The sequence below is a fragment of the Watersipora subatra genome, chromosome 1, assembly GCF_963576615.1.
Source record: "Watersipora subatra chromosome 1, tzWatSuba1.1, whole genome shotgun sequence".
Classification (NCBI taxonomy): Eukaryota; Metazoa; Bryozoa; class Gymnolaemata; order Cheilostomatida; family Watersiporidae; genus Watersipora; species Watersipora subatra.
Genome location: NC_088708.1, coordinates 43,940,921 through 44,085,099, shown reverse-complemented (window position 1 = coordinate 44,085,099; position 144,179 = coordinate 43,940,921). Strand labels below are relative to the sequence as shown.

Below are 144,179 nucleotides of genomic sequence, written 5' to 3'. Positions count from 1 at the left end.
TTTGGAACATTCCTAGTCTGTTTGCCAAATGTTTAGGCAGCCAGTTGGTGAATAAAAGACAAACCATTTTTGGCATGATTGTGGTGCGCCGTACACTTAAAGGTTTACTTGCAACAAAATTCACATTACAGTTATTTGATATCAAAAGATTCACCATGTCTTACTCTGTTGTGTTGAAAGTGCCAAATATGTGGAAATGTGATTACAAGCTCTTAAAAGCTAAAAAATGAACAGTTAATCGCATCCACACGAGACTGCCGCAGTTTGGATTCTCTTTCCAAAACGGCTCAAATGTGACGTAGTTGTAGTAGATGCTTTCTGTTTACACTTTCCTGCAACCTTACTCGTCAAAATATTTTCACAAATATACTTTACGCATTCAATAAAACTATGTCTATTGTTCTTACGCATCTGTTTTATCGTCATTGTAATGTTGTCACTACTTACTTTTAGCAGTGATATCTTATAACTTAACGTAAAAATTCATTTAATTTTTTAGCCTTACCTCGAAGGAGTACATATCATTGTCTGACAATCATGACGAGCCTGTTGGTCACCTGTGATAATCGAAAAGTGCTGCAAAAATTATTTGCGAAGTATTGGGTCACATGATCAGATTACGACTTGCCGATTAGACCAAACCGAAACAAAACTGTAAAGTAGCGAGCATCTATACTTGATACGGGGTCTTCGGTAAAACCCGAAGTGTTTGTCATAAACTAGTACTACGATAAGTTTTATATTGAGCTTTGTATTGGCCTTTCAATTCATGTGAGAACATACGTAACAAGACGATAACCAAATTTCGTGGCTACGTCATCGAAATAAAGAGATTCTAATCTACGGCCCGCTTTTCGTTTTTGAGCTTTTAAGAGCTTGTAATCAGCTTTCCACATATTTTGCACCTACAACACAACAGAGTAAGACATGGTGAATCTTTTGATACCAAATAATTGTAATTGGTATTATAATTGAATTGCAAACCCTAGGAAACTAATAATATACGGTTTAGCTAAGGGTCTGAGGTGACTAATTTAGCAGATTATTTTAGAGCTGAAGAAATCAATTTAGTAGATTATTTCCTGTTAGTTTCAAAAATGCATTTATTAAAGCTTGTATAGCCTTGTGACAAGTATTAAATTACCAGAAATAGAAATTTGTAATTAAGGGATTTCCAGATCAACAATATCATGAGTCAGATCACAACACAATATCATGTAAAAACGACTATTTCAGGTACATTATACTGCATTAAGCCTTTCTCTGAAAAAGATGAACACAACAAAGAAAAGACTTGTTATATTGGTCAAGTAAACAAATATTGGAAAAATAATCATTTAACACATGTAAATGTAATTTTGTACCTACATGTAATTTTTATGTTCATCAAATTTCATCCGCCTGCATCTTCTACCTCTGGATGTTATAAAGAGTGCAAACAAATATAAGTAACATTTACTACAAGTCAAAATACGTGAAATGAGAGCTCAGGCAATCTTAGGTATTTGTTTTTGTTGTTCGTCTGATGATGATCTTCCCATCATTGCTACGTGAAGCGAGAAGAAAACTTTTGACCTCCTTTTGGCATTTTACTAGAAGCTTGAATGCGAACTAATTCAGGATTTCATCATTAAGATTCCGAATTTATGGAATAACATAATGCAAATGATTCTTAATTCCCTGTTGAGAGGCTTCAAAGTTACGTAATTGCATAACTTCATGATAAACGTTATATTATGGCTGGAACCGATGCAAGACTTACATACATGCTTCAGGCTGAGGTAGATAATATCTAAAATATCATTCACCTCTTTTGAGCAGTTCATAAAAATTTATTGCCATCGTACATTTTACCTTGTTCAAAAGTTTTTTATTTCTTTCAAACATATTTTGTACAAATTTTTAAATTACAGTTATACTTTTGCGTGTAAATTGCCAATTTTACGGAAATATTAAACAAGAAACATTTTTCAACATAGTATGCGCAAAAAGGTTAAATGCTGCTCTATTCTGGCAATTTTAGTATTTAGTTTTTATACTTTATTCAAAATAATTAAAAGTTTTTAGTCTGATTAAGAATAAGTACATGAAAGTGATTTTAAAACTGCAAATAATTAGTTACTGTCTTTTATATGAGTTTAATTTTAGAATAATTCCTAATATTTTTACTTATCTGTTGGTTTTTATTCATTCACACCTGGAAGTTTTATTACTGATGCTGTCAATACTCGTGTAGATTCACCTGAGTATTGGCAGCACCAGTCGTTACTCTGCCAGTGGAGGAAGTGACAAAACAACACATATGCTCCCTGCAGGTTTCCAAATTTATTAGATGGAAATATAGAGAAGCTAGAAAGGCTACAAAGACGTTGTGTTAAAATGAAGATGCCTCATAAGGAGAATCATAAGCATTGGTTGGAGGCCCTTGGGCTCCAATCGATTGGACTCCATGATTTTTCATTATTGTTCAATATATGCTGTCTAACGTACTCTTACAGCCTATTCCTTACACTCAACCACCCGCTTCAAAGCTACACCCCTGTATATTCAACAACCCACTTCATAACTATACCCCTGTATATCCAACAACCCACTTCATAACTACACCCCTGTATATCCAACCACCCACTTCATAACTATACTCCTGTATATCCAACAACCCATTTCATAACTACACCCCTGTATATCCAACAACCCACTTCATAGCTACACCCCTGAATATTTAACAACTCACTTCATAACTATACCCCTGTATATCCAAAAACCCACTTCATAACTACACCCTGTATATCCAACCACTCACTTCATAGCTACACCCCACAGACAAAAACCGTTGAACACACCAGACAAACAACTTGCATGTCTTGTAACTAAAACATACTTGTGACAAGAAAGTTTTTTTTAAATACTTTTGAATTCCTACATTATTATTTTATCTCCTTTATTAATTTTATTTTATAGTTTTCTACGCGACCTAAGTTGCTTTTGTCAGTATTGACCAATGAAATACAGTCAAGATCAAATCAAAATCTGCCCTTTTAGTCACTCTGCAAGTAGAGTAATCGCTCAACTGTAGGGAGTATTGATTTTAATATTTTTATTAACTATAATTTCATAATTACTAGTAAAGTTATATTATGCCAAGTTGAATTTTAAATTATTTTTTTGATTTTTTTAAAAACATCAAAGCAATGTCAGAAATTGCTATTCAATGCTTTCTACATAAGACTCCGTTGTACTTGTATGCAAATTGTTCATCGTTGATGAACGTCGAATACTGTAGCCTAAAGATTGTTATGATAAAAAGACAATCAAACAATCAGGTAACAGAGTAAGCGAACTTCAAAATAATTGTAAAGATGAGTCATCCGCATGTAACATTATGTTCAAAATGGAAACTAAAAGTTACATTGCGGTAAATGGAAACGGACCACTTTTGTTTTACAGTATCACTGCTAGGTATTCCGCTTATTAAAATCTGTTACGGTACCTGCATGAGACTAATAAAAGAGTTTAGTTTAGACTGAATTTGATACGGCCTAAAAGAAATGAGAAGAAAATGTTGAAGAAAGAGACAAAGATTTTCAAAAGATCATCTTAAGGAAAGAGGAGTACTTGATGAGGTATGTTTGGTTTTGCCAGAGCTTTAGGAAGATGCTGTAATACATTACCCTACATTTATATATAGAACTACCTACTCATTACAAAAGCAACTTCAAACAGCACCTGTTCTACCCATCAAACCAACCTGATGGATGAAATAGTGTTGTCTTACGCCTTCCACCTTGACTTGCTTTGTCGATTCCAATTAGCAATGCTCTTTTTCACCCAGTTTATAGGGATAGTGTAATTGAATGTGATAAGAATATGCTTTAAGCTGTTCTATGATCTTCTTGTTATTTTGCACCAATAGACTGTGAGTCTCAAGTTTCTTAAACTGGTAATATAGGCTGTGCTTAGGGTAATATATGGTGTACTTAGGGTAATATAGGGTGTACTTAGGGTAATATAGGGTGTGCTTAGGGTAATATATGGTGTACTTAGGGTAATATAGGGTGTACTTAGGGTAATATAGGGTGTACTTAGGGTAATATAGGGTGTACTTAGGGTAATATAGGGTGTACTTAGGGTAATATAGGGTGTGCTTAGGGTAATATAGGGTGTACTTAGGGTAATATAGGGTGAAGTCTTTATTTCACGCTGAAATATTTTAGCAAGTTAGTTAAGTAACTAGTATTACACTAGCTGTATTTGCATGATTTACAGTCATAATTCAAGATTGTCACAACTGTTGCATTATCAGGCATACACCTATGCAGTGCATAATCGTCTCTATACTGTTAGTTTTGTACTTATTTTAGTTGGGGCTGTCATTGGTAAAAGAGTTATTTTACTCAAGTCGGTATTGTGTTTCATATGTAATATAGTATATTATATTGCCTTGGAGTGATACAATGTTTAAACTTGTACTATGTATAGATAGCACAACTCTCATGTGTTAGCAGTATAGCATAGATGGCACAAATAACACAGACATAGCGCAGGCACAGCACAGACATAGTCGCGGTGCATATGGTACAGACATAGAGACTCACTCGTCACATTACCCAACTTTTGCTTTTCTCATATTTGCTTGTAATTTGATTTCACATTTTATATTGATGAAGTGTGCATGATAAATAATTTGATTGAATGAATATGCTTGCCTTTAATTTAAAAAAACATTTACAAAATCAGATTTTTCCATGTCTAATGTTACCATGTTATCTAAGGTAGGCTAACTGCTGTAGTAGTGTGCTACAGCATAGTTCTTCAGGCATCCACATCTAGTTTAAGTAGTTCAGACAATATGAAAGTTGGTCCAAACTAGCAATATATTCAGCGTTACAGAGATTAAGAAATTTTAGACTTTTGCTAGCCTACTTTTGGACAGACATATAAGGCAGTAGTTAAACCATGGACAGTACGAGAATATGTGTATCATCTGAATATATAAACAGTAGTAGTATATAACGATAGTTGAAAACCTATAATGTCTACGCACACACGCACACACGCACACACGCACACACGCACACACGCACACACACACAAACACATACACATACACACACGCATGCACACACGCACACATACACACGCACACACACATGAACACACATGAACGCACACATGAACGCATAGATGAACACACACATGAACACATGCATGCACGCAGATGAACACACGCACACACACACACACACGCACACATGAACACACACACAAGTACATACATGAAAACATGATAGTGGGATTCATTAATACATATAGTTGTGGTTCAATTCTAGATGCTGGTTAAAGTATTGCACAAAGGTGTTTGCAGTATTTTAGCAAAAACCCAAATAGACGGCAGCCATATGTCAAATATATACTCTAAACAGCAGCCGTATGTCAAATATATACTCTAAAGGCAGCCATATTTCAAATATATACTCTAAACGGCAGCCGTATGTCAAATATATACTCTAAACAGCAGCCGTATGTCAAATATATACTCTAAAGGCAGCCATATTTCAAATATATACTCTAAACGGCAGCCATATGTCAAATACATACTCTAAACGGCAGCCATATGTCAAATATATACTCTAAACGGCAGCCATATGTCAAATATATATTTTAAACGGCAGCCATATGTCAAATATATACTCTAAACGACAGCTGTATGTCAAATACATACTCTAAACGGCAGCTGTATGTCAAATATACACTCTAAAAAGAACAAATGACGGAATATAATGATTAGCTACTTGAAGCGATTTGTTTAAAACCACATGCCAGTTTTCTGAGACAAATTGTTAGGTGTGGTTAATATCTGCACCTGATAAAAACAAGAGCTTGTGACTATTTTCATGAAAAAAAATTTTGCTTGCATGCATGGCATTATTGTACTACCTGGTTGGTAGAAGCTGCTACCAACTTTGTTTACCTGGTGCCAACCATTATAGTTTTTCATTTAAAAATACTATGTGACTAACATCAACTATTACTCCAGGAAGCTTAGGAATTATTCACACAAAATAGGTGATTCAATGATTAATTCTTATTACTGATCAATTAAAACTGTCTCTGAGTGAGTGGTCTTGAAAAGGGCCACACAAGTAGAGAAAGCAAGAAAAATGAAGGGAGCAATGGAGAGACAAGGGAAGGTAATTACTAGGAGATAAAAATTCTTGAAGCACGTTACAAAAAGGAAGGAAGAGTAGTGGATGCTAGCTGCTAACATCTCAACTTGATTTGTGGTCACTTTGCCTAGGAAGTAAATAAAGTTGTGACGCTAAAAGGCTGCTGGATGGAAACTCAGTGCATCACTTCTTACACGTGGGTATCTATGAACTGCTGTCAGCATTGATGGCAGCAGAGCCTTCAAAAGACGAGTAGTTGCCTGTGTGGGAAATCGTAGTAGGAAGGATAGCGAAAGACCAAGGGTGCCTCATTAACGTTTGAGAATGTCGGCTGATTTGCACCCTGGTGCAAATTTAAAAAGCCATTATTGCACTAATTGGCTAAAGATTTGTAATGCTAGTCGGACAGAAAACTGGTCCAAAATCACACGCATCTCTAAAGTGGTCAGTTTGTTAGTTTTACTGGACTGCTTGGAGACATAAAGTACATGTAATTCAAATTGCTGTTTGGCCACTTCCAACTAAAGTTAAAGTTTTTAGTTGAGAAACTGTAATTCCACTAAAAACAGTTCTAAAGAATATTACTCCTTAGAAGAGTCTCGACCCTCAGTGACAGCTCAACAAAACTCAGCAAGAAATTTGTTTGTTTGTTGCTAAGTAACCAGAGCTTCACAAACTACAAAACTGCTTAGGCAAGACGTGTTTATGCAAATAAATTTTTAAGGCAAAAAGCTCTGCACGATTCTATTCTATTAGCTGTAATTCAGAGTTGCGTTCCCTTCATTTCAGATGAAACCACTTTTTGCTAGGAATGGGAAGGTATTCTACTGAACAATGAGAACTATGCATAGCTTGAAATGATCAAAATATTTTAATATTTTACCTGATTACACAAGCATGACTGCTGAAAAGAACGGTGATGATGCTGACTGCCACCTTGCAAGCAAAGATTCCACGTTCTCAGCAAATCTTCTTTCTAGGCATGGCCCAACGTTTAGGAGAAAACTGGTAGAGCATCTAAAACCTGCCTTGCATTACAGTGCGACACCTGGGTAAGAGTTACAAAATATTTGTACTTGAAATGACGGCAGCTATTATTACTACTATTGTTATCGGTTTTATCCCAGCTTAAGCTGGTTTTATTTCCTGTCATCGACTTTGTTTTACTAGGTTGGGATGAGTTGGACCTTCCTGAGAATGCCAGCTAACGAGATTTTTTTTCCGGAAACACAGTTTTCCACAGCCGTTTGACTGATTTCGTAGTGAGCTCAGTCATATCTAAAAACCGAAAGGTTGTCATATAATGGAATACTACTAGAAAAAAATTTTGTGAGTTTGTGCTGTTCCTAAAAGTGCTGATTTTTTTTATTGTTTCAAAGGACGTGACTTAGAGTTCCGAAGGCTTCAATGATTATTGGTATCACTTTTTTTTTCTTACAGAACACAATCTTCCAAGTTCAAATCCCAATTTTTCGTACTTCGCTATTTTATTTTCTTTTTTGAGTAATGTCAATAATCTGACATTCTTTCGTTTCGTTGTCCACCAGTACGATTACCAAGACCAGTACCAGTATTATTATTATCATTATTATTATTGTCCATGTAGATTACTGATAAGTGACGGGTTGGAAATGTTGTTGTAAAATGCTCATTGCAATAGCCTGCCATAATAATGTTTGACAACACTTTCCTCATAATACCTTTACTTTTTGCAAGTACAATATTTAGTATTTCTGTCCAAGTCGATACCGGTATTGTCTCTGTTCCACTTCATACTTTGGCTATCTGTAGTTTTAGCTTTGATGCCTCATTTCAGTACATCCTATCACCACAAGAGCAATCAGCCCTTGATAATTTGGTTTGCTCTCTTTTTTCAAATTTCGTACATCTATTGCTGGTACTTCTGTATTTGTGTGACTTACTTTTTATAGGTTTTGTGACTTTGGCATGCCATGTTCCTGATTTGACTGAACCTTTGGTTTATGTGTTCCAACATCAAATCTAGATGTCTAGCAATCGTTTCCTTTTTTATCGCATAGTTAAAATCTTAGCATAATTTTATCATGTCATGTTTCATAACCAAGCCCAGTTCTCAGTCTATTTTTTATGATGCGGGTTGTCTTATAAGTTATAAAAGCACTGACCAAGATCTACACTAAATAGAAGAAGAAAGCTTTTCCACACATCCCGGTATATATACTTGGGGTGCCCATAAGCCACGAAGGCTACAGAATTCTATAGGTTCGTTTTATAGGCGTGGCCTCCTAATGCCGATCTGTCATCCTTAGCTCTAGTTCCTACACAAGGCATAGGGCACAAGGGTTCGCGAGAGATTTCTGCATATTTGGCAATAAAAATCTCCAGCGCATTGTAAGATCTTTTTTTAGATTTTCATTTGCTGCTGGTTTCAAACTTCCATCATTCAGGAGCAACACACCTTCTGACAACTTCCACAGTCACACATATCAGTTTCAATATCCATACCCTTATTCTTTTTCTAGGCCTTGATCTTTGCTATCCTTACATCTGTTCCTGCAGTTGCATATCCTAACATCTGTTCCTGCAGTTGCTGGTTACATTCTTCAGATTAAGTTTTCATGTTTGAGTCACTCATGTCTCCATCATCAAAACTTTTGTAAAATAACTCTGTACTTGTTTGAATCTATACTGCATAATCCTAGTCAAGTCTCCTTTTATCTGACCAGTACTTTGATGCTTTACTATACAGTATGTCCTTCCATGTTCCTATCAGCTTTTTCCTTTTTAGATGAATTCCATATTTGTCTTCATTAAAGATGCTATAATTCTTTAAAACTGACAGTGTTTCTGATCACTTTTATTTAAATGAATCAAACGTGTAATGCTTCATAGAAGTTTAAAAATGAAATATTGCGCAATTGCTCGATGTATCTATAGATTTGACAATTTTATTTTATATAATGCTATAGTAATATAAGAATACTGTTATAAATAGTAACAATGAATTATGAACATACATGTAGTTCAAGTCACCAAATATATTTAAAAGGTGGCTATGAATCCTATGGTAAAAATGTGTGAAGCCATACCTAAAAATCTAGAACAGCCAGTATTAGATAAGTACCCTGAAGGTCTCTCCCAACAAAGCACACAAAATAACTACATGTATACGCAAAATAATTGGAAAACCTAGACGGAACATCATGATTGGTGCATCGTGGGTCGAATACTAACATCGCTAGTTTGAATCCCATATGAAGTAATCTTATTCCAATCTTCAATCGATGAATGATGGACAGAGGGATAAGCAGTAACGGCTCTTAAAACAGTAAAGATCCTATGAGATTGCCGGCCGCAATAGCCAGTCAAACATAATATTGTAAGGGACGCCGTCTGACCAGCAGTTTGGACGAATACTCGGCATTCCAGCCGGCCTCAGCCTTACCCGGCTGGCAAGGAGAGGGTTTGACTCAACCAGGCCAAGAGAGAGAAAGAGCTCGTCTTAGCCAGACTGAGAGGAGGAGACCAGCCTGGCCAAAAGACCGACCAGACGCCGGCTAGCTCTAAGTAGATTGGCTAGCTTGCAGCAAAAGTAGGACAGAGCCTCCAATATATAAAGGCGCTCTGAGCACGAAAATGTCTCAATGCATACAGTTGTGTGTGACACGTTGCATACCATTATCTGTAATAATATGTTGCACAAATATATTTAATCTTACTACAACAAGTGGCTGGTCTTAAGTAGAGCGGTAAAGAGTTTCTGGTGATCCTTTACCACACTCTATTATTACTAGGAGTATTTCAGCTGTATCAACCAGCAGTCGCTGTCTGGTTATTGCTGATGGTTAGTTCACTATATACATGTACTGCAAATTTGCATGCTTTAGCTATAGTGAAATTTCACCTCAATTTTTACTAAAAGGCTTAAAGTCATAGATGAGTAGTCAGTCTATTCTTCTTCATTAGCCTGCGTGTCATCAGGGTTATTAATCTTTATTACCCGCCATATTAACCATTCTTCTGCTATTTTCTCTTTTTTAGTTATTTTTCACTTATTAATGCTTTTTTTAGTTATTTTTCACTTATTAATGCTTTTTTTACGTATTTTTCAAGTTTGATTCATTAAATTGCAAAATGACATTTTTCTTCAGCGTAGTTGCTATTGCTTTGCTCATAACTTGATTTCCATTGTTTTTTGTGTGTTTTTGTTCATTTTACTTCATTTAAACAATTGTTTATCTAAACAAAGGTTTTGCTGCAATCTGCTAACTCTCAAATCACAGGTGTTCTCTTAGTCATTCTAGCAAAAAGTAGCGGAAGTGCTGGCACATCGCACAGCTTTGTAAATTAAATTGAAATATTACAAAACTTACATGATAGTTTTTCTCCGTTTGAATAAGATACAAGTCTGTCTAACTACAGCGGTTAAAATCTAGTAATGTAAAATCTGTATCGCACAAGATTTGATCTTGTAACCTCCCATTCACAAGACAAAAAGTCAATCCACATAGCTTCAGGGGATGCAATGGATTCACTGGGCGATATGGCTCATTATCTTAGTTAAAATACACATAGCATGCGCATTATCTGGGTTATTATACGGTTGTTAAATCGATTGAATGAGACCTTATCCTAATAGCCTGCTCCTCGATTTAACAAATTACAAAAGAACTCAAAAAGGACAAAACTGAATGGCCAACAGTCTTCTCAAATAATTATTACAACACAATTTGTGCTTTTAAAAACATTGTCACATGCTAGAGATTATGAGTTTATTTCTCTAGCAAGGATGAAAAAACAGAGCTTCTCAATTAAAGTGCTGATGCCAATGCTAACCTAGATTAAAGGACATGTCATAATTTTTAGTACCACCAAGTACATCTCAAAGGATATTGTACAAGGCGGAGGCATGCTCATGGATAAGATCATGTCAACAGACCCCTACACCATTGTAGACGTTACTGCTTGGACAACGCAACACCATGTAAGATATTTTTTTGCACTCCTTTCACGACCATTAAGATTTCAGCTAGGCTACATCTAATAAAAAAATCTATAAAACAAAAAATATTTTGCTGTAGCCAGGTTCCTTAGTGCAGAGCCATAATCATACACATGCTAAGAATGCCTATGAAGGATATTGTTTTAGAACTTGATGACAGCCCCTTTGGACATTACTCTTTTTATGTATCTTGTTTGCTGTTCAAATGCCATTGTTTAGCCATCTAATAGAGTCTTTCGTGCTCACATTGATTAATGCTTTTATATGGCTTATAGTGTACAAGAGCACTGCGCATGTACTTCAAAAATGTACTCCTGTGTACTCCTTGCTACTGTCCTATGATCATATTATAATGTACCTGATCTTGTTGTACTCTATTTGATTAACATGATGACCCTGTTGGTGAGACAGGCAGCAGAGAGGAGGCAGTTTCTACTAACACTAGCTCTCTCTAGCCTATTCCTAATCTCACCCTGCCAGCTGAGTTAGGTTTGTGCTCCCTCATCCATGTAATAAGCGTTGTGTTGCTAGACAGGCTAGGATGTAGATTGTAGAGTATCGGGTTTATTACTAAAGCTAGTCAAAACATCTAAGCTTGCACACTTTTCTTGACCAGGACTACAACTAGCTGGCGGTCAAGGTCAAGACATGTATAACTCTGTTAACAGTAGAAGCTAGCCAAGCTCTAGGTAGAGGTGTAACCTTTATTAGTTGCCTACCCTTGCTGATGCAAATCAGAAAGTCAAGATGACTTGCATATTACATACTACATATGTGCTACAAATAGAATCAATGCCTCAGGAAAAGGCACACCAAATAAATTGTAGTTTCATACCGTGAGGTGCAAATAGCCTGAGTTGTGTATTCAAAGTTGTCTCCTCCTAGAGATAGTTGATACATTCAGAAGGCTACATATATGAGCGGAGAGTTTGTTTATAGAATTGGACACCTTTGAACGTTTTTTATTATTGGTGAAATATATTCCTTTATTATAATATTGTATAACTATCAATAAAATATCATTATAAATTATTTATACATGTATAGTCCAGTCAATATGTTGCAATATTACATTTCCATGCGACTGCATCATGAGTTGATGCTAATAATTTAAACAAGTGTTGTTGCAACTATCTTTCACCAGCAGTAGCCTGGCAATGCATGGAATCTCTTTCTTTGTCAATCAGATAGCCCGTAGGTTAACCTGTTCTTGACAAACTGCTGTTTTTGCGAAGTTGTCCCCCCGTCGAGCGGGCGAGCAACGTAACAGTGTTGTGTTGCTCACCCGCTTGACGAGGGGACAACTCCGCAAAAACAACAGTTTGTCAAGACAGGCTACCCGTAGGTGGGGGTTAAAGAGACTCAGGGGCGGATCTAGGAAAAAAGTGTGTAGTGCAAAATTTGTGTAATATATCTAGAGTGGGAGGGGGTGCGCGGGGCGACCCCCTTACCTGGCCCCGCGCTAACGGAAATTTTTGAAATTTAGGTTTCTTAGAATGAAGGAGAGGTGTGTTTGAGCCCAAAAAAGTGTAATCATTTATTTGCAGCAAACAACAAGTTTAGAGGTAAAAATTGACATTAGATATGATTAATTAAATTGGTGTTTTATAATGTTTCTTATACAATGTATATCAAGATTACATGTAAACAAAAAGTTAACAAACATTTGTGCAATAAAATAAAATCAAGACAAAATCAATCACCAAACCTCAACAGCCATTTGGTTTGGCTGTGCAGAAATTAGCCATCATTTCTGCAAACTACCATAAAAAAATGTTTCGTAGTATTAGCTACATAACGATGCTATTATAAAACAGACATATTAGGGCATACTTTTTTGAATTGTTGTGTTGTCGTCGAAAAAAATGATCCAAAGTTCATTTTTGACCTATCTTTGAGACATTTTGCTTTTAAATTTGCTTGTAGTACTTCTTTCGAAAAAGTTGTGGCTCAATTGGGGATGTTTATTGGGACCACTCTCATTTGTTTATAAGCTAAACAAATTCAGGTCAATGTTATTAAAACTGGTTCGTTATAACGAGCTCTACTAGGCCGTTTTTGTTCATTTCCTCCCAAAGCAAGTTCTCAGTGAAATGAATTGTAATTTACTCAATTCTTGATGGATTTTAAATCTTCTTGTTTTAATTTTTTTGCCATATTTATGGTGGTGCATTTGCACTATATGCACCACAGTAAATCCGTTCCTGAGACTGGTTCTCAGAAACGAGATGAAGTTTTGAAACCAAATGCTCTGAGAGACTTAATGGAAGGTACAGATCATATGTGTGTAGGAAGTTTGGATGAAACTGACTAAAAACGTAGAAACATATAGCGTTTGCACAGACTAACAGACACACACAATGACAAATAGAGTTACGAATATAGAGATAGAATTGTAACAGCCCTGAATAAGAATGTTCTGGAAACTATTAATAAGCTACTTTAAATCAATCTATTAAAGTTTTTACTCAAGTTTTCAGAAATGCAAATTGTTGGAATCAACAGTTCTGCAGACTACCACAGCCAGTACTGTTGGTCTTAAAGTGCAAGAGCTGAATCTGGAGGTATTAAAAATATCTTTTTGATGCAGTCAGACTTAAGAGTAAAATATATTCAGAAAGTTTTGTATCCAGTCAGTAGACAGATTAAATAGCTAAAACTGTTTGAAAGTGTTTAAATTGAGCCTAGCTATTCATACTCAGTAGCTATAAACAAAAATAAATAATTTCTATTAGAACAAAGTAAAAAAGAAAATAATAAATTATTTAATAAATAATAATGAGATTATATCATATTATTTGCAGATTCGTTTGGGTGTAACAAAGCTCGACAGACGCAAGAATCGAACAGTCATCAAGCACAAATCCAAAAAGTTTTTAGAACAGGATTTGATTGATTTTGCTTATTTCATTCTCAATAATAAAGTATTCTGGGCTTTCACCATTGTTGCTGGTCTTACGAACATTGTCTCTCAGGTCTGCTGGGACACCAACTTCAATGTAAGTACATCTAGAACTTCATGTGCTTGTATAACACTGTATACAAATTTAGCTTATGCGTGACTGTTATATGCTTTTATTGTAACACATAGATATGTATGAATGGTATATAATTTTGTGCAACAACTTATAGCTTATAATTATGTTATATGCTTTATGTTTGTATGAAGACGAAGAACATAGCAATGTGATGCAAATGCAAGCAAGTTCTGATAAATGTTTTATAACCCTGCAGTGTTATTTGACATGATAAAAATATCAAGTATTATAGAAAAGTAAAATACGGCTAAATGTCAGTTTTGCATGTTTTCAACAAATCTACTTTTTGTAGAATTATTTGAGATGACAGGTTTAACTGAAAATCTATTAAAGAAATTTGCATTTATTAAATTATTTCATCCAATAAGGCTGCCGATTCAAATTATTCTCAACTTTTTAAAAACTGATTAATCTTTTTTATGCAAAATTTTGTCAATATAAACCTGCCACAATTACCGAGAATATATTTCTGGAACAAGCAGCTTTACGCAAGAACTTACCTTCTTTTTATCACTTTCATCAGCATGCATTCACAGTCAAACCACGACATATGTTAATACAGTCAAACCTCTGCATATGTCAGTACAGTCAAACCTCGACATATGTTAGTACAGTCAAACCTCTGCATATGTCAGTACAGTCAAGCCTTGACATATGTTAGCACAGTCAAACCTCTACATATGTTTGCACAGTCAAACCTCTACATATGTTAGCACAGTCAAACCTCTACATATGTTAGCACAGTCAAACTTCTGCATATGTCAGTACAGTCAAACCTCTACATATGTTAGTACAGTCAAACCTCCAGATCACATTGTTCAGTTTCATTAACCTTTTCACTTTACTTACAATATTATATTATGTTGTATTATCTTGTATGGTATTATATTATTTGTATTATATTTTATGGTATTTTATATTTTATCGCTTTTATGTTATACCATAGTACATTATAATAGTTATGCTCTATCATATTACACTTTATGAGGGTAGTGGAATTATGATGTTATTGAATCATTGTTAGTATTATTATTAATATTATTATTATTAATATACAGGCATTTGTTACTGACATCACAAATGACAATCATGCACTAGCCAGTTTCTACGCTATCATCTTCATGGACCACTTTGTTTTTTTCGTCTTCCTATCAGAAGTTGTCCTTTCGTGTTACTTTGACTGGAAAAACTACTTCAAGTCTTACAACTTTTGGGTAACAGTTGTGGCACTTTTGAGCATAGGTAAGTCATTCTTTGCTCTACTTTTATAATTTCAACACATGGCCTCATTTAAATACTTGCGCATACATTTGGTGGCTGCAAAGAGAAATATTTGCAATAATAAAGCTAAACCAGAGCTTTTTTCATTACTAGCAAGCTTGCAAATTTAGACAAAGACTGATTTTGACTTTGCTAACTGTGTATAACGAAATTTCTATGAGAGTTGACTTTGATAATTGATTATTGTACATATAACTAGTTCTCATTTTACTATGAATATTGCAATTGTCGAAAATTGACAATACACTTCATTTTATTACATGTATTATCGGCTGTAGTTTTTCTTTCACTGGTTCCATTAGAGCATAAGTTGAATATTTCAAATTTATAGGAATTTCTGATCACGTAGCAGCATACCTTTTAAAATTCTTAGTTTCTCGACTGGCACAGAAATGGCTGCTATATTTAGCTTTAAATGCCTTCAAAAAATTTCATTTTTCTGCGAAGGATATAGAATTTCCACCAATTTTCAACCAATATTTTCTACCTCATCATCTTTCAAAATAATACGTCATAAATGCTCTAGATCCAGTTGTTTTACACTAATTTTGCACAGACAAAAGTCGAACATAATAGCTTCATTTAATAAGACACGGTAATTTGCTGGCTCGGTTGAAAGTCTCGTTTAACTCGAAAGTTTATTTATTTATTTTATGTTCATTTTCAATCAGATACAAAGTATTGATACTGGTAGCCATTTCCTGAACATCATATACTTGAATGTTTCAGATAAATTTTAACTTCCGTTCATAGATCCATAGACCCGTTCATAGACCCATACATTCGATGCTCCTATAGCATAAATTCCAGTTAAAATTTTGAATTTGTATAAACTTTTGGCTAACGTATAAATTTCAATATACAGTAATCAAGTTGGTGTAAATTTACAAATTTAATTTGAATAGACAAGAATCTCATAGTTAGCCCTGATTATATTAGTTTCTTTTCAGCACATTTGGGAAAGAATACGACATATAGCGGTATCTTTATTATATGTACATGTATCCTTATTTAATTTGAGTCTTTGAACATATGCTTGTGCTGATATATAATTACAATTCCTGGGTTATAAACTACACCTATTTGTCAATTTTAATAGGTTACTAGCCAAATGCCCGCCGTTGCGCGAGTAATAAAAAACAGCTTATGAACAGCGGCAGGTGATGGAGTTGCCTGCCACTTGCTATTAGCCTAGCGTATTTCCAATAGCTATCTTGAGTAAGCAAGTATCCGTATTGCTAAACTTACCAATAAGAGCCACGAGAGAAAGCTTTAGTGATGTTGCGCGTAAAGTAGAGTCGCTATGAGTATGTTAACTCAGATAACGACTCATATCGTCTAATGAATCCATTGCATCTCGCGTAGCTCAATAAGTTAGCTTATCACCTGCTGAATAGGAGGTTCAGAAATTAAACCTTCTGCAATAAGAAATTGTCATTGCTAGATACTAATGGCTATAGCTAAACAGACCAAACTACAGACGGACGGCAAACTTTAGGATTTAAATATATATATTACAAATACAAATGTGCTGATTATCATATTATAATATGATTGTAATGATATATACCGGTATATATACACTGTATATATCATTACAATTCGCAGGTTATTAGTTTTTTGTTAACAAAAAACTATATTGTTGGTTTTTAGCTGTATAAAACAGAACTAAGTTTGGAACCAATAATGGTTAAAGAGTAATATGTCTAGCTGTTAGTGCCGAAACTGTTAACTATTCCCACAGCTGACCAAAGCAGGTACATGCAGTCTCATTGCCGTGTATTGCAGGCTATATGGCTACTCTGTTGCTGTATAACGGCGTCTTTTGGCTAGATGTTCATGGAGACCACCAAGATATCAGCATCTGGAGTCTTAAATCCCAGCAACAAGTTATTGTATTGTGCCAGTCTTGCCGTCTCATTCTGTGCTCAAGGTGTGTAATTAAAAAGGGCTCTGTAGTTAAGACTGTACAAGTGTAAGCTGTTTTAAAGATCAGATCTACAACTTACTTGTTGTATACCACATTGTTTTGGTTGGCAGCTTTGTTTAGGCTTCCGAATAATGAAGGTTCATGGCAATGTGGGCCTGTGTCACTGAAGACTGAGAGTATAACACTTATTGGGGAAGGATAAGTGGGCTATCCATGTCCAGCAATCCCTAGTGATCTATGGCAGGCTATTAATTACATACTTTTATATTATTTGTATTATTTTATGTTAAATTATATTACTGTATATCCCATTACATAGCATTACACTGTCTCGCATCATATCGAACCGCTTCACATCACTAAGCCTCGCATTGTATTCTACTAGAAACATTGGAAACCTTCGGAAAAAATGAAAACATTTCAAAATTCATAATAAAGAGTTAAATAAAATGAAAGATCTCCCAAACATTATTTCTGTTTAGACAAACTCTCTACATTTAATTAAGCACAATGGTTAGTAGAAAACTTATGCAATCCGAGTCACTCGTAGGGAAAAATTGAGAAAGTGAAGCCTTCTTAATACCATATCTCTGAGATTAAATCAGTGCTTTATTTTGTTTAAATATTTCTGTAAAACAGCTGTCAAAGTAATTTACCTAAACTTGTTTTAAAATCGATTTTAACAAGCTCAGTTTCAGACAATCTGAAACTAAAATTATCTAGTACTTTCTATGCGTCACAGTTGAAGCATACATGCACCGATACCGTGTGCGGTTATAAGCGCCCCACGCGAGCGGATAACCGATCTAGCTAAGGACTGCAAAAGATGTCATAAGGTTCTCTTGTTTATTTTACAGGATCATGCTTATGTTCAAGCAATCAGAAATTGTCTTGTTGGCAGTAATTCAATCGTTGCCAAGTTTAATATATGTCAGCATTATGATGGCCCTAACCGCCATTCTCTACTGGTATGTTGGCATCAACTTCTTCCTAGAAAAGGAGAAGAAATATTATAAAATCTTTACTCGGTGAGTTAAATCCTACCCTTGCTATTGTTATCACTGTTTATGTTGATCTTTGATCATCTCATTTGATCACACAAATAAATCATGCTTATTTGCATATAGTAACCCACAAGTGTTACAACATCCTAGCATAGCTATCGCAGGTAAGCAGCTTGTCTCACACCATTTGAGTTCAAAGTTCAAACTCCTTTTTTTTCAAACCATCCTGCAATATCCATTTTTTGATAATCTACTCTAAATGCCTTAAAAAGTAGCAGGCTTTAAGTGAAGTCACCATTTTCTCTTTCTCTCTTTTCACCACTTTCGAATGACCACACCTGTTTGTATTATTTGTATATCAGCTTGCGCAAGATGGTAAACATTAGACATTCATCTATAATTGTGTAACTATAGACCAGTCTGTACTAATAGAAGCTTATTGTGTAACTCAGCATAGACTAACGTTATGTTAATCATGTCACTAATTATGTATGGACAGATGTTAGAGTTGTTTTTATTAACTTTAAAAAGAGTAGACAACTTAGTCTTAGTTTATTTACATAATAATAGAAAGTAATTAGTTTTAGTAAAACTTGCCTAATTGTTAGTAAAACCTGTCTACGTCTGCTTAATACAAATATTGTAGATTTCTGCAGCGTCAGACATCCCCAAATTGGTATTGTTGAGCGTTAGAGCTGTTCCACCAACAGAGACTGGTTGTGACACTTCGTGATACCATATATGTCTCTATCTAATTTATATATAGGTATAGATTACATAGATATATCTAGGAACATATTTATATAATATATAAATATGTTCCTAGATATATATATAGATATATATAATATATATATCTATATATATATTCTTAGATATATATCTATATATATATAGATATATATCTAAGAATGATAAAGTTCCTGCATACGTACATGTATATAGATATACCTACCGGTATATCTATATATAGGTATATTTAGGTACATATAGCATTGACATACATGTAGGTACATCTAATAAATAAGAAATTCCTAATCTTTACAATCATTATGTTTCTTTCCTCTATTTTATTATTTATCAATCATTAATTAATATTGATTATTGATGTTCTCTATATTGCTTATCAGACTCTAGCTGGCTGACTGTGTGTCTGAGCACTTGAATGCCTTTCCTGTCACATCTGATAGCCTTTGAGGGTTGGAGCACCAACCAGGTTCACATGTCAAGCCTTTAGACTACTCGATCACTCAAGCACACTCATGTATAATTAATAACTGTAGAAACAGGGTGTCTCATACACATTACATACGATATGACTGTATCAACTGATCATATGATAAAAATTAGAGTGTCTCATACACACTGAGCTGATCAAATATTATTAAATTGTGTCCAGACAAGTTGCGCAAATGTGAAGGCACTAGACTTAAATTTTTCTTCAATATATATGTTCTATCCAGCAATATATTAAACATTGTATACAAGTATATCTGGAGGCTACAGTTTCTGAATTTTTGGTTATCAGACAGTCAGAGTAACAGTTTTGTTGTTAGTGTAATACCTATATTGCTATGTGATATATGCTATATCGTTCCCCTCATATGTCAGGTATACAGAGTATGACCTGAGTGATGGCGGATCTTTTGCTATATTTCTCTTCAAACTCTTCACATTTGATCACTTCCTGGATGATCTAAAGGAAGCTACTGTCCTCCATGGGGTATGGTATAAGATAGCAGTGATAACTGTTGTTCATATGATATGGTAGGAGCACAACATAGTCTGTAGTAATAGTTGTTCATATGGTATGGTATTTGTACAAAATGGTCTACAGTAATAGCGGTTGTTTGTGCGGTATAATATGAGTAAAACAAAATCTGTAGTCATTGCTACTGTTCATATGATATGAGTACAACATAGTCAGTACTAGTAACTAGTTCCTATGTAGTGTAGTCTGAGCATAAAATAGTCTGTAGTAATGAATGTTTGTCTTGTAATATGATGTGGTAGTGGCATAGTTAAGGATATACAAATAAGCTATATGATATATTGTCTAAAGATTCTGTCATGGAATATTTTTATTTGGTACATCTTTTAGCATGTACATTTAAAAATGAGTTATAAAATAATATTCAATATAGTAATTAGTTTTATTTTTAGTTGATTAAGTCACATGATCACTATGACATAGCAGTTTTATATACACTTAATTGACTACAGCGGCGATTCAAATTAACATTATTTTGTTATTCTTAGCCTTTTTTGCACAGAAGAAATACAAATTATCTCTGCTGTTCAGTGTCTGGTTTTTACAGGCCTGGTCTTCCCTGTACATTATATCCTGGATGATCACATCTAACTACATATTTGCTAACCTTTTTGCCGCTGTTCTGATCAACAAGTTTGGGGTAAGTAGTGTTGGTTGTTATATGCGTTTGGCTGAATAATATAAAGTACATAGTAGTTGAGTGCAATCATTGCTAGCTGAACAGCGGTGATATAGTAGTGTTCCTAATATCTGTGTTCAAGTACCAAACTGTGCAATCTTTTTTATGATGACGCTTTTATCCTGGCCTCGAACAGATGAACAAACAGACATGGTTTTCGTTATGGTAAAAATTATAGTTATTAAAGCTATTACCAATATTATTACTAGAAATTCACCTGTCATACAGCCCAAAACCAAAGTGATAATGGAAAAAGAAAGAGTGCTGCCGGTTGAGAAATACAATATTAGCAGTCAAATGGCATTGCAGTGCAATAGGAGAACTGCAATGGTAGCTGCAATGGTAGCTGTAATGTACTGGGTGTTATTATGTACAATAAACAACAATAATGAAAGGAAAGGATTATATGTTTATATCTCTCACTGCAATAGGAGAAATGCAATATTAGAAGTAAAATGACAAGCCGCTGTGTAATATACACATGCAGGCTGGAGGGGGCTGTATATCATTGGTCATAGCAACCAATATCAAAAAGTTGTGATATTTATCTAGGTTTCTGTATTTATATCTAAAAAATTATGCTGAATTTAAAAATCTAAACAGATTTTAGCTGATCATCACAGAAATAGATTTATATCTATAAGAAAATGTAGGGCTATTACTTAATTTTGCAGATATTAAAAACGGCTTGGCAGTACCGCAATATTGGGCACAGCCGCAGTATCATCAACAAAATCTTTAGAAACATAATAACAGTAACATATTCCACACCATCGGTCACTATATACTTCGATCTTTGTAAATTCGAATGATTATTCTTATAAATAAATTTTATAATGATCTTATAAAATCGAATAATTATTCTTACAATTAAATATTGTAATAATCTTACAAGAATCGTTAAAAAAATATCATCGTTATTTCCTTATACTTTCACAGCTTTGGACATCAGTTGAAATACCAAAGTACTCATTATAAGTGTCCAAAATGTCAGAGTCCGGTAGAATCGGCAAGAAAGAAAAGACTACTTTTCAGTACTTCTACATTAATTACAGAAACCTTCGGCAATTAGACAATGCCATAGACTCGTGAAATGTGCACGTTTTTTCCGTGAAATGCGCACGATCTAATGGTTCTGTCGCACAGCCTTATCGGCATTTCGTTGGCCGGTCTTCATTTTGATTTAAAAAGGTTTGTCAAGTTTTAATGGCGATTTTAGGCCAAATTAATCTGCCTATTTATGTATAATCCGATCAGATGGGTTAGTTTGAGGATATTGCGTCAACTTTTCAAATACTTGGTAATATATTTAAATAGGTTTATATGTGTTTTGTATCATTATTATACTTAAACGACTCTACACAAAAATGGTTACATTTTTTGATGGGATTTCAGTACAAGGGTTTGGTAACGGCCGTTGACGAATAATTTTTCGAGAGTTGTGTGCGCATATGCATTTATCATAAAGCTTCCAAACAATCGCTTCGTTCGTGTTTGGTCGTGGGATTAATATTCCTACTGTAGCTGCGCAGGTATAGCTAAAGACATATTTATAATTCTATGATTATAATTTAGTAACAAGCGAAAACGTGTTAGTGCTCTTTAAAGTTTCGATAATTGCAATTACTACATTAGATGACTTCAACTCCAGACTGTTGAATTGCTGATGTCAAATTTATCGCAGAAAATACTTTACAGTTTATTAAGCTATTTTAAGAATCTTATCCTAGCGTAGAAAAGTAACAGTAGCAGCACTACTAAACGGCCCTAATAATGATTATATTTACAAATGCAATTACGTGTCTAGCAGGGCAAACTTTTCACTTTACCTTACAGATCTTCCCAAGTCTTAAAACATAAGGTACTTATAAAGTATTATGTCATATTATGATATTGTGATATTATCATATTACATTTTATTCCATGACACTGTTATCTAATATTGTTTTATATTTTATTACATTATATTTTGTTGCAGCTTACTGTATTACATTATTATGTATTACATAATATATTATTATGTAATACATGATATATTATTGTGTAATATATTACACTACAAGAATATAATACATAATAATATTGCATAACATTATGTTGTACTATATTATATTGTTCGGTTACAAACTACTTTATTGCAGGCAGTCAGAAAGAGACTGACTGAACAATATCAGAGGATGCAAGAAATTAACATGAAAGTAGAGAATCTCAAAAGGTATGGAGATCAGCTCCGAACTACTGGAAATGAGCTGAAGAGATCGAGAGCTTTTGATGTACGCCGTTCATTAAAACCAAGAGAAGTTAGAGGTCAGCAAAAATGTTTCCTATATTATAATATATCTTTGTATATCTAAAATACCTGTTTTGTTGATTATAACTTTATTATTTCAGTTTTTCCCACACCTATATAAAGTAGTTTATTGCATTCAGTGTGTCCATAGTTTTATGTAATTAATCTATTTTAATGCTATCTGCAGTTGCTTGTAGTGCTTATCATTAAATTTGTTATAATGTTGTAAATAATATTCTGCATTATTTATTGAGGAGTCAGTGTAAGTTTGTGTACTTTTGAATAAATTAAACAAATTACAGTTTTTTATACACAAATCTTTGCTCCAACTTGTGATGGTTTTAACATGTACTGTAATCAAGCGTGTAAGGTATCTGTTTGTAACTATGCATGACTGTTGTATCCTTCTAATGTAAGTGCAATTATGTTCTAAGCTCAATAGCTTGTGCAGTTTTACAGTGGGTTGAAGCTAAACAAAACAATTACTTCATTGTTGAAGTAATTGTTTTGTTTAGCTGGCAAATGAGGCAAGGTGTGTTTGCAATGAAGCAGCTACACTCAGCTACTAAATAGAATATCTACGAGGTGGCATATACATTCTTAGTTTTTAGAACATCTATCAGTCTATGGTACTAGACTTACTTTAGAATATTTTATAAAGATGCCTGTTTCATTACAGAAGAAGATGCTCTGTCTGACCACGGATCTGCTGTCTTGCACACCATAGACAAACTTGGATCAGACCAAGACATACCATATGAAATGCGCTCAAAGATGAGGGTGAATGTTTTATATCATTAATTTAGTGGATGTTCATTCAGATACATTCATATCTCATATACATGTATCTATATATATCTCAGTGTTTGCCATTTTGTTAAACCCTCTGTCCAGTTATAGCAATCAAAATCTAGCGAGGAAAATTTTGAAAATATTATTGAATCATAAAAATAGAGTATTATATATAATATAATATAATATTTTCATTCAAGGACATTCAAGTGCTCAGACACACTGTTGGCCAACTAGAGTTTGATAAGCAATATAGAGAACATTAATATTAATGAATTAATGATAAATAACAAAATAGAGGAAAGAATCATAATGATTGTAAAAGATTAGGTATTTCTTATTTATTAGATGTACCTATGTCAATGCTATATGTACCTAGATATACCTATATATAGATATAGGTATATCTACATATGTTCCGAGATACGTATATCTACGTAATCTATACCTATATACAGATTAGATAAAGCCATATATGGTATCGTTAAGTGTCACAGGCTGTCTCTGTTGGTCGAGCAGCTACGAACAGAGATATTATATTATTAATATTATATTATATATTAATATTATATTCATCATGAAAATGTTATTGGATTTTGGCAGCGAAGTTAATCATTAAGCTACATGGAATACAATGGTACAATTAAAATGCAGCAATGATGAAAAATCACAGAGGATTCGATCTCGAAACCTTCAGTTCTGGGGGTGTCAATTAGCTCATTCATTAGACTATGGCATTCATCTGATGATACCGATTAATAATGGCAAGGGTATTCATTACATCTGTTAAAATACGAATAACGACGTTGCATACCACATAATGGTTGGCCACTGGCTTCACTAGGTGAATGCCTAAAATTGCACGGTTAATAAAAACAGTTGCAGGTAATGTAATGCAACTCCTAGCCGCTCCTATAACGTATACCTCCTATATCTTATACCTCCTATATCTTATACCTCCTATAACGTATACCTCCTATAACGTATACCTCCTATAACGTATACCTCTTATAACATATACCTCCTATAACGTGTACCTCCTATAACGTATACCTCCTATAACGTATACCTCCAATAACGTATACCTCCTATAACGTATACCTCCTATAACGTAAACCTCCTATAACATATACCTCCTATAACGTATACCTCCTATAACATATACCCCCTATAACGTATACCTCCTTTAACTTATACCTCCTATAACGTAAACCTCCTATAACATATACCTCCTATAACGTATACCTCCTATAACGTATACCCCCTATAACGTATACCTCCTTTAACTTATACCTCCTATAACGTATACCTCCTATAACGTATACCTCCTATAACGTATACCTCCTATAACGTGTACCTCCTATAACGTATACCTCCTATAACGTATACCTCCAATAACGTATACCTCCTATAACGTATACCTCCTATAACGTAAACCTCCTATAACATATACCTCCTATAACGTATACCTCCTATAACGTATACCCCCTATAACGTATACCTCCTTTAACTTATAACTCCTATAACGTATACCTCCTATAACGTGTACCTCCTATAACATATACCTCCTATAACGTATACCTCCTATAACGTATACCTCCTATAACTTATACCTCCTATAACTTAAATTCTAGATAATCTAAAAAATTTGTGTGAAGATTTTGCTTGGTACTACATAAAAAATTCCATGTAACATAGTGTTGAGTCGCGTTAGTTTTCAAATTCGATTGGAATGCTAATCTATCTTGCCGCACTTGCGAAAGAAAAACCAATGTATGTATAGCGTTATATCTATGATGTATAAAGCTTCCATGAAATTCTAGTTTGTCATGATAGATCGTCAGATGTGTCGACAAAGCGGAGAATAGGTAGCTGGGCAATTGTTCATAAATACTTGAAGGCAATCGATTGGTGCAGGTGTTGCATCATCGGTCCACCACGAGTTAGAGTATCGTCGAAAGTAATCTTTTATCCTAACCTTGAACCCTGGACACAGATAGACGAGGAACAGGTAGTACCGCTTTTTTATAGTAAAAATATTTTGTCGTTTCGCCTTATTGAAAATGTATAAAATATTTGTTGTTAGTTTTACTTTGCAGAATAGACTTTTCGTTGAAAAAAATAACATATAATGCATGTAAATATATAATGTATTATATGTATATATAATACAAATAATGTATTATATGTATATATACATATAATACATATAATGTATTATATGTATATATAATACATTATACGTGTACATGTAAGCCGTATACATATAATGAAAAAGTACCCTTACGTACATAAGAAAAATTGTAATGCAAACACGCCCTGGTGAAATCTAACAAAATTTTATATACCAGTAACTGCTGTAAATATTAAAAATTAGGAACAAAATAGTATGTTAACCTTAAAATTATAGTTACCTACAGTAACTCTATTGTATTTAGTGTATTTAGTGGTTATGATCTATGATAGAGTGTAGCACTATAATGTACTATAGGGAGTTCTTGCCTTTAAGACAGACGTACGCATAACATAAACTTTGAATTCACCTCAAATAAGTTTAGCTTACTAAACACACACACTTAAAGCTAAGCTTTAGTATGTATTTTTTACTAGTTTACGGAATTTCAACTTTTCATTACTAAAATTTTATGACTTATTAGTTTCTGTCTTCGCTTTTACTATAACCTTTAGCGGATCTGATTAAAACATTGTTCAACCTAATTTGGCAAGAAAACCTGAACGATGCTGTTTTCGTAATGTGGTGGATTTTTGTTATCAGGTTAATGAAAGTTGTCTAACCACTACACCTTTGGTATGAAGAGATCGCAGCTGCAACTTTGCTGCTGGTTTTAAAGGAAAAATATTGCCATTTTACACACGCGAATTGTTGAACTCGGAGAGAAATCAGTCATCGTGTCTCTTTCAGGCGTTGTGGAAATATTTTGGGCAACACTATTTTGGCACCTTCGTAATTTTGACGTACATAATAAGCACACTGACTGTCAAATTTTAACTCGGGTGAAAAATTTGTTGCATTTTTATGGTGAAAAAAGATTTGTACAGTGAGTTGAAAAAATCATCATGTTCCACTGTGAAAGGTGAAAAAGTTGTATATCATGATAATCGTATCCTGTGGGTGCACTGTATAATATACTAGCCGAATGCCTGCGTTGCACAGGTATTAAAATTCAGCTTATAAACAGTGGCAGGTAATGTAGTTGTCTGTCGCTATGCGTATTTTACTCTAGATAATCCCTCATATTGCCCAATGAATCCATCGCATCTTGTGTAGCTTAATGGGTCAGCTTTTTGCATTGTGAATGGGAGATTCCAAGATCAAATCTTCTGTGATGTGGATTTTTCATTGCTAGATTTTACTCGCTATACAAACACCAAATGGTGACAGACGACAACAAACTTAGAGATTTATATATATAAATACATATATAGTTATGCATTAAATATATTTGTTTTCAGTTATAGTACAATTTGACATATGTTTTAGCAAATCGTTTTTATCCTTGTTAAGTTGTAATATGTAATCTCTCTGTACTGTAAGAGCCTAACCACGCCCATCTCAGATTTGAAGAAGGCAATTGAAAGCAATTGCGCATCCTTGATGCACATGAAAGCCTGTCTTTGAGTTTTTAATCAGATAAACGGATACACATTTATATGGGAAAAAAGTTGTGAAAGTGTCAATAGAGCCCAGCACTGCTTGGACCTTTTTCACGTTAAATAAGCCGTAGATAAAAAGTGTAGCTCTGCAGTCTGCTTTTAAAACTCCCCCCTCAAGCGAAAATTTGTAACATCATGGAACATTACTCTAATAATAATAAAGATTGTAACGCGCATCAAAATGGAGATGGAATTAGTAGTTTGAAAGCTGTTAGCATCCTACTCTAGATATCATAAACTCAAGTCCTGTACATAGCAATCTTTTATAAAGCCCTTTCATTGCCACCTGTTGCCACCTGCCACCTGTTGCATCTTCAGTGCAACGGTATCAAGCAAGGTTACAAGATGATCTGAATTTTATAAGTAAATAGATTAAACATTATATTTGCAAAAATGCTTAAAATTAGGGTTCACAGATATGTTAGAGAGCTGGTAGTGGTATTTATGCATTGGTGTTTTATTCAACTCGTAAAGATAACTTTAAAAAAATAAAAACTATAGAAAAACGCTTCTTCCATTTTTCTCAAACTATTTTAGTATACAGTTTTTGTGGTTAGAGCTAGTAGATTTAATACTGAGCATTATATGCTTGCAGCAAACCATCCTGTTTATGTCTAGTACACAACATTGTATTTAAAGCCATGATGTTGAGGTAACTTTTGTCTATCTATCACTTTGGCAAACCATTATTTTCTTTTGATTTAGTTTTCAGCTTACTGGTGCCGATAACAAGCTGATAGCTTTGTAAACTGATTTGGAAACAAGTTTGGTCAATAAAATCTCAGTTTACGATTGTATAATACAGGTGTTAGTTTAGTAGAGAAGGAATGAAGGCCGGGTACTGACAAGTTTTGAGTCGTATTGATCAGCTCATTTATATTTGACATCTTAAAAGGCTTTACACAAGTTTTCTCTTGAGCATTAATTTTTTTAGGTTCATAATCCACCTGTATTTGACATCAAAACATATTTACAATCTTGGCCCATCAAAACAGCAGACATTAAGCTAACCGTTGAACCCAATACACCAGCTGATTCAAAACTGAACAAAAAGACACGTCGATTTAGTATCGATTCCAATGACTCATCTAGAGGAAAGCCTGTCAAACAGAGTGCCAACACCAACAGAAACGCTAAAGAGTCGAAAAATGTGGGTAAGTTGAGCTCAGCTGACTAGCTTGTTAGAGTTATTTGCTCCTGTACACTCAGAGGCAAATATACTTGCTAACTGCAACCAGCAAATGATGCTAAGGTGTTACTAACCACTCAAAATGACGTCTCTTGGGAGATTTTATACACCCAAGCAGATCTCTGTTTGTTGTTGATGAAGTATAAATTTAAAAGCTCTAGTTTGAGTAAATTATCAACTGGCAAAATCAGACATCATTTCTGACCCTGCCAACGAGTGAGCCTTGAACCTCAGCCAGCTGTATGCAAGCTATGGGTTATTACTTCTTAGATACAACTGCTAAAATGAAAAAACTTCTCTACAAAGGCATGGTAATGGAGTGTGCGTAGTAGAACAAATACAAATTAGATGCAAGATTGAAAACTCTGTGTTAACCAAATCTAATTACTATGGAATTGTATGAAAGATGTAGGTTTGGCTAGAAAGCAATTTTGAGGCTGAGATGCTAGATATTATACTAAAGCATGAAGGTGAAAGCATTGGTTTGTCATTGTAGTAACTCGGCTTGCAGACAGACGAGACTCGGCAAAGGTTAAAAAGCACAGCAGCAAAAAATACAAGCGTAAGTTGGCATGTATCAAGATCTCAGGCGAATATAGAAATATCAAGTTTGTGCAGCTTTTGCGCTAAATTTAAACTTAAGAACACATGTGAATATTGCAGCCATTATATTATTATTCTTGTTCAGATTCATACTTTTATTGTGTTGCATTGATCTAATAATATTAAGCCTGGCGTTGCCCTGCAATTCTTTCATTATTAATCAGATAGCTAGCAGGGTACATGTAGCTAGCAGGGTACATGTAGCTCATAGCGTACGTGTAGCTCACAGCATCAGTGTAGCTCACAGCATTCGTGTAGCTCGCAGTGTACGTGTAGCTCTCAGCATACGTGTAGCTCGCAGCATACGTGTAGCTTGCAGCATACGTGTAGCTCACAGTGTACGTGTAGCTCGCAGCGTACGTGTAGCTCGCAGCATACGTGTAGGTCGCAGCGTATGTGTAGCTCGCAGTGCACGTGTAGCTCGCAGCACACGTGTAGCTTGCAAAATACGTGTAGCTCTCATCATACGTGTAGCTTGCAGCATATGTGTAGCTTGCAGCATACGTGTAGCTCGCAGCATACGTGTAGGTCACAGCGTATGTGTAGCTTGCAGTGTACGTGTAACTCGCAGCATATGTGTAGCTTGCAAAATACGGGTAGCTCACAGCATACGTGTAGCTTGCAGCATTCGTGTAGCTCGCAGCATACGTGTAGCTCGCAGCATACGTGTAGCTCGCAGCGTACATGTAGCTCACAGCATACGTGTAGGTCGCAGCGTACGTGTAGCTCGCAGCGTACGTGTAGCTCACAGCGTACGTGTAGCTCGCAGCGTACGTGTAGCTCGCAGCGTACGTGTAGCTCGCAGCATATGTGTAGCTCGCAGTGTACATGTAGCTCACAGTGTATGTGTAGCTCTCAGCATACGTGTTGCTCGCAGCATACGTATAGCTCGCAGCATAGGTGTAGCTCGCAGCGTAGCTGTGTAGTTTGCTGCACATATGCTAAATTACTGCACTGCTTTTACAACAACCATATCTGAATATGGTGATTGAGGGTGATTGTTCTTAACGCATGCGAAAGCACATTTTTGAGTTTCTAATCAGATGGCTGTTAAACGTCTGGAACCAGACGAGGTTTTGAAACCAAATATTTTGGTGACCAGGTGGAAAGTATGGAGCAGATGTGTGTGAAGTTTGGACAAAATCGAGCAAAAAATGTGGAACTGCACAGTATTTATGCAGACTACAAGACCCAATCATAAAGTGTGGTTTATTAGTAAAGATTGCCCATCAATGTGAACATTGTTAAAGGAAAACTAGCAGGAAAACTAAGCGGTTTTATATTGTTATGTTACTAGCTAAATACCCTGCATTGCACAGATAATAAAAATGGTTTCAAACATTACATTACTTTACCTGCTATGCGCATTATATTTACACTACATTACCTAAAACTGCTTATAAGCTGTTTTTATTATCTGCGCAACACCGGGCATTCATTTAGTGATGCCAGCTGGTAATCATTACGTGTGACGATACGTTGTTATGCATATTTTAACTAATGTCATGAATATTTTCGCAAATATTGATTATTATGATCAGTTGAACTCTGCAGTCAAATAAATAAGCTTGACACCTTCAAAACTGGTAGTTGTAAGATCAAGTCTTCTACAAAGTGAGTTTTTCATTATCAAAACTTTATTGCTATAGCTGGACAGATGGGCAGACACTGAGACTTATATATATAGATACATGTCAAAAGTATATTTACCTTAATAGTTGTTTCTTTTGGTCTGCTAATGGCGTGATAGTACATACTTGGAAACACTGTGGACTGAGTTTTCCTCTCGCTATACGATAATTAGTTCATATTTGGATTATTTATATATGATTATTACATCTAGGTGACAGCGTTGTTTAATAGATTACTTTTCACCTTACAGCTAGTGGAAGAACAAAACAACATATGCATACATACGTACGTACATACATACGTATGTACGTACATACATACGTACAAACATGCAGCAGTAAATATCTGTAGCATATTGACCAAACAACCCCAATCTGTTGCTATACACGCCACTTTGCTACTCATTTATTTTGTGACTAATATTCTATAGACGTGTTTTAGAGTCCATTAAGAGTTACTCTGGTCGCAAGGGCAAACTGAGCCAAGCACTTCCAGTAAGTCTTTTCCTTGACATTTATGTTTGTTTGATTATTTTTTTCATTCCTATAAGTTATACTGCAAACAGTTCAATATTATTGTTCTCGCAGAGTTGTCCTTCTCGTTTATATATACGGTATATGCAAAAAACAGCTACACCTATTTAAATGCAATCATATGGTTAATAGGCTATGCTTTTGCACCACACTTTTTTTAAAAAGGTGATAATGTAGGCTGGTATTCAGGGTTTTGTGCATTGCCATTTTATCGCAGTCTGGTAAAGAAGCCATATAACTTGTGATTCTTCCTTCTCTGTAAAATAGCATCCCATACAAAATGATGCTATTCACTACAGTTTTAATAGTATATTTTTAATTTTCAATGGTTTTTGTTAGCAAATAAGTTAAATATCTGCTTATTATTTTATTTATAAAACATGAGTGTAAAATTTTATCGATGGGATTTTATTTTAGAAGATCAAGTTGGCTGAATCTGCAGCAAACCTGAATGCAGGTAAAATTTGTAATTGAGCAATCAAACATACAAGCCTACTTGCTAGTATATTTTAGTATGACCGTATCTAAAGTTCTTTACTGTTTCACACAACAATTGTAGATTTAACAAATTAAGCAAACAAACCTTGAATACTTTGAAGACAATAATCTGATATTTCTTATGCATTATAGCAAAAGGCACATATTAAAGCTAGAGTTACTAAGTAAAACCAGATTAAAATTTGTGGTTTTAATCATTGTAGTAGCCAAAAACCTGCAAGATTCATCCAGATTAAACAAAAGGTACATCTCAAAATATGTAGGTATCTGCTTTTTACTTTTTTGTTTGACAAGGCAACCATGAAATTTTTACTCTAAGGAAATTTTTCTATAATTTATAAACCCAAAATAGACCAAAATTTTTCATATGAAAACAAGTTTTGTATTTTAACAGTACAAACAATAAACAGTAAAAAACGTAAACAAAAAACAACTTTTACTTTTGAAAAATAAAATATCAAGTAGGTGGCGAGACCACGCATTAGGCAAAATATGATAGTAGTCATCTTTTCAAGGAGTGGGACAACTCCTTTACTGCTGCATAAATTTATGTGAAGGCATCTGTTGAGATACATGAAAACAAAGAAATCAATTATTTTATTATTGAAAAGCTAAAGGCCATATTTTGATCATTTGTTAAAGCTTTTTGGTACTTATGCTTTTTCTAGCTATAAAGCTAACCAATTGTTATATAAATGAAATCATTCTGTACTCATCAGTCTGATCTCAAGTTACGAATAAACTACTACTGTTATTCAAACACTGGAAGAACTAAGTATTTCAAACCTTTAAAATAACCACACTATAAACTTCAATTTATTGAGAAACATAGCAGCATCTTTCCAAAACATAATATTTACAAAAAGTATTACTTTTGTGGTACTGTTTTTGCTAGCATTTGCCAAAACAAGTTTACTTAAGCTATACATGGAATGCATTTTAAATTTTCTGTGAAACTTTTTATGGTTTCCTATACATGCCAGTTTCTCAGTTTTTCAATTAGCCTCTAACAGCAGCAACTATGTTTGTATACAAATGGGTAGCATAGGATTCCATATTAAATATATCGCTTCCCTCATGGATAACATCTTGTGTTATTCATTTATAGCAGTTTAAATATTTTTAGAATTCAAGCGATCCCTCAAAGAATTTCATAACTCACTGACAATTCCATTACCGGGAGTTGCTCCAACAATAGAAGGTAACACTAACAGTATTTGACAAAATGAGTCTAAGCTCCTAGAATACAAACTCTTCAGTTGTTTGATAAATCTGAGAAAATATTTTTAGTGAATTAAATAGATTATACGATTAGCTTGTGCACCTTTGCATCCATCTGTTTAGGCACATGTTTGTCCCGCTATTGGTGTTGGCACAACAACCGCACTAACTAATAAAAAGCAGAGAGTGATGCCAGTAGTTTTAATCTTTTGTCAACGAGATATGACAAATCAAAGATATGGGCCCCATGTTTTCTGGGCAGTAGTTGTCTGCTCATGCATACTAACAATAACTCATCACATACTCTTCCTTATATCTACAGCCATTGTCTAGTGATTTATTAGTTATAGCTATGCAAGCAGAAAAACAATGTCTAGTACTTCAGATTTGGTATTCACCTTAAGTTTGTGAACAGGTTCATGATATCTGCAAAAGTCCTAACTGCTGATACTTTTCATGGAGAACCATTTCTTGCAGATAAGTTAGTTGATGATGTCAAGTTCAACTGTTGATCTACTGATTAAGTAGTTACACCGAATAGTAAATGTTTGCTTTGAGGAACATTAATTTGAATGTTAGACAAGTTTCTGCCTTATTTCTATATCTTACATACGTACATAATAGATATAACGATGTTATTCTAGTTCATCAAACCCAATGATCGAGCCTTGTTAGCAGTTTTTTGAAAGTGACGCTAGTTGTGTTCTATCTAAAGCTGTAGCTCTATTATCTGATAATTTATCCTAAGTTAATTATGATTCGTCTTCTCTCAAAAGTCAGTCTGGCCTGAGCTATAGTTTCTATAACAACTATTCAACTGAAACTAGCCGATGGGGAGTACAAATGCGATATAAAATGCCCTGTCTAAAAACAGGGCTTTTATCTTGAAAAGAAATTTGTGGAAAAGCTGTGCTTTCATAACAGACTGCAAGCTCAATGTCAGAAAGCCTGCTACCAGCATCCAGATTCAGAGAGACTGGTTTTAAACTTTGCTATAATGAGAGCCATGCCATCTGTTTGAAACCACATTTGGAGGTTTGGAGAAAAAAATGCATCATACAGGATTGCCCGACACTCTTACACCTTGGCTAATCATCCACCTTCAAGCACATTAGCATAGTTGCAATAGTTCCCATCATTCTTACTCTTTGCGCTTTATCGGCACAACTAATGATATTCTACGGCACCCGAGACTGACAGGGTGCCGTGGAATATCATCTTATACCTTCTTGTATAAGTTTATACAAGAAGGCCGAGAAGTCAATCATGAATAAATCAAATTGTCACCATTGGCTTATTTATCGTTATCTATATCTAAACATATATATCTCAAAGTCTGTAGTTCAGTTTGTCCGGTTATAGCTATTAAAATATTGGAATAAAGAATCTGTATTGCAGAAGATTTCATCTCGGAGCCTCACATTCGCCAAACAAATGCCTTACCAATTTAGCTAAGCAAGATTAATGGATTCTTTGGGCGATATATGTCTCTATGCGGGTGAAAATCCGCTACCGCTCTCCGTTACGGCGCAATGTCATTCTGTGTATTAGTAAGAGCCATAGATAACTAGCTTACTTAAATTAGCCATTGGCAATTTGCCAGGCTGATGGCAAGTGGCAAACAACTACATTATAAGCTGGTTTTTAATAGTCATGCAATGTCGGGAATTCCGCAGTCTCTCTTAAAACTTGTTTATTCTTGGAGGCCATTTGAGATATGGTTGGTAGCTAGTGATAATTTGTTATATTTATACTGAAGAGAGCGAGTAGGTTTAAAAAAAGAATACAAAGAAAACTAAAAGAATAAAAAGCATATGACTTCATACTTGCTATTTACAGCCAGTTAAACAGTTAGAAGCCATAATGAACTTTCAACTTACTGGAAGTTACCATTCTAACTGTCTATTATATGTAGTTGCTAAACTACTGGCTCTTAGTGACTAACAATATTTGGCGTCTATATTCATGTTCGTACTAGCCGATTGCCCAGTGTTGCGCTGGTATCAAAAACAGCTTATAAACAGTGGCAGGTAATGTAGTTGCCATTGGCTAATTTGAGTAAGCTAGTATCCATGTTGCTAAACAAACTAATATGAACCATGAGAGTAAGTTTTAGTGACGTTGCAAGTAACGCAGAGCTGCTATGCATATCTTAATCCAGATAATGACTATCTGCCTAATGAATTCATGGTATCCCATGTAGCTTAATATGGGTAAGTTTGGTGCCTTGTGACTGGGAGTTTTTGAGATCAAATCATATGCAATACGGATTGTAATCGCTGTAACTGGACATGGGGTGTACAAAAGAAACTAACACAGATTTATATACATGCATTCAATACGATTGAACCAATACCAGATATCAGAGTTGTCAACTCCTATACCAGTATGACAATAATGTAAATGAACATACTATTGCTTGTCTTAGGGAACTATCAATTGGTTAGACATTCACTCTTCCAATTTATAAAAAGGTTCTATTACTTCTAATCTTTTTAAGTTCTTCAACAGGGCTGGCTAGAAGGAACAAAGGTTCAATGCAAAGTTACTTAGAGCTGGTAAGTTAGTATTACTTTCTTAACAAACAACCAGCATCTTGTTCGCAGCTTGACATGATCAGCAAATAACTTGAAAAGTTTGTGTTTTTCTTTTAGCTTGATAATTCGCAGTTCTCTGATTTGGCACTTGACTTGAAAAACCTTGGTATGTATATAGCCATGATGGTATATACTCAGTTAAGTGTGTATGTGGATAGTTATTTTGGTATGTAGACAGCCATGATGTTATATAGGTAACCATGTAGACATGTATGTAACCATATTGGTAGGTGGTGACATGGAGCTCAGTCATGTTGGTATGTGGCCCGCTATGTTTGTGTAGAAAGTCAAACTGGTATATAAACAGATATGCTGCATATAGACAGATGCACCAGCACATAGAGAGTCAGCAGATAGCTATTTGGATATGCAAGTAGTCAGGCTACTATTTAGACAATAATGTAATTCATGTAAACAGTGATGTTGATATGCAGCCATCCATGTTAGTATATCTACAGCTCAGGTTTATATGTTCGCAGCCACGTTGGCACATGAACAGCTATTTTACCATGTTCAGATTTATGTTCTTGGGTTGGTTTGTAATCTATTTGCTGGTATACCGACAGCCATGTCTGTGTACAGCCATATTTTCACATACACGGCAAGTAAGGCGAGTGAATACCAGGGTGTTACTGTAAGGATTTGTGAATAGGAAAGTTCATTTAGCCATGCTTGTATGTATCCGTTGGTTTGAATCTATTCACTTTGGTGTGTGTGTTCAACCAGATTTGCACATAAGTAACCATGCAGTCATATAACCAATCATATGAGCATATATACAGCTATATTAGGATAAAAACAGTCGTATCCTTATACGTGTACAGTCAAACATGGATAACTCAAACTTCACGGGACCGAGCGAAAGTGTTCGAGTGATCAGAGCATTCATGTTATCAGAGCACTGTCACAAGTCAATGTATTTATTTATTTATTAGTAAATATATGTACATAAACTACATATAAAAACTATAATATAAATCAAAAGCATAAAAGGCTTGTTTCAAATTAAATGCCTCTAATGTAAAGTTTAAAAGATATTCATAAAAAAGTATAGAGATTTTTTTATCACTTGAGATTGGTTTGTTGTTTGAGGTGATGTTATTGCCGGGACGTTTTTTGTATTAAAATCGGCAAAACTTGATTGCTGTTGAAATGCTCAGAAGAAAAGACATCTTTTTTCTCTGAGCATTTTAACCAAGATCAATTTTGCCAATTTTTCTTGAAGTTTATGCGAAGGTTACCTCACTTTTCCTTGCTTCCGAAGGGCCATTGCTAAGCGGATGTTTGGTAAAAATCAAATTTCACCAAACCTTTAGAAAAGTCGTTGACAACAATATTTTGCCGATGATGGTAATAACGAAGCCTATGAACTACGAAAAGTTGAGATTTACTTCTATGGCTTGGAATAAAGGGATTTTCTAAAGCGATAGCAACCGTTTCGGTAGTCGTTGGGCAAAAAACTGTTCGAGTTAACAGAGTTGAGGTCGAGTTATCCAAAGCAAACCGTTCGAGTTAACCATGTGTTCGAGCTATCCGAGGGTGAGTTATCCAAGTTTGACTGTATATGCAGTTATATTAAGACATATGCAAATTCTATTATGTTTTCTTCAAATCCAAGATCAAATGCTGACTGTTTTTAGGCTATGAGAATTCTTCAATGGAAAATTTGTCAGTTGGAGAACCTGACACAATTAGAAATTCACTGGCAATTGATAAAGAAAGATTTCAAACGATGTTGTTGGCAATAGAAGCTCTCAAACAATCAGATGTGACAGCGATTTGGGCGAAAGACACATTATTTGAGTAAGGATATGCTCTACTAACAGTGAACTATTAGCAACTACTAGTCTGATGCTCACTGATTCTAACCTTTAGTCTATATATAAACTTTTTAGTCCTTCCAATACGCTGTCTAGTCAACTAGAGTGTGTTAGCAAGATGGCATACTTATGTTAAATACATGTATGTTATTCCAAATATAAGGAGTTGATAAATTGAAGTAAGTTTACATATGTCAATGAATTCTTCTTCATTATATACATGTATGTTCGTCAAATATTGCAGATTTTTCCGAGCATTGGAGCAGTTGTTTGAGAACATTCAGGAGAGACAAAAACTCTTGATGCTAGCCAGTCAAGCATTGCTGAACCTGGTGGATGATAATCCTGTGGTAGCTCAAGAGGGTCTCCAAAACCTTTAGAAAAAAGTAGATTTTCCATGCAACTATTGTACTGAACAATACTTACATGTACCTCTAAAAAGTTGTATAAACTAACCTGAAGGACTGTTGAGATTAACAAGCTCTGCGTAGACTCCTTTATTTATCACTAACTTTGAAATTGTGTCTCATAGTTTATTAACTAATGACTTGGGATAATACTGCCTCAATCTACTAAATACAACATCTTTTCATAAAGCTATTAACCGAGTTTTTTAGAGTTTACTAATAGGAACTCATGATATTACTGACAGCATCTCACAGGTCTATCAACAAAGTCTTACAAAAGAGGCTTGGAAAGACTCATAGAGTTAACAAACTTATTAAGCTACTAACAGAAAGAAGCTTCTAAAGAAGCTAAAGAAGCTTCCAAGAGGCTGCCATAAAGTAACTGGCACCATCTAATAAATTTGTCAACAGCATTTTGTAGAGCTACTGGCAGCTTCACATAGATTTACAAACAGTCTCTTTCAGTTACCAATGAGGTTTCGCAAAGTCACCAGTATGATCTAATAGAAGTATGTGTGGAGTTCTATAGAGTTATTAGCAAAGACTCCTACAGTTATCAATAAAGTCACTTAGAGTTACTGAGAGAAGCTCAAGATATCTGACAGAACTAAAGTTAAAGCTTCAATCTAAAATGTCGCAACAATTCACACTCAGGTGTAGTTTTCTGTTTGCTTCAGCTGGCATGCACCTTTTTATGAAGTTCTCTCAGTTCTTAAATGGTTATTCAATAAAATATGATTGATGCAAAAGTATTTTGAACAGACACTAAAAGCTTTGACATATACATGTAGCTGTCAGAATACGTCACTTGTTTGTATCACCGCCAAACATTTAACTGTGTAACCACCACTTTAGCATGTTCCAGGTATCTGGGCTAGCCCGTATACCTACAAAAGTTATAGATTGACTAACCTTTCACAATTGTCATGTAAGATGTCATTATAATTGAGAGTGATAAGGCTATACAGTGTAATATAACTGATAAAATGGTTTTTTAAATGAGATTGTGATATTGTACAGCCTTAGTGGAATGTAAAATGTGACCTGCTTACAAACTATATAAGCTAAGTTTTTATAATATTTAAAGCATAGTTTACTCTAGTCTACATAGAATGCTTAAACCAGAAAAACTCATTAACATTAACCAATCTACACAAGATGTACATGATATATTGTCATGTTTTCTAAATGTTTACACACCTACCTCAGCATGTTAGCAAGATAATACTAAGCACTGTGTACTTTACTCACTTATAAGTAAAAAGCTTACTGAAACCACATTAAACACTCTACCTGATGTTTTTGGAATGGATGTGCTACAGAATAATTAACTAAATAATAGAGTAGACCACCATAGAAACCATAGATCTAAACCTCTTAATTTATCAGCGCTTGTCCTAAAGTGGTGATGTTAACGCTTTAAAATAACCTAGACTGTTTGACAGTGTTTTACTATATAACCATAAGTGTTTATTCAGCTTTCAGCTTTTTAGCATTGTGAAACATTCAGAATATTCTGCAGCAGCATTTAAACAGTAATGGGGAGGACAACTCCACATATATCACATAAGCTTATGGATCATGCCGGTCTGATTTTTATTAAGGGATGAGTTAGTTTAAAATGCAATGTATTTTAAACTAAAATTAGCAACAGCCTGTTATATAGGCTTTGCAGCAGAATATTTAAAGTTGTAGAGCTCTTCAGAAAACTTTGTGCTTGTTAACTTGTTGAGGCATTTATGGTTTTAGAACAAAAGCTTTTTGAGACAAAAAGTTACAAAGCCATAATGACGAAAGTGCTTGCTTTTTTTATCAGCTTCAGCAAAAAATATATCATTGCACGCAATAAATTTGAATTATTTGAACTAAAACTTATGATTCTGTTAAACGCTAATTTTCTCATAAAAATCTTTAACTCTTTGTAGTTTTGGCATGATGCCGCTAAAACAATTTTTATGCATAACCTGCAAGATTGTCTGGCATTTGAAGTTTGCTTGTTTCCAACATGTTTGATTCTCATAAAATAACTTTAATTAGTACACTTAACATTTTATATTCTGATAGATTGTGTAGTGTGCTTTGCCAAATGAACTTCTCTTGTAATTCAGTATTCATGTTTGAACGCTCTCTAATGACACATCAATATGACATTGAGACAAATCTATCTATAAATTCTTTAGCAGCTTTCTTTTTTGTAAACCTTTCTTTTCTTTCTTTACTTTATTGACTTGAATTCCATGAGCGGAATATGTACAGTTTTGTGAGTCTGATTTAATTTATAAACAGACAATATACATCAGTTTAAGCCACAATGGAGAAGATGTTTAGTTAGCATCAGGACTTAGCATGCTGTCCTAAAAAATGACACACAAACTTTCATTCATGTTGCTCACTTTTGCCATATACCTTGCTGAACAAAAAGAAGCATCACATCTGTTTCAACTCTGTGATGCAATTGGGCTAGGAAATTGTCTCTGTGATAGGCAAAAGGCTACAACTATTGAAGTTGCTACTGTACATTATAAAACTAAGTGTAAACTATACATTCAAAAACTAAGGTAGCTCCTAATGGCTGCATGGAAGAGTGTATCATTGAGAAGTTTATAAAACTAACAGAAGTTTAACCCAAATATTCTTCATTTACCAAGTTAGTGGTCAGTTAGCAGACAATAAAGCAGAGTGTCTTCAACATGTGCTTTAGTATTTATTACAAGTAATTATTAGTTCAAAAAATTGTTCTGTCACAGATACGCCTACAATAAGTGACCAAATTACTGAATAATAGCTTGATGCCTTATTGGGTCATTTTATAGCAGAACTCATATTTACTGTGATAAATAATCCTTTCTTAACTGTATAATCAGCTGTTGTGTACTAAAACTAAAAAGTCTGTTATTTATTTGACCATATTTACAGTCATGTCAAAATGTCTGCTATACAACTTACGCATTATACAAAATATTTATAGAGTATATGAGTTTTGATGTCGGTGATTTTGCCGAGTTGTGCGCTCTTTCCATTTGAAACTCGCGCTAATGGCGTTAGCCTCGAGGTTCTCGAAGTGCACGGCTGCGTAGACATAGATTTTGTGGGCCACTTTGTTACAGGTTGTGTCAAGGATAAAAGGAAATGGGCGTTCAATGATCAATACGCACGCGCTAACGCTATCCGGAAGTTTAAGGAAGGTGGATTTTGTATAATTTGTACACATTAAAAAGTTTGATCATAACATTTTAAGGTAAAGCGTGCGTGCTTATGTTTTGTAATGTATAATGACAAATTTATATTGTCATTATACAAATTAGATATTGTTGCAAATTTTCTTTTCTATCCTCATATTATCTCATATAATTAATGTGTTGGGGTTAGTCTTCTTAGGGGTTTTCCGCAGGGATGATGTCAAAAAGGTTATCGGCGTAATACTTTACAAACTCAAAAAATACTGTTCCACTACGAAGTTAATATTTTAAATGCTGACCTCTTTGTTCAGCTTGAATAATCTGGTGTTTGTTTCTTTTTATACACACACAGTGCCGGAGTCTGCAACGCGTTCGTTCGTTATCTTTATTTTTATATTTACGGGAGCTGAATGGCAAACCTAGCAATGGTGATACGGTTTACTTATTCTTTTTGCAAAAATATATTGTTGAAATGCTAAAATTGAAGCCTTTAAAACATCATATCCGGATGTTTGTTTATTGAGTTAAGAAAATGTGAAATGGTCAATGCAAATCATCGAGACAGTCTTGTAGCAAATGCTGATCATCAAACACGCTACACCACCTTCTGTGTAAACCAAGTTAGTAAATACTTTACATTTTTTTTAATTTTGTCAAATTGATGGAGAAAATAATTGTAATTCAATAAGTATTGGTCAACCAATAAGGAAATCTGTTTGGCTTGTACAACATCCAACCCATTTTATTTTATTTGAGCTTTTGAGAATTTCTTTAAAGTTCCGTTACCTTTGGGACGAAAAAAGATTGGCAAATATTTCTCAAAAACATTTGAAGCCTGGCGTGACCTATTAACTGGACATAGGCTACTAAGATATAATTCATGTTCAATCATGGCAACATTTTCTTATTCATTAGATTTCCTACCACACTTGTATTTATTTAAGCATCTTTCATTTTTCTTGATATTATAAGTTAGTTTAAATCAAAAGGCAAGTTTTTGGCAAGATTTTATATTTGAAACGCAAAGGCTCAAATGCACATTTTGCCAGTTTTGACTTTTGCTCACCTTCATGATAATTATGAGTGTTATAGCTGCAGCCAGTATCAGTGCTAGTGAAATCATAAAACTATCATCCTGAATATTCCTAGCAATTTGCTTGTTTGAATCTGTTTAAACATTCTTTTGACGTTTCTTTGAACTTGTGAACTTGAATTACATTGATCGAATAAAGTAGTCTAACACAATCAAAGCATCTCATTTTAGAAGTTTACCTCTACGTTTTAATCACAAGGTCCGGATGGATGCTTAGTTTGTGATGTCATCAACTAAATGTGTTACTATGAAAGTCTGCATTATTTTAAGTAAAGCAGTGATTATGTGCCTTTTTATTCAACCAACTAAAACAAATACAGAAAAATCTCAAGATTTTAATGTTTTTAAACTAAAAAGCTTTTGAGGGGCCTATCTTTCACATAGGGTAGCATACTTTCAGAATTAAAATTGGTCAATAGCGTTACCCGTTTGATTTATCGATAAGATTGATGAGACCTTTGTTCTAGTGACTGATCATCTCATGGGCTCTATTATATTGCAATCCACTACAGTCAAACCTTGATGTACAAAGTCTGTGTCTACGTCTTTGTTTGTTTGTTGAACACATACTTTTATTAAAATACATTGATAAATACTTTAGCTAACAACAAGCCCATTATATAAAAAGAGTTTTATTAGTAATTTAACACCATAAAGAAAAGAGAATCAAAGTTTAGGCTTGGTAATGCTTAGGTTCAGAGCTAGAAGGATGACAAAGATGCCTTATTTAACTTACTCTAACGTGTGAACTAGGTAAAGTCTAATGTCACACTTAGCCAGTTATATTTTTATTACTTTGTTCTTTTTACTTATAACTTTTAATTTTCATCATCTTTATTTTACTTACAAAGCAGAAACTCTAAATGTGGTATGTTGGAAATTGCTTTTGACCATTTGACAAATATTCCTTCAAGTTTGAGATCGTTTATCGAAAAGATTTTTGACAAGCTAGTCATAAGTTTCGGTTTGACTGTACAATATAGCCATTAGAAATCCTAGCAATAATTTGAGTTCTTGAAAACACCACATATTACAAATTTAGTTACTGTAAAACCTCTATTTGAATGCTGTGGCGTTGTATTTTTCAACCTTTCCCTTATAGTGGCGTTTTATTAGATCTACAAATATGCTGATGTTACAAGGTACTGTATGATCGACAAGATGCTGTATTTTTCGATTAGCTCGTCAGAATTTTGAGAAGATAAATTGAACCCTTTCTGAGCGAAGCGATGTTAATGTCGCCTATACTTTGCACTCTCCTTTGGACGGAGCGACATTAATGCCACTGTTTTCAGCATTTTTACTGAACTATTTTGCATATAAATCGTTTCTCATACACATATATCAGATTGAGCTAAACATGGAACTACTTTGAGTAAAGTATATGAGCCGGATACAGTTATTAATTGTTTTGATGGTGTCGTGCAGTTTTGAGGATTGTGACAATCGATCTTCTCAGGTATACCGTCAGTAAAACCATGGCAACGACTACAGCCACAACAAAAGAGTTAATTATTATGGATGTAGCTGAGTCATTAGACCATATATCCCCGCATGTAAGCCGATTCTAAAAGGCAAAATATTTTACAAAACTTAGAGATTTGATTGAACTCTGATTAAAAGCAAACACAATGACATTATGCTAGCTTAATATTAACAACTACTACTCAAAACTTTATTAACTCAACTTTATCAATAACAGTAAAACAATAACAATGGTTACCAGATATTTAACATTGGGGCATATAGGTCGTCATAACATTTCAGCAAATTAATTAGCATAAAATTGTACATCATCTGATGCCATAAAAAGGCCACATGTGCTGCAGAATCAGTTCTGACACTTGTTATCTTCATATTATCGTGGTTGACAAGTTGAGTATGTTCCGATTCATACGAGTTTACTACTATTACTATAGCTAACGACATTACTATTACTGTTAAAAATAAATACGCCTTGTCACTACTACTTTTGCCCAATATATGATCATGGGAACTCTACTGATCTACACTTTGTGAAACCGACGTAGCTGTAATGCTTCTGATCATCCCGAAGAACGAATGGCTATGAAACCGGGCTTTTGAAAACGCAACTGTGGTCAACATGAAATGCAAATATGTTTTCCATTGGCTCAATGCAACTGGATAATTGTTTTTTTTATTAGGCGAAGACACGATACGCTAGTTATACAACTACTCGTCAATCGGAAACATTTTGTAGTAAGCTTGCAAAAGCCATGCTCTATTTCTGCAACATTTTGCTTTGATAGTCACGTATGGCGTGTTACGATTTATAGGGTTGGTTTGTATGCGAGTTTTTATCAATTGCCCAATTTCAGGGTTGATTTTCAAGGGTTAGCTCATAAGCGAGATAGGCTTTTATGAGGGGATATGCAGTAGTACCATTATATGGACGTTTTCTACTGATCATTTTCTATTAAGAGTTCATACAGGTCAAAGAATGTCAAAGTGGTCAACAAATAGAGGTGGCATTAAATTAAAGGGTGGCGCTGTATTTTTCAAACCTTCTCCTGTAGTGGCATTCTATTAGAGGTGATGTTCAAATAAAGGTGGTGTTCAAATAGAGGTTTTTCAGCATATCACAAATATACTGTAAATATACTATATACATACCATAATGCAATATACTAACTGTAATCTTTTTTTAAGCTCGTTGGATACCAAATTTATCACCAAATTTTGGTGATAATTTACTGAATTTTGGCACCAAATTTATTTTTGGAGAAATATTTTAAATATGCGTACTGGTTCTCAAATAGATAATGTATGTATTGCTGCTGAAAAAGTCAATACAGTCAAACATGGATAACTCGTCCACGGATAGCTCGAACACATGGTTAATTCGAACATTTCCTTTGGTCCGTTCCCACGTAATGATAAATTGCTATAGATAACTCGAACTCAACACTGTTAATTCGAACTGTTTTTTTGCCCAACAGCTACCGAAACGGTTGTTTTCGCTTTAGAAAATCACTTTATTCAAAGCCATAGAGGTAAACTTCATCTTTTCGTAATTCATAAGCGTCGTTATTACCACCATCGGCAAAATATTTTTGTCAACGACTTTTCTAAATGTTTGGTGAAATTTGATTTATACTGCGATACGATGAATAGCACGGGTTAGCCGGGTCACGCGCGCAAGAATTTTCGCCGCGCACATACAAAACAAAAACAGCATGTTGTTTTGTATGTGCGTGGCGAAAATCCTTGAAGGCGTAACTCGGCTAGCCCGTGATGAATAGTTTTCCGACGTTTATTCCGTGTTGAATCAACGTCGGAATGTTGAATGTTTAAAACGTCTTAAAAATGTTGTAATTAAACGTATACGTTGTCTGAGCTACAAAAAACTATTCATCGTTTGACCTAAACACAGAATACGTGTGTACATTCAATAAGTATCTATTAAAAAAGCGTGAGTGATATAGAATGTACCGTAAAACCTCGTAAAACTTCTAATTGAACTGCCTCGGAGTGTTGCTCTTAACGAATCCTAGGTAAAGTAAGGTAATCTTTGCATAAACTTCAAGAAAAAACGGCAAAATTGATCGTGGGTAAAACCCCAAAAGAAAAAAATTGTCTTTTCTTTTGAGTATTTCAACAACGATCAAGTTTTGCCAATGTCAATCTGAAAAACGTCCTGGCAATAACATCACCTCAAACAAACCAATCTCAAGTGATAGAAAAATCTCTATACTTTTTCATGAAAACGTTTTAAACTTTACATTAGAAGCATTTAATTTGAAACAAGCCATTTGTGCTTTTGATTTATATTATAGTTTGTATATGTACATGTATCTACTAATAAATAAGTAAATATATGGACTTGTGACAGTGCTCTGATAACTTGAATGCTCTGATAATTCGAACACTTTTGCTCGGTCCCTTGAAGTTCGAGTTATCCATGTTTGACTGTAATTAACTACTCAGCAAGCTAGCATGATTATCAACAGGAGATTAACCTAGTTTAACTTCCCAAAAATGACAAATGGTGTCGCAATTATAAAAACTTATTGTACGTTTTATAAGAATGATAAAAACCAACACATCTAAAGCCGCTTTATATTAAAACAGAACTTATTTCTGACAATAATAAATAATTTCAATAGGATTTACACAATTCAGTTATCAAATAGATTCAAATAGCGGTTTCACTTTCACTTCGTTGGACTTTTCTGCTTTTTAACACGGAGTTTCGGGTTATTAGGAATCGTTAAAACTAATAGGAATATTTTGTAAGAAGCTTGAATTATGAGCAACTAGCATACACATTTGAGTGTCTCTATTTACAGCGACCTCCAATCAAATTTGAGCTACTTTGGTGGAAACGATCATATGCCTGATCCGAAGAGATCGCGAAGCTTTTGATGATGGACCAGGAGTCCGGAGAGATCGTTGTGAAGAACAACCAAGACATTGTGTGCTATTTTATCACGAAACACTCATGGCGTGGCAAGTGAGTTATTTTTTGCATACATCCTTGTTTTTTGACCTAGCTAACCGCTTGGATAATGTTACCATTGCCTGCTTGGTCATTTGTAGTTGCTCATTTAGATTGGCTTTCTTGTTTGTTTTCAATGTCATTTGTCACGCTTAATGACTTTGTTTTCTGTATGTAATATCACTGCGCCTTCTTTTTTTACATCTCTTCAGGGTGTTACATCTCTTCAGGGTGTTACATGTCTTCAGGGTGTTACGTTGATTTAACGCTCCCATATGTCAGTGTACTTTTCTAGCTAATAGAAGATATTAATGGTTTTACAAGCTAGCTGTAAGCTATATTAGGTGATTATAGTAGGATTGACAAAGGCAATGCGAATCCTAATGCACTTCGGAGGAAGTTATTGATTTCTATGGTTACATTCGCTAACATTATTGTCATAGTTAGAACCGACATCTAGACTCTACATGTGCATTAGATCAATTGATATCAAGTGAGTTTTATGGCACTCGCGATCTAACAGCAGTAGTTGTAGCTATACTCGCTCAAACTTTGTTTTTTTTTTGTAAAATCTAAAACAATCATCCAGAGTACATAGTGCCATATGTTAGACCCCCTGATAGTCTGTATTAACTAACCATGGTATGGCTATAACACGTAGGAGAATAGTAATATCTAATAGTCTGTTGATAATTGGCTACTTATATAAACTGATCTGTTTTTGGGTCTGCAGAATAGTTTTCCTCGGTTTCTAAAGGTAATGTCACAGTCGTGGTTGGGGTGCCAAGAAGAGTCTCTCAATCTTGTTTTATAGATACAAGAGAGTATTTTCTGTTGGGACAGCAGCTATCACTACCTACAACCCTTCGTCACTTGAAATCACCAACCAGGTAATGCTTGTATATTAATTTAATAGGTCTTAAATGAATTGTTGTTAAATCGTGGTATACTTCTACCTTGAAATTTAGCTAATACAGAGGACCATCCCGTTCAGTTGGTTATTGTTCATCAGCCATTTTATTGTAAACATGACTATTCACTCTTAATTTTAAAAATGACCCTGGTGTGACAGGAAACAGGCCAGACATCAAAAGAGTGCATTGGAAAGCTAACAGTTATTGTTCTGTTAGGTTTTTCCTTTAGAAGTCTCTGTTATAGTTCTTTTATTAGGAAGACTATCAACTGTTTAAGATTTGGTTATGCTGTCTTTTAAATTGGGTTGTTAGACTGCTAATGGCAGTGAGAGTTGTGAAGCTAGAGAGTTTGCAAATTAGCAACTTTTATGTCAGCGGTTTAATACTCATAAAAATTGTCTGGTCAGAAGAAATGATTTTTTGGTACAGTAATAGTACCTAATCAGTATGATATGACATCATTGCACCGTGTAAAGGCTCTGTTTGAATTTCATATGGGTGGGTAGTTTAAACTTTTCAAGTCCATCAACTCGCCACCCATAGTTCTTTATTAAGGAAAACTCTAATGTGATTGTTCAGCACACAACCCTTTAATCGCTCTAGTCAAATTCTGCCGTCGTCAGCAGTAATTTACTGCCCCTAAATGAGTACATTTTACTTATTGTTATAGAACTTTTTGCAACATGAAGCCCATCGCTTTCATCACAGACATCGCTGCCTGTTATCTTTGGTAAAATCAATCGTTATGAAGCGTGTTCGTTAGGGTATACCGCTATTAAACCTCTGTTTCTGGTTTTATGGTGTGTAATGGTTTTAACTGTGTCTGCTTTAGTTTTACTGTAAATTTTATCTATTGTAGTAAATGTATTAAAACATTTGTGTACAACTGTCAAAACTATATCATTCAGAGCCTGTGCAATAAGCTTACATAACAAGTTTCTCGTAATTGCTTCTACGATTTTACACTGTCAACAGGTGAACATTTCTGCTAGCTTGAGAGCAGCTAGTCAGCTATAAACAGCAGTCACATGTCCCTTTGATTTGCAGTGGCCTTACAGCGAGTTTGTTAAAATTGAACCAAATGTGAAGGCTCCAGCAAACAATGAGTTCCTTATAACAATGAAGAAAGGAAAGAAAACAGATACAATGAAGTTTTCTACTGACCACAGAGCTGATATACTCTCAGAAGCTTTGGTAAGTTTTGGTATGGAATCATTGTTTTTAGTATCAAATTGTTAGTTTTTTCCAAAGTAGTCTTATTTTGACTAATTGAGGCCAAGCAGCTCAACAAATCAACATCGCTGCTTATATACGCAGCAGGAAGTAAAGCAGGCCTAAGAAGATTCCTCTAGTTCACCTTAAATATGCAAATTGGGTTTATAATTCTTCGATGTAGTCGTTGAGCTACCTGTCTGTAACATCTGAGGATTCAATCATGGTTTGATAGTAACGAAACATTAGGTTTTTTGTGTTTTCTGTTTGTTAGCCATGATAGAATCCTCTGATTGTTGGTAAGCTTGAGGTTATGACCTTTGACATATATTTTATCTGGGGTTAATATAATCAGACCCAGTCACTAAGTCATACCGAGTTAATCCTGTGTGATATTCGCATGGAATGCTGAGACCATCGTATGTTGGAGGAATGACTTATGAGAATACCATGTATTCTGTTTTAAAATTGTTTCAGAGCCAAAAACAATGCTAAATACTTCAAGTTATTTTGTATGGCAGTAAAACATACCTTATGTAAAAAGCTGGTGTAAAAACAAATTGAAAAGAGTTTGTATTGTTACTTTAACACAGAGACACTGGAGTGGAAGTGTAGGCTATGCAATGCTTAGTTTCAGCACGGAGTACATTATAGTCATAAGCAGTGAAGCTTACTCTAGCTCACACTAAATATAACTTAATTTGACTTTTTATTGTAGTTTTTTAGTGTTTTTGTGTATTACTTTTTTTAGTTTTGTGCTTTTTTTACAAAACTATAATATTTTGAAAATTTTAGGATATCATATGCTAGAAATATTTTGGTACATGTATGTCAAGACAAATATTTGTTCAAATTTTACATTGTACGGTATGTCGAAAAATGTCCCAAGTAGTGATCAGTTGTTGAGGTTTGAATGTGTTGTGTTAAAATAAGTTAGATTTGTCTGTTTGTTCTGTTTGTTCAATGTCGAGTCTACCTAGTCAGCTGTCAAATCATTCGCAGCTGCCTGGTTTGTTTGCTTTTGAGTATAATGACTTGTTATCTCATCTAAGGCTATTTCCTTATTTGCTATTGTGAGATTTATTAAAGTGAGAAGGCATCTCGTGTGTCACATGGATATGAGTTTGTTTGTTATGCTGGCTGATTCACATTGTTTTAAATTGTTGTGAAAAGTATTGGGGTATTTGAAACAATGTATAACAGCAGACGTCGTTGTCACGAATATTCCACACAGTAAGTAGTGACTAATGAGATACATTTTAAATTCCTCACAAAACTATCCTAGGTCAGTGAACAATGACAACTTATCAACAGTGCAAACACTTTATCTTCATTTATCAGCTGTTTATCTGTGAATCACTTCAACACTCTGTCCAGTACTAATACAGTTACAAGGATGTCAGCAAACTTCATTAAATATCTAACCTTGTCAATGAAAATGGCAGAACTGATACAGACATTTCCGCAGCAACGTGTACATAATAGAACTGGAGATCCCAAAACTCCAACCAAATTATGGTGACAAATAGCGGCATAATACTAGCTCATCATGACCATTGATTATTAGCCAATCACAAGCTTCTCTAAAGTATTTTTCTATTTCAGAGGTTTCAAGACAGATTTGCTATCAAGCCGGCAGCTGGCATGGTAAGCATTCTTAGTTAACCCAGATTTATCTCTTACTGTTGTTGCCCAGCCATTCATCTTTTTTTCTGGTGGTGACCTGTCATGTGGGTGTAGTGAGTAGTCAGTCAAACATCATCCTATTTGTTTCAGAGGTTTCAAGCATCCAAGTACCACTGGTCTGAGGCTAAGGTACCCGTGTCTCTCTGCGTGAACGCTTGCTCACTCGATCAGAGGGACAGCGGAGGACGACTCCTCTGTTCATATGACTACAAGGATTTTGAGGGGCTAGTCGTAGTATGTACCTTTCGCTGTCTCACATTATGCTGGATGCAGTCTTTAATGTTCATTCTTACAGAAAGCTTGTCGTATGTTCCAAGAAGTCAGACCATTTTAGCTTGAAGTGTGTTAGCCATTTCTGTTATCTTATAAATCGCTGATAGAGAGCTCTGAGCGCTGTAATTCTTAGTACAGTTATTTTTTTACGAGCAAATTATATTACTGGGTATTGTCTGTTCTACATTAATATTACATCTTGGATGGTGGTATCACACTGGTGCATGGTAGCATCACACTGATGCATGGTAGTATCACACTGGTACATGGCAGTGACACACTGGTACATGGCAGTGACACACTGGTACTTGACAGTATCACACTGGTACATGATAGTATCACACTGGTACATGATAGTATCACACTGGTACATGGCAGTATCACACTGGTACATGATAGTACCACACTGGTACATGATAGTATCACACTGGTACATGATAGTATCACACTGGTACATAGCAGTATCACACTGGTACATGACAGTATCACACTGGTACATGACAGTATCACACTGGTACATGACTGTATCACACTGGTACATGATAGTATCACACTGGTACATGGCAGTATCACACTGGTACATGGCAGTATCACACTGGTACATGATAGTATCACACTGGTACATGGCAGTATCACACTGGTACATGATAGTATCACGCTGGTACATGATAGTATCACGCTGGTATGTGATAGTATCACACTGGTACATGGCAGTATCACACTGGTACATGACAGTATCACACTGGTACATGATAGTATCACACTGGTACATGATAGTATCACACTGGTACATGGCAGTATCACACTGGTACATGATAGTATCACACTGGTACATGGCAGTATCACACTGGTACATGATATTATCACGCTGGTACATGATAGTATCACGCTGGTACATGATAGTATCACGCTGGTACATAGCAGTATCACACTGGTACATGGCAGTATCACACTGGTACATGGCAGTATCACACTGGTACATGGCAGTATCACACTGGTACATGACAGTATCACACTGGAAGGTTTATTGCAGATCATTTGTTCCAGTCCATATATTCCCTTCCAGTATTTATACTACAGTTGATAAGATTATCTTATGTTGGATTATAGATTGCAGATACTGTTAGTTATGGGGAGCTGCTCTTACACTGTCCTCTCACTCTATCCTCACTGTCTTCTTACACCATCCTGTTTTTAGTTAACGAGAATGCTTGCATTGAGCATTTGCATTCAGCACTCGCATTGAGCATTTGCATTGAGCACTCGCGTTGAGCACTCGCATCTGCAATTCGTCACTGTTTTAGGTATCGGATTTTCCAGGCGGAGTTTGTGTCATTCATGGAGGCTTCAACAGACTGGTAAGTACAGTAATCAAAATAAAAGGACAATAACTACATTAAACTATTATGACCATTGCATTGCAAAACTCTACCAACTGCATGGAGATTCGAAAATGCAGTTGGAGTCTGTAAAAAGGAGAGTTTATCTATTACTGGTACGTTTCGTAACTTCCATTGTTAGCAATTTGATCTGAGTTATGGTTTAGTTGTGCCAGTTGTTTTCAATGAGTGATTTTTTGACAATTGATACATGATTGCTTCAAAGTTGTACAGTTGACTGATACTTGTATTGCTACCAGTGAGAATTGACATGATAGTAAGAGAAGAAAACTCTCAAGATGTTTGCATCAACTTATCGTTCTATGACAATTTAATACTATGACACTCTGACACTATTACACTCTGATACTATGACACTCTGATACTATGACACTCTGATATTCTGACACTCTGATATTCTGACACTCTGATACTTTGACACTCTGATACTATGACACTTTGATACTATGATACTCTGACACTCTGATACTCTGACACTATGATACTATGATACTCTGGCACTGTGATACTCTGACACTCTGATACTATGACACTCTGATACTATGACACTCTGATACTATGACACTCTGATACTATGACACTCTGATACTATGACACTTTGATACTATGATACTCTGACACTCTGATGCTCTGATACTCTGACACTATGATACTATGATACTCTGGCACTGTGATACTCTGACACTATGTCACTCTGACTCTGTCACTATGACACTCTGATACTATGACACTCTGATACTATGACACTCTGATACTATGACACTCTGATACTATGACACTCTGATACTATGACACTCTGATACTATGATACTCTGACACTCTGATACTCTGACACTCTGATACTCTGACACTCTGATACTATGATACTCTGGCACTGTGATACTCTGACACTATGTCACTCTGACTCTGTCACTATGACACTCTGATACTATGACACTCTGATACTATGACACTCTGATACTATGACACTCTGATATTATGGCGCCTAACAACTCTTGTAGGTTTTATTATTAACTTGAAATAATTTGCTTGTAGAATACATAATTTTTTGGCACATCTGTACAAATATTTGCACCTTGTTTCATCTTACATTTTCTTGAGCCTTTGCTATGATTTCTTAGTATTACTTATGTAACGAACTTGAATTGTCTGTCATATTCAGATTTTATATTGTGTTTGTCTTTCATTGCTGATCATATGATGTCATGATTGCAGCATTTCAAAGGTTTAAGCTACTGTTAACATATATGTATTCAGCATTGCTCGAATATAGCAGTGTACAAATAACGTGACAGGAGATATTGAGTTTTAGCATAAATCTAAAGTTGAAAAAATTTATTGATTTAAATTTTTAATTTAATTCACATGAGTAACTCAAAGATTGGTTACAATGGTTAACACTTTTTTGACAGTTCCATAAACAGATAACGCTGTAAAACGTGAGAGTTGTGATGTGATGTAATAATAGCAGCGATATCACAGATTAGATATAATTAGTTCTTGTGTTTGTGAGTGAAGTCGACTTGCTTTTTAGATTAGCTCAACTTGGGCTTTGCTCTACTAGCAACCCTTAGTAACACTGCAGGGATACATTTAGATTTGGCACAATCACACAATCATATAATAGATTACCATTATCCTACTTGTTGGATCTGATTCCTTAACATCAGTCTTCTGATGGCAAGAAGTTCTGAAGGCAAGATTCTACAACATTCTGAAGTCAAGCTAGTGTCAATATTATCAAGAGTTTTTATAACGGTAAGGTACCCGGCTCATGCCCATTTATGTTTACAGCACTTGTTTCAACTGCAAGAACGCGATCAACTGATCAAGAGTGTAATGGAGGCAGCTGCTACCAATATTGGCATCTCTATTCGACAGCGCAAGGAGCCAATAACATTTGAGCAGTTTCAAAACAACAGACTAGGCAAATATAGGTAAGAAATAAAACTCTCTGGTTGTTTTCTGCGACCCTGTGTTCCCTGTCAGCACCAAAGCAGAATGAAATGTCACGCTTGAAGCAAATTATTCTTTCGCTATGGAAAGCCTTTATGAAGGCTCGCATATATCATTCATTCTGCCGGAAAGACTTCATAATGGCTCGCCTTAGTATCTATACACAAACGTTGATCACGACTCATTGATTAAACAGATCTACCTAAAATTATACTAAAATAAAATTAGGGCATAGGTTTATCGTTTTGCCAAAAAATGAATTCAGAAATTCAGAATTCGCAGCATAATATCGCGGTTTCTAAATTTTTTTTTGTTAAAGATGAACGAAATGAAAAATTATAAACAGTGACCCGAATGTGTTTCTGCTAGTTAAATTCTTCAACATTGGGTCTCAGACATCAACTATTTTTGATATAAGAAAATGGGCTCTGCATTTTGGCCAATTTGCGAAAATAATAGAGTTTTTCTTTTGCAACTGGTTTCACTAAAGTATAATAATATTAAACTTGTTTGTTGTGTTAAACTCTTATATTTCATTTTTTTAAACTTATATTAAACTTCTGTTGAATACTTACCCCTACTGTTAAATACTTACCTCTACTGTTAAGTACTTACATGTTACTTACCTTTACCTTACCTCTACTTTTAATACTTATCTTTTCTGTTAAATACTTACCTTTCCTTTTTAATACTCACCTCTCCTATTTAATACTTACCTCTTTTGTAGAATACTTATCTTTACTGTTGAATACTTGCCTCTCCTGTCGATCACTTACTTTTACTTTCGAATAGTTGCGGTACCTCTGCTTAGTACTTCTCTCATGCCGAACATTTACTTTCAAATGATTCTTTCGAATAAAAATACATATATTGTTATCAGAATATCGTTGCAGATGCGAGATACTTTTTTTCCTCAAGATACTTGAAATTGACAAATTATGGCTATGAAAAATATTAACAAGGTACATGCAGGTCCTAAATACATTGACAAACATTTTTGGAGTTTCTAAGCCTCTTTCTGTCTCTAACACAGCCTGTTACCTCTGCCAAAATACAGCCTGTTACCTCTGCCAAATGCCTCTACCAGCTAATGTTAACGTGTTCATTGGAACATCTTTTACACAATATTTACCCAAAGGATTGTTCAGGCAGACCTAAAGAGGTCGAGTTTACATTATGTGAATTCACCTCGCAGATTGTAATTTCATTATAAAGAATAGGATTGTGCTGTGAAATGTTGTCTAACATGTTTGTAGCATGTAGCATGTTTTGTAGGCATCAAGACGTGTCTAGGGAAACCCAGCCAGTGTGCTAGAGGGATTTTAAAAAGCTCTAAATGTTATGTGAACTGCTACATACAGCCAGTAGCTGACTAACCCTGCTATTTGTTGTTACAGCACAGATGAAGCTGTCACATCATATGCCGAATTTAACGTACACAAACATTGTCAGAGGCATCTAGACCCGGTCAGACGACTCCTTTGTCTCACGGAAACTTGCGTTTTAGAGAGAGATCCTGCTACATATCATATAGCTACGCTCAAACCCTTAAGTGAGGTACTGCAAAATCTTTGCAAATATGTTGGTTTTTTGTTGCGTGCGATTCTCTGTCCATGCGTCGGCCTATTGTTCTAGTGTTAATGTTTGCTTCTTAATTTGAACATCAAAAGTTGCTTTTTGCTAGACCTTAGCCAAGTCAAGGATGGGCAGTGTTTATATATTACTTTACAATTAGTTTTGTTGTTAAATACAAAGTTATTCGAGAATATTTTTTTAATTTTCATAATAAAATGATGTCATTTGCTTCTACTTTAAAAAAAATTATTTGCTGGCTTCACATCCTCAAATTTTAGTAGCTAGTTTTTGTTAATTGTCCTTTTTTTAAATAAGGCGGCATAAAGATTGATTATAACATTTGGTGTGTACACATCTACATTTCTACTGTCTACTATAGTGTAAGGTTAGGGTACTCACTATAAATTGTGGGTAGAGCGTCTACTTTTGATTTAATCTGCTTCACTTCTCCACACTGCTTCTGTTTCTATTACCCCTGCGTCACCGAATGCTCTTCACAAGATATGGTCTCTTTCCATGACACGACATATAGTCTTAACCCACACTAGATCAACCACAAATACTATCTATGTATATCTCTCTTATCTATGTTTTAGGCGACTGTGTTTGATAATACCATAATAGCCACTAGCCAGGCAAACCAAAAGTGTCCTGTTTCTAAACTAATTGTTATTAATACTGCAAAGGGATTTTTTCTAACTAATAAAGTGCACTATTTGTTCCTGGGTAATGCTAGCTGCGCAATTCTTAAAATAGGTAATAAAACAATAAATATAATACATGTACTTCTCTTTATTCTTGTTCTACTCTTACATAGTTAATTTTTTTATGTAGTTCTATAAGGACCACATTTGTAATAGTTGTTCAGATATACAACTGTAAGTGTACAGCTGTCAGTTTGTTCAGATATTTTAAAAGCATAGGACGATAAGCTGCTGTATATGAAATATCTTGTGACAACTCTAATTGGAAGTCCAGTTCAGCAAGTGATGAAAGATGAAGTGAAACGAATGGTCTTTCTTCTTTGTAGATTTTCTCCATTATCCGAAATGAGGACAATCCACAGATGTTCAGTATAGAATATGTTAAAGGGGCTATTAGAACTTACACAAGCACAGAGAGAGACTCTCTCATAGCATCAGTTCTTGACGGCGTCAGGGCCTCAGGCAATAGAGATGTCTATGTCAAGATGGCATTTACTGATAGAGGGAAGCGACTTGGTATGGCGAGGCATACTTGTACACCCATGTATTCTGTCAGATACTCTCTTCAGAAACCTCTCTATGTACCATGTCCCGTGAGGACGTTGGGGATCATGGTTCTCTACCACTTCTTATCCCTTCCCTTGTTTTTTCCAACAATGCTTTCTCTGATACCTCTTCTCTCTCCTTTACTTCCTCCCTCTTCCTCTCTTTGTGGTATTTGAGCCACCACCCATTTGCTTAGGCTTCCCCAGTAGGTCAGCCGCTGTCTTCCCTTGCTTCGTTTTCAATCAATTCTTCCTGTTACCGTCAAGTTTTATCAGATACTCTGTCCAGAAGTCTAGTCTATTCGATATATGGATGCTTCGTAACAACAGTTCATCGCATGCAGATACATGAGACGATTTCTCATATTCGTAAATGCAATATTTTTACAAGTGAATTTACGAATCCTTGTTTAGCAGTCTTGTGACCATATATTGTGTATTACTTGGAGTTGTTTTCTCATAGGTCCCTTTACAAAGGCTGTCGATGAGGAAGTAGAAAGTCAGCATCTGAGATTCATCCAGGCACCTCCAAGCAACATGGACTTCGCAACTGCTGTTGTTCGCTTCAACTGCAATGTGTCATACAGCGGACTCGTTCACGCTGTCACCGCTGATGTTAGTATTTGCTAGTATTTTTTTTAATGTACCATTCCATCTCTTACTTACAGACTGAACCCAAATTGCTAGTTTTTCTAGATTGCTAGTCTGAAATTATGCCTTTTAATTGTGTACAGGACTATGTTACGTTTTGTTAGGTAGTTATGCTGCAGCTATGTGTGACTGTGTCAGGCTCTAGTTGACACTGAAATAGGCTCTTGATGTGCCACCCAGCAGAGCGCTGCTGTACTTAAACTTACAATAGGGAAGTCTGCTGCCAGCACCATAAACACTTAGTGAACAGGTTACAGCAAGTTTAAGTAGCAGATCAGCGGGTTTTAGATACATCATGAATAATGTTCCATTGCTAGCTCCCAAAATATATAATCGGGAGTTAGTTTTTCTTTCATTCTTTCAAACATTAGGAAAAGCGAAGACAACTCTTTGTATTGTGTTTTCTTGATTTTATGTAAACGAATATTCACAAAATTTGTTTCTGATAATTCAATGCATAAGTCATTCATTTCTCTGGCACTATTATAGCATTACTGCTCATCCAAAATGCAACGAATACTTTAAATATCGTAAGGGTTTTAGGTCTATGATCTGTTTAGACAAACACAATATTCTATGGTTCATCGCCAGATGTTTCATTCCTTGTTATCCTTCATAGGGTTTCTTTTCTGAGAACAAAGAGAAACTGATCAATGGTACTCTAGCAGCACTTATAGCTAAGGAGGGGAACCAGGCAACCATCCCTAATAGCGAGCTCGAGATGCAGTTCCACGCTCTACGTCGCCTCGTCGCTTCTAAGGCTGGCTACGCAGCCTTCACCAAGCTGGCTGGGTAGAGTACTTCACGTATTCTTCGACCTCTGTGTACTCTTTGGTGCTTTTAAAGTTCAAAAATATTGAGCCTGTTGTTGATAAATAAGAGCCAGAGCTGATGTTAGACCCGCTTAGTGGTGTCAGTTAGACTTATCATATCAAGTGACACTAATAAACCATGAAAACCATTATTTTATCATTATAAGAGCCGTGTTGTTTGTTCGAAGCTACGCTAAGAGCAGTAGAAAAAGATTGCTCTGCACGGTAATCTACCCCGGATATTTGGATTCTCAGCTAAATGTGATACCTTCTACACCACTCGACCTCCTTTCTACTAAAAGAATAATTATGCACATATTTATTATTTCTCATGGCACAGGGGACTGCAAGGGCACTAGTAACTAATAATGCAGGGGATAATGTTAAAAACTTATTAATCTGATGCTCTATGTTGTTGGGTTTCACTAGTATTGATTTAGCGAGTCATGATCTCTCTGTTGTCATAGCAGTACAAATTATATCTATCTTGTGGATACGCTACCTAGCGTGTTTATTAACATTATCACATGAAGTGTTGCACCTAAGGGTTTTCATTCATTACTAGTACCCTGACATGATTGTTGCTGTGAGGAATTGTCAGATGGGTCAATAAAGTGCTGACAATTATATGCATGATAATTCAAACATGATTGGCAAACATGACATGATTGGCATAGTTGTTAGAGTGTCGGCCTTCCGTGCTGCAATTGGTAAGTTCAAATCCCATTTGATTCAATTTTTTTCCGTACATCGAAACCGTGGCTCTGGGCGGACTCAGTTCTCATTATAGTAAAGATTACCTGCTTTGCCAAAATTACTTGCAAGAGAATATCTCATAACTGGGGTCACGAACTCCAGTAAAATGATGATGCTCTGTTATTGCAGCAAATACTTGTAATTTTCAATTCACTTAGTCAGAGTTTGTCTACCAAGTCGAGGGTTTAGCATAAAATCATATTAGCTGTTTGTAATTTGCATGAATTATTTCAAGTACTGTTGAACAGTTTCACTCCATTTTCAAGTCGTACTTCGGTTGGCGGAGGAAGTTTAAATCATTCTGCGATGTCATGTGACTTCATATAAACCTCGACTCGTATATCCGTTTTTATAAATCTAGCTCGTTGCAGGATGAGAGAAAAACTAGGACTGAAGGTTGTTAAAGCCCTGAAGAGAGAGAATGATGCCGTCACACATGCTGCCATAGATATGCTCAATGCACTCCTTGTTCCCATGCACGACAACTATGAACTGCGACAAGAACAGCTCAACAAATCATCTCTCCTCGCTTCAGAAAAGTTCCTGGCCAACCTCCTTAGCAAGTTCACCACTAATGCTGTAAGTCTTTGATGTAGATATTCTCTGTAGGTCTTTGCGGTAGGGCTTCATCGAAGTTCTTTGCTGTAGATCCTCATCGAAGTTCTTTGCTGTAGATCCTCATCGAAGTTCTTTGCTGTAGGCCTTTTCCTAGTTTTCTCGGGTTATTCATATTGAATGTGTGTTAACTGTAATCTCAGTTGTACTTATTGTATTCTAGAAGTCTAAAGAACTTATGGTGGCAGTTTGCTGCGTAGGTTTGCTTGTTTAAGGTCATCTATTTAACAATAAAAAAGATCAGCCAATGTCTGAACATTGTCAGTGGTGGAGCATAGAAGGCGGAGCCCTTATTATGACATCACACCTCTGTTAGCTTTTCAATTATCAGTGTTGAAAATACCATGTGATGTAATAGATTCACCAGCAGAGCCTTACATTATTTGTCCTTACTGTTTAGTTGTTCTTAGGTGTAAAATATATTATCAATGGTTCCACAACGCTATTACAATTAATCGTTTCTGTAAAATTGACCATGGTATTAGCCCTGGATTGTTCTTAAAGATGAGTGAATAGTCATGTGATGTCACGAAAAACTTCTTTTGTACGACTCTGGTTGTAGTTACGCGGTACGGGTGCCCTTATTATCAGTGCGATGCTCGACTTCATGACATTCTCTATATGCGCCCCGTACAGCGAAACAACGGATGGCAAGTACTTTGATAACTTTCTTACAATGATAGCGGATCAGGGTCGACCTCTTTTTAAACTCTTTCAGGTAAGATCTCTTCAGCCGCCCTTTCTTTTCCTTTTCTACTTTTATTACTTTCCTTTGGAGTTTATTTGTTGTTGTTTCTAATCCATGGCTTAGAATATGGTATTGAGCTACTAAAGGTTGTCTGATTTTCTTGAAACTTCAGTATGTATTGGAAATCACTCATTCTTCATCTCACTTTCCTGTCTTTTTGTGTACCATACAGTACAATTCTTACTTTGGATGGCTGATTTTAGGTTTGCTTAAAGGGTAAGACTAGTGGGATAAGTTGACCATATCTGTAATTATTTAAACACATTTTAATTGAAGCATTTAGCTTGCCATCTTAGTATAGGGCATCTTATTTCTCATCTAGTAAGTTTCTATTTTACCTCATAAAGCATTCTCTTGCCTTTTCTAATGTCTACAGGCTTTTGGATTAACTATTAACTAATTAACAAACCAAAAATTAGGTAAAAAAAGTTGAAAATCATCTTGTTTTGTTTCCCAAATTTGAAACAACAGTTTTAAATGTCTCTCCATTACTTAACAGCATCGCTGCATTGTAACCGCTAAATATTTGTAACAGCTCATTTGCAAATTACCTCAGTAATTCCCCAAAGTTAACTGTTGATTCCTTGATCACGGTGTTCTTAAAAATTATGTTAACTCTATTTTTCATAAAGTATTTTTTTTAGAAAACTGGTTATTCTTGTTTCTTGAGTGGATTAGGAGTGCATTACGAACAGTCGTTCATAATGACCTATAAAATAAATTATTCCTCCTTATTTCAGAAAATGAGCAGATAACAATTCATATTATGTAATAACATATTTGTTGTTCTCTGAACTCATCTGATTGTTTGTTCAACTCATAATTCTCCAAATTATTTAGTTTAAAAATGCCATGGACAGATCATAACTTCACGTAATAAGAACAGGGAGACAAGTTGTGATTTTTTTGGTAGCACCCATCCATGGCAATAGTCAAGGGCGCTGGTCTTGTCATGAAGGCAATCATAGAAGAAGGTGACGCTGAAATTGCTGCCAAAATGCAGGATCTGGCTTTAGCAGAAGGCGCTCTCCCTCGTCACCTTCTTACCTCCATGTTCACAAATAGTTCGGATAGCAGAGCTCTAACCAACAGGCAGTTGAGTCGGCATCTGGTCGGTCTCTGGGTTACAGGTCACCCAACAGCCATGGCCTTGCTCAAACGCTGCATGGTGAGTAGATGTGACACCCATTCATTTCCGACTATCTTATTAATATTGTGTGTGAATTTGGTTTATATCACCTACTAACTTTGTCACTTCTAGTAGGTAGAGTTTAAAGGGAATTTTGCTTATGTCACCTGCTAGCTCTGTCACTTTTATGGGTAGAGTTGAAAGGAAATTTTGTTTGTCGCCTGCTAGCTCTGTCACTTCCAGTAGGCAGAGTTAAAAGAGAATTTTGTTTAAATCACTTACTAGCTTTGTCACTTCTAGTTAGTAAAGTTGATATTAAGATTGGGTCATTTGCTAACATGTTATTTGCAGGAACTGTCAGTGTCAAATCTGTCAGTGTCACTTGTCAAAAATGTCATTAGCATTGATGAGTGTCAGTTCTACTAATTTGTTTGCTTTAGCCAAGTGGTCTCCTGACCTATCTCGAGTCAGACGATGAAGTACCTGAGAAGGAAAAGGATAGAATGCATATCAGAGACAATGTCCAGCTTGCTACAGACGCCTTTAACAAGGGCAGAAAGAACCCACAGTGGAGGCTTATAGAGAAACAGCTGGAGAATGTGCTGGTCCACTGGAGAGCTAGGATTGGTATGGAGAAGAAACAGGTTCGGTTCGTTTGTCATTTTTTGAGTTATTGTGTGCTCGGCAATTTTATGTCCTAAACTTTTATTTTGGTGCAACAGTAAAGATCAAGCCTCTGCTGTTATACGCCTCGTGTGGGACCCGGCAGCTATTTTGCTGCATAGGAAAATGCACAACATAAAGCCACGTTTGTCGATGTCAAAATGTTAGGAACTCAGTCTTAAGGCGTGACTGCATATGCTGATATTTTCTTTAAAACAAGCAATAAATTGAATAATATAATTTTATTTTCAACAGAGCTAGCTAGGTTTGTTAACATGTGTTATACTAACTTGACACAAACAAGTGTCTTACCTTGACTGAAGTCATTAACGTAAATTCCATCAGACTTTGGCTTATCCTTCTCCAAAGAAAGAGGACATTGTCAGCTGTACTAAATTTGCTTATCAACTTTTAAGAAGTGTTTGCACCCAAGTTAAGTTAGCCTAGCCTCCAAAAATGTTGACTCTGCCGGGTGCCGCATCCTGACAGTATGGCTGTTTTATTAGCCAGTATACGTAATCACCCTGCAAACAGTATAACTTAAAAATGTAAAAATGTATACTAAATTCCACACAAGTGTTGGTGTACAGTGTTGTTCTTTTGTATAGTGTTGGTGTGGAGTTTAGCAAATCTAGCCAGGCCTTCAATATGGTTAAAAGTTAGATGTCAATAAGTTTTATCTGACATCGTTAAGAAAGTGACATATTTTATAATTGATGAAAGATAAATGACTTTGTGCAAGACTATCAGAGAGACATCAGTTTATTGATCAAACCTTAATGGAGATCTATTGTAGTAGTTAATGTATTATTTTAGTTTAGGTTTATCTGTTGATGGATGATCCTATCAAGATGCGAGCTAAAAAATGCTCATGAACAAAACTTTAAAATACTAGAACCTTACAGACATTACTACAATAGACTTGCATATCTTCAGGCGTGTAGACTAACGTCGTTACACTGGAAGTGTGTTTACACAGGATGATTTGTCGGAATTGTGTTTCCAATGAGAGCGTTGGACTGGCTTCTAGTCTGTTTACGATTTGAAATATGTTTTCGCGAAGACTTTACAGCAAATCAACTCAAACTCAGATTATACAACATTGGTCATTTATTTAGCCCATAAAATATTATATTGATACCTCTTCCATTTGCTTGTATTTTGTGCGCTGTTAATATTTCGAGATATGATTGGTCAATTCCATATTGTACTCTGTCAATGGTGGCCATCAAAAACAGACAAATATAATATGTAGCATTTAACCGATCTTCTGGCGACTGGGACAAAGCCATTTTCACAGCCATTTCTCGTTTTGCATCAGACACACACTGTCAACGTGGAAGCACCTCCTACAAATCGTAGGAGGTGATAAACTTGAAGGAGAAGACGAACTTGAGGAGAGCATGTGACTCATATCACGCTATGTTGTCATTTGTAGAAGGATGAAAAGCCTGTTGTTTTGAGAAAACGACGACAGCGTATCAAGAGCGATGCCAATTGGCCTCTTTTCTACTACCACTTTGCGAAAGACCATGCTAAACCCAATCTTCTCTGGAACTACAAGGTAGCATAGAATACCTTCCATATACCCTTCTGAATATATGTGCAGAGTGAGCTCTATCATATGAATGTTGAATAGCTGGTGTTATTCAGTAGATAAACTCCTGCCAGATGTAAAGCTAGATCAGCCTTAATATGTCTCCTATGTTCATGCAGACTAGAGAGGAACTCAAGGAGTGCTTAGAAGCTGAAATAAGAGCATTCAATGTAGACCGAGAACTAACAGCCACGATGACCATTGCCTGGAACCATCAGGAGTTTGAGGTGCCGTACCATTGCCTCGCTGACGAGATAAAAATTGGTAAAAGGCTAGAGGTTTATAACCTCAATGTTTGGCATTCGTAAAAGGTATCTTTCTCTGCTATGATCAGTGTTGGTCGAATGACACCCTCCTTGTCATATTTTTATTATGCAGAAAAACTTGTCTGCCCTAAAACAAAGCACATGCAAACTTTTCAGGACAGATTTGGATGGCTTCATATAAATGAATTTTCTGACCTCATTTTTAGAATAATACTTTCTTGCACCTTAAAAATTAACCAAACTTCAAACTGCTTTCATAATAAAGAGATCATTTCTTTCTCCCTCTCTATATCCTTCCTACACTCTGTCTCATCTCACAGTAAGGAAGGAGATCTCTTTCTCTCTCTATATCCTTCCTACACTCTGTCTCATCTTACAGTAAGGAAGGAGATTTCCTTTGTTCATTTATATGTCATCCTCCGTACACTCTGCGCATCTCATTCACCTCTCATTACTTCACTCTATTAGGTGAAGCCAATGTTGTTTTATTGCTCATGACTTTTTCTATGTAACTTTCTTGTAGGTGAATACTATTTGAGACTTCTGCTAGAAGAAGACGACTCTGAAAGTTCGGAGGAGACATCAGCTATCAGGCGTTCATATGAGTTTTTTAATGACCTTTACCACAGATTCCTGCTCACACCAAAGATCGAAATGAAATGCATGTGCATACAGGCTATGACTATTGTTTACGGCCGATGTTTTGAAGAAATTGGTGCGTTCAATGACACCAAATACATCATGGGCATGCTTGAGCGGGTGAGTTACTTGGGGTGTCATATATGAGTCTAGCATAGGAGACATGTGTGAGCAGGTCTTTTGGAATGTTGGTTAGTTGCAACCTCACAGAAGTTACATGCATTGGCTGGTCTGTGGGAACGTCAATCGTTTGCGTTCTAGCATAGAAGACATGCGCGAGCAGGTTTATAGGTGTCTCATGCAATAGCATTCTAGCATAGGGGACACGTGTGTGTTTGTGTGTGTGTTGTAGGGCTGTAGGGGTGCCAATCGGGAGGCAGCCTAGCTTAGATGAAATTTTTCAGCAGGTCTATAGATAGCGGCTAGTACTGATAAGTTTATAAACAGATATTGTCTTTGAGATTGATTGTTAGTTCATTAGCTGCCAGTTGTTATACTTGCTTTTGGTTTTTACGTAAGTGTCTATGTTAGTCTCTTATGGATTGTTTCATGGCTGTCCGTAATCTATGTATGTGGAGTCCAATATCATATCAACTTCATCTTGTCATTCAGCTGTATCATATTCCCATATATCCTCATGTACAAGCTGATTCTAAAACACAGAAATCTTTTACAAACCTCAAAGGTCTAGCTTATATGGGCGTAACTCTGACTGAAAGCAAACAAGATATTATGCTAGCTTAATTTTAACAATTACAACTCAGACCATTGTTAACTCAACTTTATTATTAGACTAGGTGAATGCCAGGCACTTCACGGGTGTTAAAAACAGCTTATAAACGGTGGCAGGTAGTGTAGTTGCCTGCCATTTGCCAATAGCTTTGCACATTACCAATGACTAATTGGAGTACGCCAGTATCCTTATAGCTTAACTTACTAATAAGAGCCGTGAGAGCAAGCTTAGAGCATTGCGTAATTCAGAGTGCTATGCATAAAGACATAAAGACTCATATCGCTTAATGAATCATTGCATCTTGCGTAGTTCAACTGGTAAGGATATTGCCTGGTTATAGGGAGGTTCTGAGATCAAATTCAGCATGAACTGAATCTTTCATTTCCAGTTTTAATAACTATATGTTGACACACTGATCTACAGACTGAGATTTATATATATATATGTATATAGAAGTAACACATACCGATAATGGTTACCATTATAATTTTTCACCGCCAAATAAATTTTTATGGAGACAAATATTCGGTAAACCAAGTGTTTGACATTGGCACATGTAAATTATAAAATTTGACCAAATTTGTGAAACCTACGTAGCTGTAATGCTTCTGCTAATCGCGAAGATCAAATAGCTTCAAAAATGTGCGTTTGAAAAGCGAAACTAAGATCAGTATGAGATGCAAACGAGTTTTTCATTGGCTCAACACAAAAAGGTTTTTTCTTACATAAAGTGGAGACTTGGTTGGCTAATTATACAACTGCTCACCATCGGAAACGTTTTGTATTAAGCCTGCAAAAACTGTTCCATTCCCACAACCTTAGATGCGTACGGAGCATTATGATTTATAGGGTCGGCTTATATGCGAGTTCTTATAAATTCCTTGATTTCGAGGCTGTTTTTCTGGAGTTGGCTTATATGTGTGGATATACAGTATGGATATACACTGACTTATCCTCTATACCTCATCCTGAATTTCTTACATTTCAGAGCACAGACAAACTAGAGAGGGATCGCTTACTCCAGTTTTTGAACCGGCTCATCCAGAATAAGGTACATTGTGGCCTCTATGATTTCTGCTGTTGTATAATGTCTCATGTCTATGTCACTTTTTTTGTGCCATATTCCCTCTGGTATATTTCCTGCTATAGATATTGGTTGAGAAGCATATCAAGTTATTGTTGAAACTGGTTGACCACAGGAAATATTCTCTCAACTTGTAGAAGAATGTCAAGGAGCTATTGGATGCCAACGGAGTAAGGGTGCTTGTTGACCTACTTCCCATGGCGCACCTGCACACTACGCGTGCCACCGTTCCCCTTCAGACCAACGTAATAGAGGCATCTGCTGATATGAAAAGAGAGAGTGAAAAGGAGTGGTACTATGGCAACAGAGACAAGGAGAGGCTCGGACCTTTTGGCTTTGATGAGGTACACAGTCTATTTACTTGCTATTGTTGTGACAGTCTTTGCTGTGAACTGTGGTTTGTGTAACTTTTCATTAAGAGGTGATGTTAAAACATTTCTCTATATTTCTAATCCATCAACATATCAGCAATGATTTAAACCCTGTCTCTCCAGTGTCTTTCAATTCTCACAATCCTTGGAATTGTCTTCTTTTACTTTTGCATCAAGCCATTCGTTCTAACTTCAAACCGTTCTACTTAGCATTAACCACTACAACATAGCTTCAAACCCATCTCTCCAGCACCGAACAATTCCACCTGGCACCAAACACCTCTACACCAAGGCTGTTTATCTAACATTAAACCTGTCTACTTAGTGCCAAGTGTTTGACTTACTTCACAAGCACTTTTGTTCCATGATGCCATCTCTTATTTATAAAAGCATGCCATAATTAAAGGCATTCCCTCCCCCTTTTTCTATCACTACACCACTGTCTCTCTGTTACTAATTACTAGCACCACTACGTTGGTAATTGTACGAGTCTTCCTCATCTGATATCTTTAAGGTCTGCTTCTGGTTGCCTTTTGGTAAAGAGTATCTCAGTGCAATTTTCGCTGTGCCCAGATTAAGGAGCTTTACCAAGACGGTGGCTCAATACACGCAAAGACACGCTGTTGGGCACAGGGGATGGATGGCTGGAGACCCATGTACACGATTCCCCAGCTCAAATGGTGTCTGCTTGCCACCTCCCAGTCAGTGATGAACGAGACAGATCTCTCTATACTTATTCTTAACATGTTAAATAGGTGGGTAACTCTATGTACATACCTATCACATTAACTAGGTTACTAACTTTATTTACTGTAAAACTTCTAATTGAATGCCTCCTCTATTCCACCGCCACTGTGGCAATCTTTGGTCTTTATGAGCCCATAATATCAATTGATCAGTAAAAAAAGTGTCCACAAAATCGTATTAATAACGAATCATAACATCAATAACAATTAATTCTTTTGTTGTTCAACTCCAAAGCTTTTAATTTTTTTCTGTTTAAACTTTGAAAGCATTACCATAAAAATAATTAATAACTGTCTCAAGCTAATGGCAATTCCTTGTTTAACGTGGTTTTAATACTTTGAAGTACATGTATATAAAAAACGGTTTACATTTACGCTGGCAGATGAATGACTAGTTTCAGGGTCAAGGTTGCGTTTAGCGAGCAAAACCTTTGCGCACTGCATTTGTGCTAACTGCAACCGTTTTGCTCTGCCAATAAATTTTTGGACGCTAATGTCGTCTAGTTCAGCAGTGGAAATGGAGAGTTGAGGTCAGAAAACATTGCGGAAGGTATCGGACAACTAAGAGATGTTTGTTTCATCGAAAGCAACAATTGGAACGCGGCTATCTGAGCAAATGATGTAAATATTTTTGTTTTAAAAACATTAATTTTTGTTTCTGCGTGAATGAAAATTGAGTGATCAACAAATTGCAAAGCAGTACACACGCTATAATATGATGACAAGTTATTTGCAAGCAATAGATATCAACCAGTAGCGATATTTTTCGGTTTTTCGATGCATATTCATTAAGAGATCTTTGACAAGTTGGAGGTATGTTAGCAGATTTATTGCATCCAAAAGGTTTAATATCGCTCTACCGGAAAGAGAGGGAAGATATAGGCGACATCCGTTTCGCCCATAAAAGGGCTAAATTTATCTTGCCAAAATTCTCATGAGTCATTTAAAAAATACAACACCAGCCTCTATTTGAACGCCACTTTCAATTGACTACCACTATAGAAGAAGAGTTAAAAATAGAGCACCATGGCGGTCAATTGGAGGCTATACAGTATTTGCCGGTGTTTTCACTCTTTGACCATAGGACAGAGTGCATAAGTTCTGGTCATACATAATTTGAGTGTTTGTTGGTCTGTCATCCGTATGTTCAGTTATAGAGTGAAAGTTGTAAGAACGAAAAACTGCTTCACACTGGAATTGAACACACGGAATTACCGGTTTTGCTTGCAGGCGCTATGCCACGAACTCCTTGCTGTACAATGGAATAATTGTTTAGTTACTAGCACGCTTGAAGATCATGATTGTGTGAGAGATCATGACGTGTAACAATTATTAGTACAATTATTCAAAGCCTTACGAAGGTGGCTGAATGGCTCAGTAGTAGTGCGCTTGTTATCACACATGTGCATCTTCCGAACATACTGGTTCAATTTCTGTTAGGCGCAATCATTTTTTAATGCCTAGACAAAAGGACGAACACGGTTCTCATTTCAGTAAAGATTTAGACTAGCTCAAGTTTATCAAATTTATAGGGTAAAGAAACTTAGCCAATTAAAAATAAATTTTGTATAGAAAAACTTTTTTATTACACGCACGTCAGGCATTTTGGGTAGATGTTTCTAGAATCGTATATTTTGTTAAGCTGTGATAACTTTATTAATCCATGTATTATGCCATTAATACATATGTTAAACGACAGTACAACAATTAAAACAAACTTTGCTCTTCTATTCAATGTTTCGGCATATCTGTTGTAATCATGGGGTTATATGTTACTGTAGATGGATGATAATCATACTGTAGATGGATGATAATACTGGTTATGTTAGTCTACTGTTACAGATGCATGGTAGTACTGACTATGTTATGCTAGTCTATTGTAGATTTATGGTAGTAGTGACTATGCTATGCTAGTCTATTGTAGATTTATGGTAGTACTGACTATGTTATGCTAGTCTATTGTAGATTTATGGTGGTAGTGACTACCGTACTTTTTGGACTATTAGCCGCTACTTTTTTTCTGATTTGAGCCATGCGGCTTATATAAGGGTGCGGCTATTCTGTGGCTTTTTCTTTGACCGCTAGGGCGCATTAACCAGAATCTCCGGTTAGTGCGCCTTTAGCGGTGAAAGAAAATACGAAGCAATGCCTAACGGTACTGTTCCGTTAGGCGCTAGATTAAAAAGCGTTGGTTAATACGAAACAGTGCCTAACGCGGCACTGTTCCGTTTTAAACAGGAAAGTTGCTGCCACGTTAAAAAGTACCGTCCTGAGTTCTGCGGCCTATACAAAGGTGCGACCTATGTATTGTTTTATTATTGTTTTTTGGAAAATAAAGCAGATGCGACTTATATATATATGCTGTTTATTGTCCGAAAAGTGCGGTACATATCATGAGAAAAGGGTTTTGTGTAATTGAAATAAATTAAGAGAGAAAATAAAAACCACTGTAAAGGTTATGTTATGTTAGTCTACTGTAGATGCATGGTAGTAGTGACTATGTTATGTTAGTCTACAGTAGATGCGTGGTAGTATTGACTATGTTAGTCTACTGTAGATGTATGGTAGTAGTGACTATGTTATGTTAGTCCGCTGTAGATGCATGGTAGTCGGAACTATATTATGTTAGTCTACTGTAGATGCATGGTAGTAGTGACTATGTTATGTTAGTCTCCTGTAGATGTATGGTGGCAGTAGTCTGTTATGTGTTTTAGGATTCTCGAATACTATCCAAGTAAGGACAGTGATGGAGCTGTCATCAGACCACTGCCTCGAGCTCAGAGGCTGCTCAGTGAACCAATTTGTTTACCACACATTGTTCAGGTTAGTTGTGACTGATTCCTCTCACCTTGCATGAACTTTAACAGATAATTAATAATTTCTCGCGATATTGCAATTCCATGAATAAAAAATGGATGCTGTTTGCCATGTTTTTACCTTAGTGGTGCTTCAGCAAAAAATTGCAAAAGGTTTTCAAATTGCTGTTGAATTTTGTACAATTAAGTCTGGTTATATTGAATTTCTTATACTGATGGAAAACATCACATAGTGGAGCAATTTTGAAGAACCTTGATTTATGATTGGTCATTCCATTAACTGCGAATGAACTGTAGGAATCTCTCCCTCATTTGTTTTGATTCACTTGCAAATTGTTAGCAGATAAGCAAACAAGTTCCTAGTGACATTTTGCACAGGAATCAAGTAATTCCTATCCATACAGGCTAAGTACCAGCTGATAATATGATTTTTTACAATTTACTATTTACTTACACTCAGCTGTCCCATCCATGAGTGTGTGCGGGCAAAATGACTCTCTGTAAAATTGTAACTGTGAAATGGTAATTTTACGAATGTCCAAATCAGTATGTCTGAAGATGACTGGTGTGTGCAGTTTGATTATAGGCAATTATTACATTTGTTGTATATATGTCATTTCTATTATTATATATTATTATTAGCTATACTGTCATATTATACTACTATCAGCTATATTATATTACTATTAGCTATACTGTCATGTTATACCACTATTAGCTATATTATATTACTATTAGCTATACTGTCTTATTATATTACTATCAGTTATATTAGATTACTATTAATTATATTATGCTATGTTATTGTATTATTAATTATATTTTTCTATCGTGTTGTTATTAGTTATATTGACAGTGCTTTCCATTTTATTAAAATAATTGTATGGTATGATGTGTAACTCATGGCCTTGATGCTGTTCATTTAACTGTACACCATGTATAGATGGATTAAATTTAGCCTAAACAAGTGGGTTGTACATACTTTCAATATTTTTACACAGCTGTTGGTGACCTTTGATCCGGTGATAGTGGAGAAGGTGGCCAAGATGCTCTATCTAATCATGCAGGACAACCCTGGTCTTTCAAGGCTATATCTAACGGGAACTTTCTTCTTCATTCTCATGTACACAGGCAGTAATGTGCTGCCGATAGCTCGTTTCCTCAAATACGCTCATATGAAACAAGCCTTCAGATCTGAAGAAAGCAACACTTCCGATATTATGCAGGTAGAGCAGCTTCTAGCTAAATACAGTCATACACACTTATTGTTGGGCGAAGGTGTCAGAAATTAGACTCAGGATAACATCAGATTTGGATGCATGGATGCTACTCTGTAGATGTCACTTGTATAGAGTTGTCATTTTGCAAGCGTCACTTTTATGCATTCGCCACACTGCAAATGTCATTTTTACGCAGTTGCCACTCTAAAAATGTCACTTTGCAAATGTCACTCTGAAAATGTCATTCTGCAGATGTCACTTGCATGCAGTTGTCACTCCATAGGTGTCACTTGTATGAAGTTGTCACCCTGTAAATGTCACTTGTATGCAGCTGTCAACATTACCTTTTTCATTGGTTAATTGTAGAGAAGCATACTCGGGCACATGCTCCCTGAGGCTATGATATGTTACCTTGAGCAGTATGAGCCGGAGAAATTTTCAGAAATATTCCTTGGAGAGTTTGACACTCCAGAGGCCATATGGAATGCTGAGATGAGGTGAGCTGAAGTTTTTCTGTTTTTTTTCTGGTTCTTTTCATGATCGCATTTGGTTACACTAGTTTATCCTGATAGCCTCAGGTGATATCTGATATTGATGAAGTCATTGTGAGCAATTTTACTTTAAAATGCTTATTACCTAATTAACTAATTAAGTAATACAAATTACTTAGCTAATTAATACTTTTTAACACTTTTTAATTTTAACAATATGCTCATATATTAGCTGAATTATACAGTAACTAAATAAGTAACATTAATCAATTAGAGGGTTGCCTCACATGCATGAATCTAATCGCACACAGAAAATAAAGTGACACGACTTCTTGGTCATTCAATACTGATGATAATTTGTTAAGTCCCATACGCAGCCTTAAAATTGAGACTAAACCAAATGAAGTTAATTCTGACAAAAATAATTCAATTTTAATATCAATTGTATCCTAAATAACTTCAACATAATCATGTCTGATTAAGGATATTGTGTTTACTTTAGGTATTGCCATTTTGCATTTTCAATCCCCAGGTTGTTAAATTAGAGCTGGCCATGTGAAACTCTGTAGCTTTTGCTCTAGTTAGAGTAAAATTCTTTGGTCTTTTACTGTGGCAATAAACCACTTTCAGTAAATTGAATAGCATCACTCTGTTGTTATTAGTCAAACAACACACTGTGGCAGTTGTGGTCAGACATATAGATGTATATGAGCTGATACAACATGCTTTATTACTGGGTAGCTTTTCAAGGGTCAGCTTCTATACAAGATCAGCTGAAACGCGAGTACATCTGCTCCCTAAGAAATTTAATTTAGACCTACTATTTATTCACTCTCCTTGTTCTCATAGTTTTGCTAATTTTTTGACCTTGTCCACTTATTTGTGGTCAAATGCTGAAAGCGTCCTTTACGCTATGTCCGATGCAACTCTCTCTTTGCGCAGGCGGCTGATGATAGAAAAGATCGCTTCACATCTCGGAGACTTTAGCCCGCGGCTACAGAGCAACACTAGAGCCATGTACCAGTACTGCCCTATCCCTGTCATAGTTTATCCAGCTCTCGAGCATGAGCTTTTCTGCGGGGTCTACTATCTCAAGCACCTTTGTAACACTGAGAAGTTCCCCGACTGGCCAATCAGAGAGCCTGTGAGTGCGAGATGTGATCTAACTAGTGTTTCGTCAAGTGAAGTTATAGATATTTGGATGAATATTTATCAGCTTTTCCTCAGCTTGTCCTTGTTGTTTAAAGGTTCAGCTGCTCAAACAAGTGCTGAAGGCTTGGAAAGAGGAAGTCGAGAAGAAACCTCCGGAGATGTCAACGGAAGAAGCGTACAAGACGCTTGGTTTGGCTACTGGGGCAGGAGGGTAAGGCGTTAGGAACACATACTTTTTGTTAGCACCTATGACTAGATCCATTGTTTTCAAGGAAAGTCCTTCCTATCGATAATCCTTTGGATTCTGATATGTTATCCTTTTAAGAGTTTTTAGTAGAACTGAATCATATCTTAAAGTTAAATGTAACTTTAATTAATTGTTTTACTAGAATTTTAAAACTTCAGAAGAGGGTATTCATAATCATATTTGTAAGTTTTTGGTGTGAAAAATGTTAATACTAACAAAGATGCTGAAGTGTTCCTTTGTATAAAATGAGTAACTGTTTGCAGCGAGTACAAAAATCCAGATTAAAAACTGCAATAAATCTTCAAATTTTTTTATAAACATACAGCCTATATGATCATGACTATTCCTTTTAAATGGTTAGCTAGGCTGTAAGATGCACATGTAGAAGAAACAGCTGCAACAGATATGTGGAATAGGAGTTGCCCTTTTTAGCTTGCCAATACATGGAGCTGGCAATCACTCATTTGCATCTCCTATATTAATTTTAGCTTATCTCACTAGTTGGGTTCAAAATTTGATAGTCTTCTCTTACAGTCACGAAGAAAGCAAAGTGCGAAAGGCATATTTCCGTATGGCCCAGAAGTACCATCCTGATAAGAACCCTGAAGGTCGGCCAATCTTCGAGAAAGCCAATAAAGCGTATGAGTTCCTCTGCACTCGTGACACGCTCAAGGATGGCCCTGACCCTCAGAATATTGTACTTATACTTAAGACTCAGAGCATCCTCTTTACAAGATACCAAGAAGGTAGGTTACTCACTCGCCCCTCTACAGACTTCATTATTTCAACCATAGCCTTTTTCTTCAAATTTGTCATCACACTATCTGTTCTTGATATTTTGAAAAATTAAAAATAGTCTCTACATTGCTGGAGCAAATCTTTCAATATTACAATAGAGCAATCGTCTAAAACTGATAACTGACTTCCTCAGTTATGCTGTTGAATAATGCTGGACAATTGTTGAGGTAGATACAGGACCTCCCCTTTGTTTATGTTCTATAACTACTAATAATATCACACTTTTAGATCGGGTTCTAATGTGTCGGCACAGTTTATTATTCAAGGTCTAATCTTACGCATGTTCCACCACATCGTTCCATGTTATTGTTATTATTAAGTTTGCTTTGTTTTGTGAGTGGCAGCAATTATTAATCCAGAAATGATCATGATTGGCGGAAACATTTAGGAATTTTTACAAGTGGGAAGACATATGTGTCATTAGTTGAGTATTTTTACAAGTGGGAAGACATATGTGTCATTAGTTGAGTATTTTTACAAGTGGGAAGACATATGTGTCATTAGTTGAGTATTTTTACAAGTGGGAAGACATATGTGTCATTAGTTGAGTATTTTTACAAGTGGGAAGACATATGTGTCATTAGTTGAGTATTTTTACAAGTGGGAAGACATATGTGTCATTAGTTGAGTATTTTTACAAGTGGGAAGACATATGTGTCATTAGTTGAGTATTTTTACATGTGGGAAGACATATGTGTCATTAGTTGAGTATTTTTACAAGTGGGAAGACATATGTGTCATTAGTTGAGTATTTTTACAAGTGGGAAGACATATGTGTCATTAGTTGAGTATTTTTACATGTGGGAAGACATATGTGTCATTAGTTGAGTATTTTTACAAGTGGGAAGACATATGTGTCATTAGTTGAGTATTTTTACAAGTGGGAAGACATATGTGTCATTAGTTGAGTATTTTTACATGTGGGAAGACATATGTGTCATTAGTTGAGTATTTTTACAAGTGGGAAGACATATGTGTCATTAGTTGAGTATTTTTACAAGTGGGAAGACATATGTGTCATTAGTTGAGTATTTTTACAAGTGGGAAGACATATGTGTCATTAGTTGAGTATTTTTACATGTGGGAAGACATATGTGTCATTAGTTGAGTATTTTTACAAGTGGGAAGACATATGTGTCATTAGTTGAGTATTTTTACATGTGGGAAGACATATGTGTCATTAGTTGAGTATTTTTACAAGTGGGAAGACATATGTGTCATTAGTTGAGTATTTTTACAAGTGGGAAGACATATGTGTCATTAGTTGAGTATTTTTACAAGTGGGAAGACATATGTGTCATTAGTTGAGTATTTTTACAAGTGGGAAGACATATGTGTCATTAGTTGAGTATTTTTACAAGTGGGAAGACATATGTGTCATTAGTTGAGTATTTTTACAAGTGGGAAGACATATGTGTCATTAGTTGAGTATTTTTACAAGTGGGAAGACATATGTGTCATTAGTTGAGTATTTTTACAAGTGGGAAGACATATGTGTCATTAGTTGAGTATTTTTACATGTGGGAAGACATATGTGTCATTAGTTGAGTATTTTTACATGTGGGAAGACATATGTGTCATTAGTTGAGTATTTTTACAAGTGGGAAGACATATGTGTCATTAGTTGAGTATTTTTACAAGTGGGAAGACATATGTGTCATTAGTTGAGTATTTTTACATGTGGGAAGACATATGTGTCATTAGTTGAGTATTTTTACATGTGGGAAGACATATGTGTCATTAGTTGAGTATTTTTACAAGTGGGAAGACATATGTGTCATTAGTTGAGTATTTTTACATGTGGGAAGACATATGTGTCATTAGTTGAGTATTTTTACAAGTGGGAAGACATATGTGTCATTAGTTGAGTATTTTTACATGTGGGAAGACATATGTGTCATTAGTTGAGTATTTTTACAAGTGGGAAGACATATGTGTCATTAGTTGAGTATTTTTACAAGTGGGAAGACATATGTGTCATTAGTTGAGTATTTTTACAAGTGGGAAGACATATGTGTCATTAGTTGAGTATTTTTACATGTGGGAAGACATATGTGTCATTAGTTGAGTATTTTTACATGTGGGAAGACATATGTGTCATTAGTTGAGTATTTTTACATGTGGGAAGACATATGTGTCATTAGTTGAGTATTTTTACATGTGGGAAGACATATGTGTCATTAGTTGAGTATTTTTACATGTGGGAAGACATATGTGTCATTAGTTGAGTATTTTTACAAGTGGGAAGACATATGTGTCATTAGTTGAGTATTTTTACAAGTGGGAAGACATATGTGTCATTAGTTGAGTATTTTTACATGTGGGAAGACATATGTGTCATTAGTTGAGTATTTTTACATGTGGGAAGACATATGTGTCATTAGTTGAGTATTTTTACAAGTGGGAAGACATATGTGTCATTAGTTGAGTATTTTTACATGTGGGAAGACATATGTGTCATTAGTTGAGTATTTTTACAAGTGGGAAGACATATGTGTCATTAGTTGAGTATTTTTACAAGTGGGAAGACATATGTGTCATTAGTTGAGTATTTTTACAAGTGGGAAGACATATGTGTCATTAGTTGAGTATTTTTACATGTGGGAAGACATATGTGTCATTAGTTGAGTATTTTTACAAGTGGGAAGACATATGTGTCATTAGTTGAGTATTTTTACAAGTGGGAAGACATATGTGTCATTAGTTGAGTATTTTTACAAGTGGGAAGACATATGTGTCATTAGTTGAGTATTTTTACAAGTGGGAAGACATATGTGTCATTAGTTGAGTATTTTTACAAGTGGGAAGACATATGTGTCATTAGTTGAGTATTTTTACAAGTGGGAAGACATATGTGTCATTAGTTGAGTATTTTTACATGTGGGAAGACATATGTGTCATTAGTTGAGTATTTTTACAAGTGGGAAGACATATGTGTCATTAGTTGAGTATTTTTACAAGTGGGAAGACATATGTGTCATTAGTTGAGTATTTTTACATGTGGGAAGACATATGTGTCATTAGTTGAGTATTTTTACAAGTGGGAAGACATATGTGTCATTAGTTGAGTATTTTTACAAGTGGGAAGACATATGTGTCATTAGTTGAGTATTTTTACATGTGGGAAGACATATGTGTCATTAGTTGAGTATTTTTACAAGTGGGAAGACATATGTGTCATTAGTTGAGTATTTTTACAAGTGGGAAGACATATGTGTCATTAGTTGAGTATTTTTACAAGTGGGAAGACATATGTGTCATTAGTTGAGTATTTTTACAAGTGGGAAGACATATGTGTCATTAGTTGAGTATTTTTACAAGTGGGAAGACATATGTGTCATTAGTTGAGTATTTTTACAAGTGGGAAGACATACATGTATGTGTCATTAGTTGAGTATTTTTACAAGTGGGAAGACATATGTGTCATTAGTTGAGTATTTTTACAAGTGGGAAGACATACATGTATGTGTCATTAGTTGAGTATTTTTACAAGTGGGAAGACATACATGTATGTGTCATTAGTTGAGTATTTTTTTAAGTTTGAAGCATAGCAAGTACTGTATGTATATTTCGCCAAGTTACAAAAATAACTAATGCATTATATGAGTTGTATGTAAAAGACTGCTCTGTCATAACATGATGTTAGAAGATTATATACTGTCTCCCTAGTTCAATTGCACTCTGAATGTTGAATATTGAGAATGGAGTTATTGACAGTCCAACAGACTGTCAATAACTCCATTCCAAATGGTCTATATGCCCTTGGCTCTGTCTCATCCGCAGTACTCGAGCCATACAAGTACGCGGGCTACCCGATGCTCATCAAAACCATTGAGTTAGAGACCAATGATGATCAGCTCTTCTCAAAGGCAGCACCTTTGCTGTCTGCCGCTAGCGAGCTCGCCTTTCACACGATGGATTGTTCAGCTCTGAATGCCGAAGAGTTGAGGAGGGAGAAAGGAATTCAGACACTGCACAACGCTTTCTCTAGGTGCATCAGCACACTAAGTACCATGAGTAAGCCTGATGACCTTGCCGTGCAGGTAACGCAATTGGATGTCATACAGTCTAGTCATAAATACTACCATATCATATGCTTTCCTATATACATGTATATGTGTACTTGCTCGGGTAATAAAAAAGTCTTTGGGCAGAAAATTTATTTGTATTTAACACATAACAACATTTGCCATTCCAACTTTAAAACTACCGTACTTTTCGGACTATTAGCTGCTACTTTTTTCTGATGTTTTGAGCCATGCGGCTTATATAAGGGCGCGGCTATTCTGTGGTTTTTTCTTTCACCGCTAGGGCTCATTAACCAGAATCTCCGGTTAGTGCGCTTCTAGCGGTGAAAGAAAAAACGAAACAATGCCTAACGGTACTGTTTTATTAGGCACTGGGTTAAAAAGCGTCGGTTAATACGGAACAGTGCCATTAGGCACTGTTCCGTATTAACCAGCAGAGTTCCTGCTGTGTTAAAAAGCACCGTCATGAGTTCTGCGACCTATACAAAAGGTGCGGCCTATGTATTGTCTTGTCTTATTATCGAGTTTTTGAAAATAAAGCAGATGCGGCTTATATAGGGGTGCGATTAATAGTCCGAAAAGTACGGTACATATCATGAGAAAAGTGTTTTGTGTAATTGAAATAAATTAGAGAGAAAATAGGTTTTCAAACTTTGTTAAACAAATTTTAAACATATCGTGAGGAAAATGTTTCGTGCAGGTCAAATAAATTGAAAAAAATAAAACGACTATAAAATTTTTTAGATGTAAGCTAATTAGCAAGTAATAGCTAAATTAGGTCAGTTTTGCTAAGATTGCCAAAAAAAAAGATTCGGTAATGAAACAATTAATACAAACTGAGAAAACAATATAAAAATCATGAATATGTAAAATTAATAATAACAATTCTTGCATAGAAGTGTGTATGAAAAAGGTTTCTGTTCCACCAGAAGCTATCGATCAAAACTTTGAATACGACGGTACTGGTACCTCTCGACACCGGTAAAAATGAGATATCGCACTGTCATTGTCTGACCGAACAGAGAGATAATGTCAAGGCTTTTCCCACAGAGACAATATAATTGTCCACGTGAGAAGAATTGGTCTTGATCCTAGATATAGTAATTAAACCTTACGAAAGATGTTTCTTAACAGGGGCATCATAACGCATTGGTAAAATAATCAGCGTGTGCTATAGCCTGAATGACACACATATCCACATACTTTGAGAAATATATATACAGTGTAGATTGTCACAGATTCTGTTTGTGTAGGTGTGCTCTCAGATTGCCAAATGCTACGGTGTAGCCTCCCAGTTTCAGAAGTGTAGAGAAGTTATACAAGAGATTCCAGTCATCGTTAAAGAACTTTCTAGAATTCTCTACTATAAGGTAACCCTTGGTACATCACATTAGCATATGTCTAAGATTACCGCTTGTATTTTACACAAGTAATCATCAGCCCTCTCCCATATCCATCACTGATTTACTTTTCATTTTTCAGACAATGACGAGGTTGTGCTCAACAGTTACACAGACAGTCTCATCTTTTTGTGTCGATTACTGCCTGCAGACGGCTCTTTATCAGTGCGGAGTTCTCTGGCACTTACTCCTTTTCTTTTTCAACTACGACTACACCTTACAGGAGAGCGGCGTCGATACACAAGAGGTTTGTCCTACACCGCCTTGATTTGCTGCCAAAAATTGTTTGTTTGTATATTCATCGATGTTCAACAGCTTCAACTTGTCTGCAGGCAACGAATCAGCAACATGTCTCCAACCAGCTAGCGTGTAATGCCGTGACAGCGTGTGCTGCCCTCGGTGGATATAGAGATCCGTGTCCGGAGAACCCAGCAGTCAAGGCTTCGCTTTCTGCCCTGCTTACGCCATACCTCGCAAAAAAACTTTCAAGCGCTGATCCTACAGAGGTTAGCCATTGTGATTTTTCAGGCATTGTCATGTTATTTCTGTTAGAGACATTTGCATATTGTCAGTGTGTGCCTTAGAGTAGTGTGCAGTAAGGGGAGTGCCATCTTCTATCAAAATTGAGCTTGCGCAAAATTTTAGTAGATTTTATTAGCAAGTAGGCCTATTGGTATTTGTCTATCATTTGCCACTGGTTCGATGTTTGAGATGATCTGACTGCCAGGATGTTTATAAACTAGAAATTGACAAAACTTGATCAACAGATCAAGGAAAAGTTGTTTTTGATGTTTGAAGTGATTTAACTGCCAGGATGTTTCAAGATTAAAATTGACAAAACTTGGTCGCAGTTAAAATGCCGTAGATCAAGCAAAAGTACGGTTATGACATCTATTATAGTTGCAAAGTGTATGACAGAGCAGAGACTCGTAACGCTGCAGCTTAAACAGATTAGCTGATATCAACTATAACGACGGTGGCAACTCGTGACGTCATTTTGAACGTATTTTTCTTCTAACCATTTTAACCGCGATCAAGTTTTGTTGATTTTAATCTTGAAACATTTAGCCAGTTAGATAAGCTCAAAAATCAAAAAATTGCAAATGATAGACAAATACCAATACTTTTGAACAAAATCTACTGAAGTTTTGTTTAAGTTCATTTTTAAAGGTCATGCAGGTCACTTCAAAAGACTGCACATTGCCAACTCCATCCGTTAGTGTTTTTACATCTTAATATGACACGCCGTCTACAGTCTCTGCTGCCACAACCTTGCAGGTGCTTAAGGTTCTCAATAGCAATACGGAGAACCCGTACCTTCTCTGGGACAATGCCACACGTCAGGAGCTAACTGAGTACCTCACAGATCAACAGACCAAAATCATGAAAACGGTGAGCTCAACATTTACCTTGCAACTTAGCTTGTTGGTATAACCATGTTTGATGTTTAGCTCTGTTCACGTTCCATTGGAAAAACATAAAGGTTATTTTTCCTGTTTTATTGTTCTTCATTTTTATTTACCCTGTTTTCACTCCTACTTTCTCTTCTCACTTACCCTCCCTTTTTATTTACCCTGTTTACACTCCTACTTTCTCTTCTCACTTACCCTCCCTTTTTATTTACCTTGTATTCACTCCTACCTTCTCTTCTCACTTACCTTCTCTTTTTATTTACCCTGTTTTCACTCCTACTTTCTTTTCTCACTTACCCTCCCCTTTTATTTACCTTGTTTTCACTCCTACCTTCTCTTCTCACTTACCCTCCCTTTTTATTTACCCTGTTTTCATTCCTACCTTCTCTTCTCACTCACCCTCCATTTTTATTTACCCTGTTTTCACTCCTACCTTCTCTTCTCACTTACCCTCCCTTTTTATTTACCCTGTTTTCACTACTACTTTCTCTTCTCACTTACCCTCCCTTTTTATTTACCCTGTTTACACTCCTACCTTCTCTTCTCACTTACCCTCCCTTTTCTATTTACCCTGTTTTCACTCCAATTTTCTCTTCTCACTCACCCTCCCTTTTTCTACACTCCTCTCTCTATCCTACTCACGCTTCATCATCCTTCCTCTTAATTCATTCATTCTTCTTTTCCTCCTTTTTTCTAATTGCTTTTAAAACTTAATTCTTTTGGTAGACTTGATTACAATATGTTTTGTGTCATCATTAATATATGTGCTTATAAGGACCAACTCGATCCTGTAATGAGTCTTACTATATCATCAATAGGGTGAGTGTGATCAGGACTTTGGAGCAAGCTTTGTATCAACTGTGCACGCTAAAGAACTCATTGTTGGAGAGATCTATGTTAGAGTATACAACGAACAGCCGACCTTTGTCATCGAGGTAATATAATTGTCCACCGTAGTAAGTATTGCTGGTATGCCATTGTCTCTTTTGGTGCATGAGCCACAGCATTTGGAGTTATGCCCCTTTTTTATGTCATCATTTTTCTCTACGCTCCCACATTGCATAGAAATAATTCCTCAACTCTTTTCTACCTAATAGTTTAAGCAGAAAGTTTTGGTCGGTTGAAGCGTATTTAGCTAAAATATTTTACAGCTAGACAATTATTTCCTTAGTATTCTAATATGAGCCACATATTTCAGAAGAAAAAGATTTGTTTTTTACAAAAGACCTGGCTTACAGTTGCAGTGATATGTTATTAACATTGTTTAGTACATGTACTGCTTATCTACTTACCATCACATTTGATGTCATTTGTACCGAGATAACTATCAGTTTGTTCCTCTCTCAGCATGTTAACCTGTTCTCATTCTATGCTAACTCGGAGTTACGATTATTTCACCTCATGCTCATATCATGTTGCAGAACCCAAAGGGGTTCACAATAGATCTACTGGAGTTCCTGAGCAGCAATGCTCAATATCTGCACTCGGTCCTGCAACTACAGGCTGCCAACCCAAAGACACAGCTCACCCCAGAGGCACTCCTAAAGATTACTCATGTACAAATGGCCCTCACAGCTTTGTACAATGTCATCAAGAATAACCCTGGTAGGTTTCTTCACCAGCTGGTTGGCTCACTCATACAATTGTCATACTGGCTATCAGCTGTTCACGCATGTTGTTCAGCATCGGAAAGGTTTGTGATCATAACTGCCAAGTGTCGCTGCACAATGTTTCACTAGTTTAGCCTAGTGTCAGATATGTCTTAGGGTGCTTTCATATTCCCCACGCTTTAGAGTCACACAACGGGGTGCACATGAAGTATTCACATTTCAGTTGTGTGCCCTTTGCAATTGTAGGGGAACTACAGTAGTTTTTATGCCTTGATTGAGTTAGAATAGGGTAAGTGATAACTATGTTGGGTAGAGTCTGTAGACAATTAATGAACACGTGTGTGGCAAAGTATCGATGCATAACACATGCCGTGGTTCTTCATGTCTTCATAAACAGTTCAATTTTCATAGTCTATGATAACTGAATTCCTGCTTCATAAGCAAATGCGGTCAGTTTAGGCACAAAAATATATTTTTTTAGATTCATTTACATGTTATCGATAGTTTAATTGCATCGGTCTCTTATCTCTCAATGTAGATTGTAGATTGTAAAAGGTAATTTTAAATTTATGAATATGAATTAGACAAAATTAATTCTTATCGCGTACCCTATTTAATGATAATTTATTTAATATACATGTATATAATGATATATTACCATATATAAATATACAATTATAGATTTAGATAATATATTTAATATTAGGTATTTTTTATATCTGTAACTAGTACCCCTCTAGGGAACATGTAGGTAAACACAAACCACCATTTATTATATGCCATTATGTGTCAAACAGTCAGTTGTAATACTCGCTACTAAAGTGAAATATGTTTGATAAGTTCGTGCAAGTTAATGTGAAGTGACTGGCCTTTTACTGGCTGCAATGCTAGTTCTCCACTACCTGTTACTTCAGATAAGTATTACGCAAGCATACAGTTTGGTTGCTGTGGTAGGTAACACCTTCACAACTCTATTTGTATGTTGATTTGTGTAGTTTGCTGTTGTTATCACAACTGCTGTGCTTTATAATTGTTCAATTTGTCTAAATTTGTCCACCAATTGTATCCGTGTTCACTCAATCTTTGCTATAGTGACTATGTAGGATTATGTGTACCTTCAGCATTAGGTTTTAATGGGTCAGCTATAACTTTTGTTGGCGGACTTACCTTAAGGTGGTGAGTCAGGTTCCAGTGGTAAGTAGGACTTCAGTGTGTTACTCTAGTTGTTTGCCTCTGTCACTCCCAAAGCTCCTTCGTACCTCCAACTAGATGTTTAGAGTATCTAGTCATACTAACCTTGACGTTGTGTTACACCTGCTGCTTCCTGTCAACTTTCCTCGGTTTGCTTCATTGTTTTGTAGCATTTTACTTGTGTTCTCATGGACATAGACAACATAGACAGCAATCATAGATAACTGTGTTGTGGTTTGATAATTTAATATTCCATTAGATATGTCTAGATATGACTACATTAGGTATGTCTAGATATGACTACATTAGGTTTGTTTAGATACGGCTACATTAGGTTTGTCTAGATATGACTACATTAGGTTTGTCTAAATACGACTACATTAGGTTTGTCTAGATACGACTACATTAAATATGTCTAGATACGATTACATTAGGTATGTCTAGATATGACTATATTAGGTATGTCTTGATACGACTACATTAGGTATGTGTAGATATGACTACATTAGGTATGTCTAGATATGACTACATTAGGGATGTCTAGATGCGACTACATTAGGTATGTCTAGATACGACTACATTAGGGATGTCTAGATACGACTACATTAGGTATGTCTAGATATGACTACATTAGGTATGTCTAGATACGACTATATTAGGTATGTCTTGATACGACTACATTAGGTATGTCTAGATACGACTACATTAGGTATGTCTAGATACGACTACATTAGGTATGTCTAGATACGACTACATTAGGTATGTCTAGATACGACTACATTAGGTATGTCTAGATACGACTACAATAGGTATGTCTAGATACGACTACATTAGGTATGTCTAGATACTACTACATTAGGTATGTCTAAATATGACTATATTAGGTATGTCTAGATACGACTACATTAGGTATGTGTAGATATGACTACATTAGGTATGTCTAGATATGACTTCACTAGGCTTAGTTACATAAGCACCAGTGTGTTTATGTACTTTACTAAGTACTAAATGTGTTCAGATATGGCAACTCTATGTACATAAAGATATTACTGCAATGAATATGTTTAGGTTCGACCACGCTCAGTTTTTTTAAAGAGATCTCTATCGTATGCATTTAGTCACCGTTACACTAAAGATCGCAATAGCTAAGTGCATCTAGATTTCTCAGAATTGAGTGTGTTTAAGGAGGACTACACCCAATCCATCTTGATACCACTACTTCTATGTATGCGACCAGACTACAGGCATTGAGAAGGCTCAAAAGTAAAAATAAATTATTTTACCTACATGTGATCACTGGTAGATCCTTATAATTTATGCTAGTTTTGTGGTCTTTTAGCTGTTACATGCCAGCCTTGACCTCTTATCTATTGCAGGGGTAGAGATGCAGTGTATCGGTAATTTTAAGCTGCTGTTCTACTTCCTGAGGCTACCACTATCTAAGGAAGTTCAGGATGCCGCTCTCAAAGTTATCTCTTTGGTAACAACCAACCAAGAGTGTGTAAATGACATTGCTGCCAGCGAAGTCTTGTCTAGTCTTTTGGTCGTCATTCCTAGTCTTCCCAAGTCTACACAGTTAATCCTGCAGACGCTTCACGCCCTCATTTCTAACACAAAAATTGTCAAGGAGCTCATGCTACGAGGTAGTTGAAATGCCAACATACTAAACATTGGCTTTGTTATAAATATTTGCATTTATCATATATATTAATATTTGGATAAGCATGCCATAATATTTTGTGTTGAGTATTAGGTAGCAGTAAGATTTAAGACTAGATTCCCTAAACAGCTTGTGGAATTATAATTTATGTACGGAGTTGTCTGCTATTTACCAAGTAAAAACTCAACTGTAGAGGGAATAATTCCTAGTTTTATAGATAGTTATGGATAATTGTTGGCAATACATATGTGACCCATTCGCTGAGTAGCTATATCATATATACATATGCTAAAAAAGCGTTCAAGTGTCCTTAATATTTGGGTCTGGCACTATATTGGCACTCTTTAAAATACGGTTATCACTATCATACAGATTATGTGCGCCTTGAGTTTGTATTGTCAGCGGGTGCTCTTTGTAGCTCTCTAAGCATTGCTTGGTTGGTCTGTTGAACTACGTAGACTGCTACCACTGTATAACTCAGAAAAATTAACTGTGTTGCATTAAATAAAAAGCTTCAAATCATCAATTTCAAAATTGAAATCATTCAATTTCTTCATTCCTATTTGCCGAACCTACATGCACATTGATAGTATGACACACAGCACTTGAACCTACATGCACATTGATAGTATGACACACAGCACTTGAACCTACATGCACATTGATAGTATGACACACAGCACTTGAACCTACATGCACATTGATAGTATGACACACAGCACTTGAACCTACATGCACATTGATAGAATGAGACACAGCACTTGAAGCTTGAAATATGGAATATTTTATATGTCGGCAGTTGATTACAAATGTTTTTAAGCGCTGTTTTATAGCTATATATCTTATGTTTATTATGGGCATCTACTAGCTCAGTTATATCTTATGTTTATTATGGGCATCTACTAGCTCAGTTGTTTCTAGTTTGACATGAGTTGACATGTTGTAGGTGGAGTGCTTTATCTTCTCGATCTCTTCTGTAATAACACCAACCCAGCCGTGAGGGAACAGGCCGGAGAACTCTTTGCCAAGATGCTCAATGACAAGCTAGTCGGCCCTAGGTGTAGGATTATTCTTAGCAAATTTTTACCTCCTATTTTTATGGACGCTATGAGGGACTCGACGGAAGCCTCCGTCCACATGTTTGAAGGTGCGGTTGTTTGATACAGAAGTATCGCTAGATGGCATCGCTGCCTTTTGTTGTGTGTACATCTGATTGTCATCACTGTTTGAAGTTTCTGTAATATAGTCATAGACATGACTTCTGTGCTTGAAAGGTGTTCATGAAAATCCCGAACTCATATGGAATGATGAGGCCAGAGAGAAGGTTTGCGATACTGTCAGGAAAATGACTAAACAGTGAGTAGCTCAATTTTGTAGTCCATCCAATGAACTCGCTTGCTATGACTGCTACCTGCTGGACGACTAGCCAACTTCAAGGCCAGTTAAAAAGGTGGCATCATGCATAAACTGTCAAGTCATTTCAAATGCAATTGCTAGTATTGCTGATTAAAATGCAGTGGAACAGTTCCTAGTGGAGTTTGTTTGCTACAACGAAGAATTTTACTCGCGGATGTCTTTGAATTATGGTCATGTGAAACAAGTTATAAATGGCTTGGTAAAACCAAGTGCGTTGAGTTAATGACAAAATATGCATATTTTACCATCTATGTTACAAACAGTGTCAGGCTTCATATGCTCAAAAATGTTTGTCAAAAAGACTAGTGCATAAAGTTGTGCTAACAGATTTATTAATCTTTATAATTATTTACTATGGAAGAAACTGTCAATCAAGTTGCTGTCATGGCAGGCAATCAGTCTATCATGTACCCTGTGACTAATCAATGCTGCATAAGTCCATAAGGAATTTCAAATTTAAAGATTTTAATTTTGGACTGCTCCATTCCTTTACTAATTCTGAAGTATAGCTTCAACCAAAGGAAGGTTTTGCCATATGTGGTGAGACTGTTACTCTTGGCTGCTGCTAGTGAGCAAAGCTATTAACTAACCTCCGATATTGAAAGCTTACGCTGTTATTACTAGTTGCTGTAAGTTGTAGGGTGCTGTCAGACTCTATTGTGTGTCTATTTGGGGATGCATGAAAATTATATGATTAGGGATCATTAAGACCTATGCGTACCAATACATTTGGAGTTGTCATCTACACGCCTTTCCTAATAGTAGACGACCAGCATAACTATTACTCAGTTTGCCATGGGAATCCAATAACGCACTCACACGTTCAGCATCTACTCAACTTGACTGTGGTATGACGAGGGATAAGTTATCAAAGCCTAAAACATTAAATATTAATAAAGATCTCGGGTTACAAATTTCAATGTTGTGTAATAGATACATACGCATAGTAACTGTCAACAAGGCCCCTATGGCATTATGCTCGTGCAATATCATGAACACCAACAATGTTAAAAACTTTCTTAATTCTACAAATGTGTGAATAAACGATTGGAGACTGAATCTCCTTTGCATACCCCCCTCTGTGTAGGGTATCCAAGCTTCTTCAGACATTGTTGGATGGTTTTTGTACCAGTAGCTACATATAAACTTATATTCTTTCAGCTTCCATAGAGAACAAAAAGCCAAACCTGATCACAGATTCACGCTTCCAGAAGACTTTGCTGTTGTATACACGGAATCAGCGGGAGAGATGGTAGTCGGTGGAGTTTTTCTACGCCTTTTTATTGCCAACCCAACTTGGGTTCTTCGAAAGCCCAAAGAGTTCCTTGTTGAGCTTCTAGAAAAGTGGTGTGCTCTCACATCCACCAACTCTCCGAATGTTAGCATTTCCTAGCATTTAAACTAAAATGGTAGCTTGTTGTTTGTAGTGTTAAGGCTTGGGTCTTCGAGAGATTGGTTGGTCATAGTCTCAGCTGGTATCTGATAGTCCTAGAATGTAGACTACTTCATATACATATATTTTTCTATTCACTTCGCTGATGTACGTGCCACACCGACAGACAGTCTATCTGTGTGGTGGATTAGTGAGAAGTCTGCAATTCTGTTTGGTAATTCCCATGCTGACTCGGTTGCTGTTGTAGGGGGAGCACCTGGAAACAGTAACTACTGCTCTAGTTTTCCTGTTCAAGTCGCAGCCTATATTACTGGAGTCGGTGCCTCAGCTCGGTCATATTCCTAAAATACTCAAGGCTATGACAGCACGTAACGAGGCATTTCCCAAGCATGCCATTCAGATAGTCCACCAGCTCTCCAACTCTGAGGTCAGCATCAATCATTACTCAAACTATTTGCAGTTTCTATATTAGTTAGACTTGGGTTTACCCATAAACTACTGCCAGAGATACTGTGGGAATGTGGAATTCTTATGAGGCTTGTACCTTGGTGGTGTACATAGGTACATGTACATTGTACATAGGTACATGTACATTGCACATAGGTGCATTGCGCATAGGTACATGTACATTGTATATAGGTACATGTAAATTGTATATAGGTACATTGTACATAGGTACATGTACATTGTACATAGGTACATGTACATTGTACATAGGTATGTGTACATTGTACATAGGTACTTGTACATTGTACATAGGTACATGTACATTGTACATAGGTACATGTACATTGTACATACGTAGGTACATGTACATTGTACATAGGTACATGTACATTGCACATAGGTACATGTACATTGTACATAGGTAGGTGTACATTGTACATAGGTACATTGTGCATAGGTACATGTACATTGTACATGTACATTGCGCATAGGTACATGTAAATTGTACATAGGTAGATGTACATAGATACATGTAAATTGTACATAGGTACATGTACATTGCACATAGGTAGATGTACAGTGATCCCTTCAATGTTCATATAACAAGTAGTCTGCTACTGGTTCTTGGTTATATCAGACTGTATTCTTTACACCACATCTCCATATGTCTGTTATCACGTGCAATGTTATATTTTAAGATTTCTAGTGTTTTATATTGACTATATTATTAAATTTAGAAGTTGATGATCAGGTTTCATACTGCTTGTTTGTGGAAAAAGTTGCCAGAAACAGTTTCCTTATATGGCCTCCTGTCTTAACAAGCTGGTTAATGAAAGTAAAATGACAACTATTAAGTTGGAGTATTTTGTGTCTTTACAAGCATACACAATTCTAAAAACATTGTATTGATAGAATAAAGTGGGGTTGTTTTAGCTCCTGATTCTAGTTTGAGTGTTATATGATAAGAATATTATGTTTCTGTTTAGACCTTTTGTCATGAGATCAGAAGTATACAGAAGTCGGATTGCATTTAGTCTATAGGTGACTAGTATCTGTATAAAAACCAACTTCTCATATATCTAGATCATTGGGACCATTGGGACCATAATTGCCATTGTGACCATTGGTCCTAACGGGACCATTGGTTCCAACGGTACCATGGCCACAACCATGGTCCCAATAGTTTCTATGGTCCCAATGGGACCATAGAGACCATTGGGCTGTAAGAGCTCAAATCACAAGGCAGACATTATTGTAGGCATGCGTGAGGAGCCTCTCGGGTCAAGATAGCATTGGACCAATTATAGCTGGCATGAAGGCAAGGCCTGATACGACAGGTATAGCATGTGAGGCTCTCAACAACCTCTTCTCTAAGGCTCAGGAAGAGCTCGTCTCACAAGCCCTGCAATATGACCTCATACCATATCTCCTTTCCTTGCTCCGAGGTATTTTATCTTGTCTTCAGCTGCCTTACTGTCCAGTCTAAACTTTCAATAATGATACACGAAAGAGAGAGAGAAGGGTAAGGGGACATTAGTCAAGTACGTTGATTTAGTAGTCTTGGAGATTTGTCTTACCTTGTATTATTGATTATTCAGAAAGCCGTTATGGAGTCCCAGGTTATAATGCTGTTCGGTTGTTCACACCATTACCTTTCATATATTTATACCCTTTTGTTTACTGTTACAACTGTTAACGTGTTAATATGATCAGCAGCAGTTGGCTGCTAATATTTGATGTTGGAACACGTTGTTATTGTTAATCTGTCTTGGAAATCGTTAAATAGGCAGTGAATTTTCCTGTGCGCTATAACTTAAGAACAAGGCTTAAAGGGTCCAAGTATTTATGGACTTCTTTGGAACATTGAAAGATTGTGTGACATCACTCAATAGTGTCAATATATAGCCAGGTGTGTATGGGTCCCCAGCAACTGCTGTTTTGGTAGATATGTTTGTATATAATAGAATAGATACAACCTAATAGCTGTACTGTACTAACTGTAATCTCTGAGTGTGCAAGAATAGGTATCAACAATACTGTAGACTAACACGCAGGTCAGCATGGCTTATCACGTCACAGTTGAATCTTGCAGTTATATTTCTCGCTTTCTTAGGGCACCTAGAAGGTGTAGATAGCCAGGCTGCAGTCAAGGCACAGATAGTGAAAGCTCTCAAAGCTATGCTGCTTAGCCTCGAGTTTGGAGAGCGAGTACGAAGCATTCTGGAAGAGTCCACTGTATGGAATGAGTACAAAGACCAGAGGCACGACTTGTTTATATCTTCGGCTCCGATAGCCGGTTACTTAACCGGAGGAGGTATGCGCATCAGATCCTGACAACGTAGTTCTAGCACCCAGGAGTGTACTTAGTCTATGCTTCGGTCTTGTGGTTTCCTTTCAGTTGGTGTCATGTGGTGTCAGATGTTTTTACGTTATCTCCTCATAATATAAATTTGATTCGAATGCCCACCAGGTTCATCTCCAACTTTTTTTGTGGCTGAAAACGTGCATTCCAAGACGTGACCTAAATATTCAAATTAGAATTTATTTTGAAATCAAAAGATAAAAGTAGTAAAATCATTTTATTGAAGATTTGACAAAAAAAGTTGGCAGACTACAGTAATAGCGTCTTTCCGATTTTAATACACATTAAAACTAATTTTAGTGTTGCCTCTTTTTCTCTGCACTTTCTGCAATGGTGTGTTCATATGGCACCTCCAATGCATTTTTTTTGTTGGGTATGCAACACTTCATACGTATGTATACAGCGAAAATTTAAAAATATGCTACTTTCAATAGGAGATTCGGCAAGTTCTATTTTGTAATAGTTAAAGATTAATAAAACTAAACAAAAAATTGAGAAAAGTAAACTTTGCTAACTTTTGAACTATTACAATAGCAATACAATATTGCTCCTATTGATAGACCGTGGAATACGATCAGCTTAAATTCATAAGCAATGCATATTTAAAAATTTAGGAGACAATAGCAGCACACCCATAATTATATTAGTATTGAGTTTTTGTATGGTTTCTCAAGTTCTATTAAAAAGGTTTAAGATAACGATGTGGGCTACTAATGCGTTAATCAGAGTGTAACTATTTTAGTTAGACCTTTTAATCGACTGCATAATTATAGCAGAAGTTCTTTGCGCTGGTCACTAGCCTGAGTTACAGCTTGCTGACGAGCGATTATAAAGTGTTTAACTTTTAGATTGCTTCGGATTAATATAAAGTTGTCTGCTCTCTAATTACTTTTAAAAAATGCGTAGACTAAACTTGGCAGCTGTCACAACTTGTATGAAGCTGAAACCAGAAACCAAACCAGGAACTACCATCAAAATCTAGAATCATCTTCCCAACCACGAGTCATCTTCCAAAATGTTTTTTGTTTCTGACATGTCAGTTGTTTGCTGCTTGTCAAGCCTTTTGTGTCAGCATTATTTATATCTGATGGTAGTTGATGTTTCTATTGTGACTAGCTGACTGTGAGGGTCGTTTGACTTTGTAGCACTCAGCAATAGTTTATTATTCAAATGTGAGTTCTATTAAAGTTCTACCTTGAAACTCGCATCAAACTTTAGCAAAGTTTATCACAAATCATCAGCATTTTTCTATGATTTGTGATTGTTTTTGAGGTTTGAGGTGATCTGGCTGCCAGGATGTTTCACGATTAAAATTGACAAAACTTGATCGCGGTTAAAACACTCAAATTCAAGAGGAAGCGCGATTATGATGTCCATAGTAGCACTTCCGCAAAAAGACCGACAGAATAGAGACGCGTAACACTGCAACTTGAATACAACAGCTGATATTAATAACGAGAGAAACAGGTTTCAGCACGTATTTTTGCCTCGCATTTTAACCACCATCAAGCTTTGTCGATTTTAATCATGAAGTATTCTGGCAGTCAGGTCACCTCTAACAGCAAACCAATTGCAATAATAGAGAATTACCGATACCTTCTGATAAAATCTACTAAAATTTTTTGTCTAAGTTTATTGTTAACACGGTAAATTCATCAGCGTAAAATAAAAATGATCTTTCAAGGTATCGCATCCAAATAACTGATAGTTTGCATGGAGCTAAGGCTATCTCATGAGGTTTCAAATTGACATTCGATGAGCAATGTATGTTTCCTATTGCTATTCACTCAGCGATCTGCCGAACAGACCTGAGACAGCTGTCACTGATGTTTCTTATAAGCCATCTTTAATCTTTTCACAACATCTACTTACAGCCCCGAATGTAGCTGGATACCTCACATCATCAAGCAACAGTAGTAATGTGATGCCTAACGCGCCACCCCCTATAGCAACTGACTCCCACGACCCAGATAATTTGTTCTGACAAGGTTAGGATACTCAGGAGGTCTTGACTTATGCGAATAAGGTGCTAGAGCAGCCAACAGACTGCACAATGAGGTTCATGATGACCAGTGGCTGTCTCGACACACGGAACGGAAGACAGCTTGTCGATCAAATCCTTTTTTCTATTATGGTGCCAAAGACTTCAAAGAGGCAGGCACGATTCAGTAACTGCAACTGTTATCAAACTATAGGCAGAATACAGGCTGGCAAATCATTATTTATTAAAACATCCTGTCATATGATTTCTGTACAAGGCTGCTTAGCGTCTATTAAGTAGTTATCCTCTCTTATGTCGATATGTTTACAAATTACTTAGAAATAAAGGGTGGAGCTAAGCGCAATTGATATGAATAACGCAAGCTATTATAAGTTTGTGTAAACAACACAACTTGATAGCATTATTCACGAATAAACAAACACTTGTGTACAGCTATGAGAGACTCATGGGTGGCATATATAGGCAGGTGAGTTTATGGCAGCTGTCATTCGTTTCCTGTTACTAATTGAGCGATTTATATTTGCTCAGTATTATTACCATTTGCATTTTTGCATTATTTTCATCTGCTATGTCATTTCAGCAGCACACACTTTTAGCTCAAGGCCTGCCAGTATTCTAATGAGTAGGTTGACAACAAGGACGGGTGTCTGCTACGTTGAAAGTTCATGGTAATTGGAAAAGAACAGGTGCTTTCATCTAAAGATCAAGCTGGAGCAGACATACGCTGCAGTTGCATTTTCACATTGAAAGCTAGGAGGGAAAATACGAAGATGTCAGAAGAAGACTTCGAAATTGCTGTCAAGGTTGTTATAGTAGGTAATGGAGCCGTCGGCAAGTCATCAATGATTCAGCGGTATTGCAAAGGCATCTTCACAAGAGACTATAAGAAGACGATTGGTGTGGACTTTCTTGAGAGAGAGCTTGAGTAAGTGTACTGATTTACTGCCTTACCCTGAGTAAGTCGATTTTGCTAATAGGTGAGGTCTGTTGAAACAATAACAAAGGAATTGGAGTAATGAAAATTGGATTTTTTGATCGTGTAATTCATCTAGAAAACTGCATAGGTTGCAGTATAATAGGTTGCTGGGATGGTTTCTTTTGTTCCACCAAAATCAAGAGTTTTTCATGCTGGTTTATTAAAGCAGAGACTTCTAACTGCCTGATAACTCTTTGATTGGCTTTATTAATTGAACATCACCTTTAACTTAACATGACAGATAAAAACTTACAAAAACTTTTTTTGGCAAGAGATTCTTTCATAAATATTCTTTCATCATTACTTAGCTATTGTATTTTTCCTAGCAATAATATATTAAACTTTCTACCTGCTTCATATAATATTGTACTTAAATTCAGTTTTAATTTCAATCTTTCATACATAATACGTTCTATCGGTTTTTCACAATCATGTACAAGATAGCCTGTGCTTGGTTATACATAAGAAAATCAATAGCTTGACCAATTCAAGGACTGACTGAAAAATAGTTCTCACGGTGAGAAGCATTCAATACTTGGATGCAATGGTGACAGATATGATGTCCTAATTAGCTACTGTTTTTTGCAGATATGATGGTGAAGAAATCCGTCTCATGTTATGGGATACGGCCGGGCAGGAAGAATTTGACGCTATAACTAAAACATACTATAGAGGTTAGCTGGAATCATTTTGAATGCAAAATAATCTCACTCAGCATGAGTGTTTGTATTGTTTGCTTCGCAGCTGATCAGATTTAAACTCTGTGTTTTTATGCAAAGGAGATACTATATGGGTTTGGCACTGTACCGCACAGTAGACATCAGCAACATTACTAGCGCCTCCTATAGGTAGAGTAGATATTTTAGTAAATTGTTTCATATGTTCTACCATGACCCCCCTTAATCTAAGCTCTGCATATGTACTACCATGACCCACCTTAATCTAAGCTCTGCATATGTACTACCATGAACCACCTTAATCTAAGCTCTACATATGTACTACCATGACCCACCTTAATCTAAGCTCTACATATGTACTACCATGACCCACCTTAATCTAAGCTCTACATATGTACTACCATGACCCACCTTAATCTATGCTCTACATATGTACTACCATGACCCACCTTAATCTATGCTCTACATTATTATTATAGTAAAATAATTCATAAAGTTGATAATCAAGTTTGCTGCAGTTCTCTGTGGTTTCATGACAAGCCTAACACGTGGTTGATTTAGTATGCTACTGATGATAACTCGTGTCTTGCTGTGTCTGTATATTGGCACGATTTATATATTGCATATAAATCTTAAAGTCTCAGGTATTAGCCGGTAGCTACTACTGAAAAGGCTCATAGAATATCAGGTTGGTATAAGCAGTAAGGAGCGCAAATGCTGATAACACCTCAGGTTAATATATACAAAGTGGTCAACAATTTTATTAGAAGAATCCCCTAATTATTTTGACACTTTTCAGTGTTATATAACTTTGGTACAAGTCTAATAAACGTTGTATAAACTGGGTAGAGGTTCCTTATACAAGCCTAATATATATTGTATAAACTGTGTAGAGGTTCCTCATACAAGTCTAATAAACATTGTATGAACTGTGTAGAGGTTCCTTGCAGTTAGGTTGGATTTAAACTGAAGATCTAAATACCCTTGACTAGGAACTAATCTTAAAACTGTAAACAGCAGATTATAGCACACTATTAAAATAAAAAAATAATGTACATGGCAACATTAGAGTGCTCAAATAGAGTATTGTATATACCCTTCAGGTAGAATGTGATTTTCTAGATTATTCTAGACATAATACTGTTAGGTTAAAGTCTTCTTCTATACTTATATAAAGATGAACTTTATTAGAATAAATCTCATTTGATGAGAATGTTTTACAGTTATGTGAATGGGAAAAGGGAACATTTAAAAGACCAAAAAAATTAAATAAAAATATCTTTCAAGTATAGAATAAGTTTGACTGTATTCTATAAAGGTCAATATTAAATAGAGAGAGTAAGTATAAAGACAAATAATTCGATGTAGAAGAAATAGCATTATAAATAAAGTTGGTGGTGAAAATAGATAGCTTATGATTGTCTCTTAGCAAAATAGAATTATGTATACGGTTGTATAACTCTGTAATGAGGTTGTGTACATAATTTATGTACCGATACTGATCAAGTATTTAACATTAAAATACATTTTATTGGTGTCTATTAGAGCATAATTTATTCTTTTTCATTTTTGTAAATTCTATTTTAATTTTTATTAATTATTTATTGTATCATGACGGAACTTATTTTAAATCTCTTCTAATAAAAGTCAGCCAATCAGCACAAATGCTCATTCAGTGCTTACTTGAAACTAGAGGATAAAATAGAGAGATGTGAAGGTATTCATTATAGAGACATCAGTGTTCCTTCCAGGGAGTCTCCCTTATTTTTAAGTTGAGTTAATACTTGTTTGTGCTTGTAGGCATACATTACAAAATTTCTGTTCAAGTGGTCAGGCATCAACTATATACTCTAGATTTTATATTATATCAACTGCTGGCAATCTCATGGACTAGACAAGGTTCTTGTGAGGCCCTATTACCAATTATATTAAGTCAGAGCTAAAAAAAATTGGCTCACGGATTATCTAGTCATGATGAGGCTGGTCATTTGCAGGAGCACAGGCATGCGTACTTGCCTTTTCAACTACTGACAGAGTTTCTTTCAATGCGGTTGAAACTTGGAAGCAAAAGATAGAGAACGAAGTAGGAAAAATTCCCATGGTGCTTGTCCAAAATAAGATTGACCTGGCTGATGAGGCTCAAGTCACAGAGTATGTATCCATTAGCCTGTGATGTGACTTGTACGCATTGTGTATTGCTTCATTGTTCCTTAAGCATGATTTCGCATTAAACTTCTGCATCGAGCTTGACTCTTCACTACCCTAATAGTAGGAGCGGGTCCATGTGTTTATTCATGCGATTGGTTGAGATCTGCAGAGGAATTTTAATCCATCAGCTAAGCAGCAATGTTGGCAAGGGTTGCTATGCAAACAATTGTGGACTCGATTGTGGTCAACATGTCAGCTGTACGCTCCAGCATATGGCTGTATGTTTCTAGTAAGTTGCTGATGTTGTGAAGGATATGTACTTGATAAAGAAGGTACATAAGAGGCAAAAATTAGCTTCTTAGCTTGCTTTGCAAGTTGCTTTACTTTTGTAAGTCAGGAGTTTTGTGGAGTTTATGGTTGTCATCGCTGTCATAGATGTATGGGTCTATGTGATTGACCTTTAATAACTATGTCCGCTGTTCAGCTCCACAACTGGATTGGCTGAAAAAAAGATATAGAATAGCAACAGTAATATTATGATAAACTATAGATGTTCTTTCATAGATAAAACCATCAACAATATGAGTTAATTGAATACATTGATGTAGAACAATATCGTGAAATTCACATTCCATTTTGGCTATTATCTAGTAACCTAGCCATACCTAATGAACAGCTTCTGTCTTTTCTCTTGATTCCTATGAGCTGTTTATTAAAGGTTTCACATGTTGACCTAGTTTAGGTAAGATTAGCGGTAAGATGGCAGCATCGCATAGGTTTTAAAAATCACCTTGTAAACAGTGACAGGTAATGTAGTTGTTTACCACTTGCCATTAGCCAGGCACATTGTCAATGGCTAATTTGAGTAAGCTAGTTTTCAAACTTATTAATAAAAGCCGTGAGAGCAAGCTTTAGTGGCTTGCATAATGGTACGCGTATTTTCACCCACATAGCGACATATATCGCCCAATAAATCCATCAAACTCCCGTTGCTTAATTGGTAAGATGTTTGCCTGGTAAACTGGACATTCAGAGATCAAATCCAGCATGAAACGGAGATTTCAATTTTAAATTTTAATAGCTATAACTGGACACACACAATCACACAAAATTTGAGATTTATATCTATAGAGGAGGATTTCTAATGATGCTAATAGCACTAGTAACACCAATTTCTAATGAAGTCTAAAACAAAGAAATTTACAGGAAATATTTGTTTGCTATCCTCTACTTAGAGCATCATTTTTCTTTGAAGTAGTTCAAACGATTGGGGTTTTCTTTATCACTCATGTTCAGATGTTTAGTAAAGACCCCCTGACCCATTCAGAAATTGCACAACTATCTGTGTCATACCTCCTACTGTATTGTACTTGTAGTGTAGTGCGCCTCTACTGGTTGCTGCTCGTGCTGCCGAGAGCCAGTCTAGGCTCACCAAGCGTAATGATTTCAATTGATTAGCAATAACTTATCTAATAGCTACTCCAGTCTATTGTATCTATTCTGCCTGGTCAATAGAACTGGCCATCAGCTAAACAGCCTGCTCAATAGAACGGGCCGTCGGGTATACACCCCTAATCGCAGTCAAATTGTTTGTCTTTTCCAACAGCAAGTCTGAATTGTACGTGGATCTCGTTATTCTTCAATGACACTGACAGAACAGCTATTATAAAAGATAAACTCTATGTAAATATAAACAATTAAAATTTGTATCCATGTTATATATAAACTAGAAAAGTTTTTTTCAATTTATTATAGTCTGGTCATAGGCTAGTCATAGCATGTATAGGACAAGCTAATCTCGTATATTAAAGAGCAGAGCTGATATGACAACAGCAAACTTGTATGATGGATCCTCATGGTGTTCATATATACATTCATTGGAATATTAGTTATGGTAGAATATTTCTTAATTTTATCATTAATGAAAGTTACATGGGAGATAACTACTATAACAGTTAATCTGTGAACCCGCAAGAAACTCTGGACAAAACATTCAACATTGAACTGGCTAATTGTAGAAATGAAGTAGACAGACTAGCTGAAAAGCTTAGCATTCGATTTTACAAAACGTCGGTGAAGGAAAACTTCAACATAGATGCTGGTGAGTAGCGGATCATAGCTGCATCTGTGTCAATTGTTTATGACGCAATATACCTTTACAAGACATTCATTTTATTAGCTTTCGTCGTAACTCTTTAAATAGATGTACCCATAGAGATATGTAGATTTGCTTACAGAAATGTGCAGATAACGTACCTGTATGTTTAGAAATTGTTACACGTAGCTTGTTTCTTGAACTGTGTTTATTTTAAAATTGAAATGGCATTAAATATTGCTATAATGTTACAAAGGTAGAAGCCTTGTTCTACCCCTTAGAACCACATGCCATCGTTTTCTTTAATTTGTTGTTGGTATTTATGTATGGTATTTATTTGCGCATCAAATAAGAACAACAAAATCTATTAGTATTCCAATTTATGTGAAAAAATTATCACTTTCACATAAGGGAAGTGTTATATAGGAATTGTGGCTTTCAGCCCAAGGTCACTTGGTTCCTCTCTGTCATGCATCGACTTGTCATGGCAGTGATACTCACCGAGACTGTATTAAGATTTCAATTACACCTGACACCATATAGTCACTTTATGGTCTATTCATACTTCCTATCAAAGTATTAATATATAGGCAAAGCTAGAAATTAATTTTCTTGGTTTGCTCATTATTCTGAATGCTGACTGAGGCAGCAGTCGCAGCTATGATATGACACAAGGATTATTGAGTGGCGACGCACCGCTTACGATGAGCCACTCGTTAATGGCCGACTTTTCATTGTTGTCGCTTATAAAGCATTTGTTGTTCCCGGCAGTAGTCCCACCTTTGTTTTGGTCTGCCTTATTGATTTCTCAACAATTACCCACAACCTGTGCTGTACTTTCATCTATTAACGAAACGTGTGCTGAATTGTCTGCATGTACATGGACTGGCCTGCAGTTAGATCAGGCACATGAGACTCACCGGCAGAAGATCTCTATATAGTTTAGGTGATTTTACTGTTTGGTACAGACACGCCTTAATTATATTATAAAACCATAAACTTTGGTAAAGCCTTCTAAGCATAATGCGACTGTCAATTCCAGACATTAGCACAAGGAAAGAGAACACCAATAGTTGCATCTTTTTGAGCCAAAAAGCCATGGTGGATTATATTAGCAGGTGTTGTATTTGCTATTAGCTCTGTCTCATGTTCTTGCTTTTACCTTTTACTGATTGCGTTGAAACTCTGGTTTCAAGAGAGGGCAACTTCCAATTGGATTCTTCAACAAACAAAGCTAGCTACAATAAGTTTTTGTAATTTTTATAACCAACTTCCTAGTTTGTGTACATTGATGTTGCATAATAAGATTTAGGTTGATTACATGGTTTCTCTGTTATCCGCTAGATCATTCACCCTAATGAACTTTTGGGGGTTATCTAACTATTATATGAAGTGGCAGGACAACTCTATTCTAGAACATGTTACTTTTATTCAAGCTGGATACATATTAAGGCACATTCACATAACAATTTTAGGTCTAGATTTAACAAAAAAGCCCAAAAAGTTGGAACATTGCTAGGCTGCAGCTCAATCCATACTTTTTAGCATTTCTGCAATTCTAAAATGGGAAGTGAGTTAGTAGAAATCTTTTTTACCTGGGAAATATTCGCTGCGTATCATTACAATGATAACTAAATAAAAAATAGTGGTTGTTCAAGAAGTAAAAGTTAGCTGAACTTTTACTTCTTTTTTTATGTAGGGATATGCATGTGCATATATGGTATGCATGTAAGCATGAGGGTTTCTGATGCAGTGTTTGAGTATCTGACGGAGAGATATTTCTTTGACCTGAACACTCGGATGATTGAGGAGTCAAAACAAGCTGTCAGCATTGGTCCAAGCCTCCTCTCGGCAGCTCATAAGACAGCTCAAAAATCGGCATCAGGCACTAATGGATTAACCAAAAATGAACGAACTGAGCTAGCAGAGGTAAACATTCGTGGCAGCAAGAGGGAACGTACGATACGCGCCCGTATGACTGCAGATAACAAAAGAAAAGAGAAATGTAGCATTGTATGATCAGATAAAATATAATATTGATATCCTAGAAGTTTTCATTAAAATTATTTAAGGAAACTTCTAGAAAAGGTACTGAGGCTATAGTCAGGAATAGGTACTGAGGCTTTAGCCAGGAGTCTGGATAGCTCTGAGCCATTCACTCTTACTGTCTCAGACGGTTACAGGATAGCATGCCTTTGATTAGCAATTACATTTGTATATGATCTCTATTCATTGAGGTTTGCAATATGTAATCTCCACAATAACTTGAAAAAGTTGTTGAGGGATGATTTCCGCCTCTTGACCTTTTGTTAAGTGCATATTACCATTTGTCTGTTTCCGTCCATGTCATGCAACTGATTCAAGAATATAATGCATGTTAATTTTCTATTTAATATCATATTATTATATCATTTAAGACCATAACATTTGTTTATTTATTTACACATTACAGTATTGAACAGTTTTTGTATACCATTTGGCATGAAACTATCTTATGTAAAACTTGTATAGTGCCAGACTAAACCGATTAATTTTTGCGAGTTTTTGTAACCCATGTCTCAAATAGAAAAATTTCATGTCAGTTTTAATATATTTGAACTGAGATCAGCTGTACTTTAGGAGCCAGCAATATGGTAGTGCAATGTATGTCTATGTGACCAATGAAATCGAATTGTCAACTCACCAATCAGCGGTTTTGAAGCATTTATGCATAGCCAATCAGCAGTAATCTAGCAGTTTCTATTTTTGGTGCCTGTTGTTAATGTAGTGCGGCATTCATTCTACATCATTCACACAGGTTCTGTCAACCTCTGACTTTGTAGGAACAGATTGTTGGCTGTATCTTGCGCACTTACACTGACCAACGCGCATGTGCAGATAAATTCTTTCAGCTGCAATAAATTTGTTCCTTTTACGCTGAAATATAATATACCGAAATTATTTTGCTGCGAAATATGAAGATAAGTATACACACATTCGGAGTATAGAGCTGTAGATAGACATAATGTAGATAAACTAGCCACGAGCAGCAAAATATTATTGCTATGGTAATAGTCTATGCGCAAGGTAGACGTTAGAAATAGCCCCAGTTCTGTTGAAGCTCTGCTAGTTAGCAATAATAGAGAGCGAATGAATGTCAAGGACAGGTATTCAGAGCCTACCAGTACTTTTTATTAAGCTGCAGATATGAAGATGAAAATATGTGCATGACATTGTTGAACATAATGGAGTCTGGCAAGTGAGACAATGGTTCGAATTCAACCTGTGAGTATAAACTATTTTATAATAGTCTCTATGCAGCTTTGACCAAAATATGGCACTTGCTCAGCCCTGAGTGTCTTTTCTAACGGTTGTCTATCATTGGCTACAATTTTCTTATAAGAAATTGACACAAATGCAGTTGACATTGATAAACGGCAAAAATTTTAAAACTCGATATTATAAATATGAAAAATAGAAATAAGCTCAATAGGAAATATGTTATTTGATTATAGAGCTTAGCTGGGACAATCGAAGGAGATGAGAATCTTGAAAGAGGAAATTGGAGTCGTCAACTTGATTTTCTTCTCTCATGTTTAGGGTATGCGGTAGGCTTAGGAAATGTCTGGAGATTCCCTCATCTTTCATACACAAATGGAGGAGGTAAATGGAAACTGTAGATCATTTAATTCACTTAATTTATTATTGAATATAAAATGACAGCCTACTTCTTTTCTTCTAAAAGTAATTATAAACCCAAATGTTACCAAGGTATGAAAAACTTCAAAACTACCAACTTGAACTATTTGTAATGGTTCTATGAACCAAAGACTCAGCAACTCACTGTCCATTTCAGAGTTAACATGTATAACTTTGAGCAGACCTTCTAACTATTCATTCATGGAAAGCTACAGTTTCCTAGCTGTGCGCAAATTAATGTTTTTATCAGAACATTGAAGTATGGCTGTAGCAGCAAACGAGGTTACATAATGCTGCCTTTCAATTAATTTACTATTGACATCCTTTTCATCTGACAAGAGTAAGCCAGCACAACTTACAAATTTTGTTCACAGACACTACTGATACATATCACTGTTAGTTTATGTGTATTGTTCACAGACACTACTGATACATATCACTGTTAGTTTATGTGTATTGTTTACAGACACTACTGATACATATCACTGTTAGTTTATGTGTATTGTTCACAGACACTACTGATACATATCACTGTTAGTTTATGTGTATTGTTCACAGACACTACTGATACATATCACTGTTAGTTTATGTGTATTGTTTACAGACACTACTGATACATATCACTGTTAGTTTATGTGTATTGTTCACAGACACTACTGATACATATCACTGTTAGTTTATGTGTATTGTTCACAGACACTACTGATACATATCACTGTTAGTTTATGTGTATTGTTCACAGACACTACTGATACATATCACTGTTAGTTTATGTGTATTGTTCACAGACACTACTGATACATATCACTGTTAGTTTATGTGTATTGTTCACAGACACTACTGATACATATCACTGTTAGTTTATGTGTATTGTTCACAGACACTACTGATACATATCACTGTTAGTTTATGTGTATTGTTTACAGACACTACTGATACATATCACTGTTAGTTTATGTGTATTGTTCACAGACACTACTGATACATATCACTGTTAGTTTATGTGTATTGTTCACAGACACTACTGATACATATCACTGTTAGTTTATGTGTATTGTTCACAGACACTACTGATACATATCACTGTTAGTTTATGTGTATTGTTCACAGACACTACTGATACATATCACTGTTAGTTTATGTGTATTGTTTACAGACACTACTGATACATATCACTGTTAGTTTATGTGTATTGTTTACAGACACTACTGATACATATCACTGTTAGTTTATGTGTATTGTTTACAGACACTACTGATACATATCACTGTTAGTTTATGTGTATTGTTTACAGACACTACTGATACATATCACTGTTAGTTTATGTGTATTGTTCACAGACACTACTGATACATATCACTGTTAGTTTATGTGTATTGTTTACAGACACTACTGATACATATCACTGTTAGTTTATGTGTATTGTTTACAGACACTACTGATACATATCACTGTTAGTTTATGTGTATTGTTCACAGACACTACTGATACATATCACTGTTAGTTTATGTGTATTGTTCACAGACACTACTGATACATATCACTGTTAGTTTATGTGTATTGTTTACAGACACTACTGATACATATCACTGTTAGTTTATGTGTATTGTTCACAGACACTACTGATACATATCACTGTTAGTTTATGTGTATTGTTCACAGACACTACTGATACATATCACTGTTAGTTTATGTGTATTGTTTACAGACACTACTGATACATATCACTGTTAGTTTATGTGTATTGTTTACAGACACTACTGATACATATCACTGTTAGTTTATGTGTATTGTTCACAGACACTACTGATACATATCACTGTTAGTTTATGTGTATTGTTCACAGACACTACTGATACATATCACTGTTAGTTTATGTGTATTGTTTACAGACACTACTGATACATATCACTGTTAGTTTATGTGTATTGTTTACAGACACTACTGATACATATCACTGTTAGTTTATGTGTATTGTTCACAGACACTACTGATACATATCACTGTTAGTTTATGTGTATTGTTCACAGACACTACTGATACATATCACTGTTAGTTTATGTGTATTGTTTACAGACACTACTGATACATATCACTGTTAGTTTATGTGTATTGTTCACAGACATAGAGACAAACATAGATGTCATCATTTTGACAGTCAGTAAGATCGGTAGTTTCCTCAATCACTCATCAGCATTCTATCAGTGGTTAACAATACTGATATGTTTTCCACAAACAAGTGAGAACTAGAAGCTGCCTGAATCAAATAATTCAAATTTCACCTTATGATATATGTACAATATCAATAGTATTGTTAATTAAAGTTTGACTTGCAACAAAATTCACATTACAGTTATTTGATATCAAAAGATTCACCATGTCTTACTCTGTTGTGTTGTAGGTGCCAAATACGTGGAAATGTGATTACAAGCTCTTAAAAGCTCAAAAATGAAAAGTCGCCGTAGATTGGAATCTCTTTATTTCTCTGACGTAGTCATTACAGTTTGATTATCGTCTTGTCACGTGATGTTCTCACGTGAATTGAAAGGCCAATAAAAAGCTCAATATAAAACCTATCGTAGCACTAGTTTATGACAAACACTTCGGGTTTTACCGAAGACCCCGTATCAAATATAGATGCTCGCTACTTTACAGTTTTGTTTCGGCTTGATCTAATCGTCAAGTCGTAATCTGATCATGTGAACCAATACTTTGAAAATAATTTTTGCAGCACTTTTCGATTATTACATGTGACCAACAGGCTCGTCATGATTATCAGACAATGATATGTACTCCTTCGAGCTAAGGTTAGAAAGCTTAACGATTTTTTACGGTAAGTTATAAGATATCAGTGCTAAAAGTGACAGCATTACAATGACAATAAAACAGACGCGTAAGAACAATAGACATAGTTTTATTAAATGCGTGAAGTATACTTGTGAAAATATTTTGACGAATGAGGTTGCATGAAAGTGTAAACAGAACCCATCCTGTAACAACTACGTCCCATTTGAGCCGTTTTGGAACGCGAATCCAAACTGCGGCGGTCTCATGTGGCTGCGATTAACTGTTCGTTTTTTAGCATTTAAGAGCTTGTAATCACATTCCCACATATTTTGCACCTACAACACAACAGAGTAAGACATGGTGAATCTTTTGATATCAAATAACTGTAATGTGAATTTTGTTGCAAGTCAACCTTTAAGATTATGGGTTTCATTGAGTAATTACAATGTTCTCGGCAAGTTTGCTATGAACGCATGCAGGTCGAGGTTAGTTATTAGCAGTCACACCTACATTATGGTATAAAATGATGAAGAAGCCACATCAACATACAGACTTGCCAACTTTACAATCTCATAAAGGAACTCATAAAGATCTCTTAAAGCCAGACTTGCCAAACATTTAATCCTGCATCCATGCATGCTGCTAGCCTTAGAATTTAGCAACTCACCTGCAGACCTTGCCATATTACAGTATTCAATGACTGCTGTCATATTGCCCAAATCCATGTATTATCAATTTATTCTCTAAATATGTGGCTATTGCAATTATAGTTGACTGTCAGGGCACCTTACTGATATTTTACCGTCCCTAACTGTCATAGTCTTTTAACATCCCTTATTCATTTTTTGCCATTCTCTTGCAGGTGCTTTCTTCATACCTTACTTGCTTATGGCCATCTTTGTTGGCATGCCGATATTTTTGATGGAGCTTGCAATTGGACAGTACTGTAGCGCCGGTCCTGTTACTGCCTTCAGGTTTTGTCCACTATTTACAGGTGAGAAATATTGTAAGAAAAACCTGTGGTTTTATTATTATGGAAATATTGAAAGCTTAGTGCAGTAATGTTGTAATAATTTAGGGGTTGTCCTTCTTGCATCATTATTTGTCGACATTTAAATCTTATTGCCACTCTTAGACATATAGCCTACTTGAATCAGTCTATCAATTTCAGAGATTAGATTTCACAATCTAATAACATTTTGAACTTTATCTATATATATATATATCTAAGTGTTTGTTTGTTGGTGGTCTGTCATCCGTATGTCTAGTTATAGCGATAAAGTTTTAAGAACAAAAAGCTCGCACTGGAATTAAACTTGGAAACCCCAGTTCTGCAACAGGAGTGCTATCCACTACGCCACTCGGCCTATTTGTCATACTATAGAATACTTGTGCACATACTTATATAGCTTTTATGACATCCCAACACTTGTGTAGCTAGAATTGCACCGATGTTTCACTCAAATCGGCTGATGTTTCTTATAAATAATGTAGAATTTTATTTTGGTGAAGGTTTAAAACAGTCTTCCATAACATCCATCAAATTGAATTATGTTTTTAACTATTAGCAATCCTATGAGCTCTTTGAGTCACTCTAGACTGCAAGAGTATGGGCATATTGTCAACTTGGTCATTTAAAATTGAGAAACAGCATCGGCAGGAGAGTCTCTGTTGTATCTCTAACTCGCTGAATAGAGCTTTACAACTGCTAAAAAATAACTTAGTCTTTCCTAATTTATTTACATATGGTTTTATATATGCTCCAGTTTTCGATGGCTGCATCCTTGACCTGTGGTATCAATGTGTGAGCACTTGCTGTAGATCTTCTCTTTTGTAATAAGTAAAACTTCTCAAGCCAAGAGAATCCTGCTCCCAAATTAAACCTCTTCTACATTGATTACAAAAAAATTAGCATGTTTGGCTTATAGCTCGGTTTATCAGGCGGTTGTTAATTTTGAGAATGTAGATCTGTGTTTGTATCAGTTACCAAGACACTCTGAGGGCAGATTTAGAAGCCAATTTTAAATGTTCTGTTGGTGAGCGCTGATATGACACCATCAGTTTACATCATCAGTCCAACATTGAAGGCTGGTATTAGATTATTTCTGACTTTCCATTTTTGTAATCAAAAGTAAGGCAGTACAATGCCAAGATAAATTGTTTTCAATGTGTAAGAATACATGATGAACCGTTTTAGGTGCCAGTCATTTCATCCTAGCTCAGTTTATGCATTTTGAATTATGATAAAACACAAGATTGGTTTTCAAACCATTATCTGAGCTTTATTTCACATTTGTCTGTGTATTTTGGAATTAAGAAAAACCTAAATTGAAGGAAGCTCGTCTTTTCAATCGATTGAATGCCAGGAAGCAGCTGATGACAGTAATATTTCATTTTACATAGAGCGTGTTTTCTGTTCGGTGGCACGTTACGTCAAGGTTTTCTACATCAACTATATGGCATTCGCAAATTTAGGTATTTTTCGAACTAGTTAAAGGTTATTATAGTAGCTCTTTAAAATTCATGTTTTACACTTTACTGTACTGCATTTAGTTAGTTTGAAATGATAATGCTATGCTGTCTGCAAATGAATGTTGGATGATGGCAGCAAGCTAACCTATTTAGACTGTGCAGAGATTTAAAAAAGGAATGGTTACTTATCATTTATTTTACCTTTCGAGGCCATTAAACATACTAATGACTTGAAGTCTCCTTAATGGGACCTCAGTATCGCTTGAACGTCATTATTTTCTGTACTTTGGTGTACTCTCCAGAATGACATTATTTTCATTATTTTGAGTTTTAGTCAGCTTTTCCTTTTTCTGCACCTTAGACAAATTACCTCATAGCCAACCTGCAGAACTTAAATATCATTGCAGGTATTGGAATGGGTATGGTTACAGTGACTGCCCTTGTGTGCACCTACTACAATGTCATCATCGCTTGGGCTATTTATTACTTGATAGTCTCCTTTCAAAGAGCATTGCCATGGTCACACTGCAAGAACGAATGGAACACACCCTGTAAGTTTGCCTTCCCTTGCTTCCTTTCATCTGTAGCCTGTAGTGTGACAGTGTGAGATACTGATACTGTTTCTGTCACTACAAGTATTACTATTAATAATATTACTAATAGTACTACTAATACTGTTAGCATTACTACTAATACTACTACTAACAGTACTACTGTCACTATTAGCATTACTACTAATAATACAAATATTTCCATTTACCAGTTAGTTTATAGCTTGTTATTCAGTGGAGGTTTATTATGTGACTACTGGATGTCTGGCGTTGAACAGGGGATAAAAATATGTACCATTATATGTATAACTTTTACATAAAGGTGCTTGTTTGTTTCATTGCGTGTCTGGCCAATAAATGCATAATTCAAATATTTGAAAGCTCGAAGCAGCTAAAACAATTTGTTGAACAGTTTTTCTTCTTATGCTACACATTTGTTTAAGATTTAAACAGCTTATAAACAGTGGCAGGTAATATAGCTGCCATTGGCTAATTTTCTTTACCCAATAAATTTTAGTAACTTAAGCTAGTAACTTAAACTAGTAACTTAAGCTAGTCTAAATTTTTACTTCAATAAGAGTACCTCACAGGGATCGAACTCATGCATTTAGCAGATGCGCAGATGTGAAGCCAAGCGCATTACCATTAAGCCATGCAGCCATAATTGGGCGGAATAGTTGTGCTTATAATCGTTACGTGTCATGATCTCTTACGCAATCATGATCTTCAAGCATGCTAGTAGTAACCAATAATATTTTCGCAAGCACTGCAAGCGTGCATCATTAAAAATTGGCAGGTATAATAAGTAAGTGCACAATTATGCCATAGTATGGTGAGTAGGCTGTGAGGTGTTGTAGAAAGCATCCCTGTCTGCAGAATCAAAGCTTTCAAGTTCAATTCCAGCGCAAAACAGTTTTGTCGTTCATAAAACTTTATCGCTATATCGGGAAATACGGACGACATACCAACAAACGACAATTAATCACTTATATTTGTATATAGGAGATTATTATTATTAAAAATCTGTAGAACAAAGGTCTCTACAGAACTATAAAATTTTCTGTCAAACTTCATACACAGTCAAACCTTGCCTTGCAATCGTCTCCATAAACAGTCTGCTCGAAATACAACATAAAATTTAAACAAATATTTACCTTGACATATGAAATATTAACAATATGCAATGTCTGAAATTGCTTGAAACATGACAGCTTTGTATGTAAAAGCAAAAGACTGGTGAAAAGTAAAATTACAACGGAGACTGAATAAAAATAATATGAAAATTAAATTAGTGTAAGCTAAAACTAGTGTGAGCTAAAGCAGGTTGCACCAGGATTCACATTATTCACTCTGCAGCCGAATCTATGCACTGCTGAGACCTATTTTCACTGATTATTGCTTAATTTTTCAAGTTTTTACACATAATATAGGCTTGTATGAATAGTTTCATACATTATTTTACATGCAATGCATTCGCATAAGACTACATGCAATTACTTGAAGAATTTTGTCACTGTTTTAGGGCGCTGAAACAAATTAAAAAAATTCAATGTTTGAGTATTAAAATTTTGCTCCAACATATGACAGTATACTAGACTGATATTTCTGCACGATGAGGTTCGACTCCATGTGGATTACCGTTAACTCTAGTGTGCCTGATAGCTGCCTAATATTGATCATTCTATAGCAAAACCGTTGCTAATCTACTGTATATATATATAAATGTGAGGGCCTGTACTTCGTATGTCCAGATATAGCGATAAAGTTAAAGGGATGAAAAATCTACTTTGCACTAGAATTGAAATCATCGAAACCCCCAGTTCTGCTGACAGGCGTACTATCCTTTACAATACACTGCCAACTGGCTGTTCTGTGAAATAAATGTGCACACACCATACTTATTGCACTTTTCAATATTTAATGCCAATTGTTTAAAATAGAACGCTTCACCTAGTGCACTTGAAGATCATGATTAAGTGAGAGATCATGACGCAATCTATTCTTTAACGCTGGCTTCAGAGGAATGGTCCTGGCTCATATTACAGTAAATAAGTCTACGTTACTCATTGGTTAAGCCAATTAAAAATTAATTTTCTATACAAAAACTTTTTTATTACCCGTGCAATGCCAGGCATTCCGCTAGCCAGTAAATAAATATCACTTTGTTTCAAAACATGATTTATAACTTTTAAAATAAAAGTTACTGACAAGCATTAGCTGCAGGCTTCAAACTTTATTTTTATATCATTAATATTATATTTATATATATAATATATATGCAATATCAAATTATTTATGTTACCCTAATGTAAAAAGGTGACTAGACGTAAGGCTGAGTATTATTCCATTAAACTGTACTATTTCATCATAAGGTGGGTGATTTTAGTTTGCTCAGATTTGTGGCCAAGTACGGAGTGTAGCGGAGCAAACGAGACAAAGATGGAGAACGGAACCTGCTATAGACTTTTAGATGATGGCCACGATCAGACAAATGAATTCCTTGGTCTTTACGATACTGAAGTAGCAGCCCTGTTTAACATCAAACCTGTCCTTTCCTCAGAAGAATACTTCTTGTAAGTCACGATTAATGTCAAAGATCTGACCAATATTTTATTCCTAGTTAATATAACATGTAATATTTTTATGTACCTGTGATTGTCGCATCTCTTGTCTGTAAAGTTGAAACTACTGTTGACATACTGTGGTATATGTACTTAGGACTTTTTCGTCCTGTTCGGTATATGCCTATCAGAACAATTCTTGACTGGAATGAACAAAGAGTTGGACTATGAATATGGTTTTGTTCAACACTTCATTGGCTGTAATTTTAAACAGAAATATTTTACAAATTATGCCCTGCCAGAATTTTAAAAAAGGGCAACAGTCATAAACTCAAATTAAATTTGGTTTGACATAGTGTTTGAAATACCTCTCTCTTTTAAGCATTCAGATATTATGGATATTATGTGGAACTTTGTTAAAAGAGCTAATGATAATATCTTCAAAAGAATTGTTCGAGGTTGTATACAATTTATGGTTATGGTTATGTCATGCCACTTGTTCTGCAGTAAGAAAGTACTGAACGTATCCCCTGGTATAAACGATATTGGCACAATCAATCCGGGCCTGCTTGGATGCTTGATTGGAGCTTGGGCTTTAGTTTATTTGGCACTCTTTCAAGGGGTCAAGTCATCAGGCAAGGTAAGAAAGCCTGATTCCTAAAATAAGGGTAGTAGGCTGAGAGATTATAAAAACCATGAAGGAAATTAGGCTAACCGGAAAAGACTTAGTACATGTAGATGGATCAGGAATGTCAAGTGATAAAGGAGAAGTGAGAGAATTTAAATGAATGTTATGTTTAAGGTAATGTGACAAAAGAAGACAAAGTCAACTGCTTCTAGAATATTCCTTAAAAGTTTCTATAAACTAAGTAATGGTATGACTAAACATTTGATAAAGAGTGCACAACTTCTGTGGTTTTTTACAGACCGAAAACAGCATTTACATACTCTGACGGATTATTGAGCAAGGTATAAACATTAATTTTTAAAACTAAAAGCATGCCGTTCTGCACTCACTTCTGTTTTTACTTCTGTTGTCTCTAAAGAAGTCTAAATTCTATGATACATAAAAAAAAGTTTTGGATTTTTCAAAAAATAAAAACCTAATTAAACAGTATATTGCCTTTGCAAAAGTATGTCATATTTGTGAAAATTTATCTTATACATGTACATTAATGAGTATTTAACACCACATGAGATAGTCAGAGAGCATCATTAAATGCTATATCCTGTTCTGATCAATTTGAGTCCGTGCAGCATGTAACGTATTATTCATAATAAAATGTATGGAGAATATTTAGTTACATTTTTTTCTTCTCTCTCTTTTCCTCTCTCCTCTTCCCTTCACACTCAATTCCCACTGCTGGTGAGACAGGCACACTGTATACTGTTGCAAATGCAGCAGAGTTTAGTTGTCTTATTGACAAACTTGCAAAAATTCTAATTTCTAAGTAGATCTGTTTTAATTAATAATATGACAAGGTATTTGTGGGAATTATCTCTTTTCATCCACACTTCTTATGACATCTGCAAGAGAAAAGTTTGGTCCAAGTTCTTCGTATTCCACACAGCCAATGAAGCATGTACTAGTCAATAATTCTCTAATATGTACAGGTAACAATTCAAAATGGAAATAGCAGCTTGATTGATTTTCAGAACTTTTCTCTCTTCTTGATTATTATACGCATGTATGTATTTATGTATCTATAACTTTATATTGGTATTGGTTTATTACTTTATATTGGCATTAACAAATGGATGTTTTTTTACATGCCAAAAGAAAAATCAAAACAATAACACACAAAACAAAAATAAAAAGACAGAAATCAATAATTATAGAATGAATTGAATAAATACGTATGTTTTAAAATTTGGTAATCTAATAGTATTGTAGAGTTGGAATAGTGACAGTAACAGGAGTAGGGATAGTGACAGTAACAGGAGTAGGAATAGTGACAGTAACAGGAGTAGGGATAGTGACAGTAACAGGAGTAGGGATAGTGACAGTAACAGGAGTAGGGATAGTGACAGTAACAGGAGTAGGGATAGTGACAGTAACAGGAGTAGGGATAGTGACAGTAACAGGAGTTGGGATAGTGACAGTAACAGGAGTAGGGATAGTGACAGTAACAGGAGTAGGGATAGTGACAGTAACAGGAGTAGGGATAGTGACAGTAACAGGAGTTGGGATAGTGACAGTAACAGGAGTAGGGATAGTGACAGTAACAGGAGTAGGGATAGTGACAGTAACAGGAGTAGGGATAGTGACAGTAACAGGAGTAGGGATAGTGACAGTAACAGGAGTAGGGATAGTGACAGTAACAGGAGTAGGGATAGTGACAGTAACAGGAGTAGGAATAGTGACAGTAACAGGAGTAGGGATAGTGACAGTAACAGGAGTAGGGATAGTGACAGTAACAGGAGTAGGGATAGTGACAGTAACAGGAGTAGGGATAGTGACAGTAACAGGAGTAGGGATAGTGACAGTAACAGGAGTTGGGATAGTGACAGTAACAGGAGTAGGGATAGTGACAGTAACAGGAGTAGGGATAGTGACAGTAACAGGAGTAGGGATAGTGACAGTAACAGGAGTTGGGATAGTGACAGTAACAGGAGTAGGGATAGTGACAGTAACAGGAGTAGGGATAGTGACAGTAACAGGAGTAGGGATAGTGACAGTAACAGGAGTAGGGATAGTGACAGTAACAGGAGTAGGGATAGTGACAGTAACAGGAGTAGGGATAGTGACAGTAACAGGAGTTGGGATAGTGACAGTAACAGGAGTAGGGATAGTGACAGTAACAGGAGTAGGGATAGTGACAGTAACAGGAGTAGGGATAGTGACAGTAACAGGAGTAGGGATAGTGACAGTAACAGGAGTAGGGATAGTGACAGTAACAGGAGTTGGGATAGTGACAGTAACAGGAGTAGGGATAGTGACAGTAACAGGAGTTGGGATAGTGACAGTAACAGGAGTAGGGATAGTGACAGTAACAGGAGTAGGGATAGTGACAGTAACAGGAGTTGGGATAGTGACAGTAACAGGAGTAGGGATAGTGACAGTAACAGGAGTAGGGATAGTGACAGTAACAGGAGTAGGGATAGTGACAGTAACAGGAGTAGGGATAGTGACAGTAACAGGAGTAGGGATAGTGACAGTAACAGGAGTTGGGATAGTGACAGTAACAGGAGTAGGGATAGTGACAGTAACAGGAGTAGGGATAGTGACAGTAACAGGAGTAGGGATAGTGACAGTAACAGGAGTAGGGATAGTGACAGTAACAGGAGTAGGGATAGTGACAGTAACAGGAGTTGGGATAGTGACAGTAACAGGAGTAGGGATAGTGACAGTAACAGGAGTAGGGATAGTGACAGTAACAGGAGTAGGGATAGTGACAGTAACAGGAGTTGGGATAGTGACAGTAACAGGAGTAGGGATAGTGACAGTAACAGGAGTAGGGATAGTGACAGTAACAGGAGTAGGGATAGTGACAGTAACAGGAGTAGGGATAGTGACAGTAACAGGAGTAGGTTGTAGTAACAGGAGTAGGGATAGTGACAGTAACAGGAGTTGGGATAGTGACAGTAACAGGAGTAGGGATAGTGACAGTAACAGGAGTAGGGATAGTGACAGTAACAGGAGTAGGGATAGTGACAGTAACAGGAGTAGGGATAGTGACAGTAACAGGAGTTGGGATAGTGACAGTAACAGGAGTAGGGATAGTGACAGTAACAGGAGTTGGAATAGTGACAGTAACAGGAGTTGGGATAGTGACAGTAACAGGAGTAGGGATAGTGACAGTAACAGGAGTAGGGATAGTGACAGTAACAGGAGTAGGGATAGTGACAGTAACAGGAGTAGGGATAGTGACAGTAACAGGAGTAGGGATAGTGACAGTAACAGGAGTAGGGATAGTGACAGTAACAGGAGTAGGGATAGTGACAGTAACAGGAGTAGGGATAGTGACAGTAACAGGAGTAGGGATAGTGACAGTAACAGGAGTAGGGATAGTGACAGTAACAGGAGTAGGGATAGTGACAGTAACAGGAGTAGGGATAGTGACAGTAACAGGAGTAGGGATAGTGACAGTAACAGGAGTTGGGATAGTGACAGTAACAGGAGTAGGGATAGTGACAGTAACAGGAGTAGGGATAGTGACAGTAACAGGAGTAGGGATAGTGACAGTAACAGGAGTAGGGAGAGTGACAGTAACAGGAGTAGGGATAGTGACAGTAACAGGAGTAGGGATAGTGACAGTAACAGGAGTAGGGATAGTGACAGTAACAGGAGTAGGGATAGTGACAGTAACAGGAGTAGGGATAGTGACAGTAACAGGAGTAGGGATAGTGACAGTAACAGGAGTAGGGATAGTGACAGTAACAGGAGTAGGGATAGTGACAGTAACAGGAGTAGGGATAGTGACAGTAACAGGAGTAGGGATAGTGACAGTAACAGGAGTAGGGATAGTGACAGTAACAGGAGTAGGGATAGTGACAGTAACAGGAGTAGGTTGTAGTAACAGGAGTAGGGATAGTGACAGTAACAGGAGTAGGAATAGTGACAGTAACAGGAGTAGGGATAGTGACAGTAACAGGAGTAGGGATAGTGACAGTAACAGGAGTAGGGATAGTGACAGTAACAGGAGTAGGGATAGTGACAGTAACAGGAGTAGGGATAGTGACAGTAACAGGAGTAGGGATAGTGACAGTAACAGGAGTTGGGATAGTGACAGTAACAGGAGTAGGGATAGTGACAGTAACAGGAGTAGGGATAGTGACAGTAACAGGAGTAGGGATAGTGACAGTAACAGGAGTAGGGATAGTGACAGTAACAGGAGTAGGGATAGTGACAGTAACAGGAGTAGGGATAGTGACAGTAACAGGAGTAGGAATAGTGACAGTAACAGGAGTAGGGATAGTGACAGTAACAGGAGTAGGGATAGTGACAGTAACAGGAGTAGGGATAGTGACAGTAACAGGAGTAGGGATAGTGACAGTAACAGGAGTAGGGATAGTGACAGTAACAGGAGTAGGGATAGTGACAGTAACAGGAGTAGGGATAGTGACAGTAACAGGAGTAGGGATAGTGACAGTAACAGGAGTAGGGATAGTGACAGTAACAGGAGTTGGGATAGTGACAGTAACAGGAGTTGGGATAGTGACAGTAACAGGAGTAGGGATAGTGACAGTAACAGGAGTAGGGATAGTGACAGTAACAGGAGTAGGGATAGTGACAGTAACAGGAGTAGGGATAGTGACAGTAACAGGAGTAGGGATAGTGACAGTAACAGGAGTTGGGATAGTGACAGTAACAGGAGTAGGGATAGTGACAGTAACAGGAGTAGGGATAGTGACAGTAACAGGAGTAGGGATAGTGACAGTAACAGGAGTAGGGATAGTGACAGTAACAGGAGTAGGGATAGTGACAGTAACAGGAGTAGGGATAGTGACAGTAACAGGAGTAGGGATAGTGACAGTAACAGGAGTTGGGATAGTGACAGTAACAGGAGTAGGGATAGTGACAGTAACAGGAGTAGGGATAGTGACAGTAACAGGAGTAGGGATAGTGACAGTAACAGGAGTAGGGATAGTGACAGTAACAGGAGTAGGGATAGTGACAGTAACAGGAGTAGGGATAGTGACAGTAACAGGAGTAGGGATAGTGACAGTAACAGGAGTAGGGATAGTGACAGTAACAGGAGTTGGGATAGTGACAGTAACAGGAGTAGGGATAGTGACAGTAACAGGAGTAGGGATAGTGACAGTAACAGGAGTTGGGATAGTGACAGTAACAGGAGTAGGGATAGTGACAGTAACAGGAGTAGGAATAGTGACAGTAACAGGAGTAGGGATAGTGACAGTAACAGGAGTAGGTTGTAGTAACAGAATATTACTATGAGATATACTTTGCACTGTATTCCAGAATTCAGGAACACCAGCTGGAAATCGTGACTACCATGCTTTTTTATCTGCAGCCTTCATGAATGTTTAAAAGCCATGGATCACTTTAGCTTGTGTACTCATATTTCTCATGTCTGGTGTATTGATGGAGTCAAAATAGAATCTACATCTTTGACCTCATAGTTTTGTAAATAGTTAAACACTGAGCTGCAAATATGTTTTGCAGGTTGTCTATTTCACAGCACTCTTTCCATACTTTGTACTGGTAATATTGCTAATCAATGGGTTGACACTCAAAGGTGCCGGTAATGGCATAAAGTTCTACTTGAGGCCAGACTGGCCAAAGCTTTTAGAGTCAAAGGTTGGTATCCTGATATAATATTTTAGTGTGTTGAGGTAGCAGGATGACATATTCAAGTAACAAGCTTGTATACGCGGGTTTGCTTGCTATACTTACTATAACTATAAGCTATACTTACTATAGCTTTTAAGAGCTTGTAATCACATTTCCACATATTTGGCACTTACAACACAACAGAGTAAGACATGATGAACCTTTTGATACCAAATAACTGTAATGTGAATTTTGTTGCAAGTCAACCTTTAAAGGTTGACTTGCAACAAAATTTACATTACAGTTATTTGATATAAAAATATTCACCATGTCTTACTCTGTTGTGTTGTAGGTGCAAAATATGTTGAAAGGTGATTACAAGCTCTTAAAAGCTCAAAACGAACAGAAAATCGCAGCCACGCGAGACCGCCGTAGTTTGGATTCTCTTTCCAAAACGGATCAAATGTGACGTAGTTGTGGTAGATGGTTTCTGTTTACACTTTCATGCAACCTTATTCATTGAAATGTTTTCACAAATATACTTCACGCATTCAATAAAACCATGTCTATTGTTCTTACGCGTCTGTTTTACCGTCATTGTAATGCTGTCACTTTTAGCAGTGATATCCTATAACTTACCTTAAAAATTCGTTTAATTTTTTAGCCTTTGTTTAAAGGAGTACATATCATTGTCTGATAATCATGACGAGCCTGTTGGTCACTTGTGATAATCGAAAAGTGCTGCTGAAATTACTTGCGAAGTATTGGGTCACATGATCAGATTACAACTTGACAATTGAATAATGCTGAAACAAAACTGTAAAGTAGCGAGCATCTGTATTTGATACAGGGTCTTCAAGCCATTGTATCAAATATGTGGCTGTCATAAAGTGTTTGTCATAAACTAATGCTACGAGAAGTATTATTTTGAGCTTTTTATTGACCTTTCAATTCACGTGAGAACATCACGTGACAAGACAATAACCAAATTTCATGGCTACGTCATCGAAATTAGGAGATTCCAATCTACGGCGGCTTTTTGTTTTTGAGCTTTTAAGAGCTTGTAATCACATTTCCACATATTTGGCACCTACAACACAACAGAGTAAGACATGGTGAATCTTTTGATACCAAATAACTGTAATATGAATTTTATTGCAAGTCAACCTTTAATGAATACCGGCAGCATAAACAATAGAAAAGAAATTTCCCTTGTCATTATAGACTTGACATCGATTTGATAAAAGCTGTCTGCTCTTTCCAATTCAACTGCTTGCAAAATAGGCTTCGTTCTCTCCGGCAGGTTTGGAGCAACGCTGGAAGTCAAATTTTCTTCTCGTTGTCGATTTGTTGGGGAGGACTGATAACTCTTGCTAGTTACAACAGGTTCAGAAACAACATTATAAAGGACACCCTCGTTGTTACTATAGGTATCACCTTATATTATTATAAAGGACACCTCCGTCGTTACTATAGGTATCACCCTGTATAATTATAAAGGGCACCTTCGTCGTTACTATAGGTATCACCCTATATCATTATAAAGGACACCTTCGTCGTTACTATAGGTATCACCCTGTATCATTATAAAGGACACCTCCGTCGTTACTATAGGTATCACCCTATATCATTATAAAGGACACCTTCGCCGTTACTACAGGTATCACCCTATATCATTATAAAGGACACCTTCGTCGTTACTACAGGTATCACCCTATATCATTATAAAGGACACCTTCGTCTTTACTATAGGTATAACCCTATATCATTATAAAGGACACCCTCTTCGTTACTATAGGTAGCACCCTATATCATCATGCTTTACGAGTACTATTTACTCAAGTCTGTTGCTCTATTACATTCAGCTCAATGTTTCCTTCGACATCAACCATCTTGTTAGTTGAATTGAGCTCTTCTATTGTCTATTTCTCTATCTATTGTGTACTTCTCTATCTATTGTCTACTTCTCTATCTATTGTCTACTTTTCTATCTATTGTCTACTTTTCTATTTATTGTCTACTTCTCTATCTATTGTCTTTTTCTCTATCTATTGTCTACTTCTCTATCTATTGTCTATTTCTCTATCCATTGTCTGCCCCTCTATCTATTGTCTACTTCTCTATCTATTGTCTACTTCTCTATCTATTGTCTACTTTTCTATTTATTGTCTACTTCTCTATATATTGTGTATTTCTCTATCTATTGTCTACTTCTCTATCTATTGTCTATTTCTCTATCTATTGTCTACTTCTTTATCTATTGTCTACTTCTTTATATATTGTGTATTTTTCCATCTATTATCTGCTTCTCTATCTATTATCTACTTCTCTATCTATTGTCTATTTCTCTATCCATTGTCTACCTCTCTATCTGTTGTCTATTTCTCTATCCATTGTTTACTTCTCTATCTATTGTCTACTTCTCTATCTATTGTCTATTTCTCTATCCATTGTCTACTTCTCTATCTATGATCTACTTCTCTATTTGTTGTGTACATTTCTATGTATTGTGTACTCCTCTATCTATTCTCATAAAGTACTCTGATCATTATAAAAAAGGATAATGGAAGGACAAAACAGCTATACTTTTCCACTCGTATACAGAATCTAGTACTGAAAACCCTTTATATCCCTTTTTCTGATATTAGTGAAAGTGATTATTGATCGTGGTCCTTTATTGTTTTGCAGGTAACAGTTTAACATCAATATTTGCTGGATTTGTAATATATTCCTACATCGGACATTTAGCGGACAGGCTCGGAGTCGAGGTCGACAAGGTTTCTGATGGAGGAACTGGTCTAGCTTTCATTATATTTCCAGCAGCCATATTGACATTACCATTTCCTCCCTTCTGGTCTGTGCTCTTTTTTGTCATGCTGCTTACTCTTGGCCTCGACAGCCAAGTGAGTCATATACTTATATTCCTCTATCATTCTAGTAAACTTTAGTGCAACTATTCTAGTTGGCTGTCCCGTTTGCTCTTTCCTTACTGCATCAAAAACTTGAACTGTGTTGTGAAGAAAATACTGGTTCCTTAGATTTAACAAAACACCATATAGTGGGATAGCACCGCTTATAATCAAAAAGGCCCGTTAAGAATTTTGATTATTAAACTGAGGTTTTGTTACCTCACACGCCAGCCTGAATATAAGACAGACGAATTTACTAATGATGACATAAATAACTAAATTTTTCAGCTTTTGTTTTAAGATTTGAGCAAACATTTGAGTAATTCCTAGGCGATGACGTTCAAAATTGTTCAAAACATTGCGGTGACACGTGTGAAACATTGCGGTGACACGTGTGAAACATTGCGGTGACCCGTGTGAAACATTGCGGTGACAGGTGTGAAACAATGCGGCGACACGTGTGAAACATTGCGGGGACACGTGTGAAACATTGCGGTGACACGTGTGAAACATTGCGGTGACATGTGTGAAACAATGCGAATTTGTGAAGAATCTGATTAATCTTAACTGTAATAAGTGCCCCGTTCTGTCGCTCAGAAGCCATGGTTGGAAGTTTGAAAGAAATTGCATCATATGATCATACAGAATTGAACTCAGATATTCTGCTTCGCAGCCAGGCTTACACTACCAACTGTACTACTCGACCACTGCATTGCATTCTAAATGGAATAGTTATGCACATAGTTATTACACATGACGATCTCTCACGCTGCTCGAGACTGCCAACGTACTAGTTAATAATAAAACAATAAAATAGTTTGAAATTTTTTCGAGTTTAGGTTAGATTAAGTTATACCGTGTAGATACATGTAGACCATTTTACCTCCAAACTTACCCATCACCTACATTTGTGTACCTCTAAAATAAAGAAAAAGTAAAGATCTTTCATTGATTATAATTTTATTTAGATTTTTGCATATACAAAGTAGTTAGTTTTCCACATAAAGATTTTAGTATGGCTTTATAAACAGTTTCTCTTCTTATGTTACGCATTGTTACCTGAAGTACATGTACGTATATATTATGGACAATCATATGCATTTGGGCTGTTGAACATATTAAACACGTGTACATTTTTATAGGAATGTTTTCTCTACTAACATGCGATAGTTTTAACATGCAGGTTTAGCGTATATGTATGTAAAGGTTTGATGGTAGCTGGTTCATTAGTTAATGATTCAGTCAAGAGAAGACAATTCCACTCAGAGTATTTTGACTTGAGCTTTCAAAGGTGAAATCGGCAAATACATTAAAACTGGCTAGCAAAAGCTTGAAAGTTAGCAGGTTGATCATCCAACAGCTCAAGGTGATTAGGTGTGCTAATCATAAATCATACAATCAGTGGATGAACTGCTTAGGGTATTGTATGGCATGGAGCTGGCAACTTTATTGTGAGACTGTATTTTGGGCTAATAATAGGAGTGAAACACTTCCTTAGCAGCATTCGCTGAAAGGTGAGCTTCATTTTTTTAAAACACACTGAATTACAGGGTTTTATTACTTTTTGTTAATAATTTTCTCAAATGGATAAAAACTTCTAAAACATTCTAAATGGATTTACTTCACCAAACTAGGAACAACCGGTATTGTATTGTATTTCACTTACAAGTTTAGAAGATAACAGTGTAAGGGGCTTGTTGCAGCTATGGTTTGCTTAAAATTCATTGCTTAGTTTAGGATATATTAAAATAAAAGTAATAATTACGATTCTGGCGTCCCTTCACATCAAAGAAGCCCTAATTTTTTAGTTGGAAAATTAAAATTTTTACAGCTCACAAATTATGTTTGACATTGTGCAATAAAACCTACATGGCAGCAATCTCCAAGAATTGTACTGTAACTGTTTATTGGTGGACTTCTTTAAAGATAATACGTACAAGAAAACTTTGGAGGTTGGTTATACAGCTCCTGTGTGTTTGTAGTTCACACTGCTGGAAACCGTGACTACCATGCTTTTTGATCTGCAGCCATCATGGAGGTCCAAAAAGCCATGGATCACTTTAGCCTGTGTACTCATATTTCTCATGCCTGGTGTATTGATGACAAGTCAGGGTGGAATCTACATTTTTGATCTTATCGATTCTTACGCTGCCGGCTTTAACGTCATCATTCTTTGCCTTTTTGAATTATTCACGGTCATGGTTTTGTATGGTAAGGGAAACAACTTCTACAGTGAGTGTGTTTGCATGAAGAGTGTTATGAGCTATTTGGTACAAGTGACATTTCTAAGTGCAACACGTGTCTATTGTGCTACTGTGTCAGGTTAGAGCAGGTGAGATTTTGATTTTGGCATAGTAAATGAGGTGATATTTTACAGCATATTTTCACAGCAGCATACTTTTAATGTTGAGACTATATAGAGAATAGTTTTGAGTCACTAGTTATAATATGACAAGTGGCAACTGTCTATGTGTCATTGTGATATGGTGACAGATAGTATACATGCAATCAGCATGTTCGGTGGTGTCAGGTAGGTCATATTGATAGTGTGTTCACATTTATGAAGTCAGCCACCGACAGGAGAATTGTATTCAGTTTTCTCGTGGTTTGCAGGTTACAAAAGGTTTACTCAGGACATCAAGCTCATGATTGGCAAAGATCTCTCACCGTGGTGGAGATTCTGTTGGCAAGTGGCAGGACCTCTCATTTTGTCTGTAAGTTTTTTCCTTTGAGCAGCGTTTTGTAACCATGCATGCAGATATGATTATCTCTAAAAGTTTTCACGCTAATGGGAATTAACACTGTGAAAGACATTTCCATCTAAATGTATAAATAAATCTCAGTGTTTGTCATTTGTATTCCATATATCTAAACATAGCAATAAAGTTTTCGAGCGAAAAATCCTCTTTGCGCTGGTTTAAACTTGATCTTTTTGGTTTGACATTGCTAAACAGTGAAATAACTGTGGCCATACTCATTACACCAGCTGAAATACACATGTTTGAAACACTTTATTGGTTACTACTAGGACGGTTAAAGATCACGATTGATTGCATGAGAGATCATGATGTGTAATGTCAACAAGCTAGCTTTTTGGCTCTTATTATAGTAAAGATTTAGACAAGTTTATGTTACTAGCTTAGGTTACTCAAACGAGCCAATATTCTAATTTTGCCATTGGCTAATTAGTCGATGTAGCAAATGGCAACTACACTACTTGCCACTATTTATAAGCTGTTTTTAACATCCATGCAACACCGGACATTCACCTAGTCATCTATATTGATACGGCGCACTATTTCATTGTCAACATTTTTAATAGTTCCACATTCCCAACTTTTGTGCCCAAATTTGTCCAAACATCATACTTATCTCCTTCACGTCTTTCATCATGTTGCCAAAAATGTTTGGATGCAAAATTCCCTCTGGTTCAAGAGAGCCAGGATCTTACACACACACTCTGCAGGCTAGCTGAATAAAGATGAAAAAGGTTTTGCTGGTTTTGAATAAAGACGACTTAGTCGAAGAGCATGGTTCTTTATACGTATTGTAATAAGCTTTACTAGCCGGTGGGTTTGCTTTTCAATGGATACAACAACAAAGATAGTTTAGCTAGTTCTCTGCAGATATCTTGCAGGTGCAATGCTGTCATGGAGAGTTGAGTATCATATCAGCTGTTGGTTGCGGAGTTCCCAGCATTTGTGGTTGATGTTGCTCTGCTACCTCAGCGAGCGTAAAAAAACCAGAGTCCGGAGCACATGTCTCGACTGCAGCGCTCTTGCGCCTTGTTTACTAATAAGAGGAAGTGAGAGATTCTGCTAACACCTGCTTGCTAGCCTGGGGGCTTATGAAAAGCATCTCACATTTAGGAAGTTTCTAGACAGCGATAGTATGACGTACCTAGTTGCACCATTACCAATGCACTAGGCTGGGCTGACAAGCAAATAATGTTTCCATAGGGCACTATAGTAAAGCGATGGTTGTGTGACGCCTTATATCAAGTTTGTATCTTTAACTATACGCATACACAAGTGTGACACCACATAGCGCAAGAATGGTGCATCGCATGGTGTTTCGCTTCCAATAAGCGACAATGAATCACTACAGATTGAGAGAGTCACAACTGTTTCCTTGATGGCATTACAGCGCCATATGGAGGCGTGTCGCCATGCTATTGCTGTATGGAAATGTAGTAATTAACTTAAACTGGTAATAAACTATCTGCAGAGTATGCCAACCCTCGTCTTGGCACCATTGTTCTACGTCTGTCGCCTAATCAGGCAGCAGTAGCTGATTGAGCAAACATCAGTTTTTAATGTGTGTATTCCTTGCTATAACTAGGAAGCATACTATTAGCGCACTGTGTGACAAGTACACTAACAGTATGTGGTGTCTACTAGCAGTACGCCAGTTCAGAAGTGACACAAATGGCTGACTCACTACAACATAATTCCATAGGTTTTTAAACATGGCAAATTCAGCAACTCACTTCAAACTTGCTCGCTCCAGAGCAAGATATATGTCATGTCAGGTTGTGCATCTTTATCAGCTGAGAGTTCCTAGTTTTGATATAAAGCTTTTTATATATTTACAAAATGAACTTCATGTACTATACTGGCTTTACTAGAGCATATTTGGAAACATGTCGCTAGCTTTGTGTGTCTCAAGTTCCCCTGCAATAATAAACCATTGTGACAGATGGATGTTTTAGTTTGTGCTGGTCATGAGCCTGATCAACTTGAAAAATGACAGTTCATTACCTCCTTGGGCGAATGCACTTGGTTGGCTCATAGCTCTCTCTGTGCTGATGTGGATGCCAGGAGTTGCTATATATAGACTTACTCAAGCTGAAGGGAGCAACATAAAGGAGGCACGTTATTCTTTATTGCGTTATCACTGTATATCCTATAACTCACTATGGTATATCCTATAACTCACTATGGTATATCTTATAACTTGCTATAGTATATCCTATAACTCGCTATAGTATATCTTATAACTCACTATGGTATATCTTATGACTCACTACGGTATATCTTATGACCGCTATGATCAATGATATACAGCCCCCCAAGGATAGCCGACGGCTCTCATATGGGTGGGGTTTAATGATCGAGCTCTGTTGGAATGAACCCGAACAAGGCACCCGAACAAACAAATATGCTGAATAAAGCCCCTTGTAAATTTACAAATATTATGAACTATAGTGATTATTTTACTTATCTGTTGAATTAATTTTGTTGTCAAATAAATATAGTATCTCAATATTGTCACCGTTATGATCAGTCAGTTGCAATTCACAAGCATTCGTGATATTAATAGTCACAATCGTAAAATAGCCCAAATTCGGTTTTATATTTAGATTTTGAGTATGAAAACTACACTGCACAGCTTTGCCTGCAGTCCCATATTATTGGCCAGGTAAAACAATGTGACAACGATGAAAGACTTTGTCATTTTATATTAGGGGTGGCAAAATATTAATCAAAAACTAGGAAAAAAAAGCCGTTGTTCGGGTAATTTTGGGTAAATTATATTCAACTTTAAGCATATACTACGACCTTTACCAATTTCAAAATTAGTAAAATTAGGTAATTTGAAATGTTTTATTTTGCAAGGATCCATTATTTTGGTTAGTTATCACCCCTACATTGTAGAAATTCAAGGTTTGCTATTGTGAACCACGGGGTCTACTGACTGAATGAGCTAATGAAACAATAACAGCGAGTCGTGTTTTCCAAAACTTAACAAGGCAACTTGACCACCCCGCGAGAGTTGTGTTAGCTTCGAAACTCAGGCTAGCACCATCTTAACAGAGAACGCTCATTAAACCCCGCCCATATGATAGCCATCGGCTATCCTTGGGGGGCTGTATATCACTGCTATGATATATCTTATGACTTACCATGGTATATCTTATGACTCACTATGGTATATCTTATGACTCACTATGGTCCCACGACCAAACACAAGCGGAGCAAATTTTTGAGAGATTTATGATAAATGCATGTGCACACAACGCATGAAAATTATTCATCAACACCGTCGCAAACCCTTGTACCGAAATCTTATCAACAAACTTAATCATTTTTCAATGGAGTCGTTTAAGTATAATAACGATACAAACCACATATAAACCTATTTAAATATGTTACCAAGTCTTTGAAAATTGTCGACAATATCCTAAAACTTACCCATCTGATCGGATTATACACAAATAGACAGATTAATTTGGCCGAAATTCGCAATTAAAACTTGACAAGCTTTTTTGATCAAAATTAAGATCGGCCAACGATACACCAATAAAGCCTTGCGACAGATAGTAGAACTATTAAGAAGGACGCATTTCACGAGAAAAACGTGCTCATTTTACCAGTCTATAGCATTGTCTAAGTGCCGAAGGTTTCTAATATTTTTCCATTTTTAACATCTTGCAAATATGTTTAATTATAAGAATAATTATTTGATTTTATAAAATCATCATAAGAATAATTATTTGAATTTATTTGTCCGAAGGTTCCTGTAATAAACGTAGACCGATTTACAGGTACGAAATTGTGGTACACAGTCTATCAGCCTATGTTTTTTCCCAATTACCAAAGGTTTCATTAAATTATTTAAAACGTTAGCCAAAATCTTTTACATCTTATGTACAAGCTAGGGTCGAACTACAACGCCCCTTATGACAAAAACATTTTTTATTTTGCTCCAGTTTGAAAAAAACTTCCAGATGTGTGAATGCTCATACTTGCTTTCTGCTAGATCGCTATCAAAGCCATTCTACATTCAACACAACCAACTTTCAAACTGTGTATATTACACAGCAGCTTGCCATTTTACTTCTAATATTGCATTTCAAAGATATAATAAACATATTTCCTTATTACTGTTGTTAAATTACATACACTAGAAATTCCACTGTCATACAGCCCACGACCAAAGTAGTAATGGAAAAAAGAAAGGGTACTGTTGGTTGTCGAAAAAGTAGTTTTCAGCAGGAATTGACAGAGTACAATGTAAATGAGACTCGTTTGAGATGATATAAAATAAATTTGAGGGAGCACGACTCTAAAAAGGCGCAGCAGAAATAACAGAAATGTAACATAAATAAATATTAATAAAATAAATAAATAACTATCTCAAACTAATGTTTTACAATAATAAAATAAATATTAATTCAAGCTGTAGACCTAAACTACTGTACGTAATTTAAATAACAACAGCAATAATGATATATGTTTATTATATCTCTTATTATATTGAAATGCAATATTAAAAGTAAATGGCAAGCTGCCATGTAATATACAATTTGAAGAAAATTGTTTTTTTGGTCAAAATAAATATTAATTCAAGCTGTAGACCTAAATTACTGTAAGTAATTAAACTAACAACAACAATAATAAAATATGTTTATTATATATCTGAAATGCAATGTTAAAAGTAAAATATATTGTAATATACAGTTTGAAAGTTGGTTGTGTTGAATGTAGAACGGTTTTGACAGCGATATGTAACAGAAATAAATATTAATAAAATAAATATTTAACTATCTCAAACTTATCTTTTACAATAATAAAATAAACATTAATTCAAGCCGTAGACCTAACCTACTGTACGTAATTTAACTAACAACAGCAATAATGAAATATGTTTATTAAATCTCTTATTATATTGAAATGCAATATTAAAAGTAAAATGGCAAGCTGCCGTGTAATACACAATTTGAAAGTTGGTTGTTGGTTAAAATAAATATTAATTCAAGCTGTAGACCTAAACTACTGTACGTAATTTAACTAACAACAGCAATAATGAAATATGTTTATTATAGCTCTGAAATGCAATATTACAAGTAAAATATATTGTAATATACAGTTTGAAAGTTGGTTGTGTTGAATGCAGAACGGTTTTGACAACGATATGTAACAGAAATAAATATTAATAAAATAAATATTTAACTATCTCAAACTTATGTTTTACAATAATAAAATAAATATTAATTCAAGCTGTAGACCTAACCTACTGTACGTAATTTAACTAACAACAACAATGCCAACAATAAAGAAATATGTTTATTATATCTCTGAAATGCAATATTAAACGTTAAACGGCAAACTGATGTGTAATTTACAGTTTGAAATTTGGTTGTGTTGTGATGAATGTAGAATGGTTTTGACAGCGATATGTAACAGAGAGCAAGCGCTGGCATTTACGCGTCTGGAAGTTTTATGAAAACTGGTGTGAAATAAAGAAATATTCTTGTCATAAAAGGGCGTTGTAATAACGCCCTACCTTGTAGATAAGATGTAAAGAAATATGGCTGATGTTCTAGATAATTTGAAAAACCTTCGGTAATTGGCCAAAAACGTAGGCTGATAAACTGTGTACCACATTTTCGTACCTGTAAATCGGTCTACGCCTCAAACAGTACACAGTAAACAGTTCTACTATCTGTCGCACGGCTTTATTGGCGTTTCGTAGGTCGGTCGAAACTATTAATAAACCAAGCTGTTCAAGCGTTTTGTGGCGATTTGTGGCAAGACTTTATCGTTCTATTCTCTGTCGCTCGGCGTTTCAATTTCCGGTCTTAACTTTTATAAAACGAAGCTTTTCAGGCGTTTTGTGACGATTTTCGTCCTAATAAATCTGTCTATTTATGTATAATCCGATCAGATGGGTTAGTTTTAGGAATTTGCGTCAACCTTTCAAAGGCTTGGTAACATATTTAAATAGGTTTATATGTGTTTTGTATCATTATTATACTTAAACGACTTTACTGAAAAATAGTTAAATTTGTTGATAGGATTTCATTGCAAGGGTTTGGTGACGGCCGTTAACGGATAATTTTTCGGGAGTTGTGTGCACATGTGCATTTATCATAATTCTCCCAACCAATCGTTTCACTCTTGTTTGGTCGTGGGATTACAGTAGGTTAGGGCTACAGCTTAAATTAATATTCATTTTATTGTTGTAAAACAGGTTTGAGATAGTGGTAGAATAGGTGTGAATTTTTTACCTTTTGTTTTGCATAATTGACTTTTTGAATTTAATTTCAAAACAATTTGACAACTACCATGGACATACAACTTCCCAGAACACCATGTCGTGGCCGACGCAGTGGCCGTCCATGGGTCTCTCAATTATTACAGCTCAATAGGCGGATAAATAGAAGGTCCTCACAGCAACCATCAACATCAAATGCTAATGTTCAACAACACGCTACTCAAATTAGTAACAACAACTCATCTGATTCAGAGAATTCTTTAGTAGATGTTGTAGGTGATGTAAATGACATGGACTTGGCAGCCCCTTTGTTTCCACATGATGATCATGATTTTATGGACATCATTGACCATGAAAATATTGCACAAAACAATATTGCTCCTCCCAATGCTGCCCCCCCTTCATCACATTCCTCATTTTCAATCTTTAGATTGTCCTGATTTTCGAGAACTGCGTAACAACTTTCTAGGCAGACTTGACAACAAGATATCACAGCTCACGTGTACTGGATGTAATGAGAAACATTTCATTACATACAATGCTCAAATACAGCTATGTCATACGTGCCAACAAGTTCCCCTGTCAAATTCCTAGATTATTAGAATTTACTTTTTGAAGTCGTGCTCCCTCAAATTTATTTTATATCATCTCGAACAACTACTTTTTCAACAACCAGCACTACCCTTTTTTTTCCATTTTCACTTATTCCATTATCAGGTCATGGGCTGTATGACAGGGGAATTTCTAGTATATCTTATGACTCACTATGGTATATATAATGACTCACTATAGTATATCTTATAACTCACTATGGTATATCTTATAACTCACTATGGTATATCTTATGACTCACTATGGTATATCTTATGACTCACTATGGTATATCTTATGACTCACTATGGTATATCTTACGACTCACTATGGTATATCTTATGACTCACTATGGTATATCTTATGACTCACTATGGTATATCTTATGACTCACTATGGTATATCTTATAACTCACTATGGTATATATAATGACTCACTATGGTATATCTTATGACTCACTATGGTATATCTTATAACTCACTATGGTATATCTTATAACTCACTATGGTATATCTTATGATTCACTATGGTATATCTTATGACTCACTATGGTATATCTTATGACTCACTATGGTATATCTTATGACTCACTATGGTATATCTTCTTCTATGATATCTAGATTCACTATGGTATACCTTATGATTCACTATGGTATATCCTATGATTTACTATTGTGTATCCTATGAGTGACTATTTTTCAAAGCTGAATTAGACATGTAATTGTTTTGTTTGCACCAGCATGGCTTTCATAATACAGTTTATGTTGTATATAAGGTAAGTTTATTTATTCACATTCTAACTTAAACAAAAAATGATTGTTAGTTTGCTTTTTTCCAGATTTATATATATAACAGTTGAACTGTAATAAACTAAGGGAAGTGTGTAGGTTTTGGAATACTCTTTGGCAAAAGAAAGTAAAATTTTACACCTTGGTAGTGCCAGATGCGTTGAATGTGACTGTGGTCACACTTGTTGATTTATCGAGAAGATGATTTTCCACAAACAAAGAATTGACCCAAGTGACACAAGCTCTCTTATGGTGATATACTTATCAATGGAGTCTAGTGAGGCCAATTATACGTTGTAGTGTACTTCTGAATGACAGCACTAATAATATATGCTGTAACAAACTATTCTTACTAGTACGCTGGCAGCCTCGTGCGTCGTGAGAGATTGTGATGTGTAATAACTATGTGCACAAATATTCTTCAATTTGGAAGGTGGTGAAGTGGTGCAGTTCATAGCATGCCTGTCCACAAATTGAAACAACAATGTACAATGCTTGTGCGAGACAAATTTTTACTTTTACTAACACTCTTAGAGTGACTTCAGACAAATGAACGGATGGTCGCGGCTCTCATTATAGTAAAGATTTTACATAGAGCCTTGTTGTAATGGAATGAAGATTAAATCTTGGTGGCATTGGCAGCAAAGTACATTTGTACCTAGTAACATGCAAATAATGTAGCAAGACATTTCTCAAGCCCAAACAGTATGACACATTCATTCAACAACACAAAATGGCTATCAATGTGTGATTCACAAGCTATTAATTATTTGTACTTTCTCTATATATTCTTGCTTAAATGTCAAATATAATAGTACATTAATAAAGCCCTTTGTCATCGTGCGTGTACGTGTCGGCATGGACCCTATGCGTTGGCATACTTTTGGTCAACTTCAGCCAAACCTTTTACGCATATGCTCGGTGCCTTCTACAAAATTGCTAAAAATATTTGGTCTCCAAACTCCATCTGGTTCGGGATAACCAGCCACTTGAACACCCACTTGTGAGCTATTTGGTTGAGAATAAAATAAATTCTGGGCATTGCCGAACTTACCGTTATTTATGATAAAAGCAAATAATTCTATTTCTAGGACAAATAGCATAGTTGGTAGGGGTGTTTGCTGGTGGACCTCAGGTCTCAGGTGTGATTCCGCTTATTGCTCACTTTTCCAGCAGTCCCTGGACAAATCCCTTGCTTATAAATTGTTTATGAACAAAAACCAATTCATGCTAGTTTGAAAATCACCAAGTCAAGACAAGGTCTACGCTACCTGTAGCTGGAACAAGACAAGTCAGTGGCCGACAGGCTACTATTTAAAAATGGATGAGATGGCATCGCTGAGGTTGTGCTAATTACTACAATTTTCGAGTTGCAAATCAGCAATTATTTGGTAACATACAAATGAAACCTCAATTTTTACAAACTCCGCTTTGCAAGACCTGCTAACCACTTGAGTAAAAATACGCATTACAAGCTAATAGCTAATTCATAGAACAAGCCAGAAATCGGTAGTGACAGAACGAAATCCCATGTTGGAAGCAAAGCTGTACATGGCTTATAACTCTATTTTCTGTTGCCGTGCTTACTGAAGGTCTGTCACTATATAATCTATCTTACCAGGTCTCGAGATGCATGCAGTTGTCTAACTATGAGCTGAAAACAAAGGGGGTCCTTTCGGTATATTACACGAAGTAGCCAAAATTCTCAGTCCGAGTCACACAATAATCTCCATGATTGCGTCTAAATAAAGAAGCAACATTTTCACTGATGGTAGAACTGACGAGTCAATATGTGGGTTCTGTTGCAGCGACTAAAAGATGCGATAAGGCCGAATCCTAGGCATGGACCAGCACTATCAAGGTACAGAGCACTTGTAGATTATGTACCAGGCTTTCTAATACACCCATCAGCAGAGCTGCTAGCTCCTAGAATGGCCTCAAATGTAAGTACAGTGACATATCATTTTATCTATCTCAATTCCGGACCCTATAAATGGCATCCGGTATTGTGAGTGCAAATTTTCACTACACTTGCCAACTGCCGACATTCATGGTTAGCCAACACAAAGGTTACTAATTGTAGGAAAATATCGTCGTCCAAGAAGTAAGTCATGAAATGATAAAGCGAATATCACTGAATGTACCCTCACATGACCTAGCAGTGAAAAGCCTACTGCAAGGTGCCAACGGTGATTCACTTGCTATCCCAGATTTGGAAGACCAGACCCCACCAAAGCAGAATACTTCACAATAAATCCTACTTACCCAACTGGTCAATTGTTTTTATCTGCTGAACTATTTGTGTGTTGCATGTAAAAAAGGCAGCAAAATCACTTGTTGAATAAAGCTGTAAGTATACTTGTGCTCTAGATTTCATCATTCATTCAAATGCGCTCATCTACATGTAATTGCAAAGCTTAGTGAAGAATAGCCAGTGAAGTTGTCTTGCGTGACATGGCATTCTTAGCAATCACCTCATAGCAATTAGCATATGGTATAGCGGTAAAACTCTACAGAAAATAAATCATCTAAACTCGTGTAAATGGAAAACTAAGAATATGACACATTTTTTTCAAACTGAATGAAGATGGGACAGAAAAATTAATAACAGCACTAAGCATTCATGTCTGAAGTTTCTAGATGAGTTGTGATTACAACACATTTTCCTTTCGGATCTAATTTTCACCTGCTTATCAGCAGTTGTATACAAAGGGTTTGCTCAACTCGGCTGTTATGACTCATTTGTTATTTTCCTTTAGAGATGTCAATGAGACGATTACATACCTTATTATGAAAAACCAATTGTGTTATACATGGTTGCAAGTGAGCTTGTGCATTATGAAGATGTAAGTGACAGCGATGAGTAGGGCTGGATCCAAAATGGCAACCTTTGCTTAAGGTTCACCAACTATAATGGTGTTTAATAAACAAGTTAACACAACGTTTAAAGTGAGTTCAAAAAATGATAAGTATTAAGCAGGATTCATTTGGTAGTTTCTGGTGAGGCATATTAACAGTAACCCTCTTGCTATAAGTAATTCTCACAAGGACTGATTTTGGCATGATCGAACCCAATTGAAGGTGTTAATATTACTCTATGAAGCTCTTGTTTTAATAAAAGTGATAAATAACAAGCAACCAGTGAGTTGTACCATCAACCTTATTTAAAACTTATCAGTAAAGGCAGAGAAAACTTCAAAACTTGAAAAAAGATGTGAATGGGCGATAGCTAGACATATTTGGTGAATAAAGTGTCTGCTGGATAAATGAATATGGTTCATTTTATAAGCTTTAAAGAGCCTGTACATGTATATTATTACCTAACAAGGAATATTCATGAGCAGTCAAAACCAGTCTGATAAGAGCGGGAGTTGATGGAGTTGTCATTGCTTTTAAAACCCTATCATTCATAAGCCCTTAAAACACATGGTATAAAAAAGGTTAATAAAATACCTTTAAAACTGGAAATGATTATTGTAGCTCCCATAACTGAATTCTTAATTCTAGTAGAATTTGAAATAAGGAGCAACAGGAAAAAAGTATTGTTCAATTGCACCGATGCATTCCCTTTACAGCTTTGCAATAGCTCATTGACAGAATGAGCATTATCAAGCTGTGGGCTAATAAATGCTAAGACCGAAGATGAGCTACTAAATTTTGCTACTAAATAAAAAATTATGCGTAGTGACTGCTAAATTAAAAAAAATTAAACAAGATATTTTTTTAAGTATACAAAACCATTGTCAAAATGTTTTTTGTAGCTAACGAAATGTGGACGATGGAAATAACTCAACTTTTAAGCTTTGAATATGCAACAAAACAACATAGCTGGTGGGATTCAGTCTACACAGTGAACAGGTTACCTACATTGATTTCTATCAGTGGAAACAACTGTATTGCAGACAGCAAGCTTGTACCAGTCATATTTAGTATAGAGAGCCTTGTCATTGAGAAAAAAGGTATTGTGTTTATTTAGCTACAAAAATAGCTTATATTTGTCATTAAATCATAATGAAAACGAACTCCTTGACCTGATATAAAAAAACTAATAAATTGCTGGTATTACTAGAAAACTAACATCAGATGTTGGCAATGAGAGCGCTAATGTCCACCAAGTTTCCAGTTGCAAAGAAGCAGAACTTTTCGTCAAAAGATATGGTATTGTCCTGAGAACATTTAGTGTACGCCATAATCCTTCTTCCTACATAATCATTGCTGAGAGACATCCGAGAGAGAACAGTTCGCCGCCCAGTCTTTTGAGTATACTTCATGATAAATTCAGTTGCACAAGCTTCATGCTGCGACAAGTGGTGAGGCTCAACAGCGATCTTGATAACATCTAACTTGAGTACTTTCCAGAATTCTTCAATGAGGTTAACTCCAAAATGAAAATGAGCAAGTGCTTCTTGATTTGTACTACAGGCTCCCACAAATGGGACCACCATGGATTGTGCCATCTCCCCGCTGCAGGGCATCCGGTATTGGTTGCCAATAGAGTACAACCAAAATGGAAGATGGTTAGCGAGGTTTCGTCGAATAAAAAATGTCATGAGTAAAATTTCGGACAAGCCATGCACCTGGTATACAAAATTGTCTTCGGACTTAGCTTTGCGATTGCTTCGGTCACTTTTGTCGAGTGATGAATCAGCATCTGCATGCATTTCAGGTTTCGTGAGCAACGTGTATATGTCTGAATCCAACATTGTAGATACCCCACTTTGTGCTGTTACTTCTTGACGCACGAAGCTGGGAAATGTGACTGGTACCATTTTAAATTGCTCGAGGTATTCACAAGCAAAGCCTTGGAGCTCCAGCTGCTTAATAGCAGCTTCACCAGTGAGATAACCACTCCTTTGGTAATCGTCGCGGTTCTCTTGGTCAAAACCAGTCCATTTTAATGATGGAATAACAGTATCAGCCAAGCATGACTTTACTGCTACTTTTTGGTTGATGTCATTATGCTCAATAATATTAGGAAAAGAATTGTACAGGTCCATAAAATCAGTGTAAGCCACTTTGGTATCTCTTAATGATGCACGGAATTCACTACGCAAATCTGACAATGTCAATGGTGAAAGCTTTTCGCTTGTTAACTTTTGGCTGATGTCTTTTGTCCTGGCTAACTTAAACTTATAAAATTCAAAGCTGCTTTTAAGCTCATCAACAAGTTCCTCAGCAACTTCATGGTTCTTAGCTTGTATTCGCCTGACAAGGCTGTCAACAAGCTGGTGGGAATTAGTGGTTACTAGAGCTATGTCTGGGTACTGATCCATCAGCCATTCACCATTAACTTTAGGAAATGATCGCTTTGCTTCTTTACATAAAGAGCGATATAGAAGCCTTGTGCTTTTATATATTCTCCGAGTTAGTAAAGATATAGACTGCATGCTAGTCTAAAATACAAAATTGACTAAATTAACTCATTTTGAATAAGTAATATTTACTCAATATAAATGTGCTGCAAAATGCAAAAAAAATCGTTTACTGCAATGGGATGGCAGTTACGGTACAAATAGGCTCCCCTTCAGTATAATGATAGTTTCCTATAATTTGTCATGTCACTCTGGTAAAAAATGAGTTTGATTATATCAAGATCATGCTTCGGTTTGCCAGCTTTTGGTATTGATAATGATGAAAATAGTTTATTTTAAAAAAGCTTTGACTCAAACTATTACAAATTAAACTCTGTGTGCGTGCGTGTGCAGTCCCGTGAAAACCGAGTACATTGTCTGCGTAGCCTACTGCAAGCAAAGGCTATGTGTGTTTTTAAGAGCAATCGCCACACAAACATTGGCTCTGTGATCTTGGCTGGACATGTATGTGCTCAGAGGCAAGGAAACCTTAATGACTGGAGACATGATCAGATGCAAAGAGCAATTTAATCCTGAATGCTATTACTGGATGTTCAGTGGATTTTTTTGGGAATTGTAAATAAGGCATTAATAATTGTGTGCTCAATCAGCAAACTAGAGCAATATGCTTTCTACCGCGGCAGATTAATGAGAACCTTATTGCTGCCGCTAACATATTTATATACTGTTGTTTTTCAGGCACTTATGGCATCTATCACGGTGGCACATACGCAACTTCTATATTCTTCAACTGCATAGATTTATTAAATTTGTTGGCAAATACTTAAATACATTGGCAAACACTTGAAAACATTTAGTTTTAGGGTTAGTTGTCCAATTTTTATTTAAAACACAAATATTGTATGAAACATCTCCAACATCTTACAAACTAGAAATTAACTAAAACAAATTAAAAAAATTAACTAGAACAAACTAGCCCACGATCAAAGAGATACATGTATTGGAAAAAAAGAAAAGGTACTGATGGTTGAGAAATGCAATATTAGCAGTCAAATGGCACTGCAGTGCAATAGGATAACTGCAATGGTAGCTGTAATGTACTGGGTGTGGGTGTTAATAGCAATAATGAAAGGAAAAGATTATACATATGCTTATATCTCTCCCCCTGCAATAGGAGAAATGCAATATTGGCCAATATTAGAAGTGAAATGCACTGATATTATTAGAATAACCAATATTATTATTATAGTAATAATATAAAACCAATGCACAATTTTGTTTACATTTCAAAACGTCCTAGCTAACAATATCAAGAAGTTGTGATATTTATATAGATTTTTAGAAAATCTGTACTACGTAGTCATTGTTCTGTAGTCATCCAAACTTATAATTAAATATTCTAATAATCTCATAAGAATCGTTAGAAAAAAATATCATCGTCATTTCCTTTACTTACACTGCATTGGACATCAGTTAGAATACCAAAGTACTCAAAAGTGTCTAAAATGTCAGTTACTTTGAAATCGGCAAAAAGGAAACGATTTCTGTACTTCTACGTTAATTACAGAAACCTCCGGCAATTTGACAATGCTATAGACTGGTGAATGTGCGCGTTATTTTTTCGTGAAATGCGCACGACTTAATCGTTCCATTCTCCGTCGCTCACCATTTCGTTTGCCTTTCTTAACTTTCATTAAACTAAGCTTTTCAAGCGTTTTGTGACGATTTTCGGCCAAATTAATCTGTCTATTTGTGTATAATCCGATCAGATGGGTAAGTTTTAAGAGACTGTCGACAATTTACAAAACTTGGTAGCATATTTAAATAGGCTTATATGTGTTTTGTATCGTTATTATACTTTAACAACTTTACAAAACGATGGTTAAATTTGTTGATGAGATTTCGAGACAAGGGTTTGCGACGTTGTTGATAAATAATCTTCGTAAGTTGTGTGCACATGCATTTATCATAAAAACTCTCAAACTCTGCTCCAGCTCGTTTGGTGGTGGGAAAAGTATCAAAGATTCGATTTTGCATATTTTTCAATTTGCAAATCGCCTTTATTTACAGAGTTTGGTTTCTTGTCATATTTGCGATAACTGTGAATAGATGAGCTATCAGTCACTTAAGCGACCATATCAGGCTCACGTATTGTTATTGAAGGGTCAATGCCGTGAAGTGTTAGCTTGAGTTACACATGAAAGGCTGTCACATAAAGGCAGTGGCTTATTTTACCAGCAAGGAAAAGCCACAATGATGACCACATAACTGTAATTAATTAGCTGAATGAACGAATAATAAACTCGTAAACACTAACAAATATAGATTCCACCTATGCAGCCTACATTTGAGCCTATGTGAGTGTTTTAGAGACCTTACATCTAATGTGCTGTTCTACAGACCATTAGAGAAAGCATATATTAATAGCCGAACCTAAAGTTTAAATGAGTCAGATAGTCTGTTCAGGTTGAATCAGGTGGTGTTAGTAAATGTAGTTAGTAAATGGAGTTAGTAAATGCTAGCAATGACCATTGACAAGCAGCATTTTGAAAGAGGTTTCATTTGCAGGATTTTAAAAAGCAAACTAAACAAAAAGCAACCTTTAGCGCCAAAGTGAGAGTTATATAAAGAAGACAAAGACTAGAACGTTTGGGGAAGTTCTAAAACTAGGCTAGAAAAGAAGATAAAAAGAGCATGAGATGCCTTGTATTCTAAACTGCAGGATGCAACATGCAGTCTAGATGTCACCTCACATGAGATAAAATTAAAAATGCTCAAAGCTATTTACTAACCTTGATTTACCAAAAGGCTACATAGAAAAATATCAATCAAGTTTGTAATGCAACCAATCAGCTAGTTTGCAGCAAACGCTCTAACCACAGCAAAAAAAGGTCAAAAAGCAGTTGAAAAATTTTTAAAAAAAGGTGTGACCTTTTCAAAATGTATAAAAGCGTTTCACAAATGAAAAATATTTTAGGCTTTAAAATTTTCAGGCTATAAAATCATCGTAAGTTAACTGTAAGGAATAGATATCAAATGGTAGATACATGTATCAGCTTCTTTGAGTATATTTACCTTATTTAAAGATTTACGACAAATTAGAGGTAAGGGCCCAAAAGGGTTAATGTCAAACCGCCCGAAGGAGAGTACAAAATATAGGCAACATTTGATTTACCCGTGAAAGGGTTAAATTTATCTTCTCAGCATTCTTACGAGGTGTTTGAAAAAACAACACCACCCTTTATTCGAACAGCACCTCTAATAAAGCGCCACTCTAAGAAAAGAGTTGAAAAATAGAGCGTCATGGCGTTCAAATAAAGGTTTTACAGTATGTACCGAGTCTTTATCCAAAGAGGTTCACATAGCTGTTCTGACTAGCGTCTGCCTACAGAATGGTGTGACAAGTGCATGAAGAAATAAAAAAGCCACATCTGAAACTTAAGCATTGAATACATTCTTTAGAAGTTTTCCGTGTTAAGGTAGAATTTCTAATAGCATCTGTGACTAGTATCAATAAGGAGAGGACAACCGAGGCTCTATGCTTGCTCTATTAATGAACAATGACCCCAAAAAATTAGTTTTTTAAAACAATGTTTAAAAATCCTGGATTAACTTCTACCCACAAAAACAGACTTGCCCCACACACAAAATAAAACATTTAATTGCAGAGCAAATAAACAAAGAATATAATACTATAGTTGTCATCTCTTGAAGTTTTAAATCGGTATTTTTGTAATCGAAAAATCAGCATACTGCTTACGCATATTTAAATAGAAGCATGTTTCTTCCTAATTTAATTTCAATGTAGCTCTTATATTTTACTGAAATACGATTCTAAAGGATCTGCATATCAATAAGCATCTATGTATGTAGCCTATGAGTAATCTATCGGTGTCTTTAGTTTCAAACATTTAATTTAGCAAGCTTCGGCCTAAAGCATGTCAGACTATAATCGTTTCAAGCTATAATAAAATGCCACAACTAGATTATTAATTAATTCTAGCTAAACGCAAAAACCGGTATATGTAGGGTAGGCCTATCTTAAAAAAACACACACGTGTTTGTGGTTGAGAGCATGACACCACAATTGCTAACATGTTAGTTTTAAGAAGATTTACATTGTTGTTGAACTAATTTTATCGTACACGCTGAAACTGACTAGATATGAGAAAATTAGAGAATAGGTCCAACAGCGATGCGCGAAATATCTCCTTACATATTTTACTGACATAAAAAGGGATCAATAGGAATCATTGTTGTTACCAGACGACTACAAGCAATTTAGAGCCGTTCTATGACAAATGAAAAGGTGTGTGACGATTTGTGATCGACGGAACTACCATATGTATGTTTTATCGCAAGACGTTCCCCCTGTGAATACTGGTTGGTAATTGTGTCTCGATAGAAATGGTTGAATTTTATATATTCGTTGTTGTAGAGACAACTCCTTAAATAGGTTTATGTATCTGTGCAATAGTCCTCTATAGTACGTATATGGTACAAATTTGAGTTAAATGAAAAGTGTTATGCCCAACGTTAAGCTTTTTTGAAACAAAACTTTTAAAGTCAAACACTGACATTGGTAATTGTCAAATAATAGTGTATACACCTACAATACCAGATAGTGTCAACACAAAGGATTTTAGATATGCACCCAAAGCATGAAAGTGCCAATTTCACTATAAATAAAAAACTAATGATCTCACAGTTTCAACCAGAAACTTTAACAATTAAGCAATTATTATCATTTATGAAAAACATTTTGTTAGTTGAATTAAACTTTGGCAAGCTCTGCCCAATTTTGGACAATGAATAATCTGTAGGCATGGGACACAGTTGCTTGTCAATCCATAAAACAGGTGTTTTATAATGTCGCGGATAAAGACTATGATTATATCAATACAACTTAGGCATGAGCCAAGAATATAGTCTCAATGCCATAGTTAATGACAGACTATGTGCATACCAGTGCAACCCTAGCATCATTTGAGAAGTCAGACTCCAGCTACCAGAGTGAGAAACAAATAAAAAAAATTATAAGCTAGTGCAGAAGTTACAATTTTTAGATTGACATTAAAACTATTTTTAAGCGGTGAATACACTTTGAAAGACTTACTATGCCTGATTATCTATATGCCTAACTAATACATTAAAATGAAAAATATATATCAGTATTAACCAGCATCTAGTAGTTGTACCAAAGAAACCTACTTGTTGTGGTTTGCAAGACAGCCATGCTTCATCTAGTAATTTCATTGGAAAGCTCAATGGTGTTATTATCAGCCACACCTTTCTGCCTTTTACCACAAATAGATGGGATAAGAGATTTCGAATGCATTGGTATGGTTTTGCACTAGCATTCCACCACAAACAAAACTGATCGGTTTGATTTGGAATTAAACAAACTACGCCTCGCAAAATTAAAAATATATCATAAGGTGTTTTATCTGATTTCTTGTTACTCTATGACACTGTCATGGCCTGATAAGCATGTTTTTGACCTGAAATTTAAGCCTGTGTAATATCTTATTTACAATCACATATTGGGGATGTTGCTTTACTGTAGTGGGATTACTTATCTATGCGCTTTTATTTGAGTACTCCATGACTATTTGCAGCATACAAACTTTTCTTCATTTTGACTAAACCCAGAAAAATGGCAAACATGAGTTCTTTTACAAATTGATATTTGTACTCTTTGACTTTCGACAAATTTATCAATCTAAAGAATCTGCTGGTATCAATCAGCTAAAAGTAAGTTTTGTTTGTGTTGTGCTGATATGCTATGCTGAATTAGAGTCAAGAATACCTTGCTCACCTACAATTTTTACCCGAGTTACTCTAACCGCTTGTCATTAACCATAGCTTTTTTTGGGATGTCTTTACTTTGGTATTTTAGTAGAAAAGCTACCTTACATGGGTACATAGACTCTAACCACAATTGAAACAGCTTCGATCATGATTAGTCCAACGGAGTAGTCTCCTCCCCATTTAATAGCCCAGGTATGAGGGCGAACTCATTACCTCTTTGTATTTGAGTGGTAACAGAGCACAAGGCACTAGTGCTGACAATAAAACAACTGCATTTGGTTGTAAGGTTAAAGGATTTCAAAAGCCAGATACAATATATCCCCAAATGAGGGGTTGTCCCACCATACTGTATGTTGCCAATCTTAGTAGTTATCATTGTAACATCATTACAATCATTGTCATTTTAACATCATTACAATCATTGTCATTTTAACATCATTACAATCATTGTCATTTTAACATCATTACAATCATTGTCATTTTAACATCATTACAATCATTGTCATTGTAAAGTGTCATTCAAATAATAAAACTATCAGGTCTGAAGTTTAAAAGAATTCGCAACCATGTGGCCAGCGAATGGCATCAACTATCAAAAACATCGCATGCTGTTGAATTCAAAGAGAGTTCTGCCTTCCATCTATATGGCCTGTGATCAAATAGCTTTTGGTGGGCCACAGAATCTACAAGAGAAATTGACAAACTGAAAGCCAAACAGAGTGAGTGAATGACGATTATGCTGATGACACAAGTATCTTCCTAATAACAATGTAGCATTATCATGAACGCAAATACAATGTATGAGCCTAAACACGAAAAGAATAAACATCCAAGAGAAACAAACTAACCAAGTATCCAGTTTTCCTTGATAACCGATGAATAGGCGAGAACATCACTAGCCGTACCAACCATTATCTTGCAAGCACGTCGAGACTTCACCACCTACTCAAAAAAGGCATCTACACTGAATCCACCAGTAAAATAAGTTCAGAATGTAAGTGGAAGTGTATGCATATCACCATCACGCGTGACAATCAAGTCAATAATAAATACATGTATGGAAGTACTTTCGTATCAACATAGGAACCAACTACACGAAATAACGCCATTGTGTAATTGATTGATTCCGCTATACGAATTATACAATTTATTGATACCTGACTCCCTTTACACTATATCATGTTGCCAGGCCACATTTATAAAATATCATTATAAAATATCACCTACAACATTTACCATTCTAACTTCTTAACTACAGATCAAGGGAAACTTCAGTGTTTTTTGTGCAGTTCAAGTATATTAAGAGAAAAAAGGAAACAACTAAAGGTTTTCAAACTTTTAAAAATAACTGTAACTTTTAAATTTCATTTCATGAAAGAAGAGTTTTGTTGAACTAAATTAGGAGAAAAATAAAACTGTAAAGGTGTTTAAATGTGAAATCATTAGCAAGTAATGGCTAAATATATATAATGCAATCACTGCCAGGTAAAAATTATCATCGTTAAAAAATAGTAACAAGACAATACGTTAACCTTAGCCACTATAATTACCTACATTAACTTTAGTGCATTTTGTGAGTATGATCTGCAATAAAAGTAACATTACAATGTACTACATGCAAAGTTATTACCTTCAAGACAGACGTGTAACATAAACGCTGAATCTAACTTATATGAATTTAGCTTACTAAAAAAATACTTGAAAGAAGTTTTCGTATGGATTTTAGTAAACTTTTAACTAAAATTTTATCACTTAACTTGCGAACCCGTTTTTACAATAACGGATGACGCTGAACTGAGATATAATCGCCAAATTTATATTTCGAGATAAATTGTTGTTGATATCGTTTTGTGGAAAACAAATTAGCCCTAGTACGGCGAGGACGAAAAAGCATTGTGTTTTATAGAGTTATTGAAGTTCATAGAGTTTCAATTAATATGTCATTGTAACAATAAAGGTATACATACGATATATTATGATAAGATAAACAACATGATAATACCAACAATATGATAAGGACTGTAGAGC

At 35.9% G+C, this 144,179-nt stretch overlaps 6 protein-coding genes across 8 annotated transcripts in view; 3 read left to right on the top strand and 3 right to left on the bottom strand.

The window, feature by feature from the left end:
• Positions 1-29,522: 29,522 nt before the first annotated feature.
• LOC137387969 (uncharacterized) lies at positions 29,523-30,338 on the bottom strand. The gene has a single exon (XM_068074488.1). It carries the CDS (start codon positions 30,336-30,338, stop codon positions 29,523-29,525), a length of 816 nt encoding a protein of 271 aa, XP_067930589.1.
• A 10,958-nt stretch (positions 30,339-41,296) lies between these two features.
• LOC137410565 (dnaJ homolog subfamily C member 13-like) lies at positions 41,297-93,902 on the top strand. Its single transcript, XM_068096003.1, has 44 exons — positions 41,297-41,346; positions 46,691-46,854; positions 47,654-47,729; positions 48,801-48,947; positions 50,571-50,612; positions 50,742-50,885; positions 52,229-52,282; positions 54,119-54,261; positions 55,678-55,837; positions 56,886-57,075; positions 57,568-57,719; positions 58,375-58,547; positions 59,695-59,902; positions 60,501-60,656; positions 61,600-61,854; positions 62,256-62,459; positions 63,917-64,042; positions 64,195-64,339; positions 64,865-65,100; positions 66,702-66,764; positions 66,935-67,141; positions 67,742-67,923; positions 70,629-70,737; positions 71,732-71,956; positions 72,317-72,447; positions 73,384-73,585; positions 73,689-73,804; positions 74,375-74,586; positions 78,422-78,681; positions 79,920-80,036; positions 80,149-80,313; positions 80,399-80,572; positions 81,345-81,458; positions 82,297-82,413; positions 82,900-83,083; positions 84,262-84,282; positions 85,656-85,922; positions 86,886-87,086; positions 87,214-87,295; positions 88,517-88,733; positions 88,996-89,175; positions 90,454-90,640; positions 91,309-91,509; positions 93,432-93,902. The coding sequence occupies exons 2-44, from the start codon at positions 46,766-46,768 to the stop codon at positions 93,539-93,541; spliced, it is 6,744 nt and encodes a 2,247-aa protein (XP_067952104.1). The 5' UTR covers positions 41,297-41,346; positions 46,691-46,765; the 3' UTR covers positions 93,542-93,902.
• Positions 93,903-93,909: 7 nt separating this feature from the next.
• Positions 93,910-101,997, top strand: LOC137410564 (ras-related protein Rab-23-like). Of its 2 annotated transcripts, XM_068096001.1 has the most exons (6): positions 93,910-94,025; positions 94,140-94,484; positions 95,124-95,209; positions 97,207-97,363; positions 99,379-99,461; positions 101,209-101,997. In XM_068096001.1, exons 2-6 carry the CDS (start codon positions 94,225-94,227, stop codon positions 101,472-101,474), a joined length of 852 nt encoding a protein of 283 aa, XP_067952102.1. In that variant the 5' UTR covers positions 93,910-94,025; positions 94,140-94,224; the 3' UTR covers positions 101,475-101,997. The 2 variants fall into 2 exon arrangements, with proteins under 2 accessions (XP_067952102.1, XP_067952103.1); XM_068096002.1 differs by lacking the exon at positions 93,910-94,025 and having other exon boundaries at positions 94,124-94,484.
• A 693-nt stretch (positions 101,998-102,690) lies between these two features.
• Positions 102,691-133,282, top strand: LOC137387960 (sodium- and chloride-dependent glycine transporter 2-like). The gene is made up of 13 exons (XM_068074480.1): positions 102,691-102,719; positions 102,950-103,097; positions 106,783-106,914; positions 108,800-108,943; positions 111,330-111,516; positions 112,012-112,144; positions 117,632-117,766; positions 119,043-119,169; positions 120,428-120,642; positions 122,631-122,880; positions 123,262-123,362; positions 132,837-132,971; positions 133,112-133,282. Exons 1-13 carry the CDS (start codon positions 102,702-102,704, stop codon positions 133,280-133,282), a joined length of 1,896 nt encoding a protein of 631 aa, XP_067930581.1. The 5' UTR covers positions 102,691-102,701.
• A 1,719-nt stretch (positions 133,283-135,001) lies between these two features.
• Positions 135,002-136,416, bottom strand: LOC137410511 (uncharacterized). Its single transcript, XM_068095939.1, has one exon. It carries the CDS (start codon positions 136,413-136,415, stop codon positions 135,108-135,110), a length of 1,308 nt encoding a protein of 435 aa, XP_067952040.1. The 5' UTR covers position 136,416; the 3' UTR covers positions 135,002-135,107.
• Positions 136,417-142,408: 5,992 nt separating this feature from the next.
• Positions 142,409-144,179, bottom strand: part of LOC137402464 (microcephalin-like) — a 30,361-nt gene continuing 28,590 nt past the window's right edge. For both annotated transcript variants that reach the window (XM_068088966.1, XM_068088970.1), the window contains exons 12-13: positions 143,000-143,093; positions 142,409-142,834 (exon numbers count right to left, since the gene is read on the bottom strand). In XM_068088966.1, the coding sequence (XP_067945067.1) occupies positions 142,737-142,834; positions 143,000-143,093 (192 nt within the window). In that variant the 3' untranslated portion in view covers positions 142,409-142,736. The remainder of the gene's footprint in view (positions 142,835-142,999; positions 143,094-144,179) is intronic.

Bases quoted from the DNA above. Each gene is read 5' to 3' on its own strand.
- LOC137387969 (XM_068074488.1), bottom strand. From the start codon at position 30,338: ATGTGCAGCAAACTACACAGCTACGCTGCGAGCTACACCTATGCTGCG.
- LOC137410565 (XM_068096003.1), top strand. From the start codon at position 46,766: ATGATGGACCAGGAGTCCGGAGAGATCGTTGTGAAGAACAACCAAGAC. The intron at 57,076-57,567 runs GTATGGCGAGGC...GTTTTCTCATAG, and splicing joins TGATAGAGGGAAGCGACTTG to GTCCCTTTACAAAGGCTGTC. The intron at 71,957-72,316 runs GTAGAGCAGCTT...GGTTAATTGTAG, and splicing joins ACACTTCCGATATTATGCAG to AGAAGCATACTCGGGCACAT.
- LOC137410564 (XM_068096001.1), top strand. From the start codon at position 94,225: ATGGTAATTGGAAAAGAACAGGTGCTTTCATCTAAAGATCAAGCTGGA. The intron at 94,485-95,123 runs GTAAGTGTACTG...TGTTTTTTGCAG, and splicing joins TTTCTTGAGAGAGAGCTTGA to ATATGATGGTGAAGAAATCC. The intron at 99,462-101,208 runs GTGAGTAGCGGA...TTTCTGATGCAG, and splicing joins AAACTTCAACATAGATGCTG to TGTTTGAGTATCTGACGGAG.
- LOC137387960 (XM_068074480.1), top strand. The intron at 108,944-111,329 runs GTAAGTTTGCCT...GGGTGATTTTAG, and splicing joins GAACGAATGGAACACACCCT to TTTGCTCAGATTTGTGGCCA. The intron at 122,881-123,261 runs GTGAGTGTGTTT...CGTGGTTTGCAG, and splicing joins TAAGGGAAACAACTTCTACA to GTTACAAAAGGTTTACTCAG.
- LOC137410511 (XM_068095939.1), bottom strand. From the start codon at position 136,415: ATGCAGTCTATATCTTTACTAACTCGGAGAATATATAAAAGCACAAGG.